The sequence below is a fragment of the Micromys minutus genome (assembly GCF_963924665.1).
Source record: "Micromys minutus genome assembly, chromosome: 29".
NCBI lineage: Eukaryota > Metazoa > Chordata > Mammalia > Rodentia > Muridae > Micromys > Micromys minutus.
The window spans coordinates 32,675,984-32,820,162 of NC_137964.1; the positions used below are offsets into that span (position 1 = coordinate 32,675,984).

Genomic DNA, 144,179 nt, shown 5'->3' on the forward strand with positions numbered 1-144,179 from the left:
GCCCATCTCCTTTGCTTTCTTAAAATACGAAAGAAACATAATTGTCTGTTGAACCCAGCGCTTGGCTGTTTCTGTCCCCTGGATTATCTCTGAGTCTGTCCCTATGGGAATTTTTTTTTCTACTGTTCAGTAAGTTGATCTTTTTCAATTGGATAACAGGCACTGTGAATTTTACACTGTAGGCCATGTCTTAGTTTCTCTCTCTCTCTCTCTTGCATTTTGAGAAGGAGTCTCTCTACGCATGCCCTTGGCTGTCCTGGAACTCTCTGTAGACCAGGCTGGCCTCAAACTCAGAGATCCACCTGCCTCTGCCTGGTGAGTGCTGGGATTAAAGGTGTGCACTGATATAGCTCTCAAATCTTAATAATCTACAATTTTAAGTATGTGTGCATGCATTTGTGTGCATTTGCATGTGTGTGCATTTGCATGTGTAAGCATTTGCATGTGTATGCATGCATTTGTGTGTGTGCATTTGCATGTGTGTGCATTTGTGTGTGTGCATTTGCATGCGTGTGCATGCATTTGTGTGTGTGTGGCACAGTATGGAGATCAGGACAGCGAGGCATTAGTTCTCTCTTGAAATCGGGTCACCAGGTTTGGCAAAAGTGACCTTTAGCCACCAAAGCACTTGCTGGCTCCCCCATATTTGAGATAAAGGGATTGAATCCATGACTTTACCCAGACTGGGCAGGTGCTCTACCTCCGAGCTGTAGACCAGTCCGATGGTCACTGATGTTCAGTTCCTGCCATCCTCCTGCATGGGGTGCTATTTCATTCCTCCTTTTTATTTCTTTATATTTTGAGACAGGGTTTCTCTGTGTGACCTGTCTGTCCTGGAACTCACTCTGTAGACCAGGTCGTCCTGGAACTCAGAGATCCACCGGCCTCTGCCTCCCGAGTGCTGGGATGAAGGTGTGGGCCACCAGTGTCCTGCTTCAGTTTAAGTCTTTAGGTCTGACACAACGCCCCAAGTAGGGATACCACCTTTTCCTGCCCATGGGGTGTCTAGGCTGATGTCACGCCCTGCTGGAGTGACCGGTGCTGTAGTGGTCATGGCTGTGCCTCAGGCTTGTGCTCAGGAGTGGTGCAGAACGCTCATAGCCAGCGCCGAGCCCCACACCCAGGCTTCTCTTGACTTTGTGTGGGTGTATGTGTGTAGGCTCTGTCAACTCAGGTGACATTCCTGGGATGTCCATGTCGTCTCTAAGCTGCTCAGCCAGCCTGGTCTTGAATGTGTTAACTTTTTCTCACAGGACTGGTGACTGACCTTGTCTAGCTAGTGTTTTCTTGGTGTGAGCCACTGACGGGGTGAGGTGAGAATTCAATGTAGGTTGTATCTGAAGTCCCCCAGTGGGTGAGGACATGTGTCTTTCCATGTAACTATTGATTTATTTGTACATCTGCCTTTAAAGGTGTGCTTTGGTTATGTGTAAATATCTGTACATGCACCTGCATGCAGTACCCAAGGAGACCAGAAGTGGGCGCCTGAGTCCCCAGGAGCTGGAGTTATAGGTAGTTGCGAGCCTCCAGTGTGGTGTGCTGGGATCAGCAAAAATTCTTCACTGCTGAGCCATCTCTCCAGCACCGGTCTGTTCAGTCCATCCCAGCGTCGTTGATGAGATTACTTAGAGTTTGGATGTTGGGTTTCTGAGCTTGCTGCATGTGTGGGTCATTAAACCTCCTCTGGATAACTTTATGCTGATAATTCATTACTTCCTTTACTGTGCAAGAACTCTTTTTTTTTTTTTTTTGGAGACAGGGTTTCTTTGTGTAACCCTGGCTGTCTTGAAACTCGTTCTGCATACCAGGCTGGTCACAAACTCAGATCAATCTGCCTCTGCCCTGCAAGTGCTGGCTTTAAAGCTGTGCACAACCATACCCTGGTGTGACTGATTTTTTTTTTTTAATGACACCTTTTGTTTACTGATAACTTGAATGTGGCCGGGTGGTGGTGGCACAAACCTTTAATCCCAGCACTCAGGAGGCAGAAGTGGACAGATCTCTGAATTTGAGGCCAGCCTGGTCTATAGAGTGAGTTCCAGGCCAGCCAGGACCACAAAGTAAGACCCTGTCTCAAAAAAATGTGTTTGGTTCATTTCGAGTTGAATTAGAAAGAGCTATTGATTGATGATTGATTGGCAGGCAGAGAGAGAGATTCCCAAGCACTGTTTGCCGGAAGGACTCCCTTTTCTCCAGTGTACTTTTGGGGACCTTTGTGTGAACCTCGATGCCGGGTCTGTCAGTAAACCTGGAGCTAGACAGCCCCGTGGCCCTCCTGTCTCCGACCCTTGCCGGTGCTGGGTGCAGGTATATGCTGTGCTTGGCTGTATATGGGGCCGGGATTCCAGCTCAGGCTCGTGTGGTAAGTTCTCAGCCATCTGCGCAGCCTGCCTACTGCTTTTCAAGTTTTGTATTTTTAGTTTCTGCATTTATGAAGTACTTAAGTGTGATTTTCTTCCTTTTCCATATATATATAATATACACATACACACATATTATAAATACACACACATATATAAATGGAATACATATATATTTATATATAATTATCTCTGTGTAATATATTCTATTATATACTGGTCATGTATGGTATCTTACACAAACACACATATATAATACACAAACATTTTTGAGACAGGGTCTTACCTGTAACCCAGGCTGGTCTTGAACTCGGAGATCTGTCTGCCCCTGCCTGAGTGCTAGGATTAGAGGGGTGCGCTGTCTTGTCCAGCTTGGATTTATTTATTTTGTGTTTTGCCTGAAAGCCCGTATGCATGATTTACATACAGTGTCTACTGAAGTTACAGACGTTGTGAGCTGCCGTGTGGGACTCAAACCTGGGTCTTCTGTAAAAGTAGCCAATGCTGTTAACTGCTGAGCCATCTCTGAGCATATTCTTCCTTTGAATCTTGTCAAGGTCCTGCTTGACATGACAGGGTAAACTGAGGCAGGCAGTGAGGTAGTATTGGCAATTGGGGCCAAAAGCTGATGACTTCTGGCAATTTAACTCTCTTGCTATTAGGGGCTGAAAGGTGTTAGTTCTTGACAATGAACTCCTGCTGGCGGCAGCAGGGGAGGAGAAACTTAGTTACTTGGGTTCTTTTCTCTTTGACTCTGGGCCCTCTCACTGGCCAGGCAAGAGGCTCAGAGTTCATTAACCAGAGAAAAGAGAGGTGCAGTCATATTGTTGTTCTTAGTTTTTATACTTTCTCAGGAAAATTATCACATAGACTTCTAAGCATCTTTACATTCCATAAGTTCATTGTAAGTTTAAGGCAGTAGTTCATGTCATAGATAAGACTTAAGGAGTTACAGCAGAATTGTCTTTCCATTAAGCTAGTACCTGACTAACATTTATTATCTGCTACTAGCGCCATAAGTTCATTATACGTTTAAACAATTACTTATTTTAAACAAGTACTTATTTTATGTGAGTAAATTGTAGCTCTCTTCAGACACACCAGAAGAGGGCATCAGATCCCATTACAGATGGCTGTGAGCCACCATGTGGTTGTGGGATTTGAACTCAGGACCTGTGGAAGAGCAGCCGGTGCTCTTAACCTCTCTAGCTCTAAGGTGATGTTTTTTATGGTACCAGTTAGCACGTTTTGTCAAGAGACAAATCATCTGCCTTGTATATTGCTATACACAAGACTAGTCCATTTATTTTCTGTTCTTGCACCTACAATAAACTGCCCAGTCCCAGCTTATGTCTTTTAGTTACCAGATCTTGGCCTCATCCCTAACCTAGGAGGAATGTTTTCCTAGTTCAGTTAGCTCAGGGCACCTGAAGGTTTACAGAGCTCCACCTGCAGCTTTTATTCTATGGAGGGCTTCAGATAACTTGTATCAGTTTAGGGCTTCTATAAATCCTCAATTTGTCCACAGTGTTACTACATAAGAGCACATCTATACTTTGATCTGCAAGAAATCTGACCAACAGGGTGGGCTGATGCCCAGGAATCATTAGGGTGTGTAATAGTGTCAGGAAAGGCATCTCTGTCAGAAGCAAGCCTGGGATGAAGTCTATGAGGATCCTACATTTCACCTAATTATAACCATGGAAAATGGTGGGACCATCGCCGGGAAACTCGCTTGCCTTCCCAGGTGGCTTCGAATGTAGCTGTAATAACTGCTTTGAAAGTCTAGAATGGGAGGAGGGTCTAGTGGAGTGGGAGGCGGTTGGGGACATTCGCTTGTAGACAGGAAGAGCATTGGGCTGAGGAACTGTCAGAGGGCCCACTGGGGCAGGGACAACCTGACTGTAAAGGATTAGTAATAATCATCTTTTGAGTACTGAGCTCAGTTTCTGCTCATGTGTATGACCGACAACTGTATCCTAACACATCGCCGCAATTCTGCCAAGGACTCTTGTTTAAATGTGGGCATTTAAGCCCGAGTGATGGCCCAGTGGGTAAAAACACTGGTGCCACAAGTTCGATGCCTGCAGCCCACAAAACAGTCAGATACAGCCATGTGTATTCCAGTTCGCCGTCGTGAGAGGTGAGGACCGAGATGGGCCAGGTAGGATGACATGCAGAAGCTAGAGACTATGCCTCAGCAAGGGGAGGACAGGCACAGACTCAAGGACGTTACCCCCTGATCTCCATGTGTGCTGTGGGACATGCATTCATACAGATACACACAAAATTAATCCCTCTGTGATGTCTGGCAGCTGACATTCAACAGTCTCTCTCTCTCTAGGCTGCTTTCATCTCTGCTAAGCATAGCTGATTTGATCAGTGTTTTCAGTGTGCGGTAGTAAATATTTTATTTACATGCACACGAGATCATAGGATCCCATCACAGATGGTTGTGAGCCACCATGTGGTTGCTGGGAATTGAACTCAGGACCTTTGGAAGAGCAGCCAGTACTCTACCCACTGAACCACCTCCCCAACCCCAAAAGATGTGTTTTAACTATGCCTCACTGGGTCCTTCCTCAGACAAATGACAGGCCCCCACCCTTACCTCTACTGGTCACTCTGGGGCGGCTTTTTTATTTGGTTAGGATTTTACAGGTGTGTTGTAAGGGTGGGCCCCCTGCCCATGTCAAGACTCGTGACATCCTCATGTTTAAGATTCTGTCCGGCAGGCTGAGACTCAGTCTTCTCTCAGCTGGGTCTCAGCAGAGCGGTCTTCACACTGGCAACAGGAGCTGGGAGCACGGGTCCTGCTGCCTCGGTCCTCGGACTCCTGGCTTATGTGAAGACGCAATCTCATGACTGGGAAATCACTATCTGTTTAATCCCGATGGTATTTTAGGGATTTAAAGAAATTTTATTTATGTATTTTTTTAAAAGAAAAATACAGGAGTGGGCTGCCTGCATGTACACTCACATGCTAGAAGAGTGCATCAGATCTCTTCATAGAAGGTCATGAGCCACCAGGTGGGTGCCAGGAATCGAACTCAGGAAGAACAGCCAGTATTCACTGCCGAGCCATCTTACCAAACCCCAGAGATGAAGCTGTGTGCACGCACGAGCTGGAGCTGGTATGCATGCAGGTGCAAGGAAGAGGTGCGGCGTCCCCTGGCGTTGAGGAACCCGATGGGCATGTTTAAAGACTTCTCTGTATCTTGGTGGGTAGGGGGCTTTTCTAACTTGGTGATGGGCAGGCAGTATGAAGGCAGAGGACACAGACCCTGACTCGATTATTCTTCCCATCACCAGTTGTGATCCTGGTGGTGTGGCCAGTCCTCTGTGTGCAGCTACTGCAAAGGACTCTAGGAATTCTCCAGCTTGAAGCCTCCTCCCTCCCATCCTTTGTCCTGAGGGTCTGAGGGCAGACCCAGTTCCAAGCCCACTCTTAAAGCTGTGCAGTCCTGAGCCACACTTTGTTTTCCCACATGGGCATGGCTCCAGACGGAGGCAGAGGAACTGACAGCCATGGCCTGGCCTGCTGGCAGGCAGCTGTCCTGTGGACACCCACTTGCTTTCCTTCCTTCCTTCTTGCTTGCTTGTACGTACAGCACCCTATGCACTGGTTGGTAGACTCGCCCAGACCTGTTTGCCCTCCTGTCCGTCTCCCTCCTGTCTTTTGGTCTCTGTGAGGGACTAAGAAAGGCTGAGGCCCATGGGTTAGAATGTTCAGTGTTCCTGTTGCCGGAGACCAGCACTAGGGTTCACACGGTCTACCAAACAGAAGGGGCTGACCAGTAGGACCAGACCAGACCAGACCTTACTGTTCTTGTTTTCAGACAGGGTCTTGGTCTGAAGCTCAGGCTGGCCTAAAATCATGTTGCCTTTGCTGGCCTGGAAGTTGCCATGTAGACCAGATTGGCCTTATAAATATACCTTGGCCTAAAGGTGCTGCCACCGTGTTCCAAGCTTCAACACTACAATCCTTCTGATCTCGCTTGTGACATTCTCATGTAGGTTGTCACAGCTATGATTCAAATACCTAAGGCAATAGTACATAGTGTGACCAGCTTTAAGTGCCGGCACACACACAACCATCACACCACACCCTCTTGGCAAGGGAATGACCCAAAGACTTGTGAGCTATGCTGTGGTTAAAGGTCAAGGCATCACGAGCTGCAGCAGTCTTTCCTTCGTGGCCATTCAGATGTAACATCTGACAGGGGCGTGGCTCCTGAACCAGCCTGTCCCGCCTTCTTAGCTGGGATGTCTAGCCTACCACTGTCAGAGACGGGAATAGGTGTGTGCCATGGCTCTCCTCTACTGTGCTGTGACATCTCCCTGTGTAGTTGGCGGCCACAGCCAGTGTTCAGGACAGCTTCTGACTACAAGTGTGCAACTTGGTTTTGTGCCTGTCAGCCTGAGTACCACAGAACTAGATGTCCTGCAAGGGTGGGAAGGACCTTGAATTCTTGGGGGGGGGGGCAACAAGAGGGAGAAACAAACCCAGGCAAGTCTGAGTTCCCACTCTCCTGGTGGCAGCTGGATTGTGTAGCGATTATCTGTAGGTCACAACCGACCGCTTTCTTTTCCTGTTGGCTCATGTTAGAGACTGATGGAGTGTGCCAGCCACAGGCACAGCGTGAGTGCTGAGCAGCATGCCCGGGGAAAGTGGTGCAGGCCGCTGGCGCCTATGGGAAGCAGGGCTGGAAACTGTTTCTATTTCACGTACACTCAGAACTCCGAGAGGCTGGAGAGATGGCCCAGCGGTTAAGAGCAGTTCTTGCGTAGAACTGGGTTTGAAGTTTAGCACCTCCATGGCAGCTAGAAACCACCCCTAATTCCAGTTCCGGGAGAGCCGGATGTCCACCATGGACACTTGCACACACACACACATTGTGTATACATACATGGAGGGAAAAAATCTTAGGGGCACTGGTATAGGACCCTGACTTGGTTCCTGGCACCTACAAGATAGTTCACAACCATGTAGGACCAGTTCCAGAGGGTTTGACACTGTCCCCTGGCTCATGTGGCATCAGACATGCAAACACCCTCACACATAAAACAAGAGGAATTCCCATATTAACCCCCAGCTCTGACAGTGTTGCCACACAAGGCTAGGACCGGTGAGCTCCACAAGCTCATAAGGTTCTATTTTGAGCTCCAGTAACATGTCCATGTCCCCTCCCCCACCACCCCTTTTCCTTGTGGGCTCAGTACCTCACCTGGGTAACAGAGGCCTGTGCTGGCCTGCTGTAGAGGAACTTCAGCTAGTAGCCTGCTGCCTAGGTCCCCACAGCTCCAGCTGTCCCACACAGGGAGCTACATGGTCATTTTAGTCAGAGGACAGCCCAAACCATGGCAGTACAACCATGCTTGGGGGTAAAACTCAGCCATCAACAGTAGAGATACCAGCACACAGGCTCTCTGAAGACCGTGCCTAACAGACTTCTGAGAAAACAGTGAAAGCTTCCACCGAGCACCAGGAGGAATAAGGGTGTAGAAAGTGCCTGGAGGGACTGTCTCCTCAGGCCCCACTCCCCTCTGATGGTCTCCAGAACTTACGAACATTCTGGCACGTGCTGAGGCTGCCTCAAAGGTTCTCAAGACAGGCATGTGACCTGAGCTGTACTGGGTGCTAGCAGAACTTCTCTCCCACAAACTCAGACTAATCTCCAGGACTGAAATGACAACGTCCAGGCATTCCTGGCCCTTAAAGTCACTTCACCGTGGAGATGCCCCAGCCTCCCTGGGGCTGAAGAAGAGACTCCCCTCAGCACTGAGCACAGGAGTCTTTGCCACACGTAGCGATAACTCTGCTGATGATGGGACTCTCCACTTGAGTCCACACAACAGAGCCAGAGCTGCAGGTGACAACCCTGGGGACAGAGAAGTTCAACAGTCTCTGTTGAGAGGTAAATGGGAGCTCAGCTCTGCACCAACCACCAAAAGTGAAGTCAGGACCAAAGCTAGAAAAAGGAGTCATTTATTAGAGACAAAACCGACCCTTCAGACCCTTGAGCAGAGTTTGAAGAGGACAGAGAAACCGACAGCATGGTGGCACGCTGCTCCATTGACAAGCCGGGCTCGGGCTGTGTCCTGTGCCGCAGTGTCTGCAGGGACAAGGACAGGCAGAGCTTACCAGTGTGAGGTGAAGATGAGTCCACGCTGGACTCTGCACAGCGCGGGGCCAGGTCCAAAGTCACAGCTGCAACCTGCTCTGTCTCCAGCTCCCGGACTTCAGCTCCATTTGCAGAGGCAACTGACATTTGTCCCCAAAGCCCAGTTGTCACCACAGGTAAACGGAGACTGTAAGTACAACAGCAAGGACAGGACTGCGTTGCTTTTTTCCGTTTTGTTTTTTCTAAGGGTCTGAGGGCATGGAAAATACAGCGCACCAATGAAACCAAATGTCAAAAAAAATACAAAAAAATATAAAATAGAAAAATGTATTTACAGTAGTACATCACTGTGATCAGAAAGCACAGACACCTGGTGCTATAATACATGCACTGGTCCGAGGCGGTTACTAAAACTGCGAGGGAGAAGCCTGTAAAAAGGAAAGGATCAGAAAGTTCAAACTTTTCATCCCTAATTTGCTACACTGATCAGAAGGAGTTCCCACAGCCCACGAGTCTATCGGTTCAACGCGTCCACAGCTCACAACCGCACGTGACTCATATGGGAGACGGCAGCTTATGCGAGGAAGCCACGGTAAACTGTTCTACATGCTCAAATGACAGCAAGCCCCTGTCTGCTACACGGCATGATCTTAGCAGGTTTTTAGTCGCTGTTTACTCATAGATATCTATGTGCACGTATATATATATATATGTACGTATGTATAAAACCGTGTATTGCTCACTGCCAACACGGTTGGACACAGTCATTACAACAAATTCTTATGTGTATGTTGTAAGAAGTCATTCAATGTCTGTGGATTTAATAAGTCACTTCACACCACAGGAAATATTTAATAAATCCAAAAGAAAAAGAAAAAAAAAATAACAGGACAGATGTTCTGCCCTAGGTCTCTGAAATCGAGTCCCCCAGAAGAAACTGGTCCCAAAGTTTTGGAGGGTTCACTGAAGAGACTTCGGTTTGCTAACTGATTCTCGTCCGTTTAGTGTTCAAAGTTCTAGAACAACTCCTTGCTGTTTGTAGTTTTTAAATAAGTCAACTTCTCCATCTCCCACAAGTCAACAGTCTGGTGCAGATCCGTGAAAGCTCGAGGAAGCAGCACCGGGAGGTTCTGCCCCGTCTCAAGGGTCCACTCTCCCAGAGCACAGAAGAGAAGGGCTCCCTCCGCAGGGCTCCAGTACCCTCTGCGAATGCTCCCCTCAGACACAAACTCCAGTCACACTGCAGTTCCGTGAGCAGGCATGCCTCCGAGTACCCAGCAAGCTTGCAGAAGGAACAAAACCACACCATGAGAGGAAAGGACGAGGACGGCGCTCTGGTTACTTCTTACACGGGCATCATACTTCCAGGAACCGGGAGCTGCTGGACTTGGAGTGGAATGGCTCAGACCACATCCTTCGTAAGTCACCCTGGAGACAGAAACGACACTGCTGAGGTCCAGGTTCAGAATGCCAGAGCATCAACCCTACTCACTGCAGATGTCCAGGCCTCTCGAGGAAGGAGAAGCCTGTCTCAGGGGCCTCGGTACAACTGACCTGAGTCCTGAGGGAAGTTCTCTCTGGTGTGCTCACGAACCTTTGTAAAGTAAGAGGCTAAAAACCTGGCAAATAAGTCACTCTTTGGGCTGACACAGGTCCACAAAAACCTTTAGGGATGTGTAGGTTAGTATAGACATTTGGGAGGTAGAGGCAGTGGATCCCTGAGAACACTAATCTGGTCTATATAGCCACTTCCAGTCTAACCAGGGCTACATTAATTACACTGTGAAATCCTGTTCAAAAACAACAAAAATCTTTAGTAAGAGAATTATGAAGCCTCCGAGGGACAGCAGTCATAGTGCTGTAATAGTATATACACACTATTTAGATGTATTTTTAAGTGGATGAGTATTTTGCCTGCACATATGTATGTACAGCATTTGTGTGACTAGTGTGCATGGCGGATCTCCTGGAACTGGAGTTACACACACATGGTTGTGAGCTGCCACACAGGTAATGTGAACCAAGAACAGCAAGGATTTGAACCACTGAGCCACATTTTCAGCCCCAATATTAAACACTAAAATCATTCCAAACACATACTGTTAGAAAGCCATCAGGTGGCAACAGGGCCTTGCTGTGTTTTGTTTGGCATTTGGGAGATGGAGACTGAATCCAGCGCCCCTCCAGCTCTAGCCCTTTAGGTTTTCACTTAAGAAAAAAAAAAGTATCTATTTTATGGACATGATATGTGAGTACACTGTAGCTGTCCTCAGACACACCAGAAGAGGGCATTGGGTCCTACTACAGATGGTTGCTGGGATTTGAATTCAGGACCTCTGGAAGAGCAGTCAGTGCTCTAACCACTGAGCAACCTCTCCAGCCCCTAGATTTTTACTTCTATACAGGAGCTTGCTAAGCTCTACAGGGCTACGCAGGCCCTGAACTCAAAATTCTCCTCCTGCCTCAGCCCTAAGTGGGCTTGGCCTTAGGGCATTGCTGTGATCAAAGCAAGAAGTCTATCAGCACACATCCCTGCTTGGCTTCACCTGGTCCCTCAGTGGTCCTGAACACAGCAGCGGGACTGTCAGCGCCTCCCCTGTGCAGCCGGCTCACCTTTAAGTAGGCCATCGTGAGGAGCGGCAATAAGGTAAATGGCACCAAGTAGAGGAGAGCGGGCTGGGCAGCTCGGTGGATACGGGACGCCACGGTCGCGGTGAGCAGACCTACGAGAGAGGCACTGGTGAGTGGCTGTGACACAGCTGACAGGTACAACTCAGGTACAACCGTCAGGAAAGAGACCGACCAGTGAGGCAGCTCTGACACCCCAGGACTGGGCCTGAGCCCAGCCCCAAGTGTGATAGCAGACGTGAGCTATGACACAAAGCCTCGGTGACAGCACTTGCTGACCCCTCAGGGTTTGCAGACAGACAGGAGCTCACTCCTGTGTATGCAGGTGAAGGGAAGCTGCTTTTTCAAACATACTCTGCAGCAGCACAAGCGTGTGTGTGGTGTGTGCATGCACTGCATTTCTGCCCGAGCCCAACGGTGTCTTCCTGTTTGTGGTCTGTGAGTTAGTCTGAGGTCAGAGGTAATTTATGCATCAGAGCTGACGGAGGCAAGAAAACAAAGACTAGGTTATTCAGTGACTAGACCCTTAGCATCCAGTGGGTGCGGGGCTGAGAACTGGCCATGTGTGTCTACATTACTCCTCAGTTACGGGCACTCGACATATGGAGCACACAGCACCTCAAGGATTCCTTTGGGTTATCTAAACAGCAGGCAGTTTTTGCCTTTCTAGTCGGCGGCTGGAAGACGCGGTCTGATGGGCAAGCCTTGAAAGAAAGAAGCGAGCAGACCGGCTGCTTTGTTGCTGGTCTTTCTTACCTACAAAGTACCCGATGAGGGTGCAGTGGAAGTAGGAGACCTTCTGCATGCGCCCGGAGATATTAGCTGGACCAGGGGCTCCACAGGAGTCTCCACTGGCTTGTTTCTTGTAGTTGTCATAGCGAAGAACAAAGCATAACAGGAGGCCAGGCATCACAATGTCCCCGATGCCCAACATAGAGAAGTGACTGCCAGTGGAGCTGAAACACAGGGTCACATGTTAAGGACACTGCAGTCTGTCACCTCTGCTTGAAGGCTTTCTAAGACATACAATGAGGCACCATGTCTGTGCACTGGGTAAAGGTTATCTCTGTGATAGTCACATATTGAGTTCTCTGCCCTTGTGTCTTGTTTCAATCCCGACACAGCATTGCAATGCTCAGGTCAAAGATCTCCTGTCTTAAGTTTGTGAAAACAATTCTTACCATTTATTCTCTGCCTTGTCAGTAAATGCTGGGGCAGAAGAGAGAAGAGGGTGAAACCTTCTGCCAACCACAGGGAGGCGAAGGTCCAAGAAGACACCATGAGAAAAAACATCTGAAGCCCAAAGAGCCAGACCAGCAATACTATGCAGGTACCATGGGATGGGGCTGGGAGGGAGCCAGGTTACCACAGGGTTGATATAAATCATTTATCTGCCCTGTATTAAGGTACAGCTTAAAGTGAATCTTGGTTTCTCTGTGTGGTTATTAGGGACTAGCAAAGGTAAAGAAATACAGCTGCTGGATTAATTCACTGATTCCACTTTCCACTTGTTTTTATAATCTTTTATAATTATTTTTTATAATTTCTCATTTTACAATCAAAGGACTCTATTTGTTTCTTTTGGTTTGAGACAGGGTCTCACTGTAGCTCTGGCTGGCCTGGAACTAACTGTAAGTTTCAAGCCACTTGAACTTATAAAGACTTGCTTCTTTCTCTCAAATCCTAGGACTGAAGGCCTGTGCCACCATGATGCCTCCCTGCCCCCTTACTTTTTGTTTGACTTTTTTTTTTTTTGAGATAAGGTCTTGCTATGGGGCCAAGGCTGGTCTCAAAGTTAGATTCTTCCTTAGCTTCCTGAACACTGGAATTACTGGCACGAGCCACTATGGCAGGCTCAACACTAGCTTCTGAAAGTGTAAAGATCTCAGAGCATTGGCCTCGGGAAGCTCTGAGGTGGCTGCTGCTTCTGGAGAGCACTCAGTGTTTGCTGGGTGATCCACACATAGGCACCTCTTATAAATCTTCACAAACAAGGAACAAATAAGACCTATCACCATGTTGCAGAAATACACCCAGTACCAAATCACTCCACACACTTGGGGAGATTAAAGAGAAAGCTTTTTACTGGACGAATGAAACAGCACGAGGCAGACCGTGGCTAATGTCCAAAGTGCTGGCCATGACAGAGGATGTCACTCACTACATATATGGGAGACTTGTTCCGTCCACATACACTGTTACCCTCAGTCTCTCTCGGCTCCTGGGCCTAAGGTACACTCTGAACACTTTATACAGACAGGAGTCTGCCAGTCTGGCTACTTAGGCAGACGGGGGATTACACAGCAAAGAGATCACATTTTGCCATTTTAGGGACCCAACTGTTTTCTCAGAGTTACCCTGCTCACAGGGGACGTCATGGTTGTGAGCCTGCACCCACCTGATGTCTTGTGTTCTTGGAGGACTGGGGCCTAACTGCTGGTTCTAAGTCAGGATGTGTCCTTGGTTATGGGAATGAGGTCTAACAGCTGATGAACCTTGAACAGACGTTCAGCAGCCTAAACTCTCTCTAGCAGGCCTCATTCACACTACTCACCTTCTGGAACTTGGGAGGTAATATTCCTCTGGCTAAACCCCACTTGTGAGTTAATGTCTCCTAAGCAACTTTTCAAAGTGTCAACTATTGCCCTGCGTGTCTTCTGCATCAGAGTGAGGAGCACACTGGCTCTGCCAGGACGTCACTGAGGCTGTTACCATGAAACCCAGTTTTACAAAAGCCTCAGGGAAAAAACCCAGAATCTGTTCATTTCAGCCAACGGTAAAGAGCAAAAGCTGCAGAGACACGCGCTGTTGTGTGACGGTGTCAAGGATACCTGTAGACGATGAGGACAGCATAATGTCTCAGATGTTAACAAGAAGGGTCAGGGTGACAAGGAGCAGCATCACACCTCACATGCGATGCCAGCATATGGAAGAGCACACACAGAGCAACACAAAGACAGCAGCAGCGACAGCTGTGACTTTGTCCCACCCCTCGGGGAGGGAGACGGACCAGCATCTTACCTACCAGGTCAGCCTAGTGGCCCGGTGAAAACAAGGTGCTCTCGAGCCTTCAGTGCTTGCTCAAGTGTGACAGCGTAAGGGCAGCAGCAGGGGCATGGGTCACTGTCACTCTTATCTGCTAGGGCTTCTAGTTGAGAAGAAGCTACTCTGAAGGCTTGAGAACTAGGAATAATCACATAGCCCAGTCTGGGGACTGCTGTGTGCAGTAGGTTTGGAGTCTGGTTTTGGGCATGCTGAGTTTAGGTGGCTCAGACAATAAGGACACGGTGAGCCGCGGTCCTGCTGCTCTGGTGAGGACAGCCATATTCCAGTAGAGCACTGCATTTCTGCAGCCCACCCTGCCCAGGGCTGGTGGGACATCAAAGTGCTGAGCTTGGTCCTCACCACGTAGCCCAGGACTCCGTTTGTTTCCTCATTTTCCAAAACACTAGAGAGTTTTCTCTACTGGAACAAACTGGGGAGACTCTAAAGCAGGGCCTCTCAACCTTCCTAATGCTGCGACCCTTTAATACATTCATGTTTTGGTGACCATCAACCATAAGACAGTTTAAAGATTTATGTATGTGAGGACACTGTGGCTGTCCTCAGACACACCAGAAGAGGGCGCCAGATCCCATCACAGATGGTTGTGAGACACCATGTGGTTGCTGGGATTTGAACTCAGGACCTCTGGAAGAGCAGCCAGTGCTCTAACCACTGAGCCATCTCTCCAGCTCCACTTACGATTATTCTCGTTGCCACTTCATGACAATAATTTTGCTACTGTTATAAACCATAATGTGAATACTGGTGTTTTCTAATGGTCTTAGACCCCTGTGAAAGCTTCATTCGTTGCCCACAAAGGGTTGAGACCCACTGACCTAAATGTACATATTTTTTGAGACAGGTTTCTCTGTGTAGTCCTTGATGTTCTCAAAAAGCGATCTGCCTATCTCTGCCTCTCCAGTATGGGGATTAAAGGTGTGTAGAGCCAGGCTAAATTTAGGTGATTTAGACTAAAAAAAAAAAAAAATGCATAAAATTCTACAGAATATCCCAATAGCTATAAAATACACATTCTTCTCAGTAGCCTGTGAAATTTTAAGAAAAAGACAATGTCACATTTCAGGTGATAAAGCAAAAATCAAGTCTTAAAGACCCCTGAAATAATTTCCTGCATTTTATCAGGTTATATGGGAAGAGAACCAGAGATGAATAAACAAGACTGTGTCCTGGTTCAAGTAAGAAATGCCCCAGAAGCTTTTGTGTTTGAATATTTGGCCCCCCAGACGGTGGCTCTGTTTTCCAAAAATTCAAAGCTATTAGGAGGTAAGGCCTACAAGGAGGAAGGGTCCCTCAGGGGAGGTGGTGGTGGTGTCCTAAGGGACTCTGTTTCCTAATCCTCAAAGAAAGCTATGCCCAAAGTTTCCACCACTAGAGATGAAGGCCCAGCCACCACACACCTCCCTTCAGGATGGACCACATCTCCCTAATTAGGGAACAGGATAAGCCCAACCTCTTCTAGGTGCTTCTGTGGGGATTTTGTTACCGGGACAAGAAGGTAAAACTAATGTGCTATTCAAACACACACACAGTCCTGAGTATCAGAGGTCAATGGAGAAATAAAAATGCAACAAACATAGATCTAATGCTACCTTTACAGCTGTTAGGATTTCCATTTTAAACTATCATAAAACTTTTAAGACATCAAAGTCTCACCACAAGTAAAGTAAGCCGTAGGGAGAGACTCAGAGTGAAGCAGCAGACCCAAATTAAAACAGAGAGAAATAAGAGGGATCTTACAATCTTATGTTCCCCAAACTGGAAGATGGTGACAAGGATAAACCCCTAGATACATACAATCAGCCAAAATGAAATCAAGGCTGTAGTAACCTCACCAGATCAAGAGTGAGCAATGAAGTTAAGGTGAGCAGTAAGGAAAGCCCAGGACTGCACAACATATGCCTGCTGACTTCTGAGACCATCCATCCACACAGTCAAACTACTCCACACACACAGGAAAGGACACTGCCAAACCCACCACACCAAACCAAACTTTCCTTAACGCTAAAACCAGATAAGGAAGATAAGGACTTCCCAACAACAAGGCTGCAGACCATCTTCCCTGGTGCTGCAGGCAGGAGATCTGTTAATTAAAATTCTTTCAGCTGAACTCAACAGCACATCAGAGACCATGCTCCACAGCCAGGCTGGGTCAGTCCAAGGGTCAGAGAACGGTTCAACTCACCTTTAGTACTCCTTCCTTTAAAAAAAATTTTTTATATGGTGCTTAAATTCTTAAAGCCACAAGGCAAGGGAAAAACAAAACAAAAAACCCACCTCACTGTGTAGACAGGTTGGCCTGGCCAGCAATAGTTTTTTACAGCCCAAAAGTGATTCCACAGGAAATGGAAAAAGCTACTCAAGGACCAGCACTGTGAAAATGGTTGTACTACTAAAAATGACCTACATATTGCATGATCATCAAAATTCTAGTTCCATTCTTAGTAGAAATAGAAGACGGTACTAACTAAAATACACATGGAACCCAAAGGGCCTGAACAGCCACAGCAAGTCTAGTGCCACTAGTAAGGCTAGACTTCATTTCAAACTGTTAGCGTTACCATACACAAGCCAATGGAATGGACAGACTGCAGAATACTTGTGGTCTCTCATACCTGATTCGTTTTATGGTGCAAGAGCCATAGCGCTGTGTTCTATCCCAGCCCCCAGTGCACACCCCATTTCTGACAAAGATGCCAGCACATACATCGAAGATAGCTTTTTCAACAAAACATCTAGGAAAGCTGGATGCTCATGTATATTATAATAAAAGGAGATCCCCATGGGGTGTGAACAGGAACGGCTCCCGCAGGCTCATGTATTTGAATCTTCCTGAGAGAGAGGCACTATAAGGAGGTGTGGCCTTGGTGGAGGAAGTGGCCACTGGGGGCAGGTTCTGAGACCTTAAATGTTCAAGCCAGGCCTAGTCTGATCATCTCTTCCTGCTGATCCAACGTAGAACTCTCAACTACCTCTCCAGCATCAAGTCTACCGACGTGCTGCCATGCTTTCTGCCTAGATGACAATGAACCTCTGAACTGGAAGCCAGCCCCAGTGAGACGTTCCCTTAAGAGCTGCATGGTCTACTTCACAGCAACAAAAACCCTACCAAGACAATCTGTGATAAAACCAGCTCAAAATGACTTAAAGGGCCAGATGGGTCAGTGGTTAAGAGCACCGGAGGACCCAGGTTTGGTTCCAGCACACACATGCCGGCTCACAGCCATCTGTAACTGCAGTTCTAGGGGATCTGATTCCCTCTTCTGGCTCCAAGGACACCATAAAAACATTTTATGTGACACATGGAGGCAAAACACACAAAGTGTATTTACAAAACAAAACCCTAAGACTAGAAACTTTAAAGCTGGTAAGAGGAACACATTTCCAACAACAAACAGGCAAAATTTTGCGTAATGGCTTCAACAGCCCAGGTGATACTGAGAGCTGACAAACAGGATAGCATCAGAGCTCCAGCAAAAGGATCCAAAGTGGAGAGACAGAGCCTGTGTTCGTGTTGCTGGGGATTAACACAGAGTATATAAAAACCTCAAAACTTGAAGCAAAGTGACCAGTAGAAATTGAATTGAACAGAATTCTCAGAGTTATAAACAACTAATAAGTCTTACTGGAAGAAAGTCACCGACTTCAGGAAGTGTAATCAAAAGCACAGTGTGATTCTACGTCACCACAGTCAGAGTAGTTGCTATGGAGAAAACAGAGGGGAGGTGTGGTGGACACATCCTATCTCTCAGCACTCAGGTTCTGGGCTAACCCTAAGGAAGCACGCTAGTAGGAATGTACATTATTAGTTCAGCCACCATGGAAATCAGAGTCCCCTCAAAAATATAAAAGTACAAGCAGCACATGATGCAGTATGTGAGCATTACTGCCGCATCGGTCACACCACACTTACCAGTACACGAGGAAGTGAGGGTGTGTATGTGTATCAAGAACAAAGTATCATTTGTAGGAAAATGGAATCTAGACTAACATGTGAGGACACCATGACAAACTCACAACACGACATGCTAATGCTAAATTCCCCGCCTACACAGGTCTGAGGATGATGGTCCTTCTCAGTGTAGGATCCAAGTGCTGATGAAAGAGGACCCAGGCCCAAAGGCCCTGTGTTCCCTGATGGGGGAAGGGGACCCCAGGTCAGTCCTACCTGGGGAAAACCAGTTTTCCAGGCAAAGACAGGCGAGGAACATCACGCCCCACATTGGGTCCCAGGTGGAGCTTCCGGGACAGAACATCGAGGGGATTGTCAGCTGGCTGTGTGGCCACTTTCACCATGACATTGCTGTTGAAGATGTAGGCTGAGAAAAATACCTGCCGAGATGAAGAAATGCTGCATCAGGAGCTGCTGGATCAAGGGAGTCTACTGCCTCAGACTGCTGGGTGCCAGGCTTTGAGCAGCAACCACTTCAACCGAATTCAGAAGCGAACAGGACGTCTAGGGAAGTACATACTCACCCAGAAGACATCGTAGATGAGAAGCCCTGAGAGAAGCAGGCAGGAAACCTTGAGGCTTGGCAGGCGGACGAAGGCGATCATGGCGACACAAAGACCCATGGCCAGAGCTAGAGTGTAGAGTGAGCATGGGGTTCAGTGTGTGGGTGGGAGGTCTCTTTCCATAAGCCCTTGACTGCCCAGCCCTAGGTGCTCTGAGCTCTCATTTCAGACAATTACTTTTCACTGTAGCAGCCCATCTGGACCTGCGAAGGTGTGAAGCAGGTCCCCTCACTCACTCTCCTACACAGAGCTGGGCTGCCTGCAGGCACCCAGGATCTCTATCACCCTGAGCTACATGGCACCTCTCTACTCTTGACACCCTGTTCCTTTAGAGAGTATACTACCCTGTTAAGAAGCCAATTCAGCTGGCCACAGTGGTGCACACTTAATTCTAGAACTCAGGAGGGCAGAGGCAGGCAGATCCTTGAGTTCAAGGCCAGCTTGGTCGACATAGTGAGGCCTTGTCTTTTAAAGAAAACCAAACCAAACCAAAACCAACTTATCCCTGAGTCCCCTTCCGTCATTCAGACACCATTCCAATAATTCACTGTTTTCTCTATTAGTCCATTGATGCAACATCTGTAACATTTTAATCTTAACATAATATTTGCCAATAACCCACCCCTCTGTCCACTCAATTCTCTGACCTAAAGGTCCTCTACAGCCAATTTCTTAAACCATGTTTAACAATAAAAAGAAAAAACATTAGTCACTAGTAAGGGTTTCTAAACATGCAACCATCAGAAATTAACTTAAAGACCCAAATATGGGAGGGGCTCCCACCTGTGCAACAGCACCCACTGGACGCCTTGAGATGGCCGTGTGCTACACAGGCCCAGCAGGCAGCTGGGCACTGAGGGCTCCAGCATTTTTCACTGCACACCAAGTTTTCTGCTCTCAAAGAACAACGGTGAAATTACAAAGACTGTTCCTACAGCCATTCTTATTGTACTTCTGGATTATAGCAGGTTAAATTATTTGTTTTTAAAAACTACAGTGTGAGGATCTGAGTGAACAGGCCGTTCCGCACTGAGTCAGTGCGAGGGCAGTCTTGGCCTCGATGAGCATGGCCTCTGGACACGGGTCAGTCCTGAGCAAAGACGGGGGACATGCTACACAGCTGCACATGGAATAGTCAGCCAGACCTTTTCTGTTAGCTTTTGTTTGTTTTTGGTAAAAGTAAAAAGTGCCTCTGTTTCAGCATCGTGCATGGTTTGGGTTTTGTTTTAAATACCGGAGACTGGAGTCTAATATGTAAGCTTTGCCGTGGGAACCTCCCTGCCCTGTGTGCACTGAAGTGCACTTTGTCCTTAGTAAGTACCTTATGTCCATCAAGCAGTTATGGTTTTTAGGGACAGGGACTTTCTATGTAGTCATGGCTCACCCGGAACTTCCTATGTAGTTCAGGCTAGCCTGTAACTCACAGAAATTCACCTGCTTCCAGAGTGCTGGTATTAAAGGTGCTACTATACTTATGATTTCTTACCAGTGTTTGATAGTGTGCTTGTTTTATACACCTATAACCCAGGCTGTACAAGTTTCCTTGGCAGGGCACTCACTGACTGCTCTCCCAGAGGTCCTGAGTTCAATTTCCAGCAACCACAAGGTGGCTCATAACCATCTATGATGTGACCTGATGCCCTCTTCTGGCAGATAGAGTACTCATACACACACAAAATAGTCTTAAAAAATTCCTTTAAAAATTTTTTTTGAGCAAAGGGGGGTTGTAAAGTAGAGAAGGCTAAACATCTCCAAAGAGCTGTGGAAGACATGGTATGTGGCAGCACACGCCTGTAATCCCAAGGGAGACTGAGGCAGGGTCTTGGAGGCAGGTTTGCACTACATGGCAAGCCCGTCTGAACGAGGGCTGGTCTTTCTTACCTGTCCAGTTCTTGTAGCATAGGAACAATTAATTGAGCTGGGCATTAAAGGTGGAGCCAGCTTGGTCTAGGAATGGTTCCAGGACAGCCAGGCCATGTAGAGAGACCTTGTCCAGGATAAAAATGCACATGTGTGTGCACAGGCATACACACACACACACACACACACTATGCCTGGTCCAAACAGCAATTGTAAAAATCAAATATTCAACCCCAACCCCAGCCCAAAGTGACAGATGACAGCAGAGGAAAGCCCCTGCTCTATCACACCGCTGTGTCCCCAAGGATAGACTGCAGCTGTTGTGTACACAGACACATGGGGATGAACAGAGGGCTTTGAGGCGGGCATGTTGTGTCTTCAGAACCAAGGCACATGATGTTGCAACAACTGTGCACAGCGTCAAAGCTGTGGAGTCACTGTGTGTGTGATTCTCAATTTTCTTTTGCTGTTCACAATTGTTTTTTTGAAATTTACACATTTGCACTGGTCCATGGCCCACAGGTGAGGCCATGGCCTATGAAGCCATGAGAGGGACAGACACAGCTTATGGCGTCACATACCATCCATCAGAAGCCAGTGTCCAGTGAGAACCCAGATGAGGACCAGCATGACGGACAGGGAGAAGGACAGCAGCTCTGCAGCAGTGAAACGCCCACAGCAACCGAAGGAAATCCTGGAAAACACATTGGCTGCACTGAGGGGCACGCTAAACTCAGTGACCAAATGATCCCGCGAAAAGCATTTACAAGGGCTGGGTCAGAACAGGGCAATACCTAATACCTGGGAAGCTACAAGATCCAAACCTGGTTGGAGTCATTGATGAAATACTCAGGAATTATCATTCAGCTCCCAGTTGGTGACGCAGTTCATTTTTTCAATTTGTATTTTATTTATTGCCATCATTGTGTGTACACAACTGTGTGTGTGGGTGTGGGTGGGGGGTGTAAGTTGAGGTCGGGTGACAGCATCGTCATTCCATTGTGTATTCCGAGGATCAAGCACTTTCACCCACTGTGCATTGTTACACTAAGCTTTCAGTATGGGTGTCTAAAAGTATAATGTAAAATAATCAGTCTCTTGGAGCTGACTAGGAGGCAAATCTTATTCTTAAGAGAAAATACAATCAAGTGAGGAGTAGGTCCCATTCATTTAGCACCGATGGGGTAATAACTCTAAGCTGGGAAAATGTATGTGACTTGGTTCTGGAAAACCAGATGCCACACTGATTGTTTTCCCCACACCACCTCTATCGGTCTGGATGTCCATGGAGCCATGGCTTCCAGGAGGTGAGGGTGTCAACAATGAGCTGAGCCACGGCAGCACCATCTGCAGTCACCAGAGACCAACAGAGTCACCACTCCTACAAGGCTGCTGTGTCCTCCTAAGGGAGCAAACTTCTAAAGATGTCTGTGCCTTAAAAGGTGCAGAAGGAGACATTGTCTTCCCGCTTTAACAAGGGCAGCTACGCACCTCACTCCCCAATTTCTCTCTGGCCATTTGTGTTTTTCAGCCAACACCTGTTACTCTTGTACCTTACAGGGAAAGTCCTAAGTACTTACTTATTCTGAGGTGAGCAGGGTCTTGTCAAATACTGGCACATTGGGAGAAGAAGAAAAGCAAAAGCTATCGTTGCAAGAACTAGAAAAAGAAAATAAGTTTTATTAATTTTTTTCTTTACCCATGACAGGAAAAAATGGTATAACTCATGGAAGATGGTTTTCCAATATATATTTTAACAAGTAGAAAAGTTACCTAAAAGATCTTCCCCTTATCTGTCTGCTTGTGCTGAAGCACTTACATCATAATTTCCGAACAACAATTAAAAATACTTTTATTCCTTTTAGTAAACTTGAAGCTAAATTACCTGCTGTACATATTGTGAACACCACTTGAACTGAGTCAAAGAAGAAGAACATGACCAGGAGAGAGACGGATGCTCCAATCGGAAGGAACAGAGCTTGGGTGGAATCAATGGTCTGGATACCTGGAGAGGAAAGCAGGGCACATTAACCCTTACTCCACAGCAGGCAACCTAGCCACGCACCCTGCTTTTACAAACTACTGCACAAACTGGGCATCACATGATAACCTGAGGTATCTGAGAGACTTTAGGATCCATTTATGTTGTTGTCATAGCCTGAGGATTTTTCAGACCTTAACTGGAGGTAACAGATCACAAAGAAATGCTCAACACATGGCCAGAATGGAATTCATTCTACCCAAGAGGGTTTAAGCACTGAAATGCATTTTTAAATTACAGTCTTTTATGTGTGTGGAGTTTTGCCTGATGCAGGTCAGAGTGCATGCAGTGCCACACAGAGTCGGAAGAGGGCACCAGATCTCTTAGACCTAGACTTACATACAGTTGTCAGCTGCCATGTGGGTGCTGAGAATCAAGCTTTACAAGAGCAGTCAGTGCTCTTGACTGCTGAGCTGTTTTCCCAGCTGCTTGGTGAACTGGAATTGACATCAGTTTGTAGACCTGCCATGTCTTCAGTCCTTATCCAGATTCCACATTCTACAGCTGCCATCCTTGTCCTTCAAGGAACACGCCTGTGCATTTTACAGCAACTCATGAAACAGGGTTCCTGACATTGTTGTGTAAGGTGTAGCTTCCAGGCTCTAAGGCTTACAGTGAGGGTGAGCTCCTTGCTGTCCTTGGTGTCTTCAGTACAGTGACCAAATTCCTAACAGCCACCTGCCTCTGCTGAGACTAAAGTCATTCACCCCACTGCCATTGTCTGGCTTTTGGGGGAGTGGTGGTGATGGTGGTGAAAAAATTTTTTTTAAAGATTTATTTATTTTATGTATGTGAGTGCACTGTAGCTATCTTCAGACACACCAGAAGAGGGCATCAGGTCCCATTACAGATGGTTGTGAGTCACCATGTGGTTGCTGGAAATTGAACTCAGAACCTCTGGAAGAACAGCCAGTGCTCTTAACCACTGAGCTCTCTCCAGTCCTTGGCTGTGAAATTTTAGGGCACAAAACAGGAGACTAAAAGAGAAAGTCCTAGGACAGAACAGGACACACAGCTTGGTGTTCTTTCTTAATTCTTGGCCTTCCACTGGAACCACCTGAAAAAATTTTCATTATGTGGAATTACAATTACTTACTTATTTTCTGTGTTTGTATGTGGGTGTGCCGTGGCAAACATGTGGAGGTCAGAGGACAACTTGTGGTGTTACTGCCTTCTCCCCTGTCTTGACTCAGATTCCCTGGCTTGGCAGCCTGCACCTTTACCTGTTGAGCCACCCTGCCATTTCTGAAGACATTTTCTTAAATATTACACTACTTAGTTAAATCTCTAGGGTTGGGGTCTAGCTAAAATTCTACAACAGAAAAGTTAATTCTGCACCAGGCGCCAAGACCTGTGAGCAGAGTATTTACAGAGTCAGAATCTGATGATGGCTGAATGAGCCCCCTCCCCCCATTATGTATGCCATGTACATAATCCTGCTGAGACTGAAAACTCCTATGAAAATTGTCACACAATCTATTATAATGGAATGTCTAAAGTAAAAATCTGTGTTAAGGCTACAAGTCAATGACCCAATTAAGGTGAAACCTAGGCATAAAGGGCTGAAAATGACAAGGTGACATTTAAAACTATTGTTAAGACTAGGGAGAGCTCTCAATGGTTAAGTGCACACACGCTGTTCTTGCAAAGGACCTGAGTTCAGTTCTCAGTACCCACACCAGGCAGTTCACAACCACCTGTGTACTGATAGCTCCAGGGGACCTGATGCCCTCTTGTGGCTTCCGTGAGCACCTACACTCTTGTACTCTTGTGCCCATTCCCTCCCATTTTCATATGCACATGATTTTTAAAATAAATCACACACACACACACACACACACACACACACACACACACACACACACCTGGTGATCTCAAAACTAGGCTTGGGGACTGGCAAGAGAGCTTATTGTTTGGCGAAGGCACCTGTGCCAAGCTTGATGCCCTGAACCTTCATGGTGGTAAAAAGGAGACGCCCACATCCACACACATGCACATTGAGCAACAAAAAAGTAGTATACATTTTTAAAAGACCAAACAAACAAAAACAGACACAGAGGCAAAGGCCTATGAAGATTATGGTTCAAGAACATTCTAAGCTATACACTGAGTTTGAGCTATGTAGTGAGCCAGTTTTAAAACAAAATAAAAATGAAAACAAAAGGCTCTTCTCCTAGAAATTTACATTTGTCTATCCCAAGAGTTTTTTTAGGGCTGTAGGTAAAATCAGTATTTTTTTCAAACCAAAACTGCTTCTTAGTGGTAAAGTAATTTACAAACAGGCACAGTTCAGAGAAGATGGTCTGCTCTGAGCAGCAGGCACAGAGGATCCCCATTGTGTGCATCTACAGGACAAAGCTTTATGAATTCACTTCCCTAAAGAGTTCTGAACTCTTCTATAGTTCAAAGAGCTAAGAAAAACTACAAATTTCACAAAAACAATAGTTTTTGAAAAGAAATGATACATACAAAATACGTAAAAATTTAAAAATCTTAAAAAAACCCCAAAAAACCCTTTCTAAATCTACAAACCTAACCCATGTCTACATTCTTTTCTCTCTTGTAAAACAAAGCATGCTATAGTCTACAGATAAAGTCAGCTTGCCTGTGGGTGTGGTTATAATCTTGTTTTTTGCCTGATCACTTAATTCCCAGAAGTAACCACTCTGAGCCTAATTATTTATTAATAAATGCTTAGGCCATACATAAGCTTCAGCTTGTTTTCCAACGGACTCTTAATCTATTACCCTTTATCCTAACCTGGGCTCAGCTACATGGCTGGTTTCCTCTCCTTGCCTCCCCAGCCTTCAGGGAGAATCTCACGTGTTCCTGACTATTTCCCAGAATCCTCTCTATCCCCGATGGATGTCCCACCTCCTATGTTCTGACTAGCTCATTGGCTACCAGCTCTTTTACTAGCCAGTGATATGTAAAGGAGACTCTCTCCACATATCCTATCTGTGACCCCAGTGAGTTGAGGCAAGTGTGTCAGATAAAGATCAGACTTGACTATAGTGACTTTGAGGTCATCCTGTCTCCCCCAAACCAAAATATGAACACAAAAATTAAGGTGCCTGTAGAACAAAGATCACATTAGCAAGCCTGTAAGATTATAATAAACTTATCTTAGCATGGTAACTAAAACGCAAACGAACACAAAGGACAGTGAAGATATTAGAGTACAGTGATTTTGTATCTTCTGAAATCAGTGATTTTAAACCAAGAGAAGATGTCACTGGGCAAGTGAAGCTCTTTTAGTTGCTGCCACTGTACTTCTGGGCACCAGAGACAACGGTTCTACAAGGGAGGAGCTAGCCATACGCCAATGATTCAAAAGTAAAGTCAAACAAAACAAGACACAGAAGCATGACAACCACAATCACAAAGGCTCATACAGCTGCAGTCAACCTAGGAAGAAGGCATAACTGTGGAATTTAAACTTTTTAATTATTTTGCTTGCTTTGGAACTCAGCCTTATGTAGCCCAGGCTGGCCTCCAACTCACGGGCATGACCTAAGTCCTTACCCCCTTGCCTCTCCCTCTCAATTGAACCGCCCAGCCAGCCCACACCTTCATCAGTGAAGGCAGCCAGAGGCATTTTGCACCAATGGCGTAAGTGTAAACTGACGTGTGTGACCTACTGAATTTGTGACTTTTGATTAAATATTTGCCAAACTATCACAGACTAAAACAGGAGGGATTATGAGAAATTTCTAGTTTTTATGGCCTTTGCAGTCTAGATGGGGCAATTAAAGATGTGCCTATCCACCAATTACCACAGTTCAAACTCGAGCTGGCCATGTTAAAGATCCCAATGCTTCAATCCTAAGGGATAATCGCTGCTGGGCCTCTATGAAATGGCAAAGCCTTCCTTGGAGTTCATGCCCAGATGATGTTCTCCTTGAAGGAATATTTAGGGTGTGAGGATTGCTCTCCAACTGACACATACTGACATTAGCTAAACCTGCCTTCCTGCTCCGGCTGTGTACCAAAAACTCCACCTCCTTGTCCATCTGTATACAACAATCGTGCCTCTCTGTTCAACTGAATATAATAACCTGGACAAGCTTTAGGGGTGTCTCTACAGTTTCTCCCCCAGAGACCTCAGTCTACCCTATCCAGATTTTCTTTCCATGTGTGTCTGTCTTTCTTTGTTCACTTACTGGCCACCAGGCCTGTTCCTGGAGGCCTTGTAAAGATTAAAGTAAGTCAATGGAATTTATGTGGCCTTTTTTCTTTTTCTAATTAAAGGAAGAACTGGGTTAGACATGGTGGAACACACCTTTAGTCCTAGCATTGAGAAGAACTAAGGCAGATGACTTTCAATGAGTTTAGGCCAGACTGGTCTACACAGTGAGATGAAGGAAGGAAGGAAGGAAGGGAGGGACGGAGGGAGGGAGGGAGATATCTGCCTGCCTCTTGGGTAGACAAAGAAATGAGAAGTACACTGGGGCAGTCAGAGATGATCTGGATGAAAATCCCTGCTTCTTACAACTTTCTTTCCAACCATTTTCTGTATGTATGGATTTTGACTTTTCTTTACAGACAAAGTCTGTGTAAGTGCAGGCTGGCTTTGAGCTGGAGGCTTTACTCTGTACTTTAAGGTACTCTTTTCCATGCCTGGTTTTGGAACTTTACATATATTAAGTAATGTATGTCTAGTTTCTTTCACTCAACACTATTTTATAAGAACTATTTTATTCTACAATTTCATTGTATGAAAAAAATCTTTCTATTCTATGACTGACATTTAGGTGTGTTTTTTTTTCCCCCTAAAATTTTGGCTATTACAAATAATTCTTCTTTGTACTTCTTTGATATTTCAGTATGTGTGTGTGTGTGGTTTCTGCCTGCATTTATGATGGTCCAGCATTCATGTAGTACTCTCAAAGGCCAGTAGAGGGCATCAGATCGTCTACAATTAGATCTACAGATGGCTACTGGCCATCATGTGGAAGCTCAGAACCGAACTTGGGCCCTCTGATAAAACAGCCAGTTCCCTTAACCACTGAGCTATCTCTCCAGCCCGACTGTATTATTATTACTATTTTGAGACAGAATATCACTTTGTAGCTGAGGCTAGCCAGGAAGCTGCTCTATAGCTCAGGGTGGCCTCAAAGTTGTAATTTTCCTTCTTTAGTTTTGCACATACTGAGGTGACAGCAATCCTTGTGTCATGGGGTGACATTTCCTCCCAAACTTCATCCAGTCTCAATCATGGCAGCAGTGGCAGCTCTTGGGCTCTTCAGTGAGAATTTATGCCTGGATACTAAGAGCCATCATGAGTTTGGCAGACAATAAAGGAAAAGCAAAGGTGCCTCCTCCTGTGTGAGGGCAGTAATAAGCTCAGTGGTCATGGAGCCCAGAGTTCCCAGGAGAGCACTAGGGGAAAGGGCAGCAGGTCGTGTGCTCCACAGCCGGGCAGATCTGCTTTGCTGTTTCTCCCAGAACTGTTTTATTGCTTTTATCTGCCCTGTCTCGCCCTTTAACCCTAATGCTGGCATGTTCTCATCTACAGCCTTCCAGCGATGTGCGCCAGTAAGCATGCAGCCTAGAGCCACACTGTTGGGTCCAAGAGTGGTGGAGCTTAGTAGATAATGCTGAACTGTATTCATGTCTGTGAATACACACTGCCCCAGGAAATACAAGAGCATGTGTCTTTATCACACTAGGTGTGGCCATCCTGGTGGCTACACAGTGCTGTTTCAGACAGTTTCTTTCCTGATTTCTAACAAGCCAAGTGCTGTACTCTCCAGGAGGCTCTGCACCCTTTGGCTATCCGGCAGAGCACACCCATCTTCTGAAGGAAGAGCAGTTTTCACTGTAAGCTTTGATGGCTGCTGTGAGTCACATGGCCTTCCCCACTCCTTCACTTCCATGTCTGTTTGCTTCCCACAAACTTCTCCACTCTTGGGTATTTTGGAAGAAGGCAACTGTGATCTTCCACAAACCATCATTTGGTCACTTTATTCTTTAACTGGTCCAAAATCAATCCTCTTGCCAGCATCTTGGCACTAACTTAGCACCAGCCTTTCCCTCGGCTCTGTGTGTTGAGGACCCCGGTTTCTTAAGTGCCCACTCAGTTGCTTGTGCTTTCCATTCAGCTTTCTGGACGCCAATTCTATCATTTTTCAAAGTGTGCCCTGGCTGGGTAGTGGTGGTGGGTATGCCTTTAGTCCCAGCACTCCAGAGGCAGAGACAGACAGATCTCTGAATTCAAGACCACCCTGACCTACAGAGTGACTTTTAAGACAGCCAGGCTACACAGGGAAACCCTGTTTCAAAAAGCAAAAACAAAAACCAAAGACCATGTGGTCCATTCCCCACACGATCCTTCAACCTGAAGGATGGGGTGCTCTATAGGTGAGTGCTGACTCTCGGAGCATTTTCCTTTCTTAGCATTTTCCAGTCTGCATCAAAGAGAATGGCACTGTATGACAGTAACCTGTCAATCCTCCTGGTATCTGGGTCTAGGTGCATTATGGGAAGGGTGCATAGTCTGGCACAGGAGGCAGACTTTAGAAAATGACTAAGAGACATATGACCCTCATGTGACCTGATAAATAACAAGAAATAAAACTGATAGTAGCAGGTACTTCCTTCCGTGAGATTTTAGTCAGACAATACACATTTCTCTGATTTTGTGATGCAGTGTGCCACAGACTATAATCTGTCTTATATCATTTGAAAATATGTTGCACAATACAGGACTTTAGAAATAAAGTTACAAGTGTTTGACTTGACTTGCAGTACTAACAGAAGATAAATTATGTAATACATCAATCTGAAAATCAGAGTTCACACTGGGTTTAATGTGGTTCCTAGTAAATTACTGGTACAGACTTTATTTTACACAAAGATTTTAGCATTTGTGGAAAGAGATTTTTTAAAGGCAGTCTCTTTATGTAGTGCTGACTGTCCTGAAACTCCCTCTGTAGACCAGATTGGCCTCAAACTCAGAGACCTGTCTGCTTCGAGTCTTTCTATTTAAGTGAGTCCTACATCACCGTCTTTGTCAAGTGAAATCTGGTTGTGAAGTATGTAGGAACCAAGCACAGGAGACTATTCTGTCATCTCTTTCCAACTTACTGCAAATCGGAGGGGGGCTTCTTCCCTGCCCCCAGCAGTGGGATTACAGGCACCTGCCACTATGCCTACGTCAATATATGGGTGCTGAGGCTCTGAGCTCAGGATCCATGCTTGCAGGACAAGCACTTTTCTGACTAGGCCAACTTTCTGGCCCCAAGTACTTCATTATCAAATATGAAATAATATTCCCTGTGTGGACAAATGACAATGTTTACAAACTCATCTCTACTTAAAAAAGAATTTGTTCTTGTAGAATTTTTCAAATCAGGAGACATTCCTAATACCCGTCTTGCCAAGCACTGGAATGTGCTCTTCCAGATACTAAATTAAACTGTCTTCCGTGCAGAATCAGCAACCTCACAGGACCACTACCAAGTCACAAGTGGTGGACACGGCCTGTACTTCACAGGTAAGGAGTGACCTCAGGAGCAAGCATCAGGCTCAAGCTTCTGGTACGTTAGCAACCAGTGACTTTAGGTTTAGAATATAAAAATGTAGCAGGGAGTAGCATATGGATTGAAACGTACTGCTGTATCTAATATAGGCCATTGAGCGAGTGACTGAAGGTACAGAGAGGTCAGCTGAGGTGAGCACATGGGGGAGGTTGTGACTATCAAGAAGCACACAGGAGGAAATGGTTGGTGTAACACGCCTTACTGTTATTTGTGCTGTTGCCGTTGAAAGAGCCAGAAGAACTGTTGCTGTCCTTCTCCTTATCTTGGTTTTCAAAGTCCATATTAAGAGACCTGTGGGAAAGAAAACAGGTAAGTTTCAGTTCTGCTTATGAGAGAAAGCAGCGATGCCAGTCCTGAGACAGGCAGGGAGAGGACAGCCTCTTCCCAGAGGTGAACGTTTACAGCCGTCAGTGTCAGCTCAAGAGCTTTCCAACTATAATAAAGCACTCCAGGGCAGCTCAACTTGCCACAGTCTCTTAATTACTTTCTTATGATTAAAAATCTGTAAAGAGAAATGTTGGGTAAAGAGCCAGCACTTTTGAAACTTTTATACCCTCTAGAGAGAGTAGTGGAGGTTCCTCTTTAAAAAAAAAAAAAAAAAAAAAAAAAAACAGCAAAAAGCAGGGGAACACTCATGCTTCAAACAACACTCTTACAAACAAAAAAGGCCACTCATGAGATGGAAGAAAATACCTGCAAAGCATGTGACTGGTAAGAGAGAACTTGTACAGAACAGCAAAAATCAAGTCAGGTAACAGTCCAGGGTTGGGATAGAAAAGGCGAAGAGCCTCATGCACTGAGGAGCTGACACTAATTGGGTCAGTCCAGGAAACAGTCAACTACACATCTGTTTTTCCACTTGAGCCTCCAGAACTCTGAGAAGGTAAATTTCGGTTGTCTAAGCTGACTAGGGTACAACGTATCTTGCTATGGAGTGTGTTGTATATATATAGTCCAACTTGTTTCATGTCTTCCAATATGTCCAATATTAGCAAATATCTTAATATAGGTTAAGTAAAGAACTGTTTTGCTGTTGAGGCATTTCACAAATGGCAGATTAAACTGATAAAGAATACTGTTTAAGTGGGACTTGTTGGGAGTACTCAGGCCAGACTGCTGGGCAACCATGAGTTTGGGTCCCTAGAGACCATGTCAAAGCTGGGCATGATGGCACACATCTGTACTTCCACACTGGGACAAGGAGTATGTGTCAGAGAATCTAGGTCAGCAGATCTAGCTCAACTGATGATCAAGGTTCAGTGGAGACAGACTGAGGAAGACAGAGTCTTCTGGCCTATTCATGCAGGTGCACATATAACCTAAGCCCACAAGGACATTAGTCACATCCACCGTACGAACACTCATTTTCTTCCTGCTTGCTTTGCTCCATTATGGAATTAAAGACACTGTTATCTTAAGTTGTATTTGTGGGCTCTGTTTTTCTCTGTGTACCAGTTTTTGTTTCATGAAATTTGAATATCTTTTATTATATGACAAGCATTTAGGAGGCCCAGAGAGATGACTTAGGTAAGTTTCTTGTTACCTGAATTTAATTCCTAGATTCTATGTGGTGAAAGAAGAGAACCAGTTCCTGCAACTTGTGTACACACACACACACACGCACACACACACACACACACACGCACGCACACACACACACACACACACACACACACACACACACACACGATGTAAAGAAAGAGAAAGGGATTCCTGTAGAAAAGTAAACACATACACACACACCCATGAGTAAGAGAAGAAAGAGACCAATGATGATGATGATAAATCTAGATTATTCAGTTGTCTAACACTAACACTAACTGCTCTGCTTGCAACATTTGGGTCATACATTTACGTTTAGATGTTCCAGAGGAAGATCCTTGGCAGGAACTGCCTTATCTGCCTTCTGGTAGTTGGTCCCAGAGGACGAGCTGTCACTTCTCACTTCCAGTTAGGTCTCTTAAACAACACGAACACCTACAGACTGAAAAACCTGCATTCAAGGTTAAAGCTACCGTCTCTGCCATGACAGGAGTGGTGGTTTTCAGTGTGTGCTCCGCTCCTCTGTCTTTCAGTGTTCCCTATTAGTTGTGACAGAACTCATCTCTGATGGCACAGGGGGTCTAGACTGGGTCTTCCCGTGGGTGTGCACTGGGAGAACATGCATTCATGTGCGTTTTCAGACCCACTATGAACATAGCAACAGTAAGTACATCTGTGTGTCCATGCTGCCATCTGACCCTGGGCTGGGACGCTGTCAGCTGTCTTTTGGTCTCACTTGAGGCATGGATGTTACACACAGCTTCTCTCAGAAGGTGGAGTTAAAGAACCTGGGTGGGTGCTGAGGTGACTGCTGTCCAGTGTTTAACTCTTCCAAATCATTATTAGCTGAGAGCTATTGAAAAGTCTACTTTTAGCCAGGTGTGGTGGCAAATGCCTTTAATCTCAGAACTCAAAAGACAGAGACAGTGGATCTCTTAGTTCAAGATCAAGTTCCGAGACAACCAGGGCTATGCAGAGAAACCATCTGGAAGAACCTCCTGCCTTCTCCCCCAAAAGACAAAGAGATGGATCAGCAGTTAAAGCTTTTGCAGAGTTCAGTTTCTAGTGTCTGCAACGACCTACAACTCCAGGGGATCTGACGTGTTTTTCTAGACTCTGCTGGACACAGACACACACACTTTTTTAAAGAATATTTTTGACCAAGCAAAGCAAGTAAATTTCATCTTGCTGCAGCTGAGGTGCTTTGGAGACGGTCACCTTCCCATGGCCCCCCAAGACAGGAGGTTCCTCTGTAGACCAGGCTGGCCTTGAACTCACAGAGATCTGCCCGTTTCTGCCTCCTGATGCTGGAAGGCCTTATGTAACTACTCTGAACTTCTATTTGCCCGAGTCTTACTGAATATCAAGCCTTGTTTGATTACTGGGGTTACCATTGCACAACACAAGAAATCTACATGAGTGGAGGGCTGTGTTCGTTTGTTCACGGTGGGACGTGTTCTATCTTCCAGCTTTACAGAGTTCAATCACTGGGCCTGGGCTGGGATCCAGCCACAACCTAGTACACTTGCACAGCTCACAGCAGACTCCAGCTGTTTAAATGCTGTCTTTGTGGGAAGACTTCTGTCTTAGGGCACCAGGACAACTGTGAACTGTGGGCTTTTATCCTAACTTACTTGGTAAGTTATTAACTCTACAGACAGCCCAGTGCTTGGGTAGCCCTTGAACAGTCTGTTCTGTGTGCACAAATGACCACCCTCATCATCCCTGTCTCACCACCATAATCTTGTCACTGCTCTACAACAACATAAGATGCAAAACTATACACCAAAATGTTATTGCTACACATTTCATTCAAACTGCACCTCGGCTATTTGCTTAACAAAGAGCACATCTGAGTTATTCCAATCAATGCTTAAATGAGCAACAGGGCCATGAGAGCTCAGCTGGCAGGAGCTCACTGTGAAAGCCTCACGAGCTTGACCACATGAGGGAGAGTCAACTCCACACACACAAAACCGCTCACATACAAACAAGAAGAAAGTAAAAATGATCAACAGAAGGAACTGGATATGGTGGAAGCACATGTCCAAAATCCCAGCAGCTGGGAGGCTGAGGCAAGAGAATTGTAAGATGGCAGGGTTATATGAGATCCTGTCCTTAAAAAAAAAAAAAAAAAAAAAAAAAACACCAATGTTTTGATTTCTACTCAATACCATCTACGATAGAAGTGGCAGTAGGTCAAGCTTTAGAGGGTGAATGAATATCCAGTCAGAGATGCACACAGTCAGCATTCAAGACAAAAACAGAGGAAATGGCAAGTTTGAGGAAATCCTGTCCTTGACCAACAGACCCATCATCACTGCACCTAAGAGGGTTGTCTTCTGATTAATGGCTGGAAACATTCTAAGCCAATACTGACAGTAGAGAACTGTTTGTTCGGGGAGGGGAGGTCAATGTGAGACAGGGTTGGTCTCACTATGTTCTTCAACTTCTGATCCTCCTGCCTCCATCTCCTCGTGCTCAGTTTACAACAGTTAACCTTACCTGCACTCACACTGGTCAGACACTGCTGGCATGGGCACAATCAAGATGACTTTCTTTGCTTTCTTCTGGTGGCAATGGAATACGAGCTTTCAGACATGCTATGCAAATGCTCTGCCACCAAAGCACAACTCTCCAGCCCAAGATTTCTTTGAATTTTCAGAGTCACCCCACAGGCCAGAGGACTGCAAGTCTCTATTAGTTCATGATTTTGTCCCACCGTTCTTCAAAATCCCCTCTTTGTGTGTGGTGCTTTGGACTGTAATGGCACTCTCTACCTATGCTGGACTCAACTGTGTATTCACAAGATTCCTATCTGCAGTTTTAACCACAAGACCTGAACAAATAAATGCATTTGCAGACAGTTTTAAAAGAGGTATTATAGGTAAAATAGTTCTTTTTTGTACTGCTCTTGGGGTCTTACTGCGAAGCCTTCAGTCTGGTCTAGAAAGCTGGTGTTGAACTCACAGATACACCTGCCTCTGCCCCGAAAGTGCTAGGACTGAAGGTGTGAACCACCACACCTGGCTTAAAAAGGTATTGAAGGAGATAAATAAGCAAATGTGGGCAAGGGAAAGAAGAGACAGATGGACATTCCAGACATCTGTGCAGTCAGGAGAGAAGGGCAAGTAAAGGCGACATCTACATCTATATGTCCAAACCCCCAAGCCAAGGAGGGGAGTAAATAAAGCCCATCCTGCTGACTTCTTACATCCTGGACTTTCACCCTCTAGAAATAAAGTAAAGCTCTCTGTCACTGAAGCAGTCAGTCCTTGTCAGGCAGCTCAGGGTTTTGGAGTCACCGTCTCATGGTAGCAGCCTGGCCTTTACCTACCTCCTAACTGAGAGGTGATCACAATACAAAACACACAAAATGATGATGATACAAAGCAAGAGACCCTAGAACCTTTGTGCTCTATGAATAAATATTTAGTATGTATTTGTGTGTGTGTGTGTGTGTGTGTGTGTGTGTGTTCGTGTGCGTGGTGTGCTGCATGGAGAAACATACATCCATGTGAGCATTTGTGGTCAGGTAACCCTGGGGCTACCCATAGCCACATGCAATTCTGCATGTGTGCTAGAGATATGAACTCAGATCTTTCTGCTATCACAGGAGCCTTACCCACTGAACCATTTCCTAGTCCAGCTCTTTCTCTTTAAAGTTGGACTAATGGACTAGAGAGATGGCTCAATGGTTACAAAAACTGCTCATCCAGAGGTCCTGAGTTCAACTCCCAGCAACCACATGGAGGCTCTAAACCATCTGTAACGGGATCTGATGCCATCTTCTGGTGTGTCTGAAGTAGGATTAACACCCCGCACCACCGTTTTTTCATGCACTATGGCGCTAAGGACAGCTTTCGGAGTGCCACATAAAATCAGCTATTGCAGCTTCCCCTTCAGTCTGGTCTCTGGTGTAGACGAGCGGTGTATATGCTGTCTTACTGTAGACAGGCCTTTTACATGACACCACGGCTTCATGCTGAGTTGGACAGAATCAAAGCCAACTAATTAGTGTCAAATACAAGATGCCACGTACATCTGGACAAGAGTCTATCGTGACATTATAGCAGGAAGTAATTTAACACACTCTCAATGTCTTAATAAGGCTTTATTTAGGATTTGTTCTTTTTATAAGAATTCTTAAGAAAGGAGTAGAATGTTATTCAACTAAGGTTGAGAAGATGCCTCAGTCAACAAATCGCACAAGCATGGGGCCCAGAGTCCAGATGCAGCAGCACAGTGCAGGATCCAGTGCTGAGCTACAGACAGGAGGACCCACAGTGCTCAGTGCCTGACCCAGGGAGCTCAGATTCAGTGAGGGACGTCATTTCACAAAGGCAGACCGCTACTGAGGAACCCTGTTATGCACACCCACACAAACATGCACAGGCATCACATACATAGGCCAAAATGAGTAATTTAACATTTATTAATATTTAATAAACCTTCAATATCAGAGTTTTATTCATGGTTGGCAAGTTCTGTGTTCTAAACTCTACATCCTCACCCCATGAACAGAAAGAAGTCCTGGAAATCAGCTCATTCTTTAGATTCAGAGGATTTCCTGAGCAAATCTAGGATTCCTTTGCAAACCACGCACTATGTGCCATAGACAAGGAGAACACAGGCTTGCCCAAGGCTTCATTAGGTCTGACAGAATGTACTGTGAGAGTTAAGACACTGAGTCTGTATTCAGTGGTAATAGTGCTTCTGTGGTAAGAAAAGTTGATTTCTGTAAAAACAGTATTTGTGAAAAGGTCTTTCAGGACAAAAAAGGCCTTTGCTAGCTTCCTGAGCACAGCTGTGATCTTGTTTACTTGATCCTTCTTTGTCTTTTCAAGGCCAATGATTACTAAACTTTGATTTAGAGTTAGAAAAAAAAATTACATTTACTCTTTATCATTCATTTAATTGTTTTCTGCTTTGAACTGTTTTTTTTTTTTTTAATGAAAGAGGATCCTTTTTTTAAAATTTATATGTGTTCATTGTCCCTGTCTTCAGACACACCAGAAGAGGTGTCTGATCCCATTACGGATGGTTTTGAGCCACCATGTGGTTGCTGGGAATTGAACTCAGGACCATCTCTCCAGCCCTTGAACTGTCTTTCTAACCATGTGGTCCCCATGAGAGCAGAGTACCTGCCAGCACTCCTCACAGCCTCCCTAGTTAACTCTGCTGAGTCATAATCAATCAGTCTTTATACATTTGCATTAATATGCTAAAGTCATAAGCAAAACTAAGACATGTTTAGCAGCAGTCAACCAAAGAACAAATTAGAATTAACCAATCAAACTCAAGTCCTAATAAACCCATTCCTCTCCACAGAGCAATGCTTCTTTTATATGCAACTGAACACAACCCAGAAGAATGTCTTACCTGAAACTACCATAGACTATAAGAAGAATGGATATCAGAAATGTCGACACTTGACTGGAATCCACCAGGGAATAGGCCCTAGAGAAACAAAAGGACAGACGTTAAATCATAGGCAGCAGGTTCTCAAGGAGCTCACAGTCCCTGTCTTTAAATGAGATGTACACCAGCATTAGCAAAATCACATTCTTAAAAGGAGATACTTTTAATTAACAAAGGATACAGACAGCTCCACAGTGAGGTAACTTCCTAGGATGTTAAAATGGTGCAAAAAGTCACCATCACGCACACACAAAATCATTTTATATAAGCCTGTAATATTAACTCCCGACTTGAACCTATCCCAGTGAAAACACACTTCAGTGCTTAGACTTTTATGAGTTGACAATGAATAATCAAAGATACTTTGTTGGCCTGACTTAAAGATGAGGTAAAGACCACATCTCTCTCTCCCATTCCTTTTCTTGTTTCCTAAAGTCTATTGACTATCTCCATCTGGATGTGGTTGGTAAGGAGGGTCTAAAACTAGTTTCTATTTTGTAGCTAGTTGACTGTCTAAAGAAACTGTCTTCTTCCTGCTGGCTGCCTCTCCTAAGGCCTGGACCTAGGGGAATGGTAGTCCTGCAATAATGCACCCTCAAGCATCTCCAGAAACTCACAATTCACACGGCTCAGTCCTGGGCAAAACAAGTATCCTTACTTTATTTTTATTTATCATTTTATTTATTCTTCTCACATCTATTACATCCTGAATGCAGTTTCCCCTCCCAATCCACTCCGACTTCTTTTCAGAATAGAGAAATCCTCCATGAACATCAAAAGCAGCCAAGAGGCAGAGGCAGCCCCCGCTCCCACTGTTCAGAGTCCCACAAACAGAACAAGCTACACAACCACACCATGTGCAGAGGACCCAAGTCAGTCTCATGTAGGCTCAGTCTCTGTAAACAGGAGCCTAGCTAGGTAAATTGGTTCTGTGGGTTTTCTTGTGGTATCCTTGACCCCTGACTATGATCCTTCTTCCCCTTCCTTCCACGGGATTCCTCGAGATCCACCTGGTGTTTGGCTGTGGGCCTCTGCATGTGTTTCCAACAGTTGCTGAGTGAAGCCTCTTGATGACAAATACACTAGGCTCCTGTTTATGAGGAACCACTTCATCGACTCTTTTTTAAATTGCCATCTGTTTGGTTCTATCCTAGGTTTCTGGGCCATCTAGCAGCTGGTTCCTGGTCCTCAAGATAGTGTCAGGTGTGGGCTTCCACTCGTGACATGGGTCTCTAGTTAGATCATACAGTTCTTGGCCACTCCCACAAGTCCTGTGCCCCTTTAACCCCAGCACATCCTGTAGGCAGGAAGGACCAACTGTAGGTCAAAGGTTTTGTAGCTGGGCTGGTGTCCCAATCCCTCCACTGAAAGTCTTGAGTGGCTACAGAAGATGGCTGGTTCAGGCTCCATATCCCCCATTATTAGGAGTCTCTAGCTAGGGTCACACTTGTGCATTCTGGGAGTTCCCACTGCAATGTAGATGTTTAGCTAATCCCAGAGATGCACCCCAATTCCAGCTGTCTCTCTTAGTATTTTCTCCCCCTCCTCCACCCCTCCTGAGGGGACATCTATTCTATGTCCTGACCTATGTATCTACTCACTCATAAGCGCTACCAGGTATAAAGTGAAGGAGAGCCATGACACACTCCATAGGTCTAGAGAAGCTAAGAACAAGGAGGACTCGAGAAGGGATGAATGAATTACATCTCTGGGGAGAGAATTTTTTTTTTTTAAATTCAGAAAAATTTTGGTGTTTGCTTGAGAGAGTCTCTTTCTCTTTGTGGCTCTAGGTGTTTGGGAACTCATTATTGTAGATGAGGCTGGCTTCAGACTCAGAGATCGTCCTGCCTCTACCTCCCAAGTGCTGCGTACAGTGCTCTATCACTGAACTGTATTCCAGCCCACTAATTCTGACAATATTTAATGGGGCTTCTGTGCCTGGTATTCTGAAGCCACTTGGGGATATGGAAATAACTGGTTCCTTGGTCCCTGCCTTAGTGCCTTTTCTAACATGAGCTGTGCCAGCTCTACCCCACCCCACAAACTAAGTGGATGCAGTTGTGAAGCGCTGTACAGAGGAGAAAGACAAGAACAGACCTGCTTGCCTGGGGGTGGAGAGGCAGACCCCATCTAAGAACGGGCTGAGAAAGGTTTCTAGGGAAACTAGTGAGAGACACACTTAAGACACAGAACGAGGAAGTACATGAGAAACCTGAGATGAGTGTGTGTGTGTGTGTGTGAGTGTGAGTGTGTGTGTGGGGGGGGCAGACAGAGCAACAGAGGAAGAGTCAGAGCCCAGCAGCTGCTCTGTGCTGGAGTGTGATCACGGGTGTGAGTGTCTTCCCAACAGTGGGAAGAGGCCAAAGATAGTGGCTGAGAACCCTCCAGAGGTAGGAAGACAACTGGAAAGCAAATCAAAATAGAGAAAGAAGGACCACGGATGGCAGGTATGTAATGAGGCAGCAGGGTTAGCTGGTCTCCTGACTGGCTCCCATCATCCTTTCTATCTGTGACCTTAGGATGACAGAGACACTCTGTGACAGCTGTTACTGGGTAAAGGAGTAGACCGTATAGACATTAGCACGGTTTTACTCAGTGCTGTTTGCTTCACATGGAATGGTGACCTCTGCAAACACCATCTCCCCTAAACACCCTCTCAGGACCTCCTCCCAAGACAGGGTTTCCCCGTGTAGCCCTGGCTGTCTTGGAATTTGCTCTGTACTTCAGGCTGGTCTCAAACTCAGAGATACTTTAAGCCTTTCCAAGTGCTGGGCTTAAAGGTGTGGGCCACCATGGTCCTGATGGCAAAGAATAGCTTAATGGACTGGTGGGTATCAAATTGGAACTGTGAAAAAATTCAAGTTAAGAAAAATGGTGATTAGGTGGCTTTTGTTGTTGAGGAGACTAGAATGGCAGTTGGAGGAAAAAAATGAAGTGATCTTTTTAAAAAATATTATTTATTATATATAAGTACACTGTAGCTGTCTTCAGACACTTCAAACTAGAGCACCAGATCCCATTACAGATGGTTGTGAGCCATCACGTGGTTGCTGGAATTGAACTTGGGACCTCTGGAAGAGCAGTCAGTGCTCCTAACCACTGAGCCCAGTGAGGATTTGAGTTCCTATTTCCAAAAGTAGCAGAAGAAAATGGATTCCTGACAGCTGTTCTCAGACTTCTACTGTGCTGTGCGTATGTCACTTTAAGAAACACGGTTTTATATTGATGGAAGACACTCAACCTTTCTGTAGTGAGGAGGGCAGGGTGGATGCAGAGGAGTCTCTTCTATGTCCTCTAATACCAGCACTGTGCCTGTGCAAGTGGGACGACCAGGAGATCAGGGCCATCCTTGGCTACAGAGTGAAGCCTCATCTACACAAGACCCCTCACTACCATGTCCCCACTCTTAGTTTTAAAGGCATCTCATTGAGGCCCACAGTTTATATTTAGGAATTCTCATTACACTTATTTATTTACCTTTCTTTGTGCATTCACAGGTGTATGGCACCCTTGGGATATTCCAGTTACCACTTGTCAGTAGTCAGTGCTTTTATCTGCTGGCCACCTGTAGTCAGTTTCTGAGCAGTAGCTACTATAAATATATCTAGTACTTATAGGTGCATGTAAAACAAACATAACTTAGTCGAAAGTTCACAAAGCTTAGATCGTTCTAACCTTAAGTAATCAAAGCCAGGTAGCATGCTACCCAATCAGAAACTGCCAACTAATGTCTAATTGGAACTTTCGTCTTGCTTTTGGAAACAACTTATTTAAACTAGGAGAAGTGGTTCATGCAGGTGGAGGCAGGAAGATCAGAAGGCTGAGGTCATCCTTAGCTACCTAGAGAGGTCAATGATAGCTTGAGGTAGAAATGTCTGAAAGACAACGTCTTTGTGAGACAAAGTCTGTATCCCTGGCTTCCTTGAACTCAGTAGACTCCCAGAGCTCTGCCTGCCTCTGACCTCAAAATGTGTGTACACCTGGCTATTCAAAACTATCTAAATCTCCCTGCCTGCCTCCTGAGCTGCCAGATTATATAGTGTTTGTTAACACCCCAAAGTCTAGGCTTTGGTAAGTAAATCTTTAAAATATAAAATGTTTCAAGAAAATGACTAGAACAACAACAACCCCCCCCCAAAAAAAAAACAAAGTAACAACAGCAAACCTGGGGAAACAGTTAAAATACCTAATAAGAGAATTTTATTATAATGTCCTACTTTTTTTGCATGTTTCAATTTTCATACTAAAGACTTTTTGTTTTGTTCTAAGAGGATGACTTTGGTGTGTAAAGGTGTTTGCAGCCAGATGGTAAGTTCAATCCCTACGTCCCCCAAAGTGGAGAGAACCAACTCCTACACTCACACATTATCTGCCACAGCATGCACATACCCTGACACACACACAGTGACATTTAAGAACACAGAAGCCGGATTCTACCAGTTATTTCTCACTTTTTCTTTGTTGGGGACTGAACACAGGACATCGCACATGTTCTCCCTACCCTGTCCCTTAGGAGCAAAAACCAGAATTGCTTTGTGGGGTGGGGGCAGTTAAGAGCTCTTTCAGAGGATCTGCATTGGTTCTCCAGCACCCAGAGGCAGCTCCAGTTCCAGAGAATACATACCCTTTTCTGACCTCTGTTGGGGGCCAGGCATACATGTGACGCACATACTTACATGAAGACAGAAACACTGACACATAAAGTAAATGTAATGAAAACTCTGCTAGAACAAACCATTCTGTATCAAGGACTCTTGAACACTGAACTTGCAAACTTGTGAGACGCTATGTGTGCAAAGGTCTGACGGGGAGGCAGAGAGCTACCTGCAATGGGACAGACAGGTTCACCAAACCAAACTGCCTCCAGAGATGACACACCATTTTGCACTCATATCAGGAATAAATTCAAATTCCTGTTTCCTCCAGCTTTGTCAAGGACACTGTGTTTGAAAACTATGTTAGCGTGATCTCCTTTTGCCTTGGGTTTCTAATGTATTTACAATTAGATTTGTTTGGAAATGAGATCAAGCATGCTTCCATGACATCCCTAGAAGATATTCTGAGAAGCAATTTTGATTGTTTTCTTCCCTGACTAGAGATAGAATGAAGAACTCTCCTGGGGGCTTACCTCCTGATGGTAGTTTATGGAGATGACTTGGCTTTTGTATTTGTGGTGGATTAAATGTTTGTCCCAGAGAGTGGCACGATTAGGAGGTGTGGCCTTGAGGAAGTTGGGTGTGGCATTGTTGGAGGAAGTGGGGATGGGCTTTGAGATTCTTCTAGCTGTCTGGAAGACAGTCCCCTCCTGGCTGCCTTTGAATCAAGAAGTAGCACTCTCAGATCCTTCTCCAGCACCATGTCTGCCAGGGCACTGCCATGCTTCCTGCCATGATAATAATGGACTGAACTTCTGAAACTGTAAGCCAGCCCTAATTAAATGTTGCTCTGGTCATGGTGTCTCTTGCTTTTTTGATGCACATTGTTATTATTTAAAACCTTACTCCACAGCTTCTTCCTGCCCTCTGCTTCCGACTATCAAAGCATTCTCAGAAATGTGTTGTACCTCAAGGCTTCCAGGAGCTCTCTAATACCCAGGCATCGATGTGTGTCCTCAGACTGTAAGAGCCATGCTGGAAGAGGGGCAGTTAAGATCCATTTAAGCTGCTTTACCAGCAAATGTAACACTAAAGCATCCTGCAGGCTGAGACAGACTGTTGAGTAATGTGTCCTACCCATCAGTCAGGTCTGCAGCAGAACAATGCAAACTCTCCTTCCTATTCCCCCTCTGCACATGTGCTGCCTTAGGCCAGCCTGTCTCATGCCTTTTTGGTTGCTCCACCATTTATACTCCTAAAACTGAGGTCTCCTAAGTTAGGCTTCGATTTGTGTGAGCTGTAGTCTATATTTATTACTATATTAGAAATTTAGTAACTTGATTATCTAAACCTGTAATCAGAGCATTTGGAAGGTAGAGGCAGAAGTTCAGGACCAGCATACACTATATGATATCATCAAAACGAAACAACAAGAAATTGAGAAGTTTAAAATATTTATTATTTTACTTATAATGAAATTACTGTATGCTAATATACCATCTTAAAGGGAAAAAATAATATTTTCTGAACAATTTCTCTGTAAACATCTTTGTGAATGACTCCGAGCACAGCTGGAAACTATGTGCTTCTATGCTTTACCTATTGGCACATGTTGCCAGGCTTGAACTGTATGGAAATCCCGGCCGTAATTCAGGCATGCAGCTGCAGGAGAAAAGCTGTTTAAAGCTTTTTCAAATAACTGGGGGTGGCTTCCTCTAATGTTCATGGGATGTTATTTTCGTTTTTTAAATTTGTTTGTTTTGTTTTTCCATTTTTTTTTGAGACAGGGTTCCACTATCCCCTGCAGGCTAGCCTTGAAAATAATGATCCCCCTGCCCTAGTCTCTGGGATTGTAGACATAAGCCACTATACTTGACTAGAGTAACTTTCTAAAAAGTGGGATTTTGAAAACCTGTCTACAGAATGACAATAACCGTAAGAACATATCACATCTGAGCCGAATGACCTATTTTGTACTCTGGGTGATCTTTTTCACCCATGGCAGGTTTTCAAACAGGATGCAGTAACAGGTAAGCTGCTGGTGCGCTAAATTTATACAGTTCTTATAAAAGTTTCCAGCTTTTCTTTTACAACATTTGAAGATTGCTATCTGTTAACTATCATTTCTAAAGCTCGTGGCAAATAAGAATCCCCCAAATCTCTAATTTCTATTTAAAAGCTAAAATTTTGCCATTAGCAAGGTTTACTTTACTTTGAAGAACTGACAATACTTACATTATTTTACTTACTGTAGTCTGTCCACCACATCCTCCCCAAAAGAACAGATACTGTCAACCCCAGCTAGTGTCTCACACAGACGCACAGAAGCTTTGCTAAGATGAGCAATGACACTTTATCATATGCACAGATGCTTGTAGGAACATTAAAATTCGTGTGCAAGGATTGAGACAATTAAGGAGTATATAATAATATAATAACTGCTTCCTCAACAACACTCTAGGGTAAAACTGGCCTTAAAAATAAAAGCTGCATGCCTGATGAACAGCACCATGGTTATTAGCTCAGTGAGGGGCTACTGGGTTCATGTGACCACAGCGGGTTTTCAGGTGCCACAGAGTTCCCATGACCACAGTGGGGTTTTTCTGGTTTCTTCCTTTAAGAATTGATGTGGGAGAGGGGATGTGGGGTGGCTGGAGAGTTGGCTCAGAGGTTAAGTAAGAGCACTCAGAGGTTAAGCAAGGCTGCTCTTCCAGAGGTCCTGAGTTCAGTTCACAGCAACCACATGGTGGCTCACAACCATCTGTAATAGGATCTGATGCCCTCTTCTGGTGTGTCTGAAGATAGCTACAGCATACTTACATAAATAACATAAGGCTTTTAAAAATGAATAAATAAAAACAAACTACTTAAAAAAAGAATTATCATGGATAGATTACTCCAAAAAAATACAGGCCACAGATACTTTACATTTTTTAGTATATTTGTTCTCTGTGTGTATGCATGTGTATGTGTATGCATATGTGTGGGAATGTATGTGCCATACCCTGGTATGAAGGTCAGAGGACAACTTGGTTTTCTTCCACTACATATATACTGGAGATAGAATTCATCCGAGAACCCAGGTCCAATTCCCAGTGTGCACATCACAGCTAACTGTCATCTGTAACTCCAGTTCTAGATGAGCTGACATCTTCTGCCCCACAAAGGCAACAGGCACACAAGCGAGCAAACTATTCACACACCAGTATATTTTTACACTTTAATCTTTAACATTTTTCATAGTTAGAAAGAGGTTGGCGGGCACAACAGCAAGCTCCTTTGTCTGCTGAACCACCAGTTTGGCCCAAGCATTTTGTTGTTGTTTTGTTTTTTGTTTTTGTATAGCTCTGGCTGTCCTCAAACACAGAAATCATCTACTTCTTCCTCTTGAGTGCTGATTAAAGGTTTGGTGGCCCAACTAGCCCAAGCATTTTGACTTCAACAATTTAACACTAATACCCATAACAATTTTTCCACACACCCACCCCGCGTTTTATAGGAAAGACACCAATATGCTACTATTGACATTTTGGTCAACAATCACAATCAGATCAAGTCAGTGCAAGTACAAGTATGATGTCTGTATGATTACAACACTTTCAGTTGCACACTTCTCAGAAAGAATACACAATGTGACTGTATTCTAAGCTTGAGAGAACCAGTATCCTGTCAAATAAAACTTAAACAGATGAATCATTTATTGAAGAGGACACAGGTGAGTAAGAATATTTAGGGACAGTTGTGTAAATCAAAGGGTACAAAGCAGCACAATGCAGTGAGGTGGAAATAAAAAACTGTGGGAAGGAAGTGTTACCACATCTCAGGAAATCAGCAAACTACAGTCAATTATTACATTCCAACAGGCAGACAAGTCCATTCCTTGTGTTCTGTCTAGCTGCCACTTCAGCACTTTGACAGCTCAGTTTTTGTGAAAAATACCATATGGCCCACAAAGCCTCGAATATTTACTATTTGAACACATATGGAAAAAGTTTAGACACTGCTGTGTCCTCTTGTTTTCTGAACAAAGATACTAGACTAAGGCAGCCAGTAAAATAAAGGACAACCTATCCCTTCCTCCCAGTAGATTGATTTTTACAATGAGTATAGTCTGGTATGCAGAAGAACCATGTCCTAGTGGATAGTGCACTCAGCTGAAAAGATGGGTAAATTTTCCTTTCACAAAGGTAGTGTTTGTGTGAGCCAGCAGGAGTCCTCAGCAACCCAGAGCAGACCATAACAAGGTGCTGGATTGCTGAGCATCACATTATCATCATCCTTTCCTAAGTATCAAGTGTTTCATTCTTCTTTCAGGTTTAGGGAAAGAGCACACACAAAGTACACTACATGTTAACAGCTGCATTTACCAAGACTAACACAGAGAAGATCACTTCCATCAATCATACCAGCGATTGAGGAGCAAAGTCTCCCAGGCAAAAGAGATGAACTACAACTGGTTGACACAGTATCAATAACCTTTGCAAGGTAAGAATGAGTTCAGAGCAGAGCAGAAACTACACACCAAGGTTCTTGTTACAATGTGTTCTTTTTCCTAAGGTGACCCCTGGTGTCCTCTGGGTCTTACAGCTACAAAAACATGTGCATTTTAATTGTGATCTGAGAATAGATCCAGTATCACAGCTGTGACACCTGTGCTGAAGACTGTCCTACACTGACTACCACAAATACATGGCAAGGAAAAGCTCAGACAACCTGTGCAAACTGGAAGAACATGACTTACATACTACACTACTCAAGTGACTGATTTACAGAGGGAAATAAGAGTGGCTTTTTCTTTTTAACCTCTATACAAGACTGTTTTAGAACTTGACCAAAATAAATCTTAGAAACCTGCAGAATTCTATATTAGTCAGAGTTTCCTAGAGGAACAGAACTGTTAGAATGAATCTGTATCAATATATAAGAGGGAATTTATTAGACTGGCTTACAGGCTGAGGTTCAGCTAGTCTACCAATGGCTGTCCACCAATGAAAAGTCCAAAAAAGCAGTAAGTTGTTCGGTCTAGGAGGCCCTGTATCTCAGCTGTCCTTTAGTGTACACCCGTATCCTGAAGAAGTAGGTTCTCGTGCCCACGAAGGAATGGACTCCACTGGAGTAGAGGGGCGGGCAGAGAGCTAAAGTGTCCTTTCTCCATGTCATTTCTAACGGCTGCCAAATGCTGATGCCTGCCTACATTAAAGGTGGATTCTCCCACTTCAAATGTCTTAATTAAGACAAAAATCCAGCCTGAGCAGTGGCAATACATGCCTTTAATCCCAGCACTCAAGAGGCAGAGGCAGGTGGATCTATGTGAATTCAAGGCCAGCCTGGTCTACAGATAATGTTCCAGGGCAGCTACCACTACATAGGGAAACCCTGTCTTTTTTTGGGGGGGGACTCTCTCAGGTGTTTCCTAGGTGTTTGGTTTTTTGATTAATTCAATATGTTGCCAAGAACAGACATCACATATGATGACCAGAACTGTTATTTCACACTGGAACCACTCCACCCCGTCTTACAAACCATCTTATAAAATGGTTTGAGACCCTTTGGGTATACATGTCCCCAAAGAACTGAGAGCAGGGACTCAGATAACACCAATATTCATAATTAATATTATACACAGCAGCTAAAGGCCACTGCTAGGTGAATGGATAAACATGTAGGTGAGTATCAGACTCAGAAAGGAAATTCTGATCATGCTACAATGCACATAAATTTTGAAGTATGATGCTGAAATACCTACATGCAAAAGAACAATATTAATTTCACTTATATTTGTCCTAAAATATGACAAATTCATAGAAGTAGGAAGGCTAGCAGTTATGACTGATGGCTGGGGCAAAGGAGATTGGAAATGTAGGAGTTTGGGGAGACTGGAAAAGAGCTGCAGATATGGGTAACTGTTAGACCAACGGTAACTGCTACACCAAACACAACCGACGCACTAGTGCCACTGAGTTATATACTGACCAATAGCTAATATGGGAGGTTAACATTTTTACTCTGAATACTGTATTACAATATTTTTAAAATAACAATTAAGAAAGACTTAAAAACACTACTCTTATAACCAGTGTCATAACTGGTCCTTTCCCATTAAATCTTATTAAAAGAATATTCTGTGCCATTCATTGACTTTAGACACAAAGTCCAGTAATAGTACGCATTTATAAAGTTCCAAGATTTAGACTGTAAGACACATTCCAAGAACTCACAGCAGCCAGACACTGTGTCTCTGTGGGGCTCAGCCTCCTAGAAATGAATCTGCTCTGTACAAGTGGGAGGGGCTGAGTAAGTAAGTGAATGATGTTTTCATTGCTTGTATGTTTTTTATCAGATAATTAGAAAGGTGAAGAGGAATGTCTCATGAACAGTTTTAGGCACCCTTCTATTCTGTGAAGAGACCATGACCAAGACAACTTAAAGAAGAAAACATAATTGGGAGCTAACAGTTTCAGAGGGTCATCATGGCAGGAAGTAGGCAGACATGGAACTGGAGCAGTAGCTGAGGGCTATACATACTCATCCACTGAGGCAGGCCAAGGGAGCATGATTGGGAATGGGATGGGCTTCCAAATCCTCAAATCCCATTCCCAATGACACATCTTCTCCAACAAGGCCGTGCCTCCTGATCCTTCCAAGCAGTTCATCAACTGAGGACTAAGCATGTAAAGATACGAGCCTATGGGAACCACTCTCACCCAAGCCATAACAAATACTAAAAACAAGGGAATGTTTGAGACTCAACTTCAGTAAAACCACTTCCACTTACTAAGGTCACCTCTCATTCACCAGATCTAAAACCAGGCAGATCTCCAGTCTTCTTATAGGAGCTAATGTCTATAAACTCCAGTTAGTAAAACTGCTTCTGGCCAGCATTCCACCTTACTTCATGCACACTGAATGCATGACCAAGCAGTCAAGCAAGACAACTGAGGGAGAGAGGAAAGCAAGGGAGCAGAGGTGCAAGAGATAAAGAGGTTGTCATTCTTTGTGTGTGTGGGTTTTTTGTTGTTGTTGTTATTGTTGTTTTTGTTTTTTGTTTTTTTGTTTTTTTTAATGACTACACTGTAGCTGTCTTCAGACACACCAGAAGAGGACATCAGATCCCATTACAGATGGTTGTGAGCCACCCTGTGGTTGCTGGGAATTGAACTCAGAACCTCTGGAAGAACAGTCAGTGCTCTAACCACTGAGCCATCTCTCCAGCCCCTATTCCATTCTTGTACAGCAAGCATTTCACCCACTGAGCTATCCCCAGTCCTCAACTGGCTTATGTGATGAACAGCAGCAATGGATAAATATATTGGTAATAACTGAGCTCCTGGCCTTTTCTAAGTAGAGAGCTTTCTGACACTCTTAATAAAGACTGCCCACAAATCTTACTCGTTTTCCTTAGAGAATCTAATTCTGTATTCTAGAATACATGCTCTGGTAAGCCTTGCTCCAATACAATTTTTCTCTTAAAAACATATGGCTAGAAAAACCCTTGTGATTCAAGTATTGAATACAGAATAACCACAATAAGAGCAGCAAACAGTATTTAAGTGTTATTTGCCAAGTAACATGATATGGAATTTTAATTTCATTATTTACCATCCTATGAAATATGTAATGTTTATCATCCCTAATTTATAAATGAGGAAACACAAATGTGAAACGCATTACCAGGTTGGCATTAAGGATCTGGACTTGAGTGGTGGCTGCAGTGCCTGTGCACACCTTTAACCCCAGCACTCAGGAGGCAGCACCAGGTGGGTCTCTGTGAGTCTGAGGTCAGCTGGGACTACAGAGCAAGTCCCACCACAGCCAGTGCTACACAGAGGAAACATTTGTTTCCAAAACAAAAACGTAAAAAGACTGCTGGATTCCAGTCCACAGTGAGAGATGTATGCCAATCCCTACAATGTCTTAGGACAAACCTGACTGAGTCAAACTCTCTTAATATTTATATTATAGTATTTTTAAGGTCTAAGTTACATAAAATTAAAACTTTAAGACAGGGATACCACAATATCCAAACAAATGTTATATGGCTTCCCAAATAAAATAAACATAAAAATATTTTAAAAGGGAAAAAATATTTTAAAAGGGGAAAAAAATCTTTGAGAAGTATCTAAGCAACCAAAGCAAAGGCGTACTGAGAGCCCCATGCGACTCAGAATGAAACTGCTACCGGGACAACAGTGACAGCAAACACTGTGTGGGCTCTTACTGTGCACTGGAGTTTGCCACCTCATCTCCATGACGTCCAAACCCCAGAGATGATGCTCATTCAAGTGGAAGCCACAAATCTGGGAGAAACCAGCATCTGGAGTCCATCAGTCTGGCTCCACTAGCTCCAGATCAAGAAGCCATGTTCTAATCAGACACAACTTCCAACCCAATGCTGGGTATCTCCCTAACCTTAGCTGGACCAGAAAGCATCATGATCAAACTGTGCCTTCTAGGGTGGGGGATTGAGCTTCGTTGTATGGCTCTGGGCTGGCATAGGTGAGGTCCCTAGTTAGGCCTCAAGACCACAAGAAAGAAAAAATGGAAAGCCAGCCCGGGATAAAATGCTACAATGTCTCCACCAGATAAACAGGGGTGAGCAAGAATGTGTGACTCTTTCATTTCTTTCTTTTTTTTTCTTTAAAGAATTATTTATTTATTATATATAAGTACACTGTAGCCGTCTTCAGACACACCAGAAGAGGACATTAGATCCCACTGCAGATGGTTATGAGCCACCATATGGTTGCTGGAATTTGAACTCAGGACCTTTGGAAGAGCAGTCAGTGCTCTTAACCACTGAGCCATCTCTCCAGCCTGACTTTCATTTCTATATAAAACCAACAATGTCATTAAAGAATAAGCAAAAGTTGTGGACATGCTCTTCCTGGAAAAGAGAAAGCAATGGCAAGTGAGTAAGTACATGGTGATGCTAAACTATCACTTGTATCTAATAAAATAAATATTAAAACACACCTCAAATATAAGCGCTTGTGGGTTGGAGAGATGGCTCAGAAGTTAAGTGCACTAACTGCTCTTCTAGAGGTTGAGTTCAATTCCCAGCAACCATATGGTGGCTCACAACCATCTGTATCAGGATCTAATGTCCTCTTCTGGTGTGTCTAATGACAGCTACAATGTTACTCATTGTATACATTAAATAAATAAATAAATAAATAAGTTAGTTGTATTTTAATAAGTGCTTGGGAGGCAGAAGCAGGTGGAGCTGAGTTCAAGGACAGCCTGGTCTAGAGTGAATTCCAGGACACCTAAAACTATGCAAGAGAAACCCTGCCCCACAACCTCAAAGCATAGCAGGAAAGCTATTCTAAACTCAGGTTAAAAAAAAATTAGGACCATGGCCATCAAAATGGCTCAGTGGATAAAAGCTCCTGCTGCCACACCCAAATGATCTAAGTTTGAACTCCTTTACTCACATGGCAGGAGATGGGAGCATGTCCACACTTGCACATATGCATCTTGCACACATGCATCTTATACATACACACGATAAATAAATTAAATAAACAAATGGGAATCTGCAGGGGATGAAACACACAAAGCTCTGGGTTCCATAGCTTGCACTACCTCAATCGGGCAGGGTAGGAAAAGCCTATAATTCCAGCAGCATGTGGGAGACACAGGCAGAAAGATCACAAGTTCAAAGTCACTTCTGAGCCCAGTCTGTAACATGTGAGAACCTGTTTCAGCCCCCACCCCACACAGAAACAGATGGCCAGAGGGACACACACACACACACCTCTAAAGATCTGAGATCTAACTCTCTGGCCCCACTGTCCCTTTCACAACAAAATTTAGCTTAACATTGCATTTAAAAAATATTAAGAAAATGTTTTCCTAGTTTCAATTTCTTGCCTAAAAGTCTCTTTCCTTCTTCTACTTCTTAAAAGATCTGTTCTAAACAGCGAAAAACATCCATACAAACTAGAATACATATCAAAACTAGAATACAGTATCCTTACATGTCTCCCAATAGTAGCACAGAATCCAAAACTATGTCGACAAGGCCCCTCTATCTGAAGAGCACAGAGACAGCGGGCCTGGGACAATGAGGCAAATTATCCTCACAGCCCATGAGCCTTTCACCCAAAGTGACTGACTGTTCCACCTTCCCCTTGTTCCACAAATACTACAGATACCTTGGGAATCCTCATCATAGTTGATGATTTAACTCTGGTAACAGAAGAGCTTTATGTGCAGCTGCCGTTTACAGAAGCCAGCTATGTAATCATCACACTTTAGCTCTTTTTCTGGGATTTCAAACTAATTCACATTTCAAATGTGAAGAAACAAAAGATTCATCACAGATACAGACATCTGTACCATCTACACACAGTATATATACCAGATTGTCTTCAAAGTTGGCCACTAATGACAGTCTACTCTCCAACACACGTGGTCTCCATCAGGAGGCAGACTATTTTCCTTTTCTTTGGAATCTGGGCTTCTTTGCTTTGTTCCATCCAAAAGATAGCGCCTTGTGGTTAGATTAATTCAGGGCCTAGGCAGCTGCCATTTTTGTTTTCTTGGAGCACTGGGCAGACAGGTAAGGATGTTAGTTCAGGTTCTTCTAACCGAAGGAGAGAACACAGAGAGACCTACTGAAAGAGACACATGAGAGGCCATCCTGACAAAAAAAAGCCAATGTCAAGGCTCCCGTTATGATCTCTAAGGCCAGGAGAGTTCAATAAATCTCATGGAGAACAAAGACAAGTCACCACCAGCGAGCCCTCCACAAAATTACTAGTGTGCACAAGATTTTTAAAGGACAAAACTTTAGAAATGTCATGAGCATTACTAGTCACCAGTGGTTGGGGACCAGAGTGGGAGTAGAGGCCTGTAGTGGCTATTCCTGGTTGTCAACTTGACTATATCTGGAATGAACCACAATTCAGAATTGGGAGGTTCACCTTTGATCCTTTAATCTGGGACACACCTTCTGTTGGGGACCTGCATAAGGACATTGGAAGGAGGAAGGCTCTCTTTCTCTTAGCCTGCTTGCCTCGTGGGACTGAGCATCTGCTAGATCCTTGGACTGCCATTGTTGGGGAGTTGGACAACAGACTGTAAGTCACCAACAAATACCTTACTACTTAGAGATTACCCATACGTTCTGTGACTCTAGAGAACCCTGACTAATACAAGGTCCAAGTCAACACTGGGAGCCAGGTGGGTTTGGGTAGTGCTGCAAAGGCTTTAAAGTTGAAAAGGTTAATCTCAACAGTCCGGGGGACACATGGGTACAGACAATGGAGACCAGTGAGGGGAGTGCACATACTGCCCTCATAGGCAGAAACCTGAGTAAAACCACTGGATTGTATCAACCTCAATATTCTACTTTTCTGAGGCTGACAGGGAGAACATGTTCTCACTATCTCCAATGTAGTCACAGGACACCTTAGGGTATAGTTTTATAAAGTGTTATCATTGGGTGAATCAAGGTAAAGAGAGCATGTGATCCATTTATTTTTAAAATTACAATATACAATTAACCCAGTAAAACTCAAATTAGAGAGAGTGAAGCTCCTAATTTTGACATGACTTAGGCATGGGGTGGGAAGTGAAGACAGGGCTTGAGGTAGTAGCAACAGATGAATGGTATAGGCTGTAAAATTCTAATGAAACCTGTTACTTTAGCCTTATAAGAAAAGACTGATTGGGAACTTGTGATGCTAACAAGAACAGGAGTTTAGTAGTTATTTCTGCTTAGTTTGTTTGCATTTAACCACATAGTTCCCAATGACATGTAATAATTATCTCTTCAGCTGGCTAGAGAGAAATGGGAGACAAAAGCCAATCACAGAAGAAATAGCATTAACAAAGATATGCTTTCTCTGAATTTTAGCAACTTTGAAACTGAAGTACATTTCAAACCAGGCAGCATAATTTTTCTTTAGTGGCATACAAAGAATGGTTCATTTAAAATAATCTTCAATTAGTTGAAACAAATGACGTTTAAACCATTCTTTCTAAGTTCAAATTAGATGCATTTCAAGATAAACAATTTCTTGAAGTATCTTAACTTTTCCCTGTATAATAGCTGACCTTGAAAATGAGCACATATGTCCTCACACTTTATAGTCACATGAAAAGGGTAAGATCCTACAAGGCAACAGATCAACTTCCACCAAGACAACTTAGCAGGCAGCCACCTACACAGCATTCCCCAAACACCCACTGTCTCAATGCAGTATGACCTCTCTGGCCCAACAAAAAAAAAAAAAAAAAAAAAAGGCAGAAACAAGAACAGAGCTCCAGTATGACAGGATGCAAGCTTCCTTTGACCTGGATTCTCTCTCTCTTTTAACTTTTTATCGACTCTGACAATTTCACACTGTACACCCCAATCCCACTCACTTTCCCAACCCTTCATATCTGTCCTTCGTATTTATCCTCCAGTCTTGCCACCTACCTTTCAAAAGGAGAGACATGCAGACAAAACCAAAAACTCTGGAAACTGTAGTGTGTTACAGCATGTTATCAACATAACTAACACTTTTCTCATTAAGGATCTATCTTTTATGTATATGAGCATTTTTCCTGTCTGTCTGCCTATCTGTGCATCATGTGTGTGTTTGTTGCCTATGGAAGGCTGAAGGTATCAAATCTCTTGGAGTTACAGATGATTGCAAGCCACCTGTGGGTACTTGGAACTGAACCCAGGATCTCTGCTAAAGCAGCAAGCCACTGAGCCATCTAGCTCTCTAGCCCCCAGGAGGACTTTGTTACTCTGACTACAGGGCATGTTGTAGTCAGAAGTTTAGATAGAAAATAAGATACAACTAAATGAATCATGACGGCCAGCTGGCTGCTTCCAGGAGAAGAGGAAGAGTCCTGCAAGCCCAGTGCAGCGGTTCCAGACACACACACACACACAATCTTGGGGGAAGTAAAAAAAAAAAGATTTCTGAAGTTATGAGCCTGAAACACACACAGGAAGTTGATACTCTTCAGGTAGAGTAAGGAAAGACACACAGGCAAATCCCTTCTGACTGATAGAAGTAATGATACAGCAGGTACCACAGAGCTAAGACTATAGACCAGCCACAAACTCTTGAGTAAGAGCATAGCTATGACATAGCTGCAGGTAGGAGAGGAGTCTGTGAAGTGTTCTTGGACAGGAGATGGGTGTTTAAAAAAAAAAAAAAAGATGGGAAGTTTAGGGCTCAGAATACTGGCTGCTCTTCTTTCAGAGGACCCAGGTTTAGTTCAGTGTCCATGGAACAGCTCACAACCAGCTGTAACTCTAGTTTTAGGGAATCTACTGTCCTCTGTAGGTAATGCATGCACATGGAACACAAACACATGCAAGCAAAACACACACACAAAGACAGGGTAACTTGTCTTGCCAGCCATCAGGCTCATTCTGGGTTCAGTAAGAAACCCTGTCTGTAGAAAATAAGATGGGAGCAGGACATCTGATGTCTACTTCCTGCCCTTATGAATGGACAGGCACATGTGCATGAGTGGGTGCACTCTGTCTTGTCATCTTCAAAGACAGTGAAGGGGTAGACTGAGCTGCTAACTGGATGCATTAAACTGATAATTTGTGAACAACAGAGGTTGGGAAGTCTAAGATGACTAGGTTCAGTGTCTGGTGAGGATTAATGTCTCAGGGACAGTGCCTTCTCAGTGTATGCTTACTTGGGTGAAGGAGCTACCTTAGAAACCACAGAATAAGTGTATTTAAGCTCATTCACAGGGGCTGTGCCCCCCCACCCACTTAGCCACTGTCTAAGTTATAGACCTCACCTAATAACTACTATACAGAAAATTAAGCTTCAACACTTTACTTTTGGGGGAGGAGCCAACTTGTAATGCTTGTAAACACTGAGATCACAGCGCAAATACAGCCTCAGAGTACAAAGTCTTTTCTCATAGTGACTGTGACTGGTCACAACCCCACTAGGACAAGTCTGGGTCCACACAGGTACCAAGTATACACACATAAACCAGGTAGCAGCCCTCTCCAGACTTACCTTGAAAACAAAGCGTTTGCTATCTTACAGAGTACAACCACCTGCCCTACCCACAGGCTGTACAATCCTGTCTGCTCCTCCCTCCTTGATCCACTCATTTCTACTTTCCTAAGACTGCTCAGCAATGCCGATAATTTTCTTGAAAATTTCAGCTCCTAGATTCAGGCCCTGCAAACCAGTTCCTCCCACTTTACTTGCTGCTCCTCTCTGTCACCTCAGATGTCTGTCTCTCCTAGTGTCTCACTCTTCAGCCCATAGTTTCCCGCATTAACTTTATGAGTCAGTGTTATTTTGTTTGTTCTGTAGCACTGGGAATCAATCTAGGGCCTTGTACACACCCTATTACCCAGGTAATTGACCTATAACTCCAAACTTACCACATGCTCCCATCTCCACTTTGAGCACTTTAGTTCTATCAGCACCAACCCATCTGGAGCTCTCACAAGGCTCCAAACTGCTGTGCCAGCCACTCGCCTCCTCAGCTTCATCACTGTGTCTCGACTGCTGTCACACCTCGTTAAAAATCCTCAATGGCTACCTCCTGTACTGTTAAAATCTAATTTCTCTGACTGAGAGAGGAATACATGGAAGGGGCTGGAGAGAGTAAAGGGAGAGGAGAGATTATGTGATTACAGTATGATCTCAAAAAATAAAAAAATTTTAAAAGCAAACAAATATCAAACACATAAAACAAACATCTTTCTACATGTCAAAAACACCCTACTAAATTAAGCTCTTGTATTTGCTTATGCCTCTATGGTTCTCTGCAGTAGCAGCAGTAGCTAAGCTTCAGGAGAGCAGAGGCTAAGATGACTTGTTCAGAGAATACTTGTGTTAGACATAGTACTACCTGAGGACCCAGTTATACCACTCCTGGGCATATACCCAACATATAACAAGGACACATGCTTCACCATGTTCATAGCAGCCTTATTTATAATAGCCAGAAGCTGGAAAGAACTCAGATGTCCTTCAACAAAGGAATGGATACAGAAATTGTGGTACAACTCACAATGGAGTACTACTCAGCTATTAGAAACAATGACTAACAATGAATTCATGAAATTCCTAGGCAAATGGATGGAACTAGAAGCTATCATCCTGAATAAGGTAACCTAGTCACAAAAGAGCACACATGGTATGCACTCACTGATAAGCGGATACTACCCCCAAAAGCTCAGAATATCCAAGAAACAATTCACAGACCTTATTAAGCTCAAAAGGGAAACCAGAATGTGGATGTCTCAGTCCTTTTTAGAAGAGAGCACTCATGGTAAAAAATACAGGGACAAATAAAGGAGCAGGGATTGAAGAAAAGATCATTCAGAGACTGCCTCACCTGGGGACCCACCCCATATGCAGCTACCAAACCCAAGCACTATTGCTGATGCCAAGGAGTGCTTACTGGCAGAAGCCTGATATGGACGCCTCCTCAGAGGTTCTGCCAGTCATACTGATATAGTTGAGGATGCTCGCAATTAACCATCGGACTGAACATGGGGATCCCAATGAAGGAGCTAGAGAAAGAACTGAAGGAGCTGAAAAGGTTTGTAACCCCATGGGAAAAACATTATCAACCAACCAAACCTTCCAGAGCTCCCAGGGACTAAGACACCAACCAATGAGTACAAATGGAGAGAACCATGGCTCTCTAGTTGCATATATAACAGAGGATAGCATTGTCTGGCATCAATGGGAGAAGAAGGCCTTTGGTCCAGCGAAGACACGTTTTCCCGGTGTGGGGGAATGCCAAGGCGCTGAGGTGGGAGAAGGTGGTTGGGAGAGGGAGCATGGGGAGGGGAGAGGGAGGAAGGGGATAACATTTGAAATGTAAATACAGAGAATATCCAATTTTAAAAAAAAAGAAAAAGACAGTGTCCACACACAGACACACACAACATCAGTTTGATAAATACTCCAAATAATTAGAAAACTGAATTGTGGAGACACCAGCGTGTATCAGTATTCTGCCTGTATGTATGTATACACACTATGTGTGTGCCTGGTAGAGATCAGAAGAGGGTGCTGGGAACTAAACCAAGATCCTCAGTAATTGCAAGGGACGCTCGTAACCTCTGACGAACCTCCAGCCTCCACACACATCTAACTGTATTAAAAGCAGTGGATTCTGCTGCTTCAGATCCGTGAAACAATCCCAGATCCTCCCAAGTGTTCTTAACTGCTGAGTATCTCTCTAGCCCCAAAATCTGAATTTTAAAAACCTGCAACAAACTAAAAGTTCTTAAGAAGGCAAGGGCAAAGCTTTCAAGAAAAAAATTTCCTTTTTTTAACAGTGTAGATAAAGTTGGTAAGATGGAATGGAAACACCAGACTTTGGAGAATTTATCGGAGCCATGTCCCAAATTTCTAAACTGCTTTCACAGAAGCTTTTGGAACAGACTTGTGGTTATGTTTGCCAGTCTGAGGACAGGAATAGAAAAGCCAAGGGCCTGTGTGGAAGTGCAGAGAAGTTCCTTCAGGCCGTCTATCTATGACAGTGAGCACCAGCTAAGCTCAGGGCAGTAATTAAGTAAATGGTGTGCACATTACCAATGGATTTTTAAGGTTCTCCAGAATCTCAAGAAGTACAACAGCATTTTGGCTTAATAAATACAAGTAAATGAAGTTTTATGTTATTGAATTATTTCCCTACACACAGAACAAAACATGGGCTAACTTATTTCCTTGCTTCAAAACCTCGCTGGGGTTTTGAAAATACATGTTCATTTTTAAGGGACCCACTAACCTGGCTTCTGATGACTGCTAATGTTGAAATTCCTACAAAGCGTTGTCCTCCTGGTCTCCTCAAGTGTCTTCTCAACTGTCTCAGCAAATATCAACTCTGTTCATCTTAGAGGGCATAATCACTGGCTTGAGAATAAATTTTTTTAGATTTAATATCTGTTACTTTCAATTATGCACATATGGGGGATAGCTGCCTGTAAAGTTAAAAAGAGGGCATCAGATCCTCTGAAACTGGAGTATAGGCAATCCTGAGCCAAGTGATATTCAGGTGCTGGAAACTGAACTTGGGCCCTTTTTAAGAGCAGAAACTATAACCCCTGAGCTATCCTATCTTTCTAGACAGAGATTAAATTTTATATTTTATAAGCAGCTAATAGTGAAAGAAAGAGAAGTATGGGAAAAGCCCAACAACCTAATCTGCTTGCATCAACACCACTGGGATGAGAGCACTACATGAGCACCAGTCTCACCTCCTGATGGAGAACAGAGCGGTCAGGTTCTACTACAGGGAGAAGAAATTGCTACCACTGACTGATGAGAATCCTATCTTTCTGCTTCCCGTCAAAGAGGCAAAGGAAAACTTGAAATGTCTAATTTCATTTCCTTCACCAGCTAGTGTCTAATATACTAGGAGCAGAATAATAAATGTCAAGACACCTCACAGGAAGAGCTTCATCACAGTTAAGCAGTCCTAAGGCAATTTTAGGGGTAGGCTTAGGTCTAGAACTATCCTCAATCCACCTCAAGTTAATGAACTCAACACAATGTGAAGGACTGTACAGGACAGATTCTGTTCCTGGATAGTCCAAGTGGCTGAGGCCAGTCATGCTATTAACAGAGTGGCAGAGCTTTATTTTGCCTAAGTTGCTTGCTGTCCCCTGACTAAAACTAGCCTAACAAGTATTATTTTTAGAATTGACACATTATTTTAAATGGCGTACTTTAGATACATTTGTATAACTACGTATTCACAATTAAAGTAAGCCAAATTTGTAACTTTCATTAATTACTACTGATTGTTCCATTTCCCCACCCCCCAAATCATTTAAACCCAGAAGGTATATACACACATGGGGGGGGGGGGAATGGCAGGGTTCTCTCAGACGCTCTAAATTGCCATTCTTTTTGGCACATCCATTATATGTGATATGCAAAGAAAGTAAAAACATGGGGGGGGGGGGCTGCCCTTGAATTTGCTACTTGTTGAGGATAACCTTAAACTTCTGACCCTTCTCATTTACAGATGCTGAGATACTGAGTTCATCATGCTTGGTTATAAACTATTCTTTAATCAACAATTGTAATGATCACACAATGAGTAAGTGTGTAGAGATTTAAATAACTCACATTTTTTATGTTATGGGTGCTTTATCTGTGCGTATGTCTATGCACTATGTTGTGCCAAATGCCCATGGAGACCAGAGGAAGGTGTTGGACCCCCCCCCCGCCCTACCACCCCCAGGAGTGACACAGTTGTGAATCACCACAAGGGCACTGGGAATTGAACTCAGGACTTCTGCAAGAGCAGACTGCTCACCTATCTCTCCAGCCTGACTTTGAACATTTTAACATGTAGCTTTTTAATTTTGTTTTACTTATACTCTTTAGGACAAATTACATACATACTTGGTAACTATAAATCTATTTATAGGAATAGAACTAAAACTGCATTTATATGACTACTTTGATGTATTCTTTCTTCTTTCTAACAAAATTACCAAAGACCATAGCTCCATCCTTGAGTGTAATAACAAGGTTCATTCCAGAGGAGAAAATGCATGCCTGATACTATAAATCTGGTCAAGAACCCATGACTGGGGAGTCTGCAGGACTGGGGGTTTCTCTGTGTAGCCCTGACTGTCCTGGAACTTACTCTGTGCCTTTGCCTCTCAAGTGCTGGGATCAAAGGTGTGCACCACCAACTGTCTGGCTGGGGTGAATGTCCTATTACTCTGCTAAATGCACACAGCATCAAAGCTCTGTGTTCTTAAGTTGGTGTCACAGTGGTGCAGCTCTCAAACCTCATCCCAAGTTCCAATCCACTGATTGACAGACACCCATAACTGAGCCCAGTATAGAGAGTAAGTATCAACAAAGCTCTGAGACCCAAATGGGACATCTATATCCTCTCCTTTCCTGAAGCATTGGGGACCATCGCAGAAAAGGGGGCAGAAAGACTGTCAGGGAGGACAATAAAACCATGCCTTCTGACAAGACAGGATCACAGCCCTCAAACTCACAGCCACTGTGGGATAAGAAAGACCTGGCCATGACCAAGCCAATCAGTACTCTAGCATGGAGCAGTATTTTAAAATGGGGCAGGGGACACCAAGTTGGTAGGTTGAGGAGATGAAGGATGTGAAAGGAGTTGGGGGAGGGATGAGTGAATATGAAGTACACTGTGTACAAGTATGAAATCCTCAAAATAGACTGATAAAAATACATCTAAACATATATTTATAAATTATATATTCTAGTAGTTGGATGCAATTATATCATTTATATATTGACAAAAAATGTAGAAGACCTGACAAGATGGTTCAGTGGGTATAGCACTTCCTGGGCAAGCCTGGCTAGGATTGGCTGAGCTCAGCCCAAGTGAAAGAGCAGAGAACTGACTTCCCAAGTTGTCCCCTGAACTGATGCTGTGGAGCGCTAACAGGCAGCTTATCCTTTTTAACACACTCTTACCAACCAGTAACTAATGGGAAAGCCTTAGATGGTACTAAAACAAACAAATGATAAATCCTAGGTTCTATTGAGACAAAATTTCTAATACTAAAAATATTTCTAGGATTCAAAATGCTTTTAAATTAAACCTACCTAAAATATAGATGCCACAGAGTTCAGGAATCATTCTATATGACTGAATGGAGCTTCCTGTCAGTCCTATGTGCCAGGTTTTCCAGTAATGCTTCTTGTCACGGAGGAGGACAGAAGAGCAGGACCAGAGCAGATTTAATAAGGTGCTAGTTCCACATCTCACTTACATTATCGTTTAACTTTGCTTAAATAAAACTTTAAAATCTCCCTATAGGAAAACTTTTTACTGTGCCTTCCAGAAACATTAAGAGGTAGAATTTAAAACAACAACAACAAAACATCATTTATTTCAAAGTCAGCCAAACAAGTAAAAGAACTTCTTTCTCTTTGACTCCCAACAGTGACAGCAAAGGCTTGGAGCTCAAAAGCCCCACTGGATGTTAGGTAGTCAGCTCTGACTTTTGAGACAGGGTCTCACTATGTAGGCCTCCCTGGCTGGCCTGAAACCTGATATATAGAGCAAGCCAGTGTTATCAAGAAGTACAGGATGAGCACCTAGGGCTATGCCTGGGGTAGACAGGAGAGATATGGTGGGGGGGGGGGGTTAAAGAGAAGATCCTAGAAGCCAAGCAGAGACTCCAAACTGCTTCTGCTCTTCTTCCTCTTCTTCTTTTCCTCCTCCCTCCACCCTTCTTTAAATGCTCAGCTCTGCTTTGGCCGGCATGTGTGCCTGTGTGAGGGACTTGGATTCCCAGGAACTTGAGTTACTGACAGTTGTAAGCTTCCATATGAGTGCCAGAACTGAGCCTGGGTCCTCTGGAAGAGCAATAGGTGTTCTTAACCACTAAGCCGTAACTGCAGCCCCCCCTCCAAAAAAGCTTCTTAAAGATAGCCAACTATGAACAAATACATCAATACACAGAAAATGAACTGACCAATTACGGTTAGAGCACAGCGGCTGAAACAGAATGGAAGGAGACAATGAGTGCAGACAGCTCTTGAGAGCTGAGGTGGTGTGGGATGGAGAATGCAAATAAGAGAAGCACTTGAAAGAGCATTCAACACCTTTGGGATCACCTGCTACTGTGGGGAGCAAGTAGACCCAGTTTTGAATGAGCATTCATGACATGAGATGGCCTCAGGCCCATGGGAATGTCAAGATCTTCCCCTGGGTGCACAAAGCATCAACCACAGCTTCCTCCTCCCACACTACTGCAGAGACTACTCCTCAACAAGAAGCTGTACTGCTTTTGTTGATTAGCTACTGAGATTAGCTAACCTGTGTCCTTCAGAGATACGTTATACCATGCTGCTGATGCATTTCCTTAAGAGCACATGGCCCATTGGATGCCAGCTTTTCTATAGCATGTGTCGTCCTGCTGCCTTAGCCAGCTCACTCCCAAAACCATTGTGGCTGAGGCAATATAGCAGAGGAAGAAAAGATGAACAGGAGAGAAGACAACAGTACTAGAGTGATGACCTAGACAGGGCACGAACCATTTGTATTGGAAGAGAGGGTCAGAGGCTGCAAACAGAAGCAGGTTATCAGGTAAAGTGAGGTACTACAGAAGATCACTAAAAGAATGGAGTAATTTGTCATATTATTGAGAGAGAGAAACCTAGAATCAGCTGTTTTTGAGAAATCAGGAGGTGGTTCGGTCTATTGAAGCATGACATGCAAGTATGAGTGGCCTGTCAAAGGCAGGTGCAGAGGTGGGAACAGGCGGATCCCTGGGGAATCATTGACAGACACTCTAGCAGATCAGTAATTCCTCAGCTCAGTGAGAGACTGTCTCAAACAGGAAGATCAGAAAGACCCAACATTGACTTCTGGCCTCCATGGGCATATACATGTAAAAGTCTCTCTATAAAGTTATAAAGAATTTTCACAATTACCAGGATCTCTCCTTCAGGCTCTAAATTCCCTCAATGTTTGGCTTTTATATAGTTACTATGGACAGTCAATTTCAAAACAAGGGTTCTTTTAACACTTGGGGGAATATTATATACTCATATGTAACATTTATAATACTGAAAATCTGGAAAAACATAAACATTTAAAACAAGCTATTATTTAAAAATAAATGGGTAGAAAACTTTTATGAACTATTAAAAACTATTATAAACTCACATTGCAGAAAGCTTAAAAATGAAACAATAGACAAACTATGAAGTTACAGACATCATGACTACAGATACAGACACACAAAACACAACTAGATCTAAGGCACATTAATAACCATATCTGTATAGTCAACATTTATCATATATTCTTCCTATTTCCTCTTATCATTTCTCATGTAAACTTATTATTTTTATAATTGTTGCTTGGCATAATGGCATTCAATTTTAATCTCAGGACAGAGATGACAGAGGCAGGTGTGTCTCTATAAATTCAAAGCTAGCCTGATCTACACAGCAAGTTTCAGGCTCCATAGGGCCTACATAAGGAGATCCTAACTTTAAAAAAAAGAAAAAAAAAATGATGATGTCAAGAAAGAAAACTGGTAATACATCCAAACAGTTCCCAGGTACAATGGGGGACACCAAGTCTGAGAACAGGCCCACTGGCTGCACTAATTCATTATTTCTATTCTATGACCTGGTGGTAAAGAGCCCTATGTCCAGGAAGGATGATGATTTACATAAACCCAAATAGAATATGGTCACAGAGGCTTTAGCACTGGCTAATAAGATGAGACTGTACCAAGCACTGCAGAAGAAACAAGACTGTATTGTCCTATCCAGCCTTACACTGGCTTTATGATTCCCCAATGACAAGTCTGTGGAGTACCAGTAGTCCTACACTTACGGAGAACAACTTCTCGCATCCTCCCTTCCTCCCTTTTCCCCTCCCTCTCTCCCTCCCTTCCAACTGAGGCTCTATAAACACATGTGTTCTTGTTTATCTATTTGTTTTAAGATTTTTAGACAAGGTTTCACACTATAGCCCACACTGACCTTCAATTCTACGCAGCTGAAGCTGATCCTCCTACATCCCCAGTGTTAGGGTTACAGGCATGTACCACCATGTGCAGCTTGCAAACACATGTTTAAAATAGACGAACTAAGACACATATAAGCCTTAAGAACCACTTTGCTGGCACTCTGGTGCCCTTTAAAGCCTAGCCTACTCAGTGGCCATTTGGTCATGTGAACACTCACATAAAACCTCTGAAGGCCACTGTATCTCAGGATGAGGTCTGTATGACTTAACCAAGCTCACCTACGACTCCGAAGGGCTCTGCTACACACTGGCTTTATCACCTCCTGTGTGTACCTCTGTTCAATAGCTGCTTCATCCACCACAAAAGGACTCCTCCATGAAGAGCCATGTTGCTTGCTCCTTTATGTCTTGAATGACTAGATGAATACCTCAAGCAATTGCTCAGAAGATTTAGCTAATCACCTGAGAAAAGCAACTAAAAGGAGAAATCTGCTCTGCTCACAGATTCAGGGACCTCAGTCCAGAGTTACTCGGCTCTGTGTACTTGGGCACAACATGATGGATGGTGTTTGTGCCAGAGACAAGCCATTCACTTCATGACAGACAGGAAGCAGATAGTTTAGTCAGTATAGGAAGAGGTAAGACACAACCCAAAAGACACATCCCAGGTAATATCCTGCCTCAAAAGCCTGTGTTTCTGTTATCACCTTAGTGCTACCAAGAGAGTACTCCATGGATCAGGTCAGAGTCCACGATCAACACAGACACACCCAGACGTGTGCTTTAGCTAACTCCAAGGCTCCTAGCCACCTAAGCTAGGACCATCAGGATTAACCAATATAATATGGAATGGAACTCTTGTGGGAAGCTGCCAAGCCCATCTGTACTTTGTACTTGTTCAAAGCCCGGCCTTAGTTACACAGAAGAAAGTGCAAACTGAATAAGCAACACCTCTCTCTACCTCCACATATCCTTCCTTTGGTCATGATCTTATGGGGCCCATTATTTTAAATACCATTCTCTGGGCTACATCTATTCACAGAATGTACGTACACACACACACACACACACACACACACACACACGAAGCTTTTGCATTAAACCTTAAAAGCCCATAATGAAAATGAAAACGGAGTCATTCATACACAAGTTCCACCTTACCAAACAAAAAGGAAGAACGTAACTTCCTAGGTGACAGGCCAGTTTCAGTGGGTACGAAAACAAAGTCCTCTGCTTCCGCCTTAACAGAAACTAGTCTAGGGTTCGTAAGCCACTCTTCTACTGCTGTCCCCCTGTTACCCACAATCCAAAGAATCAACTTGTTTTGTTCCCTGTAATTTTATGTCCTTCGGCCTCTTTCCACATATAAACTAACATTCTCTGCTCGGCGCATGGGAATGCTCATTTTATGTATTGTACCCTCTGACAATACCTTTTGTGGCACAGGTCAGCTCACTATAACAAAAAAAACCTTTCTAGTCCAGATATTAAAAATACCAAGGCTGGGAGAGTTCTGGTTTCAGGAAAAGGGTAATTGGTTGCTAGCATCTTTGATCAAGTGTCTAATGCCATATTATATACTGCGAATATAGCACTTCACTTTATCTCTAAACTGTTCCTTAAAAAAAAAAAAAAAGACTATTATAATCTCCATTGTAAATAAGAAAGCTGAGCTCAAAGTCAGAGTCTGCCACAATTAAACTTGCTGGGCATAACTGGAATGCATATCCAAGGCTATTTTCATGAGCCTCCTGCCTCCACCTAGCTTTTTTGTTTTGTCTCTTTTTAAAGACAGGGTTTCTCTGTGTAACAGCTCTGGTTGTCCTGGAACTCACTCTGTAGTCCAGGCTGGCCTTGAGCTCAGAGGTTCACCTGACTCTGCCTCCTGAGTGCTGGGATCAGACATGAGCCACCACCGCCCAGTTGGCACCAAGCCTTTTACATCTGCTCTTAACTGCTGTGCTCACTGACTGGGAACTGAGAATCCTGTTCTCTCACGTCTAACATACACATCTAGCATAGTGTCTAACACAGCAGGGTGTCAATTATTCAGGAAAAGTGTGGTTTCTACTGGCCACAGGGGCCTTGAGTTGTCTGGCCCTGTCTGGTTTCACTTTGTCCCTATTGTGGCACCATCCTTGGCTCCAAAGTTCAGCCCCCGCCCCCTTTATCCCAGCCAGCTACCCAATAACAACACAGAGAGACTAAGATTCATTTGCAATTTAAAAGCGCAATAGCTAGATAGAAGACAGGGGTTCAAGATCTAGACTTTACAATTTCTCCTTGGCAGGGGCCTTGAATCTTAAGTCAACTCTGGAATCACAAGATCACTTAAACTTAGATTAGGAAGGACTGAAGCTGCTAGTATAAATACAAAACTTATGGCTCAATACAGAGCTCAAAGGAAGAGTAATCATGGGCCGGTGGGGAGGGCAGGCCACTGTTCTTTTTAGCCAGATTGTGGGCAGAAATTGCTCTACAAGGAATTCTTTTACCTACTAGTAAAGAACAACTCTAAAGGGGTTTCTAGGAGTCCTGGTAAAGTCTGAAAGCTGAAGTGGAAGGGATTTTCAGTCCTAGGAAGATCAGCACAGCTAAGGGCTGATTCGGGGCCCATTTTTGAGCATTTGTTGCTGAGGAAGCAATGCTTCATTGGTCAGAATTACTCAACACTGGGGGCTGGAGAGATGGCTCAGCAGTCAGAAGCACTGACTGCTCTTCCAGAGGACCTAGGTCCAGAAACCAGAACTCACATGGCAGCTAATAATTTGTAACAATAAATATTAATAAAAATGTATGCTGTAAATTAAAACAGCGGCTGTTTTTCTTTATCCTAGCCAGCTACCCAATAACAACACAGAAAGACTAAGATTTATTTGCAATTTAAAAGCACAATAACTAGACATTACAAATCTATTTTAATCCTCTAATCTCATCTGGCTACCTAACTCCCAGCCCAATTCCTGAGATACTTGCATTTTTTTTTTAATGATCTGAGTTTCAGATGTGTTCTCCCATGATGTCTTCCTGGACCCTTTCCTGTGGTAAACCCTCTCTTCCCCTCTCCCATGGCTGGCAGAAGTTCTGCCCTACACTCTCTATGGCCTAGTTATTGGCTTTTCCGGCTTTTATTGACAAATCAGAATAAAACGGTAAGCATTATTTATATATACTTGAGACAGGTGATTGTTATTAAAGTATTTAAATCCTGGCCCTGGGTTTCAACCCCCACCTTATTCTTTGAGTTCTTGGATAAAAAACACTCAACCCTTATTTTTATAATAAATCTTAAAACAACACAAGAGCTGAGCAGATACCTACTTTCCATGTTGTTAGAATCTACTTTCCTATCAATAGCTCCGAGTTATTACTATGTTTCATTTGGGCTGCTCTTGGCTCCAATTGGGCAGCCCTCAGGCCCAAGCTCTCTTGAGTCTTAAGAACCAAGGCTGCTGCTTCTTAAACACATTCTTCTTCTTCCTAGTCCTCTTCTTCCCCCAGCCCATGAAACCTAAACCCCACCCACCTATGTGTCTTCTGCCCAGCTATTGGCTGCTGGCATCTTTATTTACTAATGAGAATTAACTTAGGGGCAGGTCATATGCAGGAGACCTCAACAGGAGAGCCCTAGCATAAGCATTACCATGCCAGGACTGAAACTACATAGAAGAAGTCAGCATTTGAAAGATACAATGGTAAACTTTATGTAGTGCACAATAAAACATGCCTATAATAGTTGTCTGTAAATCCTGCCCCAGGGAACCTGACACCCTCTTCTGGCTTCCACAGCCACTACACACATGTGGTGCATAGACATGCATGCAGGCAAAACACCCATATACACAAAATAAAAATCTCAAAAAATTTAAAGGGGGGAGATGAAGAGAATCCCCAACATTTCTTCCAGTCATCTAACTAGACATATTTAGAAGGCCCTTACCAAGAGCCATGAGTGCTGAGTCTTCAGAGTCCTTACTCCCCACAAAGATCAGTCCTGTTGTCTAGGAAGGTGGGGTCATCTTTCTGAACTCCAATGGAGCTGGAGCTACAAGTGGTTGTGGGTCACTTAATGTGTGACCCAGTAATTGTAACTGCTGAGTCACCTTACAGTACCTTCTGCAGGGTTCTGCGTGGTGGGCTCTCAGGGGGCTTTACTGTGGCCCCAGCAGCAGTTCCAGAGGACCCAGGAACTGTCTATGTTTGGTCTGCCTCTCTGACAGGAGGCTCTAATTAACCCAGAACAGAAGACATTTGAGCCCCCACTCTCTCCTTTTTTTTCCTGTAGAAACCCCCCTGCTGTCCACAGAGAAAGAGAATCTTCATAAATGCCAATCAAAACTCTACAAATGGTCGTTATCCAGCTCCATGTGCTTGTTGGTGCCACAGCAGTCCATTCATTCGGGACTCATTCAGTAGACACTGTGTGCTCAGTAATAAAATCCACTTGCTCCAGATAAGTATGACTGCCCTGGCACCCGAGTAAGCCAACCTGTCTGATGCCCTGGACAAAGCCTTGGACTTGAGGTCAAACTAAGTAAGAGGTTGCAGGCAGGGTGCCCAAGCTATATTTATTCTGCAAACTGTATTAATAAATGAATTAATTTGAAATTGAGGATTTGCCTAAGAAAATAGCCTGGTCTTTTCTTAAAAGTCAGAAACAGTAGCAGTATTATGTATGGGGCAGCAGGGTTTTTTTTTTTTTTTTAAAGATGTATTTATTTATTATATATAAGTATACTATAGCTGTCTTCAGATATAGCAGAAGAGGACATCAGATCCCATTACAGATGGCTGTGAGCCACCATGTGGTTGCTGGAATTTGAACTCAGGACCTCTGAAAGAGCAGTCAGTGCTTTTATTCTCCAGCCCCAGGGCAGCAGTTCTAAATGGTTGCATTAACCTGGTTCTCTCTCAGGATTTTCACTTACTAGTTCCCACCATTCCTGCACAATGTCACTTATCTCACATTCAGTTGCCATCTTCTCAAAATGTGTGTAGTTTAAGGTTCTTCAAGCCCCAAGCAGGTAGTTTACTGTTATCTAGAAGCTCCATGAGGGTTGGATTGTAAGAGGGGCCACACATACTTCAAGCTTCTGAACATCACACAGCACTTTCCACTAAATTAAGAGTCCTCTTCTTCCCGTGCAGGAAGAAGAGGACTCTTGATGCATATTTGTTGTTTCTGGGGAAGTTCTCAATATTATCACTAGATAGCTAACCCAAGAGTCTGTAAAATGAGCGAAAAGGGAATAAAAATGACTATGTTTTTTGGTTTCTGTGGTGGTTTGAGTAAAAATGGCCCCCACAGGCTCATATATTTGAATGTCTGGTTCCTAGCTACTAAACTCTTTAGGATTAGGAAGTATGGTCTTGTTGGAAGAGCTGTCACTGGGGGTGGGCTTTGAGGTTTCAAAAGACCACACTAGTTCCAGTCTCAGTTCCTGAAACTTGTGGCTCAGATATGGGCTTTCACTTACTGCTACAGCACCATGCCTGCCACCATGCTCCCTGCCATGAACCTTCGGAGATATAAGCAGGCCCACAAGCACATGCTCACGGCGTCTCCTTAGAAGCAGGGCAGTGACTAGAACAATACTCCCTACAAGTCTTTGGGGGAAAATGCTTATTCAGCAGGAAACAGGCCCTGGGTTTGATCACCAGCACTACAACAGAAACAAACAAGCCCTCACTTATTTAAAAAGTAAAGGCCTATAAAAATATCCTCATGAAAATCAATTTTCTGATCTGTAGAGGAAGGACACAAGACCTGGTAACTTTAAGATTTAATGTTGAACACAGCAGCCAGGAGCAAATGCACTGAGGAAGCAAGTTAACACATGAAAGATACTGCAGTGTGTCTTGGAGAGTGACTAAAGAGGAGGGACGGGGACGGGCACAGCACCTGAGGCTGGACCTAAGTGAGGAGGTGGCTTTGCCAAAAGGAAGGACAAAGTGGCCCTTGCAGGAGCTGCATTCTTAGTAACTAAAACAGAGACTGGCAGTGCTGACTTGGATGGAGGCTTACAGCCACTCAGTGACCTTTCCTCATTCTCCTTAACAACTCTCAGTTCTAGTCAAATGAAACAAAGTTGGCCAAACCTTAGATCAAAGAGCAGAGTGGGGTTGTGGGGGAAGGACTAGAAGGCTATGCGAGAGGACTACCTAAAATCTGATGAAGAATAAAATTTAGCCAGCATCCAACATTTTTATAGAACAGAAAACTTGTGACTTGTCACGGTAAATATAAGTCTTGGTAGCAGGCTGCTTTGTCATGTGGATGTCCTCATAAGTGGTATCAGAATGGCTAAGGTCTGGGACTGAATGGAATAAGTATTTAATCGACTTTATATCATTTCCTTAAACCTGGGTATACTGCAAATCTATTGCAGATACTTGAGTACTATTTGCACTGGAGAACATGGGAATCCATAACTGTTCCTGTCATCTGCTTTCCTGGAAGAAGACTTACAAGGCAGGAAAAGATAAGTCCAATGAAAAGAGATAGCCTTTGGCTGGCTGGGAATGTGGCTTAGCGGGCAGAGTGCTTGGTTAACATCAAGTCTCGGTTAGACCCAGCACCACGAAAATAGAGAATAGTAGCTCAATCCTAGCCGGAGTCTGGAGAATCCAAAGTTCAAGGTCATATTCAACAAGATACAGAACTTAAGGCCAGCTTGGGATATAGTATAGGAGACCTTGTCTAAAAGGGGGAAAGGGGAGGCTTTAAAGCTGACCTTTCTACCTTTACCCACCTCAGCACCCATTCCCACCTGAGCTCAGACCATAAATGTGCTACTATGTGGTCAACACCTGCATGAAGCAAATTATTGATAGTGTAACACTAAGATTCTAGAATTGTGGGTTTTTTGTTTTGTTTTGTTTATTCCTTTCTCAGAAGAATGACAATAAAATCCTACCCTGTACAACAACTTGGCAAAGTAACAAAAAAAAAAAAAAAAAAAAAAAAAAAAAAAAAAAAAAAACCTAACTAAGCATTTTTAATGCCACAGAAAACTGCAGAGGAGCTTCAGTAGTGACATAAATTTGCTTCTTTATTTGCTGAGACAGGGTGTCTCTATGTAGCCCTGACCGTCTTAGATCTCACTATATATCAGGTCAGCCTTAACTCACAGAAACCCATTTGCTGCTTACCTCCCAAGTGCTGGAACTAAAAGTGTAGACCTCACCTGGTTGACGATGGTTATTTTTAATAATGTAAAAGTGTTGAGATGTGTAATGTGCTTATTGAGCACATGCACTCAGAAGAGAACATGGCACAAGCCGTCAGAACTCATAAAACCAGTCTTCTGAGGTAAATGCTGTCAATTATGCATTGAAACTAGCGCAAAGTCTTCTTAAACCTTACAGAACACACTTCATGGTCGTCACTTTGCCTCTGGTATTTGTTCTCACCTAAAGTAAAACCAACAGGAAAGCTGAGGCTCACAGGGAGCTCCCCCAGCCCTGCAGTGGTGACTGTGCTGCTATGTGGCAACTGACAGAGCCGGGATGACCGCCACACTGTTCTTAGCAAACATCCTTAAACATGTCACTTATTGACTGCAGTCATGTGTCATGATTTTGACAGTCAACTGTCATGATTTTAATGTGCTCATGTGCAAATAAATGTAAAAAATTTCTTATTAGTAGCCAATAAATTCAGATTCAGGGGAGAAGGACTGGTAAATGCCCACAGAGCAGAGCCTGCTGCTTTTTAATGGTTCAATGAACACAAACTTTTGTTTTATGAAAAAAACATTATTTAAAGTCTCATATAATTGTCTTCAGGTTATGTGGGTGGCTGTAGGAAGACTGCCATAAACTCAATTCAAAATTAGCCTGGACTACAAGCGGAAGCCATCTCAGAACAGAAAACTAAACAAAACCAATTATAATGCCCTAACTGTAGCTAACCTGTGACTACAATACCCAGAGGAATTCTTGTGCATATGACACTTATACATATGACACTCCTTATGCATGTGACAAGCTTCTCCAAATACTAAACAGTTGGCCAAACTCTAAATAAATGTACAGTGTGCTTCAACATATAAGCATGTACATTTAGGGACAAAGCATCATGTTAAATGCTTTGAATTTGTATGCAATAACATTTCCAACTTTGGTAACTAAAGGAGAGTGAACCACCATTGAGACAATCGCAGTCACCCACTGTAGGATGCTGGGCTCCATACTGCAATGGCTGACAATCCTACCCCTGCCCACCAAATGCCTGAACCAACCCTGCTAAGGATGACAACCAAATATTTGCCCAGTTCAGTAATTTCCTCCAAAGGATCATCACTGCAGGTGGATACATGTCACTAGGTCAGCTCGCACAAGCCTTGGCACCTGCTGCACATTCACTGAAGCAAGCACGTCTGGTACTACACAGTACTGTTCTCTAGACAATACAGAAGAGGCTGTGACTACAGAAACAATATGTAAATGCACACATACTTTGAGTATGTGTAATCCAAACTCAAATACAACCGGGAAGTGAAATATACACATAATTAAAAACTTCAAACATGCAGTTAGGGAAAAAAACAGTATCTGGAAATTGTGTTTACTGGAGCAGCAAGTCACTTATCACCAGGATGTTGTGTAAAATGAAAATCTGTCACAAGACAATGACAAAACAAAACACTGAAACTATCGTACTATTTCAGAATATAAGCAAAATTATTTAAGTTTTTAAATAACTTAAATGGAGAGATGGCTCAGTGATTGAGAGCACTGCCTGCTCTTCCAGAGATCCTGAGTTCAATCCGCAGCAACCACATGGTGGCTCACAACCATCTGTAATGGGGTCTGATGCTCTCTTCTGGTGTGTCTGAAAATAGCTACAGTGTACTCACATACATGAAATAAACAGGAAAATATTTTTAAAAAATAAGCTCTCTTACTCTCTTACCCTCTCTGTCCTTTATCTCCCCATTCCTCTCCCCACTCTCTCTCCCAAGTGTTCATGGTGGCAGGCCTCTCCCCTCCCGCCTCTGCCTTTCTCTACTGTTGCTATTCCCTCAACTCCCCTCCCCATACCCTGAAATAAGCTCTATTCCATACTAAAAAAGAGAAAGAAAAAGAAAAGTAAGAAAAATTTAAAAAATGTGTCAGGCTTTACAGACTAGATCATAAAAAACTATTTTGTTATATTAACAAAAATATACTATTTATATACTGATTTTTTAAAGCAAATATAAATACAAAAATAAAGCAGAAAGAATTAAAGGGCACTGAATCCAAAACTCTTGGTGAACTGAGAAGAGTGGGGAAAGGAAGCATCCAGATCTGTGGAGAGGAGGCTGAAGAAGGAGAAAGCCTGCAGCCTGCAGGATCCCCTAAGTCTCAAGTTAATCTGCAAGTACCTGATATCAGAACTCACAAAGGGCCAGAAACAGTCTGTGATCAGAATAAAGAACCCACATCTCTGTGAGAATGTTGTCTGTGAGGATCAGCAATCAGCCCATGCACAGTGATTTCTGTGAACATACAAGCCTTAACAAAGTAGCATACTAATTCAAAAGGTAAGCACAGCATAATGCCGTCTGACAGCAAAAGTCAGCACCTAGTAAAACACAAAATTCCCACTGTCCAGGCATGAAAGGCGCAGGAAATGATGAATTGAATGGAAGAAAAAGTAATGGGAGGAGGGGGCACTAGAGAGATGGCTCAGTGATTGAGAACACATGATGCTCATTAGAGGACCTGAGTTGTGTTTCTACCAACCATGTTGGGCAGCTCATAACCCTGTGTTACTCCAGTTCCAGGGATATAGACCCTCTTCTAGTCTCCACATATACAGGCTACATTCCTATATATACACATACACAAGCACTTTAAAAATTAAAAATAAATTTAAAAAAGAGCATGCTATGCAAATTTTCAAGGTTAAATGAAGAGCTATGGCAGGAGGACCCTAGGCCTGCAAAATGACAGCATCTTAAGTATAAAAGACCTTCCATAACTGCCTTCAGCTAGTGTCAGTGCTTGTCTTTGAGCTCCCTCAGCAGGGGCCACAGGCAGACTTTTTTGCTGTGAACCAGATGATGCTCAACATATAGACCAAGCTATTTCAGGACTGAGTTACTGATAAGCTTTTGGCTTACTGGTGACTCTTGAATCATTTTTTGAAAGCAAGATTAAAAAAAAAAAGTGAAATACACCAATTCATTAGGTCAATTACAGTCTAAATTACAGGTGGAGGTGGTGTAACTCCAGCACCACAGACAAAACACTGTACAGCCTGTACTAATCACCAAGATAGAGAGAAAAAACCACAGGGGGGGCATGTGGTGGCTCACCATTAAGTGGCAGAGGCAGGCAGATCTGAGTTCAAGCCTGGTCTACAGAGTTCCAAGACAACCAGGGAAACCAATCTTGAAAACGGAAACAGATCGAGAGAGCGAGAGCGAGAGCGAGAGAGCGAGAGAGAGAGAGAGAGAGAGAGAGAGAGAGAGAGAGAGAGAGAGAGAGAGAGAGAGAGAGAATGCAACAAACAAGAAGTCATAAAAACTAACTCCAGGCTAGATACACTCAGAAGTTAAAGCTAAGTGTTACTCTTCCAAGGGATCCAAGTTAGGTTCCCAGCACTCTCCTGCACACATGCACATACAGGTGTGAGCATGCACACACAGTTAAACATAGGTCTAAAAAGAAAGGTACTCAACTCGTGCTAAGGGAAAAAGAAAGGAAAATATAGAAAAAGAAAGGAAAATAAGACAATATTTTCAAGAAAAAAAATCAAATCTAAGAATATTACATAATTATATAAAACATGAGCTAACTTCTTCAGTTAAAAGATAATAAAGGCTGTTTCAGTGACAGAAAATGCTTGGTACTGGTTAAGACCAAACTGGAGGAGGGAGTTATAAAGATTGCCACAACAGACAAACAAGCCTCAGACATCAAGAAATATTTAAATATAAAGACACAGATAAACAATAAATGAATGGCTGTGAATGTTGGCACAAGCCTATAATCTCAGCAATGGGTAGGCAAAAAAAGTCTTGAGTACAAGGCCAGCCTGGGCTATAAGAATTGAGTCATTCATAAGCCACTACAAAAAAGAATGAGGAACCATTTCCATTAAAACAGAAACATAAAGTATAGAGCACTAGGTAATTAATGTAACGAATACAGACAGTTGTTTAGGAAACTAACCTAAAAAACCTTTGATAGCTGCAGAGAAAGACTGTATTTCATCATGAAGACTATCTGAGACAAATAACAAGTATAACAAATTTCCAAATAAAACATTAAAATACTTTACAGAACTTGGGAAGTTGGAAAGATAAATATACAAAATACCAAAGAATATTCTATAAAATCTAAAAGCTGAGCATGAAGGCTCACACCTTTAATCCCAACACTTGAGGATGAGACAGAAAATCTCCACGAGTTCAAGGCTACCCTGGGATATGCTAAGTAAGATCCTGTCTCAAAATAACCAACCCACCCACCAAAAATAGTTAGCCTATAAAACACCAAAAGCAAAGCCTAATCACATAGTGTTCACCATCCTAACACTCAGGAAGTACAAAAAGAATTATGAGCCCAAGGTCACCTAAACTACATAGCACATTCAAGGCCAGCTTAGACTACAATAAGACACTGTCTACAAAAGCAACACCCCAACTCCCCTAAAAAAACAAAGCACCCAAACCAGAGACCAGGTCTCAAAATAACTGATAAATGACCCATAAAATACAAATTGGCTACTAGTCATTCATTTGCTTACCACCACTTAAGATAACACTTTGTTCTGTTCTGTTCTGTTCAATATTTAAGTAATATAACCCTACAGAGACAACCTTTCATTTCCTGTTTGTCATTGTGGTACAGCTAAAACAAACAACCATGACTGCCCAGGATCTCAGTCAATGTCTTATGTCCTGCTGCAGCGAAGTCTTCACATGTCACATGCTCGATATGCTGCAGCTTAGCTTTTGTCACTCGGACAGGTAAATTGTAGTCACATGCAATTTACCTTTGGGGAAAAACACATTATTCTTTCTTTATAGACACCCTACAGTAGACTTTAGGGAGGAGAAAGTGACATCCTGTCCCCTTCCTTCTCACCTCCAATAGCTACATGCCCAGTCTGAGTCAAAGAAGTGAAGCCTATAAACTCATTCTTTCTCAACAATTTAGAATTTAATTCTGTGTCCTCAGAAAGAGAATGCAAGGTGTGTGTGGTACAGACCTGTAATCCCAGCACAAAGAAGGCTGAGACAGGAGGATCCCATGTGGGGGTTGGAGGGAGGAAGAGACTAGTAGTAAGATTAAACAGTCCAAGACCAGCCTGGGCAAAAGAGCAAGTTCTAAGCTAGCCTGAAATCCTATCTCAAAACCAAAAGAACATTACTAGGACACACACAACAACAACAACAAACAAAAAAAAACAAAAAACAAACAAACAAACAAAAAAACAAGACAGTTCTTGCAAGAGGCAAGTACAGGAAAGAAAAGGACAGTGAGAGGAAGACAAACCTTAAAGTAAAGTGACTGCATACGAGACACAGAGAAGCCAACAGGCCATAATTCTGACCTGAACCTGAAGCACTGTGAAGTACAGTAAGGTTTAAGTACACATACCAAGGTATTGCTTTAAGTTGCCCTTTTGAATAATGATGATTAAACATGAAAGAAGAGTGAGTTAAAAGAAAAAACTTCAGACTCTCTAAGGTGGCTCAGTAGGTAAGTGACCTGAATTCAGTCCTTGGAACTCCCATGATGGAAAGAAAACCTGCTCTACAGTTATCCTTCAACCTCCACACATGTACTGTGGCATGTTTCTGTGCACACACACACACACACACACACACACACACACACACACACACACACTCAGACACACACCACAAAATAAATACAGGAAACAACTTTATTTTTGTGACAAGGCTCCACTATATACCTCTGGATGTCTTGGCTCTCTATGTGGTTTACATAAGGAGTTCCAGAGCAGCCAAAGCTAAAGAAGAGTTTAAAAAAGAGAAGACTTGCTGCTCTTTGATACAGGGTATCCAGCGACTCCTCTGGTCTCCACGGGCACCAGAAATTCATGTAGTACATTTACATGCATACAGGCAAAACACTCATTCACATAAAATAAAAATAAAGAATTTTAGAAGTATATGGGCTGGGGATGTACCTTAGTTGGTGTTTGCCTAGCTCATAGGACACTGGGTTTGGAGGTGTAAGGATCAGAAACTCAAGAGGAACCCAAACGATTGGGAGGTGGGGGAGACAGACAGACAATGCAGGTCCAGTTGAAAAAGCAGAGTAAAGCACTGTGGTCCTTTGTGCTGCCAGGACAGCAGGAAGAAGGCACCTGTGATAAAAAGGAGTAACTCTTCTGCATTTGCATCAAACAGCAGGGTCCTGTAACTGTCCACTCATTTCTAGGTGTTCTATCATCAGATTTGGAAAAGCATATTCTACTCTAAAATTCAAGGTCTAGGAAGTTATATCTTTAAAATACTCTTTAAAAACCAGAGTACCAGCCTTGCCAGGGTGACACGCCTTCAATCCCTCCCTGCATGCACAACCAATGGCAGAGGGCTGAGTTCAAGGCCAGCCTGGTTTACAGAGTGAATTCCTGAGGAACCAAGCCTACCTACAGAGAAACCCTGCCTCAGGAAAAAAAAAGGGGGGGGGGGGCGGGAACCAAAGTAAATAAAAGTTTAAAATTAGAATAAAATTCTGAGCACCTACTATGTGCAGGTCCTGACCCTACACTCTGTTGTAAAGTTTTACTGTCACGAGGTGGGAAACAACCACATTACACACATTCAATGTCACAACAAAGAGCTACAGGTTTCACCAAAAGGCCTTGCAGCAACACAACATTTGGGTGAGCAAGGTGGCTCATCAAGTAATACTGGCTGACCTCTGCCCCATGTAAATGCAGAGATGAACAGTAAGAACCAGCTAAGTTGTTTCTGACCTCCACACAAGACCCACAGTCCACCTGCCACACAGGCCATGCACATTTGCCAGTAAGTAAAATGAAGTGAGACTCTAGAACATGATGACATTTCGGATGGATCCTGAAAGCATGGGTCTATATCTACCTACATATCTAGAGATGGGATGGGGCCACCTGTAACTAGACAACACATACTTCAAAGAAAATGGAATTATAATGTCTTATTTGCCCAAAAGTCAGATATAAAAAGGTTGAATTTTATACTCAATCAATTGAAAAAAAAAAAAAAAAAAAACTACTACCTAATACAACTAAAGTTAGCAGCAGCATAACCAAGACCAAGTGACAAGGTTAGACATACACACTAAACATTCCCCATTAATTTTGCAGCACAACTATTGAATAATAGCTTTAATAATTTGCAGAAAAATAAATTCTAAGCTTACACGACAGGAAAACAAAAACAAAGCCTTTCTCTTCCCAAGATCAATTTCTCCTTCAGCCTTCAAACAGTCTGTCTAAAGTGAAACCAAACACTCTGACCCAACTGGCCATCCAACACCCTCTTTCCTCAGTGGTCTCAAGAGCCCTCAGGACTCCACCCCTCAGCTCTGAGCTCTACTGCACTAATGACTTCCCTGGCAAAGTCAGAGGCCTGGTTTTTGGGTTTGATTGTTTTTTCACCCTTCTGCCTCTGAGGTGGTGAGTCCCACCCCTGAAGCTCCTGTTTCGCCTTCCACTCTCACTTTCCTAGAGCCCACTGTCTCTGACTCCTCTCCCTCGTTTCTTTGCTCGTTGTGAATTTCTCAAGTGCTCTCAGTGTCTGATCTTCTATTTCTTGCCCTCACTAGCTAATGACTTCACCTCTCCCTAGCCCAGGTAATTGGTTAGCTGAGCTTTTGGTAACAAAAACATTTTTAAAAATGTTTGCAAAGATAGAAAATTCACTCTTTACAATAAATTCTTACTTCTAAGATGTTTATAAGCATTTCTGAGAAATGGATTTAAACGTGTAGATATATACATCCACAAAGAGCTGTGAATGCCAGCAAAATATTTTCTTTTAAACAAAAGCAAAATTAAACAATTTTGAAGGTAAAATTAGACAATATTGAGGACAAATTAAGACAAAACAAGGTCAGACACAACTCTCAGAGAGTCAGTACTGCCAGGCTGAAGAAACAATGGACATGATCCCCCTTCATGTCCTATTTAGGTCAAGAGTGAAGTTGGCCACTGCAGGATGGAGGGAAGTGGGTGTGCCTGTCAGACTCACTGTGGGTAAGGAAACAGATAACAAACTGGTAAAACCTTTCTTTCCCCTGGCCTTAGAAGAAGAGTGGAAAACTTTCCTGTGCATTATAGAGAAATCCATGATAAACCCACTTGCCCCCCCAAAGGACCCAATAATTATTGCATGAAAAAAATGTAACCCTACCATTTTCTTTCCAGTGTGAACTGCAGTGGTAAACTATGAAACCCGTGAAAGGTCATGGACTGACTACCTAGACCAGTAAGTCAATAACAAATTGCAAGTTATTCTACTTTTTAATACAGTCTCATTTGGCATTCCTGATGAAGCAGACACCAAAAAGTTTCAATGTTGGTTAAACTGTCAATAATAAAAAGCATTCCTATGCTAAAGAACTTTGTCTGGAACCTACCAGAATCTAGTAAGTAGAAAACAGGCAACCACCCTTTAGAAAGCACTGAGCAATTCCAGAAGCATTTTTAACACAGCACCTCACAGAACCTCTGAAGCCTGCAGAGGACCAGCAGAAGCAGTTTAAACACTGACTGGGGTTAGGGTGGGGGGGTCGCTCAGTGGTCCATACAGTGCTTGACTAAACACTAGGCCTGAGATATAGTGAGGTCACAGTAAATCAGAGGTGAAAAAACATCACTCTCAAACTAGGAAATTCCCAGTGCAAACACAGAATTTGGTATTGGGTTCTCAAATTTCAATGTAGTAAGAAATAGATGCCTACATGGTCACTTACACTCAGTTTAAGTCACGAAGTGAAAACCACTGTGGTAGTCTAGATTGGGGGAGGAGGTCAACTATTCAAATTCCAAAAATAATTTATCTACAACTTTTCTGCAAGTTAAAATAAGTCCTAGAAGCAAAGCAAACAAAAATAAAAACTTTTCTAAAGGTCTCCAGCAGACTAATGCTAATGCCAAGACCTTTTTGTAGGGCTCCATCGGTGAGACTTCCTTATTTAAGATAGAGCCCTAGTGACAGTGACTGCTAAAATATGAAAGGTGACAGTTCTTCCCAAAGGTCGCAAGACCAACCTGTATATTCTCCTGTAAAATTGAACCTGGTTATTTGGAATCCCTTGGGACACACCTAACAGGTTTTGTGTCTAACTCCTTAAGATTAGAAAGTGTAATACAGAAACTCAAAGTTATAGGTTCTCATTTTATAGAATCACATAAAACTAACATTTTAACTTCCAAGAAAAAAAAAAAAACATTAAACTTTAAAAACATAGCCAGGCAGTGGGGCACACACCTTGAAAACTTCTAGCACTTGGGAGAGGCAGATAAATCTGAGTTCAAGGCCAGCATGGTTCATAGAACAGGGACAGCTAAGTCTACAAAAAGAAACCCTGTCTAGAAACAACAACAAAACAAACAAAGTGAACCCTTTAAGAACATTTTAAAAATAAACTACAGTGCTTTCTAAAGGTCAAACTGCACTCAGGTATACTGTAAGGGAAATAAGTTACACAAGTGTCTAGATGCTACTGCCCAACTAAAGCAACACTTGATCAGTTACTCTCAAAGTATTCTTCAGTCCCAGGTAGTGATACAAGCTTCTAACCTACAGTCTGGAGGCAGAGGTAGGTAAACCTGTGATGAGCTCCAGACCAGCCTGGTCCACAAAGCAAATATCCTTTCATTCTGCAGGAGATGGTTTGACGAAACAGATAAGAACAATTAAATTAGTGATTTATCGACGATACTGATATTACAATCATATAGAGCTATGTGACATCTCCCACTGTGGTGGCACCTGTCACCTGTAAAGGGAATGACCACATAAAGATGTCTCCAATTTCTTTTCCCTTTAAAAACTTCATAATAAAACTGAGTCATGATTTAAAAACAAATTTATGGAGTTAACATTGGCTAATTTTAGCTTAAATCTCATGTTACCCAAATCACATCATCATAGCACTTTATCCTATAGGCAAACATATTTGAAAAAGTCTTGTAAAGTCTGTACATAACCCTAACCATGTTTTAAAGTATATTCTGAAAAGTGGCAGCTGCTAAAATCATTAGAACAAATCCAATGTACATAAAGATAACCTAAATCAGGACTCATGTCCACTAGCTCTGAGACCTGTATCCCTTCTCATTTTCTGCACATGATAATGTCCATGACCACAGAGCACCACCCTAGTGGAATGAAGATCTAGACAGCAGTACAGGCAAAAACAATCCTCACTCATCTGCTCAGTAATCTACCAACTACCACTGCAGGACAAGAACTCAACACAGCCTTGGGTAAGGCATTCTGTCTGTCTGTCTAGATGAAACTCAACAGCCTGGCAAAACCTTTCCTCTCTCAGAGTCACAGAGACACAAGCTCGTCAAGCCTTCGCACTGAGCTCCTAAGCTCTATGTTTTCAGCGAGTTTACTTTTCTTTTTCTCTTTTCTCCAGTCAGGGTCTCTATGTGGCCTTGGTTGTCCTGGACCTGGCTGTGTAGACCAAAGTGGCCACCAACTTAGAGATCATCTGCCTCTGCCTAGGTTACTGGGATTGTTAATATCAGTTACATAGTCTTGACTCTGTGTCCTTTTATGGGTTGTATCTGTGGATGAGTTGCTTACAGTATTTTAATTTTTTTTTTCATTTTATTTGTATGTGAAACATGAACACATGTGTGATATGTGTATCTGAGTATGACACAGGACAGCTCTGTGGAGTTGGTTCTCTTCTTCCATACTGTGAAGTTTGGGCCAGCACGCATAGGAAGCAGTCAGTTTCACCTTTGAGCAGTCTCACCAGCCCTACCCTTTTTGAGCCCCCGTTTTTTTATGTTCCAATCCTCAAAACATGAGCACAAGAAAAATACAAAATATATTACTATGTCTAGGGTAATGAGACTCACTTGAATGTTACAGGAAGATGGCCTTCTCCCTACAGAAAGAGTAAGCCAAGCACAACCATTAGCAGGTTCAAGTGCAATCCTACACAAAGATTGCATTGATTTCAAGTGCCAAGTTCAGGCTTCTCACAGCACTCATACTGAAACAACTACTCATAAGTACACACTGGGCAAGTGTTTCCCTTCAACCTTCAAGTTGTGTGTTTGCATGCATTCTTTTACTTCCTCAGTGTGAGTAAAAAGGACACAGAACCTTGCAGTTAATTCAAAATGAGGATCCTAGGGAGGCTGGGATGTACTCAGTTGGGAACTACTTGCATTACGTGAGAGAGTAAAACACCGGGTCTGATCCCCAGCACCAGGTGAACCCATGAGGAATGTGCCCATAAATCTAGCACTGAAGAGGAAGGAGTAGAAAGGTGAGTTCAAAGCCAGCCTTAGGCTAGCTTTAAACTTGGAGGAACATGTGTCAAAAAAAATAAAGGGAAGGCAGAAAGGAAAAAGAAACCCAAAACAACAAACAACAACAACAAAGGCCAAACAAAGCAAATAGAAAAAAGAAGATCCTGGTGTCCTTACAAATTCAAACTTCTATAGGGAGTAGTGTTGCTGGCTTGTGGTGCCAGCATCCAGAAGATAAGCAGGTAGATAACAGTGAGTACAAGGTCAACCTGAAATCCTGTGTTCCAGGTCAGTTTGGATGCTACAGTCAGGTCCTGTCTCAGAAGAATAAACAAAGTATGACACCCATACTACAAATACTATGGTACATCAGGACACCTAGGAGACAGGGACCCTGCAGTAGCCCCTCCATCACCTTCACCACACAGGGTTTCCTGGGCAGAAGCTGTGTTCCACTAGACACTGTGTTCCACTCAAGAGGACAGAGGGTAGCGTCACATGGTCCTTTCCCTCAAAGTACAGTGAGCAGGCTCAGTTTTTACACAAGAAATGGAAGGGATGATGCAGACAGGACCACAAGTATTAAAAGTAAAAAGATCGACTTCAGGAATGGGCAGGAAACACTTCAGTCAGACGGAGCTTGAGCTAACACCCTAGAGTGATAAATTTTTCTAGGAAATAAACGTGCAAGAAGTCAGAACCCTATGATCTTATAGGTAGGGTTCAATTTTCTAGCGTTATTACAAAAAAGTTAAATATGCAGAAGTCAACAGAATAAAATAAACTTGAGAGCTCATCACAGTATTTACCAATCCTAGCAATCTTGTTTTGTATATAGCTGGCGTGTGAGAGGCTATAACATAAGCCTATTTTTAAATACCACATTCCTTCTAGGATCCATTCTCAGACAACTCTACAGGACCATAGTACATTTTTCCTAAATGCAGAACACAAATAAAAACATGATTTTGTTTGCCTGTGTCCTCCTCTGGAAATAAGGAAAATTTCCCCACCTTAGAGACCCGTTATGAAATGACTATGTGTCAAATACTATGTGTTTAGTTTTTGTCCCTGGTTGACCTTGGAAAAATCCAGAAGACCAGGGTAGGGGCTGAGCTTCCCAGTCCTCTCCCCTGTGCACCATCCTTTCTCAGGACACTGTGGACTCCACTCCTGAAAACAAGCTGGAAAGGAGGGGCTGAGGGTCCTGATAGCAAGGCGCTTCCTCGACTTTAAATCAAATAAAGTATAGACCCAAGGGAGTGTTTCAAGAGAATCTATCAAGTAAATGAGCAGCCTTCACAAAGTAGTCTCCCCGTAACTAGTAGGACCCATGAGTATCACAGAAGTTGTATGTGGCCTACCTACCCAGTGAGACACTTTAACCTTCCATGTTACAGACAGCATCACTCTGTACCCCAACCTGGGATTGCAAGTGTGGGTGTGCCACCATGTGTAGCACTTTCCCCACTTTCTGATCAGTTACGTTTCACCCAATCCATTTTGTTTTTACAGTACAGTTCAACAAAACAAAGCCAGCAAGGCAGCCATGAGGATGCACCAGGAGTCCTCGTGGAGCAGGACAAGCTCTAGGTGTTGCTAGCACCCACGACAGTACCTACATTCATTCCCTTCACTTCCTAATTCATCTGCAGGAAAGAAACCGAATCCCTGTGGTCCACACCACCTGCCACTGAGATGCCCCTAACTGCTGCTGAGAACTATCAGATAGTCTGTCCTTTAAACCACAACTGTAGCCACCAAAACCCAACTTTTCTTTTAGTAATTTCTTCTCAACTTCCCAGTTATCTTTTTTAGACTGTGTATACATCGCTGAAGATTGCATTATTAAATTATGTTCAATCACTAACCCTCTGTCAGGACACGGTGAGCTCCCGACTTAGCATAACTATCGATTTCATAGATAGCCATTTCTTTCACTGTCTCCCTATGGTAGTTACAGCACCACTGTGCTCATGACACTAGACAGTTTTCCCGGAGCTTTGTAAAGGTATCCACACAATCTGTACAGGCAGTGGAAAAGACAATTCTTGTACTTTAAGGTTTAGGGTCAAGGACTGAAGAACTACCTCACTTTTTCAATTACAAAATGAAGTGGACCTTTAACCCTACACTACGGAGAAGTCTACAGTTCTGTAGAAAGCACAAGTACTTTAAACCATCTCCAACATCTAGGCTGCAGCAACCAGGTTCCCTGCCCCGTACCTACAACCAACCACCCCTCTCCTGTTTTCTCACCCTCAAGCCACTGCTCCCAACCACACCATCCCCACTCGTCCAGAATATAACCAAATTCCCTCCGCTGCAAACACACCACACCTCTGTCCTTCTCACCTCTTTCCCCCAAACTTGGACGCATTGGTCAACCCCTGTAAACTACAATCGTGGGCCTCAGTCTCTTAATTGCTTAAAAGTCCCACAGACAAGGACTCAACCTGCACACCGCCCACATCCCCCCCCCCAGAACACGGGCCAGCACTCTTAGAACCCCTAGAGCAGAGTACCAACCCTTACAAAGACTGCCCATGCCCCACTGCTACCGACGACTTCCTTTCCAGAATGTGGTCATCCCAACAGACTCCCCCGCGGCCGTGCAGGGCTCCCTCGGCGCAGGGCCTCTGCCCACCGTGGAGGCGGCCGCTCCTCCCTCACTACTTGCAAGTTGTGCCTCTTACCACCTGTTCTCACCAGAGTGGGGTACACCTTAGCCCCGGCCCGCCTCTGCCCACCCTCTGCAGATCTCCCCTTGCCAGCCAGCACCCGCGCCAGTCGGTTCCGCCGTGCGGCTCGGATGACCGCCCCTCCCCCGGGCTCGGAGGACGCCCGCCGCCCGCACCCGGGCCCCGCGAGCACCTGCGGCCCGGCCCCCCCAAGCCCGCACTCACCACGAATAGGTCTGCTCCGCCATGGTGCTGCCTCTCGGGGCTCCGCGGCTCGCTCGGCCGGCGGCAGAGGGCGCGGCCGGGGGCCCGGCGGCTCGCTCGCACGGCGGACGGGCACTCGGGCTCCGACGGACTCCGACGGGCCCCGCTCCCTGGGCCCCGGCGCGGGCCGGGCTCCGCGCTCGGCCTCGTCAGCCGCGGCGGCGGCGGCGGCTCCGCTGCGGCTCCAAACCCAACATGGCGGCGGCGGCGGCGGCGCGGAGAACAAGGGCCCCGGGCGGACGAACGGTGGCTCGGGCCCGCGCTCAGTGCGCGCCGGGCCGCGGGAGCGCCGCGCTCGGGCGGCGGCGGCGGCGGCCGGGGGACATGGCCGGCGGCGGCGGCGACGGCGGCGGCGACGGCTGAGGGGGGCGCTAGGCGGTGAGGCGAGGCCGCTCGGAGCACACCCGCCGAGGGAGGAGGGAGCGGGCGGGGGCGAGCCCCGGCCGCGCGTCACGTGCCCAAAACACGCTCACGTGACCACGGCGCCCCGCCCCCCTCGCGCGGCCCATGCGCGGAGCGCTCGTCTCGGCTGGAGGCTACGGTTAGCGGCCGCTGCGCGCTAGGCCCCTTCGGCCCCGGTGCGCGGCGGTTGACTGCCATTCAGCTGTCAACCTTCTGTCAATAGTCCGCCGGCCTGGGTCCTCAACTGCCAGTCAACTGTCACATGGCGGGCAGAGCGCTGCATTCGGGTTCCCGCGCTGCGCGGTTCCCTCGTCGGTTTCTGCAAACAGCCCTCGGAGGCGCCAAGTCAAATGCTAACAAGCTCGGCTTCCTAGAACCCATCAGCGGATCCTTGTTGGGTGCCAGCGAGGCGTCGGCGCCTTCACCTGGGCCCCTGTCCTTGCACAGACATTCTCGGGGAAGAGGTATGGGTTGTTCAAGTCGGCTAAAGCACAAAAATTATTTCAGTCATGAAGCTATTAATAAAGTAATGGAGAACAATGAATAGAGAATAAAGGAAGGATGCAGGCTACTTTAGACAGGGTGAATGGGCACAGCTTAGTTGGTAGGAGTGCTATGCGTGACCATGTCTTAGGGGAAGAAAATAAAAGGCCTTGCCTAGCTAGTGGCACATGCCTTTAATCCCAGCAAAGGCAGGCGGACCCCTATGAGTTCGAGGCCAGCCTGGTCTACATAGTGAGTTCCAGGCCAGCCAAGAAAGAATACATAAATAATAATAAGACGGGGAAACGTGAAAAAGCACATCGCTAGAGATGAACCATATCTAAGAAAGCTACACAGTGTGTGTTTCTGACCACATGACATTCTGAAAAAATAACGATGGAAATAGCAAGAGGGTCCCCGGTTATCAGGCCGAAGGGACACAAGCAACAAAACCAGATGACACTGTAATCTCAGAACCGTAGGGGGGTCGCCCTCAGCTATACAGGGAATCTGACTTATGGAATTTGAAACAAAATTTAAGGCCAGCCTGAGCTGATGAGATCTTGAAAGAGAAAAGGAAAAAAAAAAAAAAAAAAAGAAGAAGAAGGGGGGATAAAAACCACAGATATAAGTGTAGTAGACCAAAGACCAACCTCAGGAACCTAGGCCTCAGGTAAAGACAGAATGGTACAATGAATTGAACCCCCTATGCCCCAGAAGCATTGGAGAACATTTCCTCTGGAGTGAGATATCCTCAAACAAAAAATCATTTTGGCATAGAGCAAGACCCAGTAATTGGAATTTCTGGGCTGAGCTTGGAACCAGGCAGGGAGGGGATAGAGGAATTATGCTACAGGTTGTTGAGCAAAGACACTAAAATGATGGGTGAGGACCAGGCTCTGAAGGATCTTCCTAGGCCTCCCACTCAGTTACTGTGCTTGTGAATGAAAAGATCAGGTTTGGGGACCATGCTTGGCCTACGAACATAGTACCGTTCCCAGAAATCCCATTCCTGCCGCCTCTACGGAGCAAGTCAGAGGACCTGCACAGAGAGCCCATGGCTCTCCCAGCATTAGGCCAGCCTCTGACTCTGCTTTAGTTTCCCAAGCCCTGCCCAGGCTTACAGAGGATGCCACACCCCAATCTTTCTCCAAACAGATCAGTTGACCACTGCCCCAAAAGCTGCTGCTTGCCTGTACTCCAAGGGGAAGACTTTGATGAAGTTCAAGTACACTGTTCCTGCATACTTTCTGCCTCCCTTTCCCCTTTTTCCCCCCATGCCAGGTGCTGGGACCAGCCAGGTTCTAGGTGTCCCCTCCTGAGCATCATCAGGGAACCCAAGAAAATGTGTCAGAGAGGGTTTAACCCAAGATCTCTATAAAACCACCTTTTTCTAACTAGGAAAGTATCTGCCTTCAATAGTCTGCCCAGCCACAAACCCCTCGTGTCCTGCGGAGATCAAACATCGAAGCCCAAATTCTTAACATGCATGGAAAAAAACTCTAGGTACTTTCACAAAAAGCCAGTTGTGACCTTAAGCGTGATACAGCCACTCTGAGTCTCCAAGCAGAGTGACTGGGGTTTCAGATCCCATGGGAAAGGCCCGAAGCCATAGCAGGTGTGACTGTGGGAGGGGCCAAAACTTTCTCAAGGGTGTTAGGAACAAAACAGACCAGACTCATAGCTAATGAAACAGAAATGACAAGCTGGTGCCTCTGGGCAATTCTCTTAGGCTTTGATTCCCAGTGAGTCACAGAAGATTAAGCCAAGTGAGAAGTTAGTCTGAGGTGAATGGAGCAGAAGTGACTGAGACGGCAAAGCCAAAGCCTCACTAGACCAGAAGACTGCGCTAACCAGTGGCTCACAAAGTGTTTCTCAGGAAAACACACCAAGTCTATGACAGGAACCAGATTGCCCTTGGTGCGGCCGGGAAGGCCATCCAGGTCCCAGAAACCCTGTGTGCCCTAGAGATGAAGAGAGAGCCCAGAGCCTGGTGACTCGAGCATCTAAGGCTAAGACTCGGGATGCAGGAGGCATCTCCAGGTCACCAAGATCTCCGCAAGCTCGCAGTCCTCGGGACAGGACAGACTGGAATAAACTGGAGCCCTAGCGTTGGCTGGAAGCTGCTCTGTCTGTGGTACTCAAGGAGTGACTTCCAGTGCCTGTGCCAGAGACATGGGGCTCCAAACCACCGCTCGGAGCCGGCCGGGAGTCAGGTGTGCTTGGCAAGGGTTCAGGTGTCTGCTCTCCCCCAGCGTGGTGCTTTGTTCCCCTCCACCCCTCCCCAAGATGAGAAGGCCATAGCTTGTTTAATACTTGTTGAAAGAGACCATGAAAGTGCCTCTAATTATCCCCATGGTAATTATAGGACGGTTCTATCCACTGAGCACGTTCAAAGGAGACTTGGAGAGCCTCCCAGGAAGCATCATCTGCCTCAGGCACAGACTCCAGGGAGCAGGCATTGCCAGGCCCAGCTGAGGCATGCTTCTGGGAGGGTCGAAGGCACAGGTCTGGCCTGAGCTCTACCTATCCCGAGAGCTGGTGTGTCACTTGCATCTCCTCCCTGACACTGCACCAAAAGCCAAGGGTAGTCGGTCTTCCCCAGAAATCCACCTGACTGTCCCCAATGTCTTCTCTTTGGCTTCCATTTTCTGTGGTAAGGCCCAGACAACTTTCCTTACTCAGTCTACATGCAACTTCCTGAAGTTAGTTCTCTCCACATGTGGGTCCTGGGTACCTGACTCAAGTACCAACACAGGCCATGCTTGGGAGCGGGTAGCTCTGCAGTAGAACGTTCTTCGCACACACAAGGCCCTGGGTCCAATCCCTAGTACCAAAAGAAAAACAAGCAAGCAAGCATACATACAGAAAGAGGAAGAACAGCTTCAGCTACAGAAAAAAAAGATTGGAAACTACCAAGCATTCTCTGACATACAGCTTCCCCTAATGGTTCCACAATTTCCCTCTGTATTTCTAAGTTCCCTGGGCTTGAGCAAGCATGTCGTGGTATGTATGCAGCATTACAGTGTCATGTGAACTAGTACTGTCTTAAAAGTTTCTATGTTTTGCCTATTCACCTCTCTGCTCAGCCCCTGAGGGACAGTAATCTCTTCACTGTTTCCATAGTTTTAATTTTTCCAGAATGTCACGTGATCAGAATGATATAGCTCCCTCAGATAGTCCCCACCTGCAGCTTTTCTCTGCATTTTCTGACTGAATTTCTGACCCTCCTGCTGGGGTCTTTCTGCCAACACACCCAGGACATTTGGTATTGGAGACCGAACCAGGGCTGTCTGAATGGTCTGTAAAGATGCTAGCCAACTTTAGTACATATCCAGCCTCCTCCAAGTCTTGTTATGGCCTCTTCATAGATTTAAATTTTTTTTTACATTTATTATATATATATATATGAGTATTTTGCTAGAATGTAACTAAGCCCAGGGAGTAGTGGTTCTCAACCTGTGGGTCGCGACGCCCTGGGGTCCCTGTTGGATATCCTGCATAACAGATATTTACAATACAATTCAAACCCGTAGCAAAGTTACAAAGCAGCAATAAAATAATGTTGTGGTTGGTGGTCCCCACAACATGAGGGACTATTAAAGGATCTTGGCGTTAGGAAGCTTGAGAGCCAGTGTCACAGAAGATGGCTGTTAAGTCCCAGGCAGTGCCAAGAACTGAGCCCGAACCAGCAGCAAGGGCCCACCACTGCCAAGCCAACTCCTATCCCAGATTTGTCTTAATCTGAGACGAATTTTTAATCCATAGTAGGACTGACTCTGGTGGTAAAGTGTTGCCTGGCACAAAGCAAGCCCAGGATTCTCTCTCCATTATCCCATAAAATGCCGAAATATAATTTCAGCATTTGAGAGGTGGAGGCAGGAGAATCAGTAGTTTAAACACATAGAAAGTTGGAGGCCAGCCTGAGCTAAAAAAAAAAAAAAGAAAGAAAAGAAAAGCAAGGCCTGTGGGATGGTTCCGCAGGTAAAGGCACATGCCTGCCGCCAAGTCTGACATCCTATCCTGTGTTCGATCCCCAGAACTCACAAGATGGAGGAAAAGACCTGCCTCCAGAGAGTTGTCCTCTGGCTTTTACATGTACGCATGCAAATGTTCAAAAGCAAACCCAAGCGTGTGCACTGCGCACTTGGGGTCAGGGTCTTAAGTCACGAGCTGATACCAACACTGGCAACAGATCCCATTGGGACATCAAGTGACAGTCTGTCACCTGAAAACCCAGGCTCCCTCGTGCGGTCTTTCCGAAGGAGATCCTGGCTGCTCCCAAGTGTTGGGAATTATGAATAAAATGACAGTAAACATTTGCAGACTTTGTTTGGGCATATGTGCCACGTATTTGGGTTTTTGCAAACATGTTTAATTTCCCAGATATCTTAATTGTGGGATCTTTCTAGCTGAACAAATTCCATAAGACTCCAACATTCCGAAGCTCTATTAAAATGTGCTTATGACCTGGTGTCTGGTTTATTTTTGAGGTTACTTCTTTGTTGTTAAAGTTGCATTATTTGGGGGTTTGGTGTACTCTCCAAGTAAATTCATTCAAGGAGGTCAATGACATATTCACATATTCACATATTCTGTCTTACTGATTTTGTTTTGGTGTGTGCAGTAGTGATAGTAGTAGCTGTTGTAGAAGAATCCACTCCTTAAAGATCTTTGCTTTACCTTCGCTGTAACAATGCAACATTTTCAGATCTATCGATCGTTTTATTTATTTGTTTATTTATTTATTTGTTTGTTTGTTTGTTTATTTCTGGGTTTCCCAAGACAGGGTTTCCCTGTGTGACCATGGCTGTTCTGGAACTCACGCTGTAGATCTGGCTGCCTCCTGAACACAGGGATCAAACGTGAGAGTCAGCCACGCCCACCTTAGGGGCTGGAAAGATGGCTCAGTGGTTAGAGCACTGACTGCTCTTCCAGAGGTCCTGAGTTCAATTCCCAGCAACGACATGGTGGCTCACAACCATCTGTAACGGGGTCTGATGCCCTCTTCTGGTGTGTCTGAGGACAGGGACAGTGCACTCATATAGATAAATCTAAGAAAAAAAAAAAAGAATTCCTTTCGTGTTTCTTCTGACACGGGTCTGAGGTGGCAGAGTCTGGTTTCAATCTTCTGATGTTACCCTCTTTGAGGGTCACTAGAAATCCCCGGCCTCCAACCCCTGAGCCACAGCCTTACTGTGGCCCACACAGTCCTGCAGCACCATGTCCAGCTCACTGAGCACTTGGACAGCTGCCTCCCACTTCTACACTGAGGAAGCTGAGGTGCTGGAACCTGAGACCATGAAAGCCTATACTGAAGGCTGCACAGCTAAGCCCAGGACAGAGCCGGGCTTTGAACCAATCAGATCACATCTTGATGTGCGTGTCCTCAGGTCTCACCAGCACACTTTCAGAGAGCTTTGGATAGTGGCCTAGACTCCTCCGGAAGATCTTTGAGGACAAGAGGCGGTGAGAGCTCTCCAAACCCCCGTTTAGAGTAGGGCTAGGTAAACCGTCAATCACCAGAGTCATCTGAGAAAGTATGCTTCCCCAAGGCAGGAACTGAGGAGTCAGCAGAGCTCAGCCAGGCGGAAAGCCCCTCTGCGGGGGCAGCTCCTCCCATGCTGCTCCACTCTAACTCCCATCCTGACTCAACTAGTAGGCTTTAGAGTCCCTTGAGAGCCACTGTGGCCTGTCTCTTAGTTGCCAGGCCTCAGGAAAGTACGGTCATCTTTCCAAGGTCCCTTCTTCCTCTTCCTCCTCCTCCTACTTCTCTCTAAGATTTTTTTTTTCACTTTTTTGTATATGAGCACACTGTCGCTGTCTTCAGACACACCAGACGAGGGCATCGGATCCCGTTACAGATGGTTGTGAGCCACCATGTGGTTGCTGGGAATTGAACTCAGGACCTCTGGAAGAGCAGTCAGTGCTCTAACCACTGAGCCATCTCTCCAGCCCCACTTCCTCCTTTCAAACTGGCACCAACCTCTGTGGTGAGGTAATGGGAGGGATGAGGCTGTGCCTGATATACCGCAGGCTGCATGTATTTGTTTTTTTAAGACAGATATGGGGGGAAGGGGGATAGCACGGGTGCATCGCAGAGGCAGAGTTGTCGATACAGGCAGTTGTGAGTCACTTGAAGGGGTGCTGGGAACCCATCTCTGGTTCTCCAGCATCGACATCACAGTACTTTTTTATTGTCTAAGGTCTCACTAAGTAGCCCTGGTTATCCTAGAACTTGCTATGTAGACCAGGCTGGCCCCAAACCCCCAGAGATCCGCTTCCTTCTGCCTCCTTAGTACTGGGATGACAGGTGTGCACCACCACATCACCTTAGGTTGCATTTTTTTTTTTTTTTGAGATTTATTTTCATTTTCTATATATGAGTGCTCTGCCTGCGTGCATGTCTGTGCACCATGTGCATGCTGGGTAGATACCCAAGGGATCCAGAAGAGGATGCTGCATCACCTGAAATTGGGGCTATGGCTGGTTGTGAGTCGCCGTATGGATGCTGAGAATCAAACTCAGTTTCTCAACAAGAACAGCCAGCGGTCTTAACCGACAAGCGGTCTCTCCAACCCTGTGGTGTCATCTGTAACACAGTCTCCCACCCGTTTCCTTCGTCCTGCTTCTCGACCATATCACAGATCTTTAGAGTCAGATTATCCCTGGGTTCTCTAGGTCACCTCAGAATCCCTTCCCCCACATTCTCCCTTCCCTTGGCCTCAGCCCTTGCAATCACTCATTCCATTTCTGGGCTAACTTCCAAGAGTAGGAAGCACTTTTGTTATAGCAGGGATGGAACCCCCCAGGCCTTAAACATGCTAGGGAAATACACTGCCCCTTAAGGAGCCATAGTTTCAAAACTAGAAACATTGAAACTTATCCCAGAGCCCAAAAGAACTTCTTAGAAGTGTTCAGGGGCCCGGGCTCAGATTACAGCCCTTCCTGCAACTCCAAATGGGTGTGAAAACAGCAAGGTTAGCTGCTACTGGTGACTCTGCCCACCTCTACCTCAGGGATGTAGGCCCAGATCAGGGTACTCTATGAAAATGCAGGGACCCACGACCCAGGGAGGCAAAACTCTTACTGTCCCATTTTTAGACGTCAGCCAAACATGTCAGCAGATGTTAGAAGACTTGGTTGACAACCTCGGAGCTTGCCCATCTCATAAATCTCTCAGAGAAACTTCTTGGTTGGCACATTCTAAGGTGACTCGATCGGGTTCATCTGTTGCAGCTCAGCTCCCCGCCTCAGTCAGTGAGGTGTGTAAGGTTTCAGCAAACATCGGGGCTGTCTGGGAGCCAGGGCATGACCCTGGGAAAGAAGGAGGAGGACCCACTGTTTCCTGAGATCCTGTCTGTTCCAGATGCTGTCTGTTTTTATGTACCTCACCTGTTTTCCCAGTGTCTACTTTCACCCACCTCCCCCCCGCCCCAAACTCCCAACACTCGGCAGAATGCTCCCTAAATATTTAATCTTGCGTGCAGACGTGAGGACAGGAGGTCAGACCTGCAGCACTAACACAGATCTCAGTGTTCAGGGGACACACACACACATACATACACACACAGTTCAAACATATGTGCTCATGCAGAAAAGGCTGATCCCCTTAGATGGACAGCTATAGAGCATTAGCACTAACTGAAGCAGGCCCAGCAGGCTGTACTGACACGTCTGTTTGTTTCCACGTCTCTGTAACAACCATGGTTAAAGGGGAGGAAGCAGGGGACTTGGGGATCGGGGCAGGAAAAGGGTAGGGGAGGAATGATATAATTATACTCTGATCACATAAAATATGAACACGTGAACAAAGAAAAATGTCAGCAGTCCCCTGATACCTAGGGCTTTCTTCCTGTTTCTTTCTGTCCTAAGAAACTAAAATACAGAGAAGGTGGATAAAGGATAGAAAAGAAAGAGGTGGGGAGCGGGGTCCAAGTTCTGAATCCAGCAACACAAGGCCATCCAGGAAGAGTCAGAAGAGTCCAGAGGATGCAAATGGAGAGACCGGGTGAGTATCAAAGGAGGTGTTTCTAGGTAGGAAAGGGCAAATACGTATCTTGGGACAGCTGGCAAGAAGTCACCTGTTAGAACAAGTGTCATAGAAGCTGCCAAATGGCCCCAAGCTACTCCCTCCAGCAAGGTCATGGTCTCAGGTCCACACACCTTTCACACAGGAAGAGGCAGAACCTCCGACTCCACCAGAGCCATTTCTGGAGACACAGTGTGGAGGGCTGGAGGCTGCCCCAGAGACTACGAACCTCTGCTTTCATGAGCATCTGGGGTTAAAGCCTGCTCCTGGAGGCTTTGAGCTGGAGCCAGAGCAGGAGGCTGGCTCATTTTGGCTCATGGTGAGTCACAGTCAGTGCCCACTCCCAGGAGTCTGAACCTCCCTGGGCAGGTAGGAGCACATCCCAAATGCTTTTGGCCCCTGTCAGTGCATTAGAGAACAGCCACCCACTCAGCCCCATTTTGTGGTGAGACTTTCTGCTGGAGTCATCTCCCCGGAGGAGCCACACAAATGACCCGGGTAAGCCATTCTATACATCTGATTTCTCAGGTGACACAGAGACCTCTCCCAAGAATACCAGGCCTGAGAGTAGTGGTCCCCAAAACAAAGCCACTGATATGACCCTTCTCCTCTCTATCCCAGTTCATCACAGTGTCCCCAATAATCATGGCTGGCTGCCTGGCCCACGGCCCCAGCACTTGGCTGCCATTGTGAAGTTAGTCTTGACCAAGTACTCACTGACTTGTTCTCATATCCTTACTGTCCCCAAAGCAATTTCTCCTCATCCCTTAGTGGGTTTTTTTTTGGGGGGGGGTGTTTATTGGTTGGTAATAGTGGTTGAGACAGAAGGGTCTTTTTAATGATGCCCTAGCTGGCCTGGAGCTCTCTACATAGACTGAGATGGTGACGAACTCACCTGAGGCACAAGCCAAGCTCAATCCCTGCTGTTTGCTTGCTTGTTTTTGTCTTTGTTTTGTTTTGTGGCAAAAGTCTCACACTGTGTCCCAGGCTGACTCAGAGTTTACTGTATAATACAGGTTGACCTTAAACTGGAGGCGATCCTCCTGCCTCAGCCCCATGAGCGCTGGGATTACAGGTCTGCACCACATCCAGATCCAGGCTTCTTGAAGCTCTGTTCTGCAGGCCCCAGCCCCAGGGCCCATGCTGAGCCTTAACTCAGGCTGTCTCAAGATGGTGCTCCCTCGAGACTCTTCTCCATAGGCCGCTTGCTTTCTTTCCTATCCAGCCTGTGCCTGCTTCTGCCAAGCCTGTGGGGCTGGTTTGGACCTGTCTGAGTCCACATTCCTGTCCAGCCCGTCTTTCCTGTCCTCCAAAGCCCTGTGGGTCCCAAGCCAACCGGAGGGTGTTTCCTGAGGGGCAATACCCACTCAGTTCTTCCATACTCCCTAGCTATTTGGGGACTGGGCTGTTCCTGGATACTTGGGCCCCTTCTCAAGAACTTGGTGGTTGGACCGCTCAGTTCTGACCCAGACACACAACAAAACCTGACTAACCTTTCTCAGCACGTAGGAAACAAGGCTGGAGGGAAGGGTAAGCAGGTCAGCCTGAATTCTATCCCCGGGACTCATGTGGTACCGAGAGAAAGAACTTCTCTCCAGCTTTCACGCGTTCACTGTGGTACCCGTGCCTACACATGCACAGGAAGTATGTGGAATAAATACTTTCCAAGCCCCTGCTAGGAGCCAAGCATCTTGAGGAGCCCTCCAAATTTAAGCTCTCGGAATCCCCTAAGTCTTCATCAAACGTCCATGAATAATGGATTGCGCTGTGCTGACCCTGTGTTAATGAATTTTTGTAGTCCGAAGGGACCTTTAGGGACAGTTTCCTCCCTCCACATTCACTGGGGTTCTGGAAGGATCGACCTTAGGTCAGCAAGCTTATAAGCAAGCACCTTTCCGCGCTGAGCCATCCCACCGTGCCCACATCTTATGTCTTGAGACAGGGTCTCTCTGTCTCTCCCCGGACCTGGAGTGTGCTGCCTCTGCTGGATTAGGTAGCCTGGAGTCCCAGGGCTGCCTGTGTCTGCCCCCTCCCACGTCTGGCTGGTTGGTTGGTTTGTTTGTTTTAAAAGACAGGGTGTTGCTAAAATTGCTTCCCTTCCCTGGGGAAGATATAAACAAATCTAACACACACACCATGATTCCAACAACAACAACACCCAAGGAGTTCAGTCTGAGGAGCCAGTGAGTTTGTGAAGCTTACTTGAAAGCCTCATATACAATGGGGTGGTGGGCAGAAAGGTGGATGAATTTAAAGCAGCCGCGATGAAAGATCTCTACCCCAGCGGGGACGATTACTCCTCCGTGGGTGGATTGATGGAGCCTCCCGTCCTAACCCCTCCCTAACTCCTGAGGTGTAATCAGGGCAAAACAGCATGCAACCGGTTGGGAGGCCTGTTGGATACTCAGGTGAGAGTCCCATGACCCTTTCTGCCTCTCCTTCTATGAAGTGAGGTTGACAGCCAATAAACCCAGCTACGGTCATCTTCCGTGAGCTGACCCAGAGCGGAGGCAGTGTGGCTCCAGGGATAGCGCCACACAACACAGGTTCTCATGAAGGGCTTTCCAGGGGCCCTGGCTGGGCTGGAACTTACCAGCCCATGCTGCTCTCAAACACAAAGGGATCCACCTTTTCAATGTGGGTCCTGGAGATGGAGTTCAACTCCTCTTCCTTGACCAGCGAGCCATCTCTGGAGACCGAAGCGTCCGTGAACTGCCACGCCCCCTCACAGTGAAGGAAACAAAGCGCAGAGAGATTAAAGGGTCCACCCGAGGTCACTCAGCGAGGAGATGACTGCAAAGTCTGCGGAGCTTTGCCACAGTTTGTTCTCAACTGAAGCATTAAAAGTCAGACCGGGGCTGGAGAGACTGCTCAGCAGTTAGGAGCACCCGCCGCTCTCCAGACGACTCAGGTTTGACCCCCGCACCCACATGATGGCTCACCCCAGCAGACATCTCCATTTTCAAGGGATTCAAAAGTCTCTCCGGGTCTCCGTGGGTACCAGGCATGAGAGACGTGCACCGACACCGTGCAGGCAAAATGCTCACGCACATAAAAAAAAATTAATCAATAAACAGTCAAGGATATAATGAAGACATCAGGACTTTCCACTCACTTAAACAGAGGGATGTGGAACTCAAGTGCCTCCCAGACCCTCAGAGATGGCGGCAAGGGAGGTGAGCCGGGTGTTTCCCGGCCAGCCCACCAATTTACAGTCCGTCTGAAAGGGTCTGAGTGCGGCTGAGCTCCGGATGAGTCCTGTCATCCAGACAGTGATCAGTGTGGTCAGACCTGAGATTTTTGTTTCCATGGAAATCGGGAAACCTGAAACTTTTATATGTGATTTCCAGACAAAGCGTAAGAAGTCTGGATAGGGGCAAACACACTGGTCCCCTGGACAAAAGACCCCCGGGGGAACTCTGAAAGAATTCTGCTCACAAATCTCATAGAGTGCAGCTCAGAGGCTTCTGTTTATTCGTTTGTTTGGTTTGTTTTTTTTTCTCGGGCAAGTGAGGTTTTAAAAAAGTAACAGATTCCCGCAGAAGGAAGGGGTCCAGGAAATGGGTTGGCCCATTGAAGATATATTTTATTTTTATTACTTTTTAAAATATTTATTTATTTTGTGTATGAGTACACTGTAGCTATCTTCAGACACAGCAGAAGAGGGTGTCAGATCTCATTACAGATGGTTGTGAATCACCATGTGGTTGCTGGGATTTGAACTCGGGAACTTGGGATTCCTAACAGCTGAGCCATCTGTCCAGCCCTTTTTGTTACTTTTATTACATGTGCATGTGTGCACATGTGCACGCGCTTGTGCATGTGCACAGATACCCTCGAAGGCCAGAGTAGGGCTTCAGGTCCCCTGGAGCTGGAGAATAGGCAGCCGGGATCCACCTGACATGGGGGCTGGCTGTGAACTCCTGCCCTTTAAGAGAGCAGTAAGCAGTTAGCCCCTGAGCCTCCTCTCCAGTTCTGACTGGTTTTGCTTGCTTTGCTTTTTTAACCCTGTACTCTGTGTTGACTCGGAACAGACCCTCCTTCCAGGGCAGGAGGATGAGACGCAGGGAGGTGTAAGACACACATGATGAAAAGGCGCATCACACTTCAGAAAATACTCTCAGCTGCGTTCAGCACGCGAGGGTCCCATGCCTGTTACAGTCTTGCCAAAGACAGAGTCTGATTTGGGGAGCTTAGGCAGAAAGGAATTGGGTCTTAGGAATTTGGCTATTTAGGATTAGTAAATTTGCAGAAGCCACCAGAGGTAGGCGACTGGAACAAGAGCGAAGTTCTGCCACCACTGCTGGGGCTGGGGTTCTACGGTGAACTTCCTGAGCAAACTCAGGGAAAACCTGTCTGATAGCTTTGTTCCACAAGATGGAGCAAGATCTGATAACTCTGATTCAAAACGTGGCTCTTCCTGTTTTGATAATTCCTTCCCTAGGACGAAATAAACAACTTCTGTCCCTGAGGTCCCAACCACAAGCCAAAGCACACTCTGGGGACCCAATGAGCTTGTTAGGTTTATTGAACTGAGTGAGGCTCAAAGCCTGGGCCACTTCCCCACACCCCCTCCACACTACCCCAGCACACCAAGCACAGATGATGGCTTCCCCATAGTGGCATAGTTGGAGGACCCCTCTGTTTACTTTCCTGCATCTGCATACTCCAGCCCTTCCTCAGACTCTGGAGGCCTTGTGGGATCAAGATAGAGCTGCAAGAAGAAGAGGAGGAGGAGGAGGAGGAGGAAGGAGAAGGAGGAGGAGGAAGAAGACAAAAGAAGATGAGAGAAAAAAGAAGAGAAAAGAAGAAAGAAGAGAAAAGAAGAAAGAAAAGAAGAAAGAAGAGAAAAGAAGAAAGAAGAGAGAGAGGAAAAAGAAGGAAGAGGAGGGGGAGGAAGAGAAGGAGAAGAAGAAGGAGAAGAAGGAGGAGAAGGAAGACAAAAGAAGATGAGAGAAAAGAAGAAAGAAGAGGAAGAAGAGAAAGAAGAAAAAGGAGGAGGAGGAGGGGGAGGAAGAGAAGGAGAAGGAGGAGAAGAAGAAGGAGAGGAAGAGGAAGAAGGAGAGGGAGAAGGAGGAGGAGGAGAAGAAGAAGGAGAAGGAGGAGAAGAAGGAGAGGAAGAGGAAGAAGGAGAGGGAGAAGGAGGAGGAGGAGAAGAAGAAGAAGAGGAGGAGGAGGAAGAGGAAGAAGGAGAGGGAGAAGGAGGAGAAGAAGGAGAGGAAGAGGAAGAAGGAGAGGGAGAAGGAGGAGGAGGAGAAGAAGAAGAAGAGGAGGAGGAGGAAGAGGAAGAAGGAGAGGAAGAAGAGGAAGAGGAAGGAGGGAGGAGGAGGAGGAGAAGAAGAAGAAGGAGAAGGAGGAGAAGAAGAAGAGGAGAAGAAGAAGAAGAGGAGGAGGAGGAAGAGGAAGAAGAAGAGGAGGAGGAGGAAGAAGGAAGCAGCAGCAGGGAGGCTTCGAGTGAGCAGGTACAACAATCGCACACACCTTTCACCCCAGCACGCGGGAGGCAGAAGCAGGCCGATCTCTCTGAGTCACAGGTCAGCCTGGTCTATGGGATGAGTTCCAGGATAGAGGGCTGCACAGAGAAACCTTGTCTCAAAAAACAAACAACCCCCCCCAAAAAAAACCCCTCAAAAGTAAACAAACCCTTGCCTTACAGGGGTTCATAGGGAGACGGCTCAGTGGCTAAGAACATTTGCTGTGTGAGCAAGAGGACCTAAGTCCAAATCCCTGGTCCCAAGTTAGAACCTGGCACGGTCACGTGCTGTAACCCCATCACAGGGTCACTCACTGAGCCTGGATAGAGCACAGGTATCCTCCTGCCTCCACCTCCCAGCGCTATCTCACAGGCCTGTGCTTCTACAAACAGCTTTTGTTTCCGCAGCGAGCCCTTTACCAACCGAGCTGCCCACACCACGGTAACGAGGAAAATCTTGACATAGACTGATCAAGCTTAAGTACTGAATAAATAAGACCCGTGAGCTTGTCTCCTGCTGGGAGCTAAAAACAACCCTTCCTGACACTGCAGGTTTGGGTTTTTGCTTTGCTTCATAATCTCTCCCTCTTTGGTTAAAGCGCCAGTCCTCGGATTTAGGTATACTTAAAGTCTGGGGTCTTCTCAACACACAGGGAGGTGGGGGTATTTTATACAGGGTCTCACTGTGTAGCTCAGGCTGACCTTTCACTGACCCTAAAGCATGTCATATGTCAGCTAGCCAGCGAGCTCCTGAGATCTGCTGTGAATATCTCTTCAGTGCTTGGCTGACAGACACAAACCTCCATGTTCAGCTTTGGACCGAAGTTTTGGAGAACCCCATGCTTGCATGGCAGACCCCAACTAAGTTGACTCCCCAGCCCTGTCACACGCTGTTTAAATTGTCCCATGTGCCCACTTTCCCTTTATGACTTAACTATACAATTTTTTCCCCAGAACACTTGTTACCATCTGACAGCTGAAAAATATTAGCTTTTCTCCCTGTATAAAGTATGTGAGCTGTCTTAGCCCCCACCTGTGCTTTGGAACAGACATATGATTATATGATATGAGTCAGTTATTATATAATAGCATGACCATTATTTTGTTGCTGTTTTGAAAGAAAGTCTTGCTGTGTAGGCCCAGATGGCCTGGAATCCACTTTGTAGCCCAGACTGGCTTTGAATTTGAAGCAATCCCCCTGCCTCCAACTCCTGATTTCTGATTACAGGCAGTCACTGCCACATTCACTTTAAAGACTTCTTTTAAAAATTAGATTGATTTTATGTGTGAGTGTTTGGCCTGCATGTATGTGCACCACCACGTGTGTTCTTGACTCCTGAAACTGTACTGGCTGATGGCTGTGAGGCACCACATGGGTCCTGGGAATCGTACATGGGTCCTCTCAAAAGCAACTTTTTTTTTTTTAGTCAAAGACAGATTTTTTAAAAAGATGTATTTATTTATTATATGTAAGTACACTGTAGCTGTCTTCAGACACATCAGAAGAGGGCATCGGATCCCATTACAGATGACTGTGAGCCACCATGTGGTTGTTGGGAATTGAACCCAGGACCTCTGGGGGTAGTAGGACACACAGGAATACCGGGTGGACATGGCAGCCTTCCCTAATGGCATCAGAAGGTAGAGATGCGCGGTGGAAGGGCGTAACTGACCCCTAAACTCTGTTCTCTAACCTCCACGTTCACACCTTAGCATATGTGTGTCTACACATGCACATTAAATAAATATCATAAAAATAAAATTCCTTCTTAGACCCTCCACGGGGACCCTCTTGTTCCCCTTTTCTACACCACAGGGAAACCTCTGTCAGATTCCTCCAGGGAAGCTCAGCCTAAAATAATAGCTGATAGGAGACTGCAGAATTAGCCAGCCCTCTTCTTTCTCCCTCCTGAGAATGGATATGCTGAGACTGAAGTCTCCCCTGAGGCCCTTTCGTCTGTCCGGGTGGATGGACGGGCACTCTGAGAGTGCGCGGCGCACTTCCCTTGCGTCTCCACACACTTCATAATCTATGTGGCCATTTCCAGTTTGCTACAAGAAAATACCTGAGGATGAATACTTTTTAAAGCAAAGAGGTGTATTTAATCTATAGCTCTGAAGGTCTGAGAATGTGCTGTCAACACCCACGTGACTGTAGTGGGACAACCCCCCCCAGAGCCCACCACCTTGCCTGTGTCACAGTGAGATACAGATAACATGACAGTGGGGGTGGATGGGTGTGTGTGTGAAAAGGGAAAGACATAAGTAAGCTTGAAGGTAAGACAGGAAGCCAGAGCCTGGAGAGAAGATGGCCTTGTTCTCTTTTATAACAACTCACTCTAGAAGGAACCAACTGAGTTCCTGTGAATACTTAATTAATTCCTTCCAAGGGCATCACCCTGATGAACCAAAGATTTTTCCATTAGACCCCGCCTTTAAATAGTTCCACCCCTACTCAATATATGGGGGTTGATAAAGAGCAATTGGAGTCCATATATTCCATCTTGGAGGAAAGCTTGAGACTCAGGATGATCTACAGAAGGCAAAGCATTCCATTATACAGGAAAGCTCCTTTAGATTCAGGAAGTCAACAACTCAGAAGTCTCAGGAAGTTGCTGAAACTGATATTCATATGCCCCTTTCACCCAGAGTTCAAAACAGTAAGGGCTGCTAAAAGTCACATTCAGGTGAGTCAAGGTGCTTGGAAGAGGCAAAGGCAAGTCAAGCTGCCAGGTGGGGACACCCCTACTTTTCAAGCTGCCTGCAAGTTGTGCACTGAGTTCCAGGGTTCCAGATTTTCTGAGCCTCTCCCATGCTGGGGTGGGCTTTGGGTGGTGCAATATGGTGCTTGGTGAAAATGCAGCCTTGGTTGCAACAGATTCTTCAGAATATTGAAGATGCCAGCACTGTAGGATGACCCCCAGGGACAGCAGCAAGTGTGAAATGAGGCCTGTGAGTCATTTCCATTCCTTCATCCTTACTTATAAGTGATGCCAATAAACTCAGGAGATGACCGAGTTGGGCTTTGATGGGATCCTTACTTCAGTGAGCTGTTGGTTCCTTATCTGGAGTGAGAAGACATTTATTCACAACTCCCAAGAAATAGTGTCACACAACAGGATGTGCATGAACCTTTGGGGCACAAAGTATGTGCGAACCACAGCAACTTGTCTGTGTGACCCTGGCTGCTTCTCATCTGCTGGATCTCAAGTTCTTCAAAGGCAGAAATCACATTTGTCTTGTTTTCTACCTTTCCCTCATGGCCAGAACCTTGAAGGAGCCAAGGAAATATTTGGGAATAAATGTTCCTTGCTACATTGTTTATAATACCAATTGTCTGCAAGTAAACCCAATGCCTCTCAAAAAGAAGTTATTATGGCTTCCTTCTTATGCTTTTGGTTGTGAGCCTAGCCTTTCTATGGCTGAGCCATCTCTCCACTACAATAGGCTTCTTATTTTTTTCATAACTTAATCGGTTAATGGAATATTATCTATTAAAATGAACCAAGTAGATTTTAGTGTCTGGTGTAAAACAATCTCCAAAAGATACACATGAAAAAAAAGCTATGCGTGGTGGTTTGAATAAAATGTCTGTCTTGTCTTCTAACTACTAGAAACTTTGAAGCCACTGTTTTGTTAAAGGTGTGTAAGTGTGTATGTGTGTGTGTATGTGTGTGTGTGTATGTGTGTGTGTATGTGTGTGTGTATGTGTGTGTGTGTGTGTGTGTGTGTGTGTGTGTACTTCTTTTTATTTTGAGCAAGGGCTCACTATATATCCCTGGTTGGTCTTAAACTCTCTATATAGACCAGTCTGGCCTTGAACTCACAGAGTTCCTCTTGCCTCTCCCTCCTGGGTGCTGCGATTAACGGTGTGTGCCAGCATGTCAGGCAGTATTTTCATGTTTTTATCCAGAAAAACACAAAGTACTTTATCAGAAACCTTATCAAAGACTGTTACTGATTTCTGATTTCTGATGGTTTGACCTTTCCACCTCAGGACCTTGGGAAGGTGGTACAAGGTAGGAAATGAGCTTCATATCTGAACTTTGCTCTTTCTCCAGCAGAGCTGTTCAGAACAACTCGTTTTCCCTTTCACTTTGGCCTGGAGTCTTCAACACATGATCGCATGTGGTGGTCTGAATGAGACCAACTCTCACTGGCTCATATGTTTCAGCACTTGGTCCTCTGTCCACAGAACTGTTTGGGAAGGATTAGGAGGTGTGGCCTTGTTGGAGGAGGTGTGTGGCATAAGGTTTCCCAGTGTCCCTCTGTTTGTGGTTCTAGATGGGAGCTCTCCACCGCTCCTGCCACACCTTCACTCCACCATCATGGACTCCGACCTTCTGGAACCACAAGCCAAATTAAACACTTTCTTTTATAAGTTACTGAGTCATGGGGTTCTTATCACAGCAATAGACAAGTAACCAAGACATCATGTGAGATGCCTTGTACAGTCGATGGCTTTGCCCAACTGCAGGTTAGTGTAAACATTCGGAGCATGATTAAAGCAGGAATGGCTAAGAGGTGCTGTTCAGTATGCCAGGGGCATACTTGTGACTTAAGAGATCTTCAAGTTAGTGTTGGTTTATAAGGATACAACCCCATTATTCTGACTGAAGGAAAGCAAATATTAAATGGTCAAGTAAACACCAAACGGTCAAGTGCAGCTATTCATTCAAAGAGATGAAGAGGGAGAAATTGGCAAATGTTTAAGAGTCACATTGGGACATGGTAGATCTAGACCAGGTTTCTTGTGCAGCTCCTAAACCCACTGCTAGAAGTGCCACAAAAGTGTATCCAGCAAAACGAAGGCTTTGCAGCACTGAATGCTCTGCTGGGACAGACAGATTCATCCTAGAAAAAGATTACAGAGGCACCCGAGCACACATGCACACACACACAAACACATGCATATGCACACACAAGCACACACATACATGCACACACACATAAACTCATGCATACACACACACACACACCCATACACACTAAGGTAACAAGATAAAAATAAATATAAAAGCATACAAATGCATTTTAAAGAACAACCTCGAAAATATTTGCAAGGATGCAAAGACATTAGCAGCAAAAAAAATTACAAGGCCAAACTCACGGTTTCTATCAGGAACCACAAAATGTCCCATCCCCACCCCTTGGCTAGTCCACCTGTAAAAGAGCGAGGTTCTGAAGCCAAGGTGATTATCTAAGGGAGAACATTTTTCTCTATGACTTTACATCTTTCAAATACCATACCGTGTTCACATATTATCTGGCCAAGGAACACATAATCTTTAATAAATTTAGGGAATAATTTTCATGTCTGTTATCTACTTAGTAGACACAAGAAGAATGTACCCCGTATATATGCATGTAAAGGTTAGGGGATAGCCTTGTTTTTATCATGTTGGTCCAAGGGACAGGATTCAGGTCATCAGGCTTGGTGGCAGGCATCTTTACCCACAGAACCATCTCTCCAGCCTGGGAACAGAGCTTTGGATGAATTAATAAAACAGATGAGTAAGTAAGGAAACTATTAAGAGCAAAATTCTTTGGATCAATTAGATTCAGGAGCGTAAATCTGAGCCAAGCCAGACAACATGGAAAAGATTTGTCACTGGGCAGCTCCCTGATCCAGAACCAACTCCCCAAACCAGAACCAGCTCTGACCCTCCAACCACAAGAGTGTGACAGCATCTGTAGACCAGCAGGAAGGAAGCATAGAAAACAACTTAACTGAACACACCCGAGTTAATCAACCAACAAATTGATTAACGCTTATACATCAGCTGATACGGCTAGCACACTGTATCAAGGTCTTCTGCAATCAGCCTGAAATCACTTCCTGTGTGTTTCCTGGTTGGGTCTGTTGGGCCCAGGGCAGGTCCCAGATACAAATCCTATGCTCTTGCCTTTGGCCTCAAACTCCTATAGCTGAGGATGGTCTCAAACTACTGGGCCCTCTTGAATCCACCTCCCAAACAGACGCTTGCCAGTGCACCAGGTTTTTGCCATTCTGGAGGGTCCAGAGACTCAGGCACACTAGGAAAATACTCTGACCGCTGAGCCACAGCCTCAAACTATGACCATAAGTTTTATTTAACAAAACGAATGTGACCGGACAAGAATCTCCAGTCACAGGCCTCACTGATCCGGAAGAACCCGCCCCCCCTCCCCCCGCGCGCCCTCACTCCCCTCCCCGCTCAGTTCTGGCATTCAGTGAGCTGCATTGGTACCTGCTGCTCTGCTCTGAGGTCAGAGAAACAGGAAAAACCCAATCTCGCCATCAGCCCCTGCTTGGGAACCAGGATAGGGCACTCTGAGGAGCGTGGGACTTGTCAGACTGTGTATTTATGGACTCTAAAAAGCATTCAGACACTGTGACCCAGGAAATGTACGGCTCTAGGAACTAATCCTGAAGAAACAAAGAAGGGTTATGTCTAACGTGTAGCTTGGAAGGGCATTGGCTGAAGGACTGCCTATGGTAGTGGGGAAAAGACGGGAACATCCTGGTTAATAGAGATGACATGCCCAGTTGATATTAATATTGGCCACTGTATACACCTTTTTAAAAAAAAGATATCTGTCTATTTTTTTTTTTTTTTTTTTGGTTTGGTTCTGTTTACATGTTTGCGCGTAGGCATGCGTGCCACGGCGGATGTGTGGAGGTCAGAGGACATCTCTCCGGAGTTGGTCCGGGCATTCCACCAGGTTGTCCGGCTTAGTGGCAGGCATCTTTACCTGCTGAGCCGTCTCACCTAATCTGCTTACCTTCCTTGTGTCGTGTTTTATCTATTTTTGCAATTCTGGAAACGGAATTTGTGGCCTTGAATATGCTGGACTCTCCCACTGACCTACTTTCCCAGTCCTATGGCACTCAGTTTGTAGTCCAGGCTGACTTTGAACTGGAAATCCTTCCGCCTCTGTTCAGAACTGGTGGGATTACAGGCAAGTGCCAAGGTGCTGGCTTGGAATTCCCTTGCCGGACTCCCATCCACCCGGATTTGGACATCAGGCTCTTCTGCCCGTTTTCGGCTCCCTCTACTGCTCCTCCACGCTGACGTCCGACCTCTGCCTCTATCTTCATCACTCTCTCCTTCCCAGAAGTAAGGTTTTGCGATGGTGCTCTCCAGGTCCGCCCGCCACTCAATTGCCCCTGGGGGGGGGTGCTGCTTTTGACCAAACGTCCAGCAGAACAAAGAAGGGGAAGGAAAGGGTCCTCAGCTCACCTTCCGAGAGTTTTGCTCCGAGGCTTGGGTGCAACCAAGCAGCTGGAGTCATGGTGGCTGGGAAGCACCAGGCCACGGAAAGGGCTGGAGTGAGGTCAGCCCAGGGACACACCACAAGTCCAGCAGGCAAACACAACAAACAGATGCTGGCCTTCGAGGAGCCCCCAGTAGCCAACATCATCCGACTAGGACCCACTTTCCAAACTTCCCAGCCTCCCGATGATCTGTTCAAATTGTACTTCGCTTTAGAATTAAATTATTCAAGACCCTCTAGATAAAAATCTAACAGTCGCTGAAAAGGCCCTCGGATACGCCCAGAAGTGTGCCTTACTAATTTACTAGACTGTTCTCTATTGAATCAAGAGTTTACGATCACAGGGCTAATTTGTGGACTATGTCCTCTATGAATGCCCCTCCCCATTTATATATTCAAGTTCTACTCTCCCAATGTTTGATAGAGGTGTGGTTTCAAGAAAATACTCAAGGTTAATTCTTTCTCTTTTCTTTTCTTTCTTTCTTTCTTTCTTTCTTTCTTTTCTTTCTTTCTTTCTTTCTTTTCTTTCTTTCTTTCTTTTCTTTCTTTCTTTTTTCTTTAAGTTTTTCTCTGTATGGCCCTGACTGATCTGGAACTCACTCAGTAGACCAGCCTGGCCTCGAACCCAGAGATCCGCCTGCCTCCGCCTCCCAAGCACTAGGATTAAACGTGGACACCGCCTTGTGGCCTCTTCTTTTTAATGTTTTAGGGTATTTTTACTTTATATGTACGAGTGTTTGAGCTGCATGTATGTCTGCACTGTCTGCATGTCTGCCTGGTGCTCAAGGAGGTCAGAAGAGGGAGACTTTGGACTCTCTGGAACTAACTGGCTTTACAGACAGTCAAGAATCACCACATGATGCTAAGGACCGAACCCAGGTCTTACGTAAGAGCATCCAGAGCAGGAGCTGTGGCATCTCTCCAGCCCCATGGGCACTTAAGACTCACAAGTCAAGAGGCCTCAGTCCAAGATTACCTCACTGCTGCCTTGACCCCGAACTTCGAAGAATGATGAGAAATTCCTCCGTCCATGGCACTGTGTTCTGGCAGCCCACACAGACGGAGACATAAGAGAAGCTGCCTCGCACTCTTGTTCTCCAACGATGAATTGTTCACATGCCTGGCACATGCCTGGCACATATACAGTGAGTTCTACTCACTGTTTATTTATCAACCTTCTCACATATTGAATTCATTTGCTGAATGAATAAACAAATTCGTCTTGCAAGTTAGAGCTCACACATAATAAGCTCTCTTAGAACCATTTAGCTGGGTTGTAGGAGCAGTGGTCCTCAGCTGGATCCTCAGCTGGATCCTCAGCTGGATCCTCAGCTGGATCCTCAGCTGGATCCTCAGCTGGACCTCAGCTGGATCCTCAGCTGGATCCTCAGCTGGATCCTCAGCTGGACCTCAGCTGGATCCTCAGCTGGATCCTCAGCTGGTCCTCAGCTGGATCCTCAGCTGGATCCTCAGCTGGATCCTCAGTTGGATCCTCAGCTGGATCCTCAGCTGGATCCTCAGTTGGATCCTCAGCTGGATCCTCAGCTGGACCTCAGCTGGATCCTCAGCTGGATCCTCAGCTGGATCCTCAGCTGGATCCTCAGCTGGACCTCAGCTGGATCCTCAGCTGGACCTCAGCTGGATCCTCAGCTGGATCCTCAGCTGGTCCTCAGCTGGATCCTCAGCTGGATCCTCAGCTGGATCCTCAGCTGGATCCTCAGCTGGATCCTCAGCTGGTCCTCAGCTGGATCCTCAGCTGGATCCTCAGCTGGATCCTCAGCTGGATCCTCAGCTGGACCTCAGCTTGGATCCTCAGCTGGATCCTCAGCTGGTCCTCAGCTGGATCCTCAGCTGGATCCTCAGCTGGATCCTCAGCTGGATCCCAGCACTCTGGAGGCAGAGGAACGTGGAGCTGAGAACTAGAGGCCAGCCTGGTCTACATAGTCAAACCCTGTTGCAAGCAGACAAACTAACTAACTAAAGCTATAATCTCTGTGTTCAGTTGGGTAAAAGCAGAAAGAACTTCATTAGTTTACAGCCAGCCTGGTCTTCTTGGGGGCGGGGTCAGAAAAGAAAGGTAAAATGTATCTGTATTATAACCAGGACAGGTTTTCACAGAGACGTTGCTGATAGATCTACAAAAACAAACACATCATTTTGCACTGGGCAGTGGCTGGAGAGTGTGTGAATCTCTAGGGCTTTTGTTTGTAGAATGTTGCTCAGAGGCTTCCGGAATCTCTCCTCATCCCGAAACACCTCACTCACACTGCATGCTCCAGGGCCTCATTCAACAATCACAACTCCACAACTCACATGAGAAAGCCAGGCACGGGCGTTTACACGTACAATTCCAGTGCGGGGGTGGGTGAGGGGATAGGGGTAGGGGCACAGAGCCCTTTGGCTTGCTGGCTGGCCACTGGACAACTGTTGATCTCCAGTCCCAGTGAGACACCCTGCGTCCATAAGACCAGTCAGGGGCCTGAGGAGGTGACAGTTCAGTGGACAAAGGGTGTGATGGCATGTTATCTGTGTTCCCAACATTCAGCAGGCAGATACAGGAAGATTTCTAATTTAGACCACCCTGGCCTCTGTACACAGACCCTGTCTCAAAAGAACTCCAAACCAAAACCAAACCCAAACCCGAACCAAACTAGACCAAACTAGTCCCAAACCAAACTGAACCAGAATCAAACCAAAACCAAAACAAAACCCCGAAACAAACCAGACCAAAACCAAAACCAACCCAACCAAAACCAAATACAAACCCAAAAACAAGCCAAACCAAAGTGAAAACCAAGACCAGACCAGACCAGACCAAACCAAATCAAACCAAACCCAAACCATCATTGACTCCCAGAGTGAAAGCCTATTTGGGGCTCTAGAGATGGCTCAGAGGTTAAGATTGCCTGCTCTTCCAGAGGTCCTGAGTTCAATTCTCAGCAACCACATGGTGGCTCATAACCATCAGAAACTGAGATCTGGCGCCCTCTTCTGGCTTGTAGGCATATATGCGGGCAGAATGCTCTGTACATAATAAAGAATTTTTTTAAGCCTATTTGATTCAGGTGTGTCTGGGGTGGGAAGAAATGCAGAACATGTAAGTGGTAAGCTTGGGTGTTATGCTTGGCACAGAGGTGCACGCCTTTAATCCCACTGCAAGGGGGTTTCTGTGAGTTCAAAGCTAGCCTGGTCTACAGAGTGAGTTTGAGGCCAGTCATGGCTACAGGTTTGGGTCTTAGATTCTCTGGCCTTGAGCCTCAGTGTTGTTGCCTGGAAAATGAACCAGGCTTTACCGAGCACGCAGAGAAGTGGGAGCACCGAAGGGAAGCATTTTGCAAACTTAGCTGCTGGAGCGTCTCTGTAACGTGTAGTTACGGGTTGCTGATATGGCCCTGGAGACCTGCCCCGTAACTGCCCACTACTGCCCATTTGGTCAGCATCTGACATTTACACGCATTTTGACTGCCGAAATCTCTGGCACTACTGAGTGCCACAATGTATTTTTCTCTGCTTTACTTCACCTGAAAGTGTTGGACTGTGTCTGGAAGAGCCGCTTTAATTACCCCAGCAGGGCTATTTATTGAGACAGACACTAAGCTATATGTGTAATATATGCAAGCCAAATATAACCAAGGCTTCTCATTGCCTCTTCTCTGTGTGACGACTTATTTGGCAGAGAAAAATGTAATTGGATGTAATTAAAATCTTTTTTTCCCCCAGTTTCTCAGAAGATGCCTGGATGAGGAGGGTTCTTTTTTCCACTTCTCTTTGGGACGAGGGTGAAACCGAGTGCCTTGTGTTAACTTGGATAGTGCTCTACCGCTGAGCGGAGCCCTCATTGACATGAGCAAGCACTTTTTTTTTTTTTTAAAAAGACTGAATTTCTCATAGCCCAGTCTGTCCTCAAATTCACCATGTAGCCGAGAATGATCTTGGGTTCCAGATTCTGCCTCTACCTTCCAGGTGCTGGGACCCCTGGCATGCTCCGCCGTGCCTGGCTTTATGCAGTGTTGAGAATCAAAGCCAGGGGTTGGCATTTGCTGGGCATGTACCCTACCTACAGAGCCACAGCATTAACCCTAGAGAGAGACATTTGTAAAAATAGCTCTAAGGCTGGCGAGATGTCAGAAGACCCGATTGTCACCAGAGACTTGTAACCTGAGTCTTGTTCCTGGAATCCATGGTAGAAGGCAAGAACTGGCTCCCACAGATGGTACTCTGCATCCCATGTATATGCAGGAATGCCTCTGTCACCCCGGGATGTGTTATTCTATGTGCACGTGGATGCACACACAATAATAATAATTAATAACAATAATAAATAAAAATAAAATAATAAATAACCTTAAAGAATAAAATAAAATGAAAACAATCAAACATTGTTATTATTTATACTATACATTACTAATTATAAATATAAATAAAACGCACACTGCTTTGTGAAGACATAACAGACCAACAATACGTTGTGTGAACCGCCATGGTGTAATCTGAGAAGCAACCGCAGAGATGGACACCTCTCACACCAATATCACAATCAAGGTCATTAATAGTCACAGCAATGGCAACATCTCTGGCCTGAACAAGTGTAACTTCAGTCCTGTGAGATGAAGTGACCCCAGAGCCACCTTGGTTTATATAAGCACATTCTGCAATACTTACACAGGAACATCTCAGGTCCCGTATGGTCCGTATGTATCTAAAATGTATGTAGTTCTTAAGTGGGCCTGTGTCACTCTCAGAACCTCCCTCCAGGCTCCCCAGGGGCCACTGGCCTGCTATCTGTGGTGTCTGTAAAGCCTAGTTCTGTTTCATCAGTGACAACTCCCTCTGACTGACTGCAGGTACATTTTCATTTCCGAGAACATCCTATAAGATAACATCTTACCGCAGGCTTTTTGTGCTTTTAAGAACTCGTTTTCTGTGTATGAAAGCATGTGTGTGTTTGCATGTTCGTGGGGTGCCCACAGAAACCAAGAGAGGGCCACAGATCCCCTAGAGCAGGAGTCACAGTTGTGGGCTGTGGCTTTAGGTTCTGGGGACTGAGTTCTGGTCTTCTCTCTGCAAGAGCAGCAAACCTTAATGCTAAACCGTCCCTTCCGTATCTCCTTTCTACTAACAGAATTACTCTAGGTTCATCCACGGCTCTGTGACAGATGCATATTCATGTCAATACATTGTGCATTGATTTTGTTGACATTTTGTGTGCTTGATTGTGCGTGTGTGTGTGTGTGTGTGTGTGTGTGTGTGTGAGTGTGTATGATGTGAGACTTAAGAGTGCAAGAATGTGTGAGAATATATGTGTTTTGGTCCAGGAATCACCCCACAAACCACATAGGCACCTATCTCAGTCAGACAGGGATAGTTTACTGAACATCTCCCCCTCCTCACCCCAAACTGATGATGGAGCTGAAGCCCCGACTCTGAACATGTCTGAGAGCCAGATTGTAAAGGCTAAAACTGCGAGAATCACAGTGAGGGACTGGAGAGATGGCTCAGTGGTCAGAGCACCGACTGCTCTTCCAAAGGTCCTGAGTTCAATTCCCAGCAGCCACATGGTGGCTCACAACCATCTGTAACAAGATCTGATGCCCTCTTCTGGTGTGTCTGAAGATAGCAATAGTGTACTCATATAAAATAAATAAATACATAAATAAATCTTAAAAAAAAATAGCCACGGTGAGTTGGTGCACAGGGGTAGGATGTGCTGTCTGGTGGTCGGCCCTGACCCAAGTAAGTGTAGACATAACAGTTCATATAGACTTTCTTTGTTTGTTTGTTTGATGGATTCCCAAATGAAGCTTATGGTTGTGGAATTCCTTAAGACTGACAAACCTCATAACATAGAGAACACAACAGGGTGTGTGGTCAGTGTGACCCTGCTCTGGGTCAGTGACTGTCAGGCAGATCACAGCAGCACTGTGAAGTAGCTGGCAGGCACGGAACAAAATGGCTGCAGCTATGCTGGGGAGGGAGGCCGACCACCACAGTATGTACGTGTGCATGTGTGGATGTGTGTGAGCACCATACATGTGCAGTAAGTAGCCTGTCATTGGGTTACATGTCCACCCTTGATGACATTTTCTTCATCCATTTAGGTTGTTTCTATTTTTGGCTGCTAGGAGCCTCTGCGTGCCACGGCTGTCTGGCTCTGTTCTCTGGTTTCTCCTCAGTACATTCTTACAAACGGGAGGGTCAGATCGGGATTGCGATATATTTAACTTGCTTTGGAGACAGTGCATTCCAGGCTGGCTGGCCTCGAACCCCAAACCCTCCCACTTCGGCCTTCCAAGAGCTGGAGTCACAGGCCTGCTTCATCAAATCCAGTTATATTCCGTGCTGAGGACCGAACCCAGGGCTTCCTGTATGCTACGCAAGCACTCTACATCTGACTCCCCAAGTCAGACTCTGTAGAAGACCCCAGTGGCACATGGTGGCAAATACCTGTCTGGAATCTCCGCACTCCAAAGCCTGAGGCAGGACAACTCTTGGTTTGAAGCCAGACTGCGTTATACAATGAGGACATTTCTCAAACGTCAAGAATAAGGGCTGGAGAGATGGCCGAGTGGTTAGAGCACTGGCTGCTCTTCCAGAGGTCCTGAGTTCAATTCCCAGCAACCACAGGGCAGCTGTAAAACAAAAGTAAAAAAAAAAAAAAAACACCTCAAAGCAATCCAAACCCCACTCTTCCTCTAGATTCGGTCTCCCCCTACGCTCAGGTGTGCAAAGTCAGCTCCATTGCCCCAGGAAAGGCTGAGATGAAGCAGGTTGGGAAGGAGAGATTATAAATAACCACATCCGAGTGACGACAGCTTTGCTCATCTAACCCTCAGAGTAACCCCCACGAGGTCACAAGCATCCTCATACAAGAGCGATGACGAAATAAGCCGCGAGAGTCAGCTGCGGAGTCGCACGGTCCCATCTGGGCTTAAACGCCGGTGCAACCTGTTCACCAGCTTGGGCTTGGGCTTCTTTCTCAGATCTTCCAAGGTCCCCACCAGGCTCCAGAGGTCACAGAGGGTCTGAGATGTGCCAGTAGCTAAATGAGCAAGGGACTGAGTCCTTCAGTCAGAATCACTGACCCCAAAGTGCAGGCGTGACCCCCAGGACTCGTGTCCATGTGGCCCAGACTGGCCTCGAAGTTGCTGTGAAGCCAAAGATCACCGTGAACTTGATCTCCTGGCCTCCGTGTCGCTTCCCTGGTGTGAGCCGCCACATCCGGTTTACTGCTGTTTTTAGCAAAGTCCTGAGGCTTTGGCATGGCAGACCAGCTGAGCTACATCTTCTAGGGTACAGTAAGGCTCTGCTTCTTTGTTTGTTGTTCCGAGATAGGGTTTCTCTGTGCATAACCTTGGCTGTCCTGGAACTTGCTCATAGCCCACGCTGGCCTCGAACCAGAGATCTGCCTGCCCCTGCCTCATTAAAGGTATGTGTTGTCACTGCGGGGTTCATAGCCGCTTAACATGCTGAAAGATGCTATCAGTTACCAAATTCTAGCTTAAGAACCGTGTGACTGAGTTACAGAAAATGAAACACACACACACACACACACACACACACACACACACACACCCCTAATATTTTAAGTTGGGCCCAACTCGCAGCTATCCAGGGTAGGGCACTCAGCCCAAAGGCCTCAGGGTAGACACACCTGTAACATGTAAGCAGATAAAGATGCTGCAGAGATTACACACACATGATCAGTAACCTTCATTTTTCACTTTCTTGAGTCTTCTATTTCAAAACCACAGGCTGGCTTCATGCCTTTAATCCCGGCACTCGGGAGGCAGAAGCAGTCGGATCTCTGTGAGTTCAAAACCAGCCCGGTCTACAAAGTGGGAAAAAGTTATTCTCTGGGAAAATAACAACAACAACAACAAAAAGAAATTTCCAGCCATTTTAAAGTTATCATTCTGGGGGCTGGAGAGATGGCTCAGTGGTTAGAGCACTGGCTGCTCTTCCAGAGGTCCTGAGTTCAATTCCCAGCAACCACATGGTGACTCACAACCATCTGTAATGGGATCTGATGCCCTCTTCTGGTGTGTCTGAAGATAGCTGCAGTGTACTCACATAAAATGAATAAATAAATATATATTTTTTTAAAGTTATTTAAATTCAGCAAGCTGGTTCATTTTTAAGTTTTATTATGCTGGCCAAGTGTGGCGGCGCATGCCTTTCAAATCGGCACAGAAGAAGCTAAGGCGGGGCATTCTGCATTCATGCCAACCTGTGCTCCACGGAAGTGCTCCACGGGGTTCCAAGCCTGCCTGTGCTACATCGTGAGACGCTCTCTAACGACAATAAATGACCACATCCCTAAAAATAAACACCAGCTCTGTTCGATCTCGCTGGTCTCAATTATTTCTAATTGTGTGTTGGTACCCACAGGTGCACAGGAGGCCATGGGTGTCAGATCCTCTGGAGCTGGAGTTACAGACGGTTGGGAGCCACCATGTGGGAGCTGGGAGCCGAACCCACGTCCTCTGCAGGAGGAGCATGTGCTTTTAATCACCGAGCCATCCTTCCAGCCCCCTTTAAAAATATTTTAAACTCAGGTGAAAACTCTAAATGGCCACGGAGCGGGTGGGCCTGAAATATGCTAAGATCTTTCGTCTTTGCGGCCACTCTACTGCTGTAGCTTTGCGTTTTGGGGCTGGATTCAGGTCACACCTTAGGTACCAACTCAAAAGGCTGATCTGATTCATACAGGATGCCCACATTCGGGATTTCCACATGACGGAAGTCATTTCCTCCCACGCCCCTGCCCTTTCTTCCTCGGGTTTAGAGCTAGGCAAGCCTTCTACCGCTGCGCTACACCACCAGCTTAAAGACAGACAAACGTTTGCTGTGGCAGGACCTCACTGGGTTGTCATGCTCCGCCCTGCCATCCTCTAGCCTCAGCTTTCTGAGTGGCTGACATTCTAGGCCGGCGCCATTAGGCCCGGCTCCCCACACACTTGCAGGCAGTGTACGCAGCCAGTATACCGTGTGGCTTCCGTAGAGAGACAAGAGTCTTCTGCACATACTCGGTATAGATGCTATTTTTAAAACAGTAATTCATGACCTTTGACTGTTTGAATGTACAGACATGGGCCCACAGACTCAGAGGTGGGGGAGATAGCAGCCTAGCTAAAGAGAAATGTATAGTTTAAACGCAGGCATATTTGCATAGGGACCCGACTCCTACACTGTGTCCAGCAATTCTTCGGTGTTATAAACCTGACTTGAGATGACTGCTTATCACGGATTCCACAGGGGCAGCCTGAGACTTGCATAAATCAGCTTCTGCACACACTGAATGGGAAAGAAGCTGACTGACTTTAGGGACGGAGAGTCAGCTCAGCTGGCTGGAGTTCGGGTCCCAGCGCCCAAATTAGGTGACCCCAACTACCTAAGTTCAGCACACACACACACACAGAGGTACATGTAGGTGAATAAGACAAAGAAAAAAAACTTAAGGGAGCTAATTTTAGCCAGGAGTGCAGCTCATACTTGTCCTCAGGAGTCTGAGGCAGGAGTATTGCCTTGAGCTTGAGGCTGTGTTGAGCAATGTTGGGAACTGAAAGATCCTGTCTCAAGGGAAGGAGAAGTAAAGCGGAGAAGGGCCCTGGGCTGTAGCTCAGTAGGTGAGGTGTTATCCTGGCACACACAAGAGCCGGGGTTCAATCTCAGGTTCCAAAGAACTGGATACACGGAGGCACACACCTGTGACACTAAACACCCACACAGGAGGCTCAGAAACACAAGGACATCTTTAGCCTGAGCCACCAGGGACCCTGTCTCAAAATCAAACAGGGACAGAGAACTGGAGAGAAGGCTCAGTGGTTAAGAGCACTGGCCTCTCTTATAGAGGACCCAGGTTCAATTTCCAGCAACCACACAAATGTAGTTCCAAGGGATCCAATGCCCTCCTCTGGCCCTGCGGGCACTGTACACATGTGGTGTCCTGGCATAGCACAGACATAGGCAAGTCACTCCTATGTAAAATAGAAACCGTTTAAAAAGATGAAAAGAATCAAAGAAACAGCAAATAAGTAGCCATTTTTTAACTTCTAGCAGTTTGTGATGCATTTTATATTTTACTTGTATACTATTATAATTTCTTTTTATTAAAACCTAACACCAACTGCCACCCGTGTTTGGATACAGCACCAAGCAGACAGAGATTTTTATCACTGATATAGTTAAGAATTTCTGTGGTTGGACTGGAGAGACACCTCAGCAGTTAAGAGCACTGGCTGCTCTTCAAGGTCCTGAGTTCAATTCCCAGCAACCACATGGTGGCTCACAACCATCTGTAATGGGATCTGATGCCCTCTTCTGGTGTGTCTGAAGACAGCCACAGTGTACTCATATAGAATAAATAAATAAATAAATCTTAAAAAAAATTTCCTGTGGCATGACAATAAAAAGTACAAAACTGGTTTTTACTTGATTTCTTTTTAAAAATTATGTTTTTCATTATTTAGTGGCACATGGGTGTGGGGGAGGGGTTCATGCACACACAATTGGTTCCTCCCTCCCACTTGGGTCCCAGGGATCTAACTCAGGTCATCCGGGTTGGCAGCAAGGGCCTTTATTGTCCGAGCCATCCTGCCGGCCTAATGTTTAGTTCCTTTTACCTTTTCTTGAGAAAATGATCTCCATTGCAGCTGGACTTCCTGGCTCGCCATGGGGTAGGTCACTGGGCAGAGGTCCAGTCTCGAGTGATAAAAGGATTAAACCCAGCCCTGACCATGCATAGCTAGACAGCCCTAGCCTCTCGGGACTCATTTCCTTATTACTCAAAATCGAATTTAATCACACGTGCCGTCACGGGGCTGTCCGACGAACGGTCAGAACCAGGTGTGGCAGCTTACGTCTGTCATCCCTGCGCCTGGGTCTAAGACGGAGTTGCTTGGACAGCCTGGGTTACACGGTGAGACTGCCTCAAGCAAAACAAAGCCGGGGGCTGGAGAGGCAGCTGAGTGGGTGAAGGCGCTTGCCGGAAAGCTTGAGGACTCGTTCGAGCCCCCAGGACCTATTTCGTGGACCGCGAGAACCGTTTTCCACAGGCTGTGATCTTGTTTCTTCCTGCACGCGCCCCCGCCCCCCAACTACACTAAACACTTTGTTTGTTTGTTTGGGTTTTTGTTTTGTCTTTGTTTTTTCGAGACAGGGTTTTTCTGTGTAGCTTTGGCTGGCCTGTAACGCACTCTGTAATCCAGGCTGGGCTCAAACTCAGAGACGTGCCTGCCTCTGCGTCCAACCAGGGCCACCTTCAGGGCTCGGGATCTGGCAGGCTTGAGCCGAGGCTGGAGGACTTGCTTGTTTAACAAACTCCGGGAGGTGGGGCTGATGCAACTCCTCCCAGAGAACAACTTGTCAATCATCCTCTGATTGGCTCAGAGTTAGGTCTGTGGACCAATCAATGAGTAGCAGTAGATAGTGCTCTTTGGAGGCGTCCTCTAGGAGTGGCGGCTTGTGGCCCTGAGCAGAGCCGACTCTGGAGAGCCACATTTCAGGCTCGCTGGATGGCGCTGGGTTTTTTTTTTTTTTTGGTTTTTTTTGTTTTTTTTTTTTTTTGTTTTTTTAAGATTGATTGATTTCATGTGTGAGTACACTGCTGCTCTCTTTGGACACACCGGATCCCATTACAGATGGTTGTGAGCTATTATGTGGCTGCTGGGAATTGAACTCAGGACCTCTAAAAGAGCAGTCAGTGTTCTTAACCACTGAGCCATCTCTCCAGCCCGATGTGCTTGTTTAAATGAGATGTCCCCAAAGTCTGGGGCCTTTGAATACATGGTTGCCATTTGGAGGCTACTTGGGAGAATTAGGTGGTGTGGCCTTGCTGGAGGAAGTTTGGCTCTAGGGACCAGGGAGAGGGGCAGACTTTGAAGTTTCAAAGACCATTGCCTATTAACTCTCTTTGTCCCGTCTTAGGTTCCGGACATGAGCTCTAGGCTGCTGCCTGCCCCTCCACTCCACCTTCAGAGGCTCTGAAGCCTCAGAAGAGTTAATGACCACACCTCACCTTGGGATTGTTTGTATGATTCTGGGGAAACTTGACTAAGATGCCTGAGAGTGAGGTGTGAAATCAAAGCATTGGGAAAGCTGAGGCAGGGGGATTTCGAGGGCCATACTTCGAGACTTTACCTCAAAGAAAGAAAGAACGAAAGAAAGAAGGAAAGAAAGAGGGCAATTAATTTATCCCAAAGAACACAGGGTGGCTGTCCTCAGAGGGGAGAGCATTGGTTTTAGAAACAGGGTCTCATGTATCCCAGGCCTAAGGATGTCCCTCAGTAAATGGTGATGCTCCTGCCTCCACCTCCGCCCATTTTATAGCCTCGTGGAGATTGGACCCTAGGGCTCCGCTCGTCCCAGGCAGGCCGTGGGCTACATCCTCAGCCTGACGAGTGAGAATTCGGATTCAGATTAAAACCCTCCCACCATCCACACAACTTGAACTGTTTTTTGGTTGTTTCAAGAGCTCTACCCTCTCCTACTTTACTCCCCTCCCCCACCTTTTGGGACAAAGTCCTGTTTACATAGCCCTAGGCTGACTTGGAAATTGCTCCGACTTTTGCCTCCAACTTGCAATCTTTCTGCCTCAGCTTCCTGAGTAGCTGGAATTATAGGAATCTACCATTGCACCTGGCGCTCCCTCTCTCTCTCCCTCTCTCTCACACACATATACATTATATATGTACATATACTATAAAATACATAATATAGTCTATTCTATAATAGGATATAATATATATCCAAATGAGTGAGCTCAGACCCTTGGCAGGCAGGTGGCAGCCCCACAGGTCTCCTGGGATCTAGAGTAATGGTGAGATCGTGGGTGGCCCCAGTGGTATTTCTGAAAGAAATTAGGCTGGATTTGGAATACCATCAAGGCCTTGAGTTTCTTATATACAGCTTGAGCTGATGATACTAAATCACTGTTACTTTCCGAGCTGACTTGGGCTACACTCGCTGGCCCTCCCTCGCGGGCTCCACCCCTCACAGCCCTACCAAGGGGAATCGGGATTCAATAAACAGCGGTGGAGGGGAGGGCACAGACATCCGGCCTGTAGCGGAGAAAAGGGATTGGAAAGAGTGGCTGGGAAGGGGAGAGTGACTCATGTAGACAGATCCGGATGGGTTAAGCCCCTGAAGCATGGAGAAGCTTTTTAAGAGTAAAGGGCCATCCATAGTCTCAACCCTGGTGGCGTGTGGGGGAGGAGTCTGACCCACAGCTTCCTGTGCCCCAGCTCCTGTAGGCATGGTGGAGGGAGATTTCATGCAGTGGGCAATCCTGATGCCAGGCTTCCGCGCAGTACGGCTCTCGAAGTTTCTGTCTTCTTCTAGGCAAGATTCAGGATTGCTCGTGGTAGAAATTCTGCAACATCCTCCGAGTATTAGACGCACGATCCTGCCCTGTACAGAAAAGGAAACAGGCTCAGAGCAGCCACGGGATCTGCAGTTGTCTGCTCAGTCCCGGGCTCTTTCAGCCAAAGGGTGCCTTCAACAGGTCCCCGATGCCTAGCTGGTTGCTGTCTGCGCGCATGCGCATGCGTGCGTCTGTATGTCCCAGGCGCATGAGCGGGCCAGGGGTTGGTGGAGGGTGTCTTCTGTCATGCTCTCCACTAGTTTCTGGGACGGGTTCTCTTGCTGACCTTGGAGCTCACTGTTTCTAGATTTCCTGGCCAGTGAGCCCATGATGGTTCAGGTCTCTGCCTGCTCTGCGGTTATGCAGACGCAAGCCACACCCCGGCGTCTAAGCACTTTAGCCAGCAAGTGTTGCCAGCCCGCGTTTCATTGTTTGGCCAACTTTGATTGGCATCTCTGTATCATAGATGTCCTTAGGCTTTTTGCTTGTGAAAGAACCAGATTGTCTCCTAACAGCACCTGCGGAGCGGGGAGAGCAGGTGAGATCCTGGCAACGCTGCCTGAAGTGTTTGCTTAGACAAGAGATTCTCTGCCATTTGGACGGTGGGGGAGTCTGATCCAGGAACAAAGTGGGTGGATCTGAAAAAAAAAAAAAAAAAAAGTTCCCTCCAACTGAGAATTCTTAGGAAGGAAAATGGCAGAAAGCTTTGGCGCGTGGAGGTCGATCGCCCTCTACTGCTGAAAAAGAAGATTGCACCCACGCGGAAGGACACGGGACCTGCCTGCTCAGCCACCCTGTTTTTCCTGTCCCAAATTCGTCTGCGTCCAGGTCGGAGCTGGATCCGCGGAGGGAAAGGAAGGCCGAGTTGCCCCGCTCTCCCCGAGTTCAAGTCTTCTTGGGTTGAATACATACGGTCGGGAAAATCCGGGAAAGAACGCGGTGGGAGGAGACATCCGGATCTCGCAAGTTGTCCTTCGACCTCATATGCTCACCCCACAACACACAATGATAAGAAATGCCTTTCAAGGGCCAGGCACACCTCAGTTCTCCTTCCTGTTGGGGCTGTTCGTCCCTGGATCTGCACCGGGCTGTGAGTGCGGGTGATGAGAACCGCGCTGCGGGGCTCCGCTTAGAAAACCGTGCGTGGATGAGCGCCAGGGATGGGCAAGGGGCTCCAGCAACGTCCCCAGGGTGGGCGGGCCTTGTTCGCACCTTTGTTCTCGTCCTCTGCAGCCACAGCCAGGTGCAGATCCAAAAGAGGGTGAATTAAAGCCAAGACAACTCTGGGACCGGCTGTGACCGCATCCCTCTTGCGGTGTCTAATAAAATCTTACTTGGTGTTTGAACCTGGTGTGTTCACAGCTGGTTTTTGAACATTCACTATGTCCGTGGAGGCCCTTGAGGGGTGAAGTTCCCAGACCACGCATCTCAGGACACAACTGAATGATCTTAGAGCGATTTAGTAGGTAACACAGACACACTTGTCTCGGTGCCTTGCAAAACAACAACACAAACAAAAACCCAGTTCCCCATCCTTCAGTCTGGTCAAGGAAGCAACTCTCGTTCCTTATTTACACGATATGTCTTCCTCCTGAGACCAGCTTTACGACCCTTTGATACAGAGTGGGCGGGCAAACTGCTCGCCGAGATGATCACAGAGCCGGAAATGAAGGTGATAGATTCCAATCTGAAGCCAAGATCGGAGCTGCTGGATCTGGTGGAGTCAACAGGACACTGCTATGCTAGGACATCAGTACAGGTGCTAAGGGAAACAAGACAAAACAAACGAAACAGGCCACAGCTCAGATCCCAGCACTCGGAAACAGAAGCAGGGGAATCTCTGTGAGTTCAAGGACATCCTGCTCTACATAGTAAGTTCCAGGCTAGCCAGGACTACACAGAAACACCTGTCTTCAAAACAAAACCAAACCCATAAAATAGGGCTGCACCCGAAGCGGTCACCGGACAGTTTTTATCTAGTTTGCACAAAGTCCTTATAGACTACATAAATATTCCCAGCACACAGGAGGTGGAGGGCAGGAAGGTCTGGAGCTCGACATTAGCCTGTGATATTTAGCAAATTGCTAGCCTGGGCTACATCAGGCAGTGTCTCAAAGAGTGTAGAGGGGAGGATAAAGCATAAAGTTATTTTTTTTCTTTCAACAGATGTATGTAGTATTTTCTATTTTCTTTGAGTAATTGTTAGGTATTAATACTTGGGTTTGTTTTTGAGATTTATATTTTTATTTATATGCACACATATTGTTGCTGTTTTCAGACACACCAGAAGAGGGCATCAGATCCCATTACAGATGGTTGTGAGCCACCATGTGGTTGCTGGAAATTGAACTCAGGACCTCTGGAAGAGTAGCCAGTGCTCTAACCACTGAGCTATCTCTCCAGCGGGGGGGGGGGGGCCTCTTTTTAGATTTATTTGTTTGTTTTTATGTGTATGAGTGTTTTTGCCTAGATGTATATAAATGTGATAGTGCATACCTTTAATCCCAGCACTCCAGAGGCAGAGGTAGGCCGATCTCTGAATTGGAGGCTAGCCTGGTCTACAGAGTGAGTTGCAGAACAGCCAGGACTACACAGAGAAACCCTCTCTGGGAACGTCATGGACACAGGAGCAATGCCTGACCCTGGAGGAAAGAGGGTCCCCTGTTCCCAGGCTCGATGTCCGCTCTGAGGGACTCCGATTCTCACGGAACCTCTCTGTGCCTCTCTCCTTCTCCTCTGCAGAGTGGAACGACAGCAGAACTCATGAGTGCAAGACGGGAGTGTTCAGCAGAGCCCGGCCAGGCACAGTGTCTTCATCTGTATCCACAGCCACAAAACCAGATCGGGAATTTACAACAACCAGAAAGCAGTTGGCATCATGACTCTAGAGGCTGGGAGATCCAGGAGGGATGGCCCACCATCCAGCCAAGAAGCCTTCTCACTGAGCCCTGGAGAAGGGGAGAGGGCAGGTCAGGGCCACACTTGCTTTGCCAGCAACATCACTCAGGACAGTCAGCCCACCCTGGGAAGGAGGACATGAAGCTTTCAATGAGGCAGAAGACCCAGAGACACTGCCGCACTGGTGTGGGTTTCCAAACCAGGAGGAAAATATTCAAATCATAGACAGAGATTGGACCTCTGCACTACACACACACACACACACACACACACACACACACACACACCATACTCACATAAGTATACCCCCCACACCACACACACATAACCACACTCCACACTTGTACACAGCACACACCACAAAAACCCCACAAACATGGTTAGTTGTAATGAGATTTATTTAATGAATATTCATTTATTTATTTATCGGTTTAGGTTTTCTACACCATAGTCTCAGGCACTGTATGAGGCTCTGAACACATCCGTGAATGAATCAGAGAAGAGCCTACCCTCATGGGGCTCACATTCCAGAAAATGAGCAGCCAGTCAACCCTGCCTGCTTAGTTATTCTTCCAATGCGTGATTGACACCTGGCAAAACAGAGCCTGGGGAGGGAAGGGTTTATTTTGGCTCCTTGTTGGGACGGGGCTTCCTCATCACAGTGAAGGAGGCACGCTGACAGGGACATGAGACACACCAGAAATGGGCATCAGATCTAATTACAGATGGCTGTCAGCCACCATGTGGTTGCTGGGATTTGAACTCAGGACCTCTGGAAGAGCAGTCAGTGCACTAACCACTGAGCCATCTCTCCAGCCCCATTCCTTCTTTTCTAATGACTCTAGCTGTGTCAAGTTGACATCAAGCTAGCCAGCACAATGAGTCAGCAATAAAATAACTTCACATTAATTATAATTAAATGCAACATGATATTATAATTATAATAACATAATGATTATATATATAATTATATATAATAAGTATAATATAATTTTATTTTAATGGAATACTATGTAAATTACTTTAAATAGTTTTTTAAAATTTATTTACTTTCATCTTATGTGAGCTGGTGTTTTGTCTGCACATATGTCTGAATGAGGGTGTTCAATCCCCTGGAACAGGAGCTACAGATGGTTGTGAGCCACCATGTGGTTGTTGGGAATTAAACCCGGGTCCTGTGGAAGAGCAGCCAGGGCTCTAACCACTGAGCCATCTCTCCAGCCCCGACTTAGTTATTTTTTAAATGTGTGTGCTGGGGATAGAACTCAGGGCTCAGGCATGCCAGGGACATGCTTTACCGATGAGCTAACGTTTCATCTTATTTTTTTTATTTTAAAATAAAAAATAAAACCATTTCAACAAGAGGTCTCAAAGTTCTTGGTAGCCACGTGTGGCCGGTGCTGAGGAGGAATCCAATGTGGAGCACCACACACGGAGAGGGGTTCGAGGGAAGAGGACATGGCTGACTGTCCCGTGCTTGGCTCACCAAATGCATTCTTGCCAGCTGCTGACCTGGAGGCTTTCTGGGTATTGCCTTCTGCTCTCCCTCCCACACTGCAAAACTTGACCTGGCTCCCAAGAACCCTGAAGGTTCTGGAAACAGAGTTTAGAGGCAGCTCTCTTTGAGAAAAGGATGCGGGGACAGGGGTGGGAGTGAGGGGTGGGATGAGGGCCAAGTTCCCTGGGGCCCCACTGGGATGAAGTAAGGGAAGGGTGGGCTGGTTCCTATTCACAGGTTTTTTTTTTTTTAAACAATTAATTTATAGTATGTAGCCCAGGCTGGGCCAGAACTCCTGGTCCATGTGATATGTTTCTTAAATTAATGAGAAGCCCAGAAGGGTGGAAAACATGTGTTCACATAGAAAACTGGATGTGGATGTTTCCAGCAGCTAAACCGTGGGCAGAAGATGCATAAACAGCCGTCCATGGATGCCCCAGACGGTGTGCCGCAGTGTCCAGTCATGACCACGGCTGCCAACGCCGCATTCCAAAGGGCAGCAAGGTGCTCAGTCGGGCAGCCTGGGTTCCACAGGGTGGAAGAGAGGGATGTCCCCTGCAATTGTTCCCTGACCTCCACACCTGAGCTGTCACACACACTCACACACACTCAAAAAGGTTTAAAAAATTAGGTGCTTCCATTTTCAAAGAGGGTTGAAGTAAGTTTTGAGCTGCCCAGTGTAGTGACATTTTAGAGAATTCTGTAACTTTGGTTTCTTAAAAAAAAAAAAAACAAAATTATAACAATGTGTTCGTCTTAATCCCAGGTGTAGAGAAGAGGCTGCTGAGGACAGTTCACAGCAGCTGACTGTGATTTGCCTCCTGCTATAGCAGAGACATTCTCGCCCACTGCAGACAGTTTCTGTGACCCCGTGATGTTTGGAATTCGGAGACCTTCTCAGAGGGTGTATAAATCCAGGTCCCTGAGCTGGGAGCTGGTGAGCTGGGAGCTGGTGAGCTGGGAGCTGGTGAGCTGGGAGCTGGTGAGCTGGGAGCTGGTGAGCTGGGAGCTGGTGAGCTGGGAGCTGGTGAGCTGGGAGCTGGTGGTTGTTGCTCATTCAGGGAGCTTGGATGTAGTTTGTTAGTGGTTGTGCTCACAGAAGAAATAAAAGGAAAGAAATAAGATTTAGGGAATCTCTCCCCCCCCACTCGCTTTCCTTCTACCCTTCTTTCTTTCCTATTTAATATAGGGGATGAAACCAGAGAAGATAAATGATGGGAGAAAGAAGAACCCACAAATTAGCAAATAAATAAATAAATACATAAATAAATAAGTGCTTTCTGCTATGGCTCCAGAAAAAAAAAATTAAGTGCTTTCATTGATACTGACGAAAGTTATACTTGAAAACAATTAAATTGATGTAATTTTGGAGCCAGGGTTCTGTCTCTTGACAGAGTCCTTGCCTAATGTATACAAGGCCCTGGGTTTGACCCCAGCACTTAAAAAAAAAAGATTTAATATTTATTATATGTGAGTACACTGTAACTGTCTTCAGACACACCAGAAGAGGACATCAGATCCCATTACAGATGGTTGTGAGCCACCATGTGGTTGCTGGGATTTGAACTCAGGACCTCTGGAAGAGCAGTCAGGGATCTTAACCATTGAGCCACCGCTCCAGCCCCTGACCCCCAGCACTTCTAAAAGTTGGCTGTGGTACAGGCCTGTAATCCCAGTACATGGGAGGTAAAGGCAGGAGGATCAGAAGTTTAAGGTCAGCCTGAACTACATAAGATTGTCTTAAAAAATCAATTAATATGCATGCATGCACACAGACACACACAGGTGCACACACATGTAGATTAGATACACAGACACACATAGACATACACACACAGACATATACACACAGACAGACACAAATACATGTGCACATAGATACACAGACATACAGAGACAGACATATACACAGAAACATACATACATAGATTAGATACACACACACACACATGTCCTGGTTGGGGTCACACAATGATAAGAAGCAATACGTCATAATCCTCAACACAAAAATCTCAAGTGCTAAAACACATTTTTTCCACCCTGGAAAGTCTGCTGTTGGGCTAGGATTGAGGTGCAGTGACCCACTCCAGGAAATGTGACCTAATTCTGCCCTTGAGAACTGGCCCAGTGGCCCAGAGCTTCCTGCTGCTCCAGCAGCCCAAAGAAACAGGCTTTCAAACTTTTCCTGTGCCGGGTTGAAGTCATCCTGGGCAGTGGGACCCAGCGCTGCTCCCAGAGGCCTCCTGGCTCCTGTGGCCTCTATCCCTGCGCCCCTGGCCCCCGCTCCACCTCCCTCACCCGCCTCTCTGCTCTCTCTCAGTTGCAGGCCATGGCTCTGGGTCCGGTCCCTCTCACTGCCGTGAGGCCTACACTTGCAAGGCTGAAGTCCAAAGTTCAGTCCCCTTCGCTAAGCACACGGATAAATATGAACCTTGGAGAATTTCCCCAGCTCCAATGTAAACAGAGCAGGCAGGGGCCCTGATTCACTGGCCGCTGGGGCCAGGGTTGGGGGTTGGGGGTGCCCACAGGGCTTGACTAGTGGGATTTGGGGGGGCGGTGGGTGCAGCGAGCCCGGTCCGTTGACTGCCAGCCTGCCCGCAAGTAGACACCGGCCGTGGGTGGGGGAGGCGGCTAGCTCAGTGGCCTTGGGCCGCGTGGCCTGGTGGCAGCGGAACCATGGTTTCTAAGCTAAGCCAGCTGCAGACGGAGCTCCTAGCTGCCCTGCTCGAGTCCGGCCTCAGCAAGGAGGCTCTGATCCAGGCCTTGGGGGAGCCAGGGCCCTACCTGATGGTCGGAGATGGTCCCCTGGACAAGGGGGCGTCCTGCGGTGGGAGTCGAGAGGACCTGACCGAGCTGCCCAATGGCCTGGGGGAGACGCGTGGCTCCGAGGATGACACGGATGACGACGGGGAAGACTTCGCGCCACCCATTCTGAAAGAGCTGGAGAATCTCAGCCCGGAGGAGGCAGCCCACCAGAAAGCCGTGGTGGAATCACTTCTTCAGTAAGGTCCCCACCCTGTCCCCAGCACTCAGGAAGGGACTGTCCATGCTGCTGGCAAGTTTCACTTCCCGTCCAGAACCTTGGAGGCTGTGATCTTCAGGCTGGTGGTCAAGGGCTTCTTGCTGAACCCTCAGTTTGGTCCTACATACCCCATATCCGTGGGCTACCTGTTTGCAGCCTGGTCCTTAGGAACCAGGGACAGGCCTGAGGTCACTTTGAAATGGAGGACAAAGGAAGCGAACCCCAAGAATATGGTTGGAGAACCAGCGGGTGGTGGTAGAAATCTTTCCCCAGTGTGGTCATTTGTACTCCCACAAATTCCAAGTTCTTTGCCAGGGGGTCGGATCCCAGGTTTGGGGGCCCAAAAGCCTCTGATGAGGCCGGGTTGATTTGGGGGTCTTAGGGGGATTTCCTGATACGCCAGGGCCTTAAGCACCTGGGTGGGTAAGCCTGGATTTCTTACCTGAGGCAGATGGAGCTGAGGGGTGGCAGCTTCCATGCATGGCCAGGTGCTGCTCCCTGCCTTGACCCCAACCTGGTCAGATAGCAGGTTTAGAGGCCTCCCCCTCCCCAGCAAAGCCTCCCTGGTTACTAATTACCCATGTGCGTTATTATTTCTTTTGTTTTATAAATTTATAAATAGCAAAAGGTTCTGATAAGGCCTGTGATCATTAACTTGTAGGGACGGTGGCTGGGAGATACCCAGCTGGGGGTGGAGAATGGGAACACCAAGGTGGGGGAAAGGTAACTTGGGGGCTGTGAGGGAATCCTACCGCCCCCAATTCCTAGAGCCACCACAGTTTCCCTGAGATTATCTCCCTGCTTGCTATTTTGTTAGGGTTTTTCGGTGCCTAAATCCCCATGATATAAAATGAGCCCCCAGAAGGAAGCGGTTAATAAACCAGCTTTACAGTTAGGGAAACTGAGGCTTAGATGGGGGAAAGGAGCTGTGAAGGAGGGGCCTGAGGGATAGATAAATTTGAAGATAGTCTCCCAAGAATACTCAGGAGGCAGCCTCTTTTCTGTCCAAGGTCCTGATCCCGACTTGGGGTGGGGGAGGGCTGGTGGATCTCAGCATTTCTGGAAGTGTCAGGGAGTCAGTCTCCCCTGGGCCTTGGGCAAGGGGCAGAGGAGCAGTCAGGCCCCCTGACTTGGCAGAAAGTGGAGGGCAAAGTGCTGCCTCGATGCAGGGGAGGGGCAAAGGGCCAAGGATTGCCAGAACCAGGGCGCAAGAAACCTGGATAGGGTGGAGCTGGGCCTGACCTCTCCAGGGGCCCCAGGTGGGACTAGGGGCTTAATCTGAGGCTGAGGGGCCAGGAGGCCAAGGGTCTTCTTACCTGGCTGTTCATCGGCCCCCATGGTGGGGGCAGTGGGGGCTGGAGGGGAGCTTGGTCCAAAGCAGCTGGAGCAGAGGTCAAAGTGCTCGGGGGGGGGGGGGGGGAGGCAGCAGAATCCCAAAGGCAGAGGAGACAGGGTTGCTGAGGAGGAGGAGGAGATGGAAGAAGAGGGGTGGGAGAGCTGGGAGAGCAGAGGAACCAGGAAAAGAGAGGGTCTCTGAGCAGCTGGGTGAAGGGGCAAGGGAGTGAGGCTGAGCCGAGAGGAGGCTGGAGCGCGTGTCCCTCCCAGGCTGCCTTTCTTTAATGCTAACAGCGAGCTGTTTGCCTTCCATTTAAATTCGAGATGTTGCTATAAATTATCAACCAGCTCCTTGTTCCTGCGGAGTTTATAACTAACTACCCGGGTTACTTATTGTTCAGGTAACAAAGGGGACCTGAAAATGTCCCCAGGCACAAAAAGTGGGGCCTCTAGTTTCAGGACTGGGGTGGGGGTGGGAACTCTGGGGAGAGGGCTGGAAGACCCCCTAATGAGGGCCTGGGTAATGGGGAAGTTGAGGCTGGAAGAGGCGGTGGGAAAGACCAAGTCCCCTTGGGAGCTGTTGATTCCAAGGTCTACCTTTGGAAGATTTGGAAGAGGGAGAGATGGGTCTGGGGTCTCGGGTCCCACCCCCAACCCATACATATCACGTCCGAGGCCACGGCAGACAATTCACTCTCAGAGCTCCATCCTTTGTCTACTGTGTGACCTTGGGCAAGACCCTTTCCCTCTCCTGCCTCAGTGTCAGCAGGTAGACAGAGTAAAGACAAATTCTCTGTCTTGGTTCTACTTCTGTGCTGTCCCCTCCCGCCAGCTTCCCTACCCTTCTCCTGCGCCCGGATGCTGGCTTCGCAAGTCCTGGATGCGCACGCGCTCTGCTTTCCACCCAGCGTTGCCTGCTCCAGTCTTCCTGCACGGGACCCTCTTCCCACTTTCTCCTTGGCTTTCAGCACCCTGCCCGAAATCTCTGCGTGAGGGCTGTACCCAGCTCCTCTGTCCTTTGCTGCTTCCTCCTACTTTTTCCTGTCCACTGTCTCATTATTATATCTGTCTCTATGTCCATTCCTTGTCTCCAGATGTGAAAACATCTTCAGGGAAAAGCTTGTGATATCACCACGTGCTCTGTCCCTCATCCAGCCATGACAGACACCAGGCAAGAATGAGGGAGAGACTAGACTTACCCTGCCGCACCTCCTACTCCTCCCTGGGAGAGCATTTGAGACCCAGAGTTCTATCCCAGATGCCCTTGCAGGACCTTCCTATCTGCTAACTACTTAAACCCCAACCTTGCCGGGTCCTGATGCCTCCAACCCCAGCCAAGCAGCCGCAGGGTTCTCCCAGCCAGGAACTCTGCAGCTGGGGCAGGCAGGCTGGACGCTTCAGCAGACCGTGGCCTGCCTTGGTTCCCATGCCCCTCTCTTTGTAGCCGGTTAGGTGGGCACTGTCCCCGAGATCTAGTTTTTTTCTGCGGAATGGTGAAGACCGCACTCAGCCACAGGTTCAAGAGCATGGCACATAGTTAGGCAGGGTGGCATTTGAATGGTCCCATTTTACAGATGAGCAGAGGAAGGCTCAGTGAAGAAAAGGGACTTCCTCAAGAAGTAATGCCAGACTTGCATGTGTGTGACAGCTTCGTCTCTGTCTACACAGTGCTCTTGAGTTCTGTGTTGTCTCTGCACGTTCACCAACCCCCACACCCCCAGAAATTATTATTGCTTATCTTGACAGGCCTTGAAACTCATTGGGCTTAAAGATGTACTAAACTTAGGTTTCCCTCTGCACAGTTTCTAAAACACATACACGCACACACACACACACACACACACACACAGGCACATGCATGCACATTCATATGTACACACACATGCATAAGCACACACATGCATAAGCATACACAGGGACAGTCATACACATGCACACACACAGAGACACATTCATACACACATGCACACTGATACACAGGTACAAGCCCCGACACCCACCCAGACACACAGACACACACAAATGACTCACACAGACACACAAGTACAAGCACACATACACACACACACAAGCAACCATGGATCCAGGTACTCAGTCATGAATGCACAGCAGGGTCTCCAGTATGCCAGACTAACCTCAAACTCAGTGTATTAAGGATGGCTTTGAACTCCCAACCCTCCTGCCTTTGCCAGTCAGGTGAGGTGTTTATAGACCTATGCCTCCATGTTTGACTTATTTGTTTTGAGTTCTGATTTTTTGAAACAGAGTTTCTTTGTGTAGCCCTGGGTATCCTAGAACTCACTTTGTAGACCAGGCTTGACTTCAACTCAGAGATTATTCACCTGCCTCTGCCTCCTGGGTGCTAGGATTAAAGGTGTGGGCCACTAAGCCTGGCTTATGTGATTCCAGGACTGATCCAGGGCTTTGTGCATGCTTTCCAACTGAGCTATATCCCCACGATGTGAAATAGGAAATATCTTTAATCTTACTTTATAGGTGAAGGAATTTGGGGACACATGTTAAGGAAATCAAAGAGTAGGTGGCAGAAAGAGCTGGGATTTTTTTTTTTTTCTTCTCAGATCTAAGCCCGACCCTGGCCCTGACTGAGAATTCAGCTTCCTCTCTAGAGTCTCAGCTCCATGACTCTGGGAATCGGGGAACCAAAGACACAAAGCTGGGAACACCTGTTTGACTCCAGAATTGGGCAGGGAAGCAGGGGGTATCTTCAGCCTTTCTGGGTTCTGCTGTGGCGACTGGGATACACAGGACCATAGCGATGATGATGGTGGTAGTAATGATGGTGATGGTGGTGGTAACAGTGATGGTGGTGGTGGTGGTAACAGTGATGGTGGTGGTAGTTCTGGTAATTTTGTTTTTCATATGCTTTTTAAGACCTCATGACCCTACAGCCTCAGCCTCTCAATGCTGATTACAGACCTGTGCCACCACGCCTGGCTCGGCCTGGCATTTTCTAACCACTCTTTCCAGTTGTTAAGAGAGCCGTTTGATGGGCAGATGAGATGGTGCCTCTAATCCCAGCACTGGAGAGGCAGAGGCTGGCAGGATGGGTCAGTGTTCTCATGAGTTTGATGCTTGCCTTCTGTTGGTTAGTGTTTCTGGTGCTTGTGGAGGGTGGTTACTGTATCTGTTCTTCTGTTTGACCAAGAACAGCAGAAATAAAGACAGAGGTGGAGTGAGAGAGACCTTGAGATTAGGGAAGAAGAAAGGGGGAGAGGGTGCAGGTAGGGGGAGGGGAGAGGAGGGAGAGACAGAGACTGTATGAATCAGAGCACTCAAGTCAGAATGTAAGAACAGGTCCCCTGCAGCTAAGCAGCTAAGCGACCCACTCTTCCTACAGAGGAGGGAGAGGAGCAGGGCGCGGGCTGCCCTGGCTGGAGAAGGGAGGCCACCGATAAATATGTTTGCAGAAGCACGGGTTGGACTTTGTTCCTGCTTCCCTCCTAGCCCTGACTGGCACCCAGGGAAGGGAGGAGGGGTGGGGCTCCGTGAGGCTCCCAGACATGGCCAGAGGTGGAGAGAAGCATCTGGGGTCCCTAGCAATGAGAGGTGTTTCCGAGCCCCAGTTACAATCACCTGGGACCAGGTTTCACCTTTCTTGAGCCTGAGTTTTGTCATAGCTGGAGCCAGTGTCCAAATCAAGCGTGCTTCCTGGGTTGAAAGAGAGATTCAGGCAGCTCCAGTGACCCCTAGGAGTCATGTGTCCCATATTATTTGCTGTGCCAGTTTAGATGACTCGGGTCACCTCCATTGTGCCGCTGCCCATCTGCTGATAAAGGGAAAGAAGTCAGAGAGTCTAAGCCAAAGGCTCTCAACCTTCCCACCCTTTAATACAGTTCCTCCTGTTGTGGACCCCCAACCACAAGAGTATTTTTGTTGCTACCTCATAACTGGAATTTTGCTACTGTTATGTATCCTGATGTAAATATCTGTGTTTCCGATGGTCTTAGGTCACCCCTGTGAAAGGTCCTTAGAATCCCACAAAGGGGTCACAACCCACGAGTTGAGCACCCCGATAGGCTCTGCCTCTGATTACAGCATTACTGAGGTGCAGGGTGCAAGGCAGAGCTGGCTCTGGGGACAGAAGCGGGGGAGCTGTGGGACTGGCTTCAGAGAGCCAGGGGCAGCTTTCAGTTTGTCTTTGCTTTGAAACACTTGACGAAGCCTGTCCTCTGTATCACTGAGTTCCAAACCTGTCGGTTCAACCAGGTGGGGGCTGAAAAAAAACATTTAAAATTGCTTCTGAAATGAACCGGCACAGTTGTGTTTGTCTGATGGTTTGCTTTCTTGTTGCTACTTTGTAAACACTAATAACCCGAGCTGATTAGGGCAGGGTTAGACTCTAAGTCCTGGCCTACCCACGTTTAATTCTGGAGACAGAGTACCACTGAGCCGCCCCAGCTGGCCTGGAGCTTAATATAACATATAGACCTGGCTGGCCACCTGCCTGTGCCTGGGATTAAAGGTGGCACCGACAGGCTTGAACAAAGAATGATTTATCTACTATTTATGTATTTGTGTGGGTGACTGTCACATACACATGCTGCTGGTAGAGGAGGAAGAGGGGAACGGATTCTGGGAGCTGGATTTATAGGCATTTGTGAGCACCCAGATATGGTATTAGGATCCAAATTCTGGTCTTCATGATTGACCAGCAAGTGCTCTTAAATACTGGGCCATGTTGTCCCTGGTTATGACTTTTTGAGATAAGGCCTCACTGCGTACCTCAGGCTAGCACTGAAACTCTGACTCAAGGTTAAGGTCACAAGTGCAGGCTGTACCCAACTAGAATGTCATCTGTATTACCTAAGGGCTTGTAGTTTTCATATCTACTAGGGTCCTAAAAGCAGTCTCCCAATGACCTGAAGAGTCACTGCATTGTATGTAGTGTGTAACATAATATTATAATGTATCACATTCTTTAAAAAAAGTTTCTGATGGACTTCTGACATTTTATGGTTACACAAGAGTGTGGGAAGTCTCCTTTCTTCCTTCCTTTCTATTTAAGATGTATTTATTGATTATATATATGTACACTGGTACACTGTAGCTGTCTTCAGACACAGCAGAAGAGGGCATCAGATCCCATTACAGATGGTTGTGAGACACCATGTGGTTGCTGGGAATTGAACTCAGGACCTCGGGAAGAGCAGCACAATGCTCTTAACTGCTGAGCCATCTCTCCAGCTCAGGAAGTCTCTTTTCATACACATCCCATGCACACATCATACACACATCACAAATGTGCACCCCACACATGCACAAACAGACACACGTATCCACACATAACAAAAGAAATATTTCCTTTGAGACAAGGTCTCCTGTAGCTCTGGCTAGCCTTTGTATGTGGCTGATGCTGGCCTTGAGCCCCCAATCTCCCTGCTTACACCACCTACGTGCTGGGATTGCAGGTGTGAACCGTCAAGCCAAGAATGCCCGCTGCTCATTTTTTTGCTTTTTCAGACAAGTTTGGAATATGGAAATCAGGCTAGTTTGACTTGGAGATATTCCTGCCTTGGATTTCCTAATGCCGGGATCATAAGCGTGTGCCACCACACCGTAAGCATGTGCCACTACACAGAAATCATGTGCCACTACAGTTGGCTTCTCTCTCCTTGCTTCTAATGTCAAATGAGCAGCAAGCAGCACACAGAAACCCCGGCAGGCCTTCCGTCTGGCTATCCAGTGGGATGCAAAGGCTGCCGGGACAGCATTAGTGTCTTTTGGGCAGACCTTTTGTTTGCCACAGCAAGCAAGGAAGAAACCACTTTCTAAGGATGCTGTTTGTCATGCGTATAAAATCTCAAGACTTAAGTTTTAGAAGCAGAGGTAGGAGGGGGCACATGGGCTTTCCAGCCTCGTGGACTGAGGTGTGTTTACTGATAAAAGAATATGGGGTGGGGTGCAGGGTGCTGGAAACTTTACTGGCAAAAGAGTTTGAATTGGATCTTCAAGACCCACATGGTGGAAGGAGACAAGGCTCCTATAAGTTGTCCTCTGACTGTCGCATGTGCAACCATGTCTCTCTCTTTCTGTCTCTCTGTCTGTCTCTGTCTCTCTTTCTAAGAGAGGTTGTTCATTATGCAGGCAGTCTGTAAACACACTCCCTCCTGTCTGTCAGGGAGACCAGCAGTGAGGAGAGGATGAAGTTCTGAACCTTAGGTGGTCTAATGGGGGGCCCTCTCTCCCCCAGAGTGGGATTCCAGCTCCCGAGCAACCACATTTGTAGCAAAGAAGCCTCTAACCCCATTGGCAGGGTCTCTGGACTTCAACGCCTCTCAGATAACTTTAGCTTGTGTTAACTTGACCAAAAAAAAAAAAATAGCAAACAGCCAAACAGGTCACCTGTTCATCCATCCACCCAGCCAACCACCCACCTACACACCCATCCAAACACCCACCCATCTACCCACCCATCCATCCATCCATCCACCCACTCATTCACCCACCCACCATCCATCCACCCACCCACCCACCATCCATCCACCCATCCCCCCACCCATCTACCCACCCATCCATCCATCCACCCACCCATGCACCATCACCCATTCATCCTCTATCCACCCACCACCATCCATCCATCCACCCATCACTTTGGGTTCTGGGAACCAGACAGTTCTCCCACCATTAACAGGTAGAAGCACTCGCTGCAGAAGCCTGGTGGCTTGAGCTCAATCTGCAAGACCCACGTAAAGGTGCAAGGAGAACCAAGTTCCTCACACATATTGTAGTGCAGGCGCACATGAGTGCACTTGCGTGGACGCACACACACTCATACACAAACACGTATGTGTACGCATATACGGGTACATATACATACATGTACACACACACATTTTGAAAAGTGTCATATAACACTTCCAGGTTCAGTAGAGAAGAGGATCCCTAAGGGCATCATAAGCTGAGGGTCTTCCCTACTTGGGTGGCACAACTTCCAGTGGGAATCTACTCACACGTGAAACACGTTTTGGTATGGAACCCGAGTACAAGTCTTATCCATGGAGGGTCTAGTCTCCAGAACCCCAGCCTCACCGTAGCTACCAGGAAGGGCCATTGAGCAGACCCTGTCCTTGCTCGCCTCCAGGGAGGACCCATGGCGCGTGGCAAAGATGGTCAAGTCATACCTACAGCAGCACAACATCCCCCAGCGGGAGGTGGTTGACACCACCGGTCTCAACCAGTCACACCTGTCACAGCACCTCAACAAGGGCACCCCCATGAAGACGCAGAAGCGAGCAGCTCTGTACACCTGGTATGTCCGCAAGCAGCGAGAGGTGGCTCAGCGTAAGTAACGACCCCAGCCTGTGTCCTACTCTCTGGCAGGGGCTCCCCCACTCCCAACCCCCATACTTGGGAGAGAACACATGTGCTAAGTTCCCAGCCCTCTGTTTACTTTTTATTTTGAGACAGGGTCTCACTATGTAGCCCAGGCTGGCCTTGAACTTGTGACTTGCTGACTCAGCCGACCAGGTGCGGGGTTGACAAGTTTTCTCTGCTACTCCAACCTGAGCTTCTCTCTAAGGAACTAGCAGTTGGCTGTTATTGGGGAGGTATCTCCGATTGTTTGACCAGCCACTTTCTGAGGGACTTTTAGGATTTTCCCCAGACAGGCTCTCATGACACTTTGTTGCAAAGAATATCCAAGTACAAAAAGTTCCTAGAAGCCCCCACAGGTCAGCCTAGACTCTCTGCAATGTTCTGGAGGGTTCAGTTATAGTTCTGGAGCATGGTCTTTTTTTTTTTTTTTTTTTCAAGACTTATTTATTGTATTAGATAGAAGTACCTTGTAGCTGACTTTGGACACACCAGAAGAGGGCATCAGATCCCATTACAGATGGTTGTGAGCTACCATGTGGTTGCTGGGAATTGAACTCAGAACCTCTGGAAGAACAGTCAGTGCTCTAACCACTGAGACATCCCTCCAGCCCCTGGAGTGTGGTCTTCTTGTGGGAGTGGGGAGTCTCTGACTCTATCACCTGCTCTTGGGACCCTTTTCCTTCCACTGGATTGCCTTGTCCAGCCTTAATGAGGGGAGGTTTCTAGTATTAGTGCAACCTGTTATGGTGTTGGGTTGACGTCCATGGGAGGCCTGCTCTTTTCTGAAGAGAAGCAGAGGAGCAGGTGTGGAGGAGAGGAAGTGGGAGAGGAAGGTGTGGAGGGAGAGGAAACTGCTGTCCAGATGTCTCAAATGAGAGAATTTAAGAAAGGGGGGGGACAGAAAAAATTCCTAGATGTGGGATGTTGGGGCGCTGAGTTTTTTTCTTTTTTCAAGATTATTTATTTTATTTATGAGCACACTGCATCTGTCCTCAGACACACCAGAAGAGGGCATCAGATCCCATTACAGATGGTTGTGAGCCACCATCTGGTTGCTGGGACTTGAACTCAGGACCTCTGGAAGAGCAGTCAGTGCTCTAACCACTGAGCCATCTCTCCAGCCTGGGGTGCAGATTTTCAAGTTGTTGATGGACAGTCATGAGATGGCTCAGGGGCAAAACTCTTACCACCCCATGACCTGAGCAGGATCACCAGACCCCATGATCGGGTTTTTTTGTTTGTTTTTAAATATCTATTTTGTCTAACTCTCTTTCTTTTACTTTTGAGATTATAATTACACCATCTCCCCCTTCCCTTCCTTCTCACCAAGCCCATCCCCATACACCCCCTACCTGCTCTCTTTCTAACTCATGGCTTCCGTTTTCATTAACTGTTGTTACATGCATATAGCCATGCGTATATACATACATCCCTAAATATAACCTTCTTAGTCTGTGCAATGTTATTTGTGTGTGCTTTCAGGACTGACCATGTGGTGTCGGATAACTAATTGGCGTGTTCTTCCCTGGAGCAGACTATTTCTTCTATTCTTGGCTTTCCTTGGTTTCCTTTACTTTTTGTGCTGAGGATTGCTTCCCCTGGCTTGCTCAGCCTGCTTCTTATAGAACCCAGGTCTACCAGCCCAGGGATGGCACCACCCACAATGGGCTCCCCTCCCCCCTTGATCACTAGTTGAGAAAATGCCTTACAGCTGGATCTCATGGAGGCATTTCCTTAAGGAAGGCTCCTTTCTCTGTGATAACTCCAGCTTGTGTCAACTTGACACACAAAACCAGAAAGTACAGTCTCACATGTAGCCCAGGCTGGCCTACATTATCTTAGACTGCTCCTCCCGGCTCTATTTTCCAGTGCCGAGATCACAGGCGTGCACCACACCAATGTGTCAGCTTGGTTCTGTTTCCTCTTCTGTGGACAACCTTTTTAGGGGGGTTCTTCCTAGGGGTGCTGATTGGTCCTAGGAGTCCTGTGCGGCCACAGGATCAGCTCAGCAACCTCACAGGTAAAAGCAATCTTTCAGGTTTCAGTTGAATGACTTATTTCAAGAACAATTTAAAAAAACTTTAAAATAGGCCTAATATACAAAAGTCCACAGATCTTTTGTTGTCGATAGTGAGGTTTTTGTTGCTAAGGTTTGTTTGTTTGTTTATTTGTTTTGACACAGGGTCTCACTATGTAGTTCTGGCTTTCCTGGAACTCGATCTGTAAATCAGGCTGGCCTGGAACTCACCGAGATCCCCCTGCCTCTACCTCCCAGGCGTGAGCCACCACCACCTAGCTTTTTCTTCCTTCTTGAGGCAAGGTCTCCCTGTCACTCCAGCTTGTCTGGAACTTGCTATGCAGAATAGGATGGTTTCAAAGTTATAGCAGTTCTCCTGCCTCAGCCTCCTCCAGAGGGGTTTTAGTTATGAGTGACAGCACCTGGCTCTCTCAATGCATTTCCCAAAAGCTAATACAGCAACAGAGCTTCCTGCCCGTTGAAGAAGTGAGCAGCTTCCTGGCAGCCCCTCCCCCACAGCGTAGTCACCGATCCTGACTCCCGACCATGGCTGCTTCTGAAGTTTTCACGACTCCACTATGTGTAACGGCTCCTTAGGCTCCATATTGTGTGACATTCATCTCTGTGCTCCCCTGTCACTTCGCATGGGTCAAATTCATTGTCCTGTGCGACCATTCCCATGGGTGGAGGAGACACTGCTCTTCTTTGGTGGACGTTTGGGTTGCTTCTGATCTCTCGATTCTGCAAACAGGATGGATGGCTCAGAACATTTTTCCTTGCGTTTTAGGTAAAGGCGCATACGCAGTTCTATTGGCTGCGATTACTGGGTGTTAGCGGTTCCTGCCCCAATCGCTGTGGGTTTGCAATCAAACCATCATGGCCTCAACATTTTAGATGCTTCTGAAATCTGCCTTAACACTTATTAGTGTTGGCCTCTCTTCATGTTAGCCACGAGGTACCCACGGTGGTATTGTATTGTGGTTTTAACTTAAATTTTCTTGGTAACCCTTACACTGATTTATTATGTCATTATCTTTAAGAAGTACCTATTTTATTTAGGGCCAGGCTTGGTGATGGACGGGAAGGGATTAAAGATCCCAGAGGCAGAAGGCAGAGGTAGGCAGACCAGCTTGGTCCACAAACCAAACTCTAGGACAGACAGAATCACATAGTAAAAAGCTACTTTTCCATCGGACCAGAGCTCATGCCTAGTACCCACCTCTAACACCCTTTTCAGGCCACTGTGGGCACCCCTCCCCCACATGACACACACACACACACACACACACACACAAATATATTAAAAATAAACAAGTGTTTCAGGTTTAGGGGGGCCAAACTATGGTTTCTGGTACCTCAAGTCTTGGCCATGGTTCCTGCTCTCCTGTGACCACTCAGTGAGTGTGGACAGAAACAAGGTAGCCACCTCAGAGGCAGTGTGAGTGGGTGGGTGTGACTGGGCCAGGCTGGCCTCGAACTCATAGAGATCTGCCTGCCTCTGCCTCCTGAATGCTGGTATTTATGGCACCAAGTCCCCTTTTGGCAGGGGGTGGGGCTTGGTTTTGGAATGGACTAAGATTTCGTGCAGGCTAGGCACGATCCCTACCAACTGACTCATGGCTCTAGTCTCGAGAGTAGATGATTTCAGTCTTAGCTGCCATCTTCGGTGTTTAAGCACCCTGGGGAAGAGAGAGACCGGGGAGGGGTGGGGAGGGGTTACGGGAGCTGACAAGCAGAGGTGGGAGTGGTCAATGCCTCACCGCTCTCTGTCCGTACAGAATTCACCCACGCAGGGCAGGGCGGACTGATTGAAGAGCCCACAGGTGATGAGCTGCCAACCAAAAAGGGGCGCAGGAACCGGTTCAAGTGGGGCCCTGCATCCCAGCAGATCCTGTTCCAGGCCTACGAGAGGCAGAAGAATCCCAGCAAGGAAGAGCGAGAGACCTTGGTGGAGGAATGTAATAGGTAATGTGGTCTCTCACCAGGGCAGAGGCTAAGCCGGGAAAGGGATGGTGTCTCTGGGTTTTGGGGGGCGGGGTCCTCACCAGTCCTTGAGAGCCCTTGCTTTGTTTTGAATTCTCCCACCTACAGGTGCTTGTTTCATTTTATCTCAAAAGCCCTACGGCTTGTTCTCTGAGAGGCTAAGTCTCTTGCCCAAGGTCATGCAGCGGGACTGGTCTTGTAATCCAGCCCTAGGGTACACCCCACGTCTCAGCGCCGTCCTCTCTCCTCTGAGCCTGGCTTGGAGGCTCACGGGTGCCATCTTTGCAGGGCGGAATGCATCCAGAGGGGGGTGTCACCATCGCAGGCACAGGGGCTAGGCTCCAACCTTGTCACGGAGGTGCGTGTCTACAACTGGTTTGCCAACCGGCGCAAGGAAGAAGCCTTTCGGCACAAGCTGGCCATGGACACATATAACGGGCCTCCACCGGGGCCAGGCCCGGGCCCTGCGCTGCCTGCCCACAGTTCCCCCGGCCTGCCCACAACCACCCTCTCCCCCACTAAGGTCCACGGTGAGTGCTGTGGGTAGGGAAGCTGGAATAGGAGGTAAAGAGGAGAAGCAGATGGGTAGGGGGCGGGAGGGACTTCCCCAGCTGTGGCAGCCACCAGAAAAAAATGCTCTGCACTACACTGGCCACTCCCCTCTCAGCTCCACACCCCCTCCCCCAATCTACCTCAGTCTCTCTCTATTTCGGTTCCTCCCACTGTGCTCAGTAGAGCTGCGCACTCACCTAGGTGGATCGCATTGGCCCACACAACCCTGCCCACTCTCTGTCACCACGGGTCCCTGTGTGGTCCATCCTGGGCTCTATTCAACCTAACTCTATTCAACCTAACTCACCCCTGGCTACTTCAGTCCAACGCAGTCCCCTTTGGATCTACCTATTTGAGCCATTTCAGTTCAACTCAGTGGTGTTCAAATCACAGTTTAACGCAACCAATTCCCATCCCAACCATTCCCTTTGAACAAACTAATTCCGTGGAATCCGATTCATTTTACAAAGCATAGCCCTTGGCGCCTGGGGACTGGGGGCCAGGACCTCTTGTAGACAGGTATGTAGTATTCACCTCCCTCTGCACCTCCTACTGCACACTGAATCATCTCCTACGATGCTTGATACCCAGTACAGTGTGACCCTGATGTAGACACACTGTATTGCTGGGGCCTAGTGACAAGGAGAGAAACCTACGTGCTTTCAGCACAGATGTGAGCTTTTTTCTTTTTAAAAAAGATTTATTATATGTATTATTATTTGTATTATATATTATTATTATTTATTATATATATTCAGACACACCAGAAGAGGGCATTGGATCCTTTTACAGATGGTTGTGAGCCACCACGTGGTTGCTGGAATTTGAACTCAGGACCTCTAGAAGAGCAGTCAGTGCTCTTAACTGCTGAGCCACCTCTCCAGTCCGTGAATTCTCCCCCACCCCCAAATATTTTGACTCAACAATTGATTGAATCTGAGGACTCAGCACCTTCGAATGAGAGGCTGAACTGTAAGGCTCAATTCGATTTGGTCTGATTCGATTTGATTTTGTTTCAGCTCAGCCAAAGCTCAATCTTGCTGAACTCATTTCTGGTCCTGTTTAAAGAGATCTCATCTAATTTGGCCAATCGCAGACTGTTCTGCTCAACGTGGCTCATTTTCATTTAGTTCTCTGAGCCCCGATTGGGCGTCTTCTGCACAGAGGGGGACACACCTCGTAGTGGGGGACACACAGTGTAGTGGAGGACACCGCCAGGCGTTAAGAGGGCTGGAAGCAGCCAGCACAGGAGGAAGGATGGAGTGCTGGCCTGAGCAAGCCAGGCTCTGGTGTGGTAAGGTCTGTGGGACAGGAGTGGACAGGGAAGTGGGGTGCTGACATTGCTCCCCACTCTAGGTGTGCGGTATGGACAGTCTGCAACCAGCGAGGCAGCGGAGGTGCCTTCCAGCAGCGGAGGTCCCTTGGTCACAGTGTCTGCGGCCTTACACCAAGTATCCCCCACAGGCCTGGAGCCCAGCAGCCTGCTGAGCACTGAGGCCAAGCTGGTGAGTGAGCGGCCTGTGGAAACCCCTCCTGGCCCACTCTCTGTGGCTGGGAGACAGGGTGAGGACAACTCCGGCTCAACTCGGTTTACCCTCACAGGTCTCAGCCACGGGGGGTCCCCTGCCTCCTGTCAGCACCCTGACAGCACTGCACAGCTTGGAGCAGACGTCGCCAGGTCTCAACCAGCAGCCGCAGAACCTCATCATGGCCTCGCTGCCTGGGGTCATGACCATTGGACCGGGGGAGCCCGCCTCTCTGGGACCCACGTTCACTAACACGGGCGCCTCCACCCTGGTCATTGGTAAGTGGGTGAGGCGGGTGGGGCTCCTGTGCGTTGGGTGGGATCTGGAAAGAGCTACTGGGACTCATTGGCCCAACCATAAGGCATCCGCTTTCTGAGAACCTGCGGGCTAGGCACCCACAGGTGGACGGAACAAAGTCACTAAGGATAGTGTAGAAAGTACCAGACATCAGACTGAGGAGATAGTGGGGAAACAGCTGGATAAAAGCACAGGTGTTGTGTTTTATAAAAATATCCAGAGAAGAAATATGTTTAGTGGATGTGCAGTCAGGTGTGGGGGAAGAGGTGCCTCTGTGGGCCCACACTGAGGTGAAGGGCCAGCCTCACAATGGTATAGTATAGAATAGTTTATTCAGGATGTAGGGAGGGGAGTTTGGAGGGTAGTAGAGGCAGAGAAAGGCAGAGGGAGAGGAGTAGAGGCCTTCAGTGAGCACGGGGGGGGGGGGGGGCTGAGCAGGAGGGAGAGGACAGAGCAAGAAGGCAAGAGAGCAAGAGAAGAGGGGGTGAGCAGGCCTTTTATAGTGAGTCAGGCATGCCTGACTGTTGCCAGGTAACTATGGGCTTGAGCCTAGACAAAATGCTAATGGCGTGTGTGTGTGTGTGTGTGTGTGTGTGTGTGTGTGTGTGTGTGTGTGGTGTTCTGTAGGTCTAGGGTGTTTTTATTTACTTAAGTTTTAAGCCCTTTATAGGCAGGAACTCAGTGGGTAAGACACCCGGAGCCGCTAGGACAGAGGTGCAGAGGGCGGGGCTGGTCTAACTCCTGCCTGCCCCCGACAGGTCTAACCTCCTCTCAGGCACAGAGCGTGCCGGTCATCAACAGCATGGGGAGCAGCCTGACCACTCTGCAGCCGGTCCAGTTTTCCCAGCCACTGCATCCCTCCTATCAGCAGCCTCTCATGCCCCCTGTGCAGAGCCACGTGGCCCAGAGCCCTTTCATGGCAACCATGGCTCAGCTGCAGAACCCCCACGGTGAGCATCCCTCGCTGGCCTGGGAGAGGTGGGCTACAGGTTGGCAAATGGGCGCAAGGCCCGGCAGGTAGTGGGTGCTGCTGCCTGCTTGTGTGTGGCGTGTGTGGTGTAGATCTCTACGGGCCCCCGCCCGTTTGTGTGTGCAAAGGAGCTTGTGTGTGAACTTTTTAGTGTGTGCGATGCTTTGCTTGTCTTGGTGGCAGAGTGG

At 46.1% G+C, this 144,179-nt stretch overlaps 2 protein-coding genes across 3 annotated transcripts in view; one reads left to right on the forward strand and one right to left on the reverse strand.

Annotated features, from left to right (window-relative positions):
• Positions 1-9,313: 9,313 nt before the first annotated feature.
• On the reverse strand, positions 9,314-85,944 carry SPPL3 (signal peptide peptidase like 3). Its single transcript, XM_080941261.1, has 11 exons — positions 85,513-85,944; positions 37,061-37,138; positions 30,339-30,427; positions 22,437-22,556; positions 22,132-22,210; positions 21,133-21,245; positions 18,653-18,759; positions 18,345-18,508; positions 11,870-12,069; positions 11,099-11,208; positions 9,314-9,913 (listed from the first exon to the last, which is right to left on the reverse strand). The coding sequence occupies exons 1-11, from the start codon at positions 85,533-85,535 to the stop codon at positions 9,842-9,844; spliced, it is 1,155 nt and encodes a 384-aa protein (XP_080797387.1). The 5' UTR covers positions 85,536-85,944; the 3' UTR covers positions 9,314-9,841.
• Positions 85,945-127,630: 41,686 nt separating this feature from the next.
• HNF1A (HNF1 homeobox A) overlaps positions 127,631-144,179 on the forward strand; it is a gene marked incomplete at both ends in the record, with an annotated part of 19,044 nt that continues 2,495 nt past the window's right edge. The window contains 7 exons of one of the 2 annotated variants that reach the window (XM_080940552.1): positions 127,631-127,956; positions 136,414-136,613; positions 140,442-140,628; positions 140,935-141,176; positions 142,555-142,703; positions 142,801-143,002; positions 143,780-143,971. In XM_080940552.1, coding sequence (XP_080796678.1) covers positions 127,631-127,956; positions 136,414-136,613; positions 140,442-140,628; positions 140,935-141,176; positions 142,555-142,703; positions 142,801-143,002; positions 143,780-143,971 — 1,498 coding nt within the window. The remainder of the gene's footprint in view (positions 127,957-136,413; positions 136,614-140,441; positions 140,629-140,934; positions 141,177-142,554; positions 142,704-142,800; positions 143,003-143,779; positions 143,972-144,179) is intronic. The other variant, XM_080940553.1, reaches the window with a different exon arrangement.

Excerpts from the sequence above, each read along its gene's own strand:
- SPPL3 (XM_080941261.1), bottom strand. The coding sequence starts at position 85,535 with ATGGCGGAGCAGACCTATTCGTG. Across the intron at positions 37,139-85,512 it reads GCGGAGCAGACCTATTCGTG|GGCCTATTCCCTGGTGGATT; the intron begins GTGAGTGCGGGC and ends TTGTTTCTCTAG. Across the intron at positions 30,428-37,060 it reads ATAGTCTATGGTAGTTTCAG|GTCTCTTAATATGGACTTTG; the intron begins GTAAGACATTCT and ends TCTTTCCCACAG.